The sequence below is a fragment of the Rattus norvegicus genome, chromosome X (genome assembly GCF_021556685.1).
Source record: "Rattus norvegicus strain SHRSP/BbbUtx chromosome X, alternate assembly SHRSP_T2T, whole genome shotgun sequence".
Taxonomy (NCBI): Eukaryota; Metazoa; Chordata; class Mammalia; order Rodentia; family Muridae; genus Rattus; species Rattus norvegicus.
Window position 1 is genome coordinate 108,496,721 of NC_141554.1, and position 144,179 is coordinate 108,640,899.

A 144,179-nucleotide genomic window follows, 5' to 3' on the forward strand; every position below is an offset into this window, starting at 1 on the left:
TCTTCAAGATCCTGTGTAGAAACTGATCCTGAAGAGAAAAAGCAAAAGCAAAAAGCAAAAAGCAAAAGCTTGGAGATACACATTTGTATGCAATGCCCTACTTCACTATTGTACCAAATATTTTATTCTCAATTTCACAATTATTATTTAACACGATTTTGGAACTTTAGTATGTGTGCATTTGTATGCATTATTTTATGGGCAGTCCACATTTTTACCACCTCATATCTCTGTGTTAGGAACTAAGGCTTTTCCTAGTCAAGACACTACGTTTACTAAGAATGTAATACTGGAGACAGCAACACGGCCCAGGCAGCAGTCAAACTTATGTCAAAGGGCTGGGTGTAATAACTAAAACCACAAGAGGGAAGTAGAGCTCTGACTCCCTCAAGTTGTCGTCTTTGTCTCTGACCTCTAGCCATGTGCTGTGGCATATGCACACTCTACCCACACTAAAATAAATAAATAGATAGATAAAGAAATAGGTTGTGGAGACCCGCAATAACATTCGCCACCACAAGATGGCGCTGGCTTCCACTGAGCCAGCCCAACTTCCTTTCAGGAAGTTCGCTGTGTGAGCATGTGCAAGAGTGTCTTCGTGCCAGGTCTTTGCCCACTCTGGGTTGTGCCTATGAGATCATGGGTAAGCGACCAATCAGGTGTCAATGCGCCGCGCTGGGTTGTATATAAGCTGCGCCATGCTAGGGTCCCCCGTCCCCTCTTTAAGATATAATAAACGCTTTGCTGCAGAAGGATTTGTGTGTCCGTGCGTATGTTCTTGGTGGCGAGACGATAGCGCGGGACATCCGGTGCCAAAACCCGGGAGAAATGCCACACCATCGCCAGCCGCCGAAGGGGCCCTCCGTCCGTGGAGAGGATCCAGAACTGCAGTGTCTAGGGTAAGCTCTGAGAGATATGTTTGGTTTTGACCTCTTTCACTTCTCTCCCCCATTAGAAGATGCGGCGGAGGCTTTTGTTATCGTTTTAGCAGCCTTCATTCTTTCTCTTTTGGTTTTTGATTTTGCGGCTGCTGCTAGGCACCATCAGAGGTCGTGCCTAGAAGATGAGAAATGCTGCCCAACAGTAATAGCAGGACAGAGAGTGCTATGGGAGTTGCAAGACAGCATGTCAGAAACAGTGCGGGAAAAAGATTAAAGAGCTCAAAGAGAAAAGGTACAAGTAAGAAAACAGACCCTCCCAAAGACTTTAGATCTGAGGGAGCGAGAGATAAGGGAAAGAATGCCCCGGGAGAGAAACAGAGAAAGGAGAAGAAAGCTCTGAAAAGGAGAAGCCTTTATCTGGTAAAGGAGTTAGAGGCTTTAGAGCTTGATAGTTCAGAAACAGATGAGCTTAGCTCCTCTGAGGAAGAGGATTTAGAAGATGAGACAGCTCGCTATGAAGAAGAAAGATATGGGCCTAGGTGGAGAGCCACTGTGAAGAGACCGAAAGTTATGGATCCTTTGGGGGTAAGGCTGATAATTTTGTTTAAACTTCACAGAGTCATACTGATCAGATTTGATAGAGGTAGACCGCCTGAAAAACTTATTCAGGAGAATCAAACAAAAAGATTCACTTCCATACCATTTGTGAATGTCAGTCGTGCTGCTTAGATACCCCATAATATATCTCAGTATCTTACAGGAATTTGGTTTCAACACGTTGATGGACTAGCCCAGGAATTGAGACAATCCATCGTCCATATCAACTCAACTCGAGTGGATGGTCACCATGGAAGTGGTGGGAAAGGGGAAATCCTACTTCTCTGCTGACTCCTATTGGAATGTGGGTCCCTTTAGTGGAACACCATCTAGTTTTTCCCCTTTGTCTATTGTCTGTCCTTGGTGCACCAAGCTGTCCATGTCTGTCAGTTTATGTCTGTGGTTTTTGTTTCTTGTTGCTTAAATGTTTTATGTTTCATGTTCAAAAGAGAAAATGGTAAAAACTTTATCTGCCAGTCGTTCACATCTTGATTTGGTTTTAACTCATTTCAAAAAAGGAACAAATGAATAAAAAGCAGTTTCAATCAGGCCTTTAGAGCTCTGTACCTGTAGCCAGACGCTAGGTCAGCTGGAGAAGCTGCCCGGGGGGGGGGGGGGGGGGGCTAAGAGTCTGCACGAGCTGATCTTAAAGGCACCAGCAGCTCCTCAGCTTCTATGGTAATAAAACTGATGGCTGTTTCCCTTAGAAAATCCCTGACTTATTATTTGACTCAACAGGTGACAAGGTGCTTCTCTTAAAATCATCGCCAAAAAGGTAAAAATAGTGCTTGGTCTAAATATTAAAGATATGTGTAGCCACTTCAATTTGTTTCTGATTGGTTTTAAATGTATAAATATGCTTTATATGCCTTAGTTATGGACTATTGGCTTTTAAGTTATTGGATATGGTTAAAAAGGTATAATATTGGTAACAGAAAGTTGACATAAAACTGGTAATTTGGATTAAGTCATTCTAGACAACATGTGGCATGAGCCAACCTAGGGAAACAGGTCTAAATTGAGATAATATTTTTATGGAATTCTTACTCTAGAAACCAGGCTTCTAAAAGAATTTAGGACAATGTCTCTTTGTTGAGGTATTGGAGACCGCACCATCGTGCGTTCATATGTAGGAATTGGCAGTCAAACTTTGTAGCATGAAGGATAGACTCGGTGTTTTGGAGACTGGATTTTGGAGACTAGATTGTTAGAGGTTGAGTTTTGCTTTCCAAAGTTGTGGTTTGCCTTAAAGTTATCTGTATTTTGATCCTAATTCCACTGCCCCAAGAACAGCTGCCTCTTCACATACTCAGAACTCAGGTGACTTTCCAAAGTTGTGGTTGTGCTCTGGTGTTACAAGGAGAACTTAAAGATTGTGATTAAGGATTGCCAGTGTTACATTGACTAACTCAAACTTATTTGTAATTAAGAAAAATCAAACAGGTAGAGATTGTTACAGGATTTATGAAGGATTGAAGAGGTTTTAGAACTTGTGAGAGCATTATAGCCTGTTTGCTTACTCCAACTGCCATTTCAAGATAGATTTAGAGGATTGTTTTCATACAATTTATTTACGTCCTGGCGATTGTGAGTTTTCATTTCGTGAGCTTGCTTATAATTTTAGAGAGCCCATAAAGTGATATCATTAAGAATGGCTAACAGCCTTGTATTATGTAATTTTGTCGCTTCTTCAATGTAAGAAGTTAGAACTTTAAATCTTTCAGTGTATATGGAAATTTTTACTACAAATCTTTGCTTTCAAAATGAGCTTTAATATTTGGGGAGTAGCTGTTACACTACTCCAGAAAAGAATATTTGAAACTAATTTTAAGCTTCCAAGGATATGTTAATTGCCAAAATACCTCACCTTACCAGAGGACTTAAGCCTTTGTTATCCTCATTGGAGATAAAGCTTTTGTCGTATAAGTACAAAATTGTAGGCTAGAGTCATGGAAGCATTTTAAAAAGAAACCTGGTAAAACATATCTTATTCCAAACAACAGTTAAATTGGTTATTACAAAATACTGATATTTGGCCTATTACATATACAAATTTTTCAGGCAAAATTGATAATTTTACTCTTTACATGCTTTTGTACTTCCTGTATATTTGTGCATACAACCCATAGGAAATGCGCTTACTGTATTTATAGGTGGTTCATCTAATGAAAAGGCTACATAATATGAATAGATCACTTGTTTATTCTCTTTTGTTTCTGTTGCTTCAACACAGATTATTAAATTCCGTGCTTTAGCCACTGTTTTTAAATGAAGCTTTCAATTCACATACTGATAGCCAATGTGGGGCTTGTGGTTTACAATTGAATTCAATTACTTAATGCTTTACTAGAGACAGGTTTTCTACATAAAATCAATGAGTGATTTCAGTGTGAATTGTCTGACAACTCACTGTCCTTTCAGTGCTCTGGCTCAGACAACTAAACAAAACCATAGACCCAGCACTTTGAAAATGGTAATGGAGTTGATATGAAAAGAAGAAGACTCCATTTGCTTACTTTCAATTCCCAGCCTCACCCTGCCAGCTCAGAGATTTCTAGTAAGACTGAAATTAGACAATATTTACAGGATTTGGCATTTCTAATTAATGCTTCTGTTTAGGTAAATAAAGTTTGTGAGGTGCTAGAGAAATGGCTTAGTGGTTAAGAACACTAAGTACTGTTCCTTTATAGGACATTAAGAACTCAAATTGGATTGCCTACACCCCTTAACAAGGGAGGGCAATGATACCAGAGAGATTATAGGCCTTACATAAGAAAAATTAGTCAAAAAATCTCATTCTTTATATATCCAAAACAATAATGCTAGAGACAATAATTTGTTATACAAGTCAATTTATAAATACAAGTGCTCAGTGTCCTCAATTTAATCCTCGAGGACTCACCTTAATAAATAATATCTTTACTATATCTTAATAAATAAAAATGGGGAGTTATCCCTGTATGCTAAATAATGCTCCTTTTATTTCAATTTTAAAATTTGTATGCCAAGGAACACTCTGAGTGTTTATGGCACTCTACAACTAGGCATACTTCTGCCTAGGTGAAATAGAAAGATGCACGTATTGACATGATCCTGTTCAGATATTTTATATGGGGAATAGGGAATGTTTGTGTTTTTTCTACAGGATGCTACAAGAGTGTGCCAGTTGCCAGAGGTGGTTGCTGAGACTTGCTGATCCTGGGAGCATGAAGATTCAGCTCTCCTGGTTCGGGTCCCTGGAGTCATTCCTCTGCCCTGAGAGGAAGATGGAAGATTCCCCCTCATCTTTTGTCATCACAGAGATTTTGGCGTTGCTGCAGTCAGTGTTACCGCAGCGTGTGTCCCGTCCCACTGTGGCCTACGCTCAGACCCTCTGTGCACTGCTGCTTTCTGGAGAAGACTGGACTCCAGCCGTTACCCCTGCCCCCCTTATTCCCCTGGTGACTCTTGCTGCCTTAACTGGTGTTGTCATCTTGCAGTCTGCAGCTTCACAGGAATGCCATCTGCGTGAAGCTGATGTGGACTGGGGAACTCTGCCCTGGTTACACAGATCTCAGACATGGTTCCATTGCCTGCTGGTTGTTCCAGAAAAGAATGGCTGATCCTGAACTGTCCTGGGAAAGACCTTGTTATTTTCGCTGCTATTGTAGCAGCCATTTACTGCTACAGCCATTGTGTCTACAGTGTCTAGAGTTACCCTCCCCCATTCTATTGTTAGGCAAGCACAGTGGGTGAACTTTCTGGAGTAGTTGCTACCAATTGGAAATTCTAAATTTTGTTATAGGAGCAGCTTGACTACGGCCCTTGGTGGTAGCAGCTGAGGAAAACCAGATGAGGTGCCCACTACTTATCGGGGGTGGCTCTGTTTGCTGCAGCCCTATGCTGTGGATTAGTGTTCATGCTATGGTTGGTTTGCAAACTCAGATCTCAACAGAAATGTGACAAGGTCGTTATCATTCAAGCACTTGTGGCCATTGAACAAGGGGCCTCCCCTAAAATTTGGTTATCTATGCTCAAGAATTAGTCGATATCTGAGTTCTCTGCTCTTACACTGGGATGAGAGAGACTCAATGATTCTTTGATCAGCCCTTCTACATCGCTGAGGTTTCCTCATTGCACGCGATAGGGTGATCATGATTTCCCCACTAACTCATATTCTGGCTGGCCTCTTTTATAGAGTTCGCCCTAGGTCGTTTAACAGTTACTGTCACACAGCACTGCGGTATCCAGAGACGGGCAACTTTCCTCATGCACAGACCAATCTAAGACACGGGGCCCGGGGGCGATAGGGTTACCCTTCGACGGATAAGGCTGTGACATAGAGGAACGACCTAAGACAGGAGCCACAGCAGATGGACGTAAATGCAGGGACCTAGACCAGCCTAGACAATAATTTATTTTTATTAATAAAACAATAAGGGGGAGATGTAGACGGCCACAATAACATTCGCCACCAGAAGATGGCGCTGGCTTCCACTGCACCCCATGTGGAAAGCCGGGATAGCTTTTGCCATTACAAGATGGCATTGGCCTCCAACGCGCCAGCCGACTTCCTTTCAGGAAGTTAACTGTGTGTGCATGTGCAAGAGTGCCTTCGTGCCAGGTGTTTGTCCACTCCGGGACGTGCCTAATGAGATCATGGGTAAGCAACCAATCAGGTGTGGATGCGCCGCGCTAGGGTGTATATAAGCCGCGCCATGCCGGCGCCCGGCCCTCCCCTTAAGATACAATAAACATTTTAGCTGCAGAAGAATTCGTGTGTCCCTGCGTGTTCTTGCTGGCGAGATAGCGCGGGGAATGCAAGAACATTAAAAAGGGACAAAGGCATGGAATTACACATTTTAAAAACAAATAAATGGCTGACTGATACATTAGAAATTAATTTTGAATTTCCTTGTCCTTCACAATGTCTAAATTAATACAGCTCATTCAAATATCAGAATTAAATCACATATAAAATGTTCATCGTTAGCTATTAGAAACATAAAATTAGAACAGAGTAAACATGTATATTGATGCTTATTTATAACATGGTGCATACGCCATTGAAGGCCCCTTAGGGTTTGCTGTTGTGGTAAATAATTTTTTTAAAAAAAAGAGAGTTCATAAACCCACACTATGGTCTGCAGGGGTGGGCCACATGGCATCGGTAAGGTATTTTCATCTTAATCAGCAGAACACCTCAATCAGACTAGCTGAGTTTGCAATATCAGCAGCAGCCGCCCTCTTGTGACTGTCTGCTATGAACTCTGTTCACAGTCCCAGCATCTGCCCCCTGTGGTTATAGTGACAATTCCCAGTATCCCAGTAAAATCAAAACTCGATAAGCTTGTAATTTGTCAATCAGATTCACATGAGTAAATTCTCACCCCGCAAATCCTCCACACAAGAAATAGTTAACCAATTAACATCGATATACACTGCCCACCTATAGGACAAATGTCCTATAGGGGGAGGGCGGCAATGGGGGGAGGGTTCGGAGGGGGAACACCCATAAGGAAGGGGAGGGGGGAGGGGATGTTTGCCCGGAAACCGGGAAAGGGAATAACACTCGAAATGTATATAAGAAATACTCAAGTTAATAAAAAAAAAAGCACATAAGGTTAGAAGTAACAGTTTTCGTGGGGAGAAATTGATATTAGGGCTAAAGTGAGTACATTTGATAAAAATTTTATGCATGTATAAGGTTCTTCAACAATAAAAACATCTCTGCTCTCAAAAAAAAAACCATCATAACTACCTGTGGCCCTTTAAGGTCACACAGATCTAGGTTGTCCTTCTCTGCATCCATCTTGGTTCATCATCTCCACTCTCCTCTCTGTCGCTCCTCTCTCCAAAACTCTGTACCCGCCTTACTTTGTCACTGCCCAATCACAGGCCTTGCCTTACCTTGTGCCTTCCTTCACCTGCATGTAGACAACAATCCACATCTCACACTTTCTGTCTAATTAAAAAGAGAACTTCCTCTCAAATATAAATTGAACACAGCTATCGCCATTCTGTAATTAAAAGTATAAGATACACTGAACACCCAGTCCATCATCCTTGTCAATTAAATAATACATTCCCTTATCAATCTTAGCTTAAGAAAGCCTCTTCATGTCCCATATTCTTTCTTCCATCTCTTCCATAAGACTCTTTGAGCTTCTCTCGTATTTATTAAAAGGGGTTATTTATGTCCCTCTTAAAGTCCTCTATCATCATGAGATATGATTTTAAATCAGACTCTTGCTTTTCTGGTGTGTTGGGTTATCCAGGGCTTGCTGTGGTGGGAGAACTGGGTTCTAACGATGCCATGTAGGCTTGGTTTCTGTTACTTATGATCTTGTGCTTGCCGATCGCCATCTGGCTATCTCTGGTGTTATTTGGTCTTGCTGTTTCTGACGGGAGCTTGTCTCTGATGTGAGCCTGTGAGCCTGTGATCTTAGATGTGTCAGCACCTGTAGGACACCAGCTCTCTCCGGGTGGGATTGAGTTGTGCATAGTTGTGACATAGGGTCAGCTCCTGGACACAGATGGAAACCAGAAAGATCCTGTCCCTGGCTGCCCTGTGGTTCCTGTGTCCCAGTCCTAAAAGAACATACATGGTATGTACTCACTGATAAGTGTACATTAGGAAAAAAGCTCAGAATACCTACGATATAACTTGCAGACCATATGTAACTCGAGAAGACGGAAGACCAAAGTGTGGATGCTTCAGTCGTATTTAGAAAGGGGAACAAAATATTGATGGGAGGGACACTGTGGGAGGGACTTTGGAAGAAAGCAGGAGGGGCGAGGAAAAAAGGGGTAGGATCAGGTTAGAAAGGAGACTGGAGAGATATATAGAGGGTTGGGAAATTGAACAGACGTGTGTAGAAATGGAGAACAGGGTATCTGGGGACAGCCACCATACAGTCTCACACGGCAGGAGAGCAAGAGACTCCCAGGACCCAAAGGGGATGACATTAGGTGAAATACTAAACAAAGGGGAGAGAGAACCTGTAGAGACCATTTCCATAGGTTAGGCAAGGCTCCTGGTTGAGGGATGGGACCACACACCCTTCTCAAAAATTTTAACCCAGAATTGCTCTAGTCTAAAGGAAATACAGGTACAAAGAGTGGAGCAGAGACTTAAGGAAAGGTCATTCCAGAGACTGCCCCACCTAAGAATCCATTCCATATGCAGGCACCAAACCCAGACACTATTGCTAATGCCAAAAAAATGCTTTCTGACAAGATCCTGATATAGCTCTTTCTAAGAAGATCTGTCAGAGCGTTACTGATACAGATGAGGATGCTTGCAGCCAACCATCAGACTGAGCACAGGGTCTCCAATGGAGGAGTTAGAGAAAGGACTGAAGGATCTGAAGGGTTTTTCAATGGCCTAGGAAGAACAAAAAATGTCACACACCCAGAACCCCAAAGCTCCAGGGACTATTCCGCCAAACAGAGTACACATGGAATGACCCATTGCTCCAACCACATATGTAACAGAGCATGGCCTTATCTGGCATCAGTGAGAGGAGAGACTGTTGGCCCTGAGGAGGCTTGATACCCCAGCATAGTGGAATTCCAGGACAGTAAGAGGGAGTGGTTGGAGAGCACCCTCATAGAAGCAAGAATAAGGCATAAGATAGGGGGTTTCCAGAGGTAAAACCTGTAAGGGAAATAATATTTGAAATGTAAATAAATAAAATAACCAATAAAAATTTAAAAAGTTTTGGGTAAAATCTGTACTCCAGTTAGCCTGGAATACACGTTATATACAGTATACTACAGCAGCAGAAAGAAGAGATACCCTGCCTCTAAAGAACGTTGGAGGAGATAACATAATATCATCCTCTGACCTACACACTTGTACTAGAGCACTTGCAGGCATGTACTCACGCTAGCACACACTCACACAAGCACACACTCAGGCACACAGTCCATGTGTGCACGAAAAATCATTACAGTTATTACTGCACATCTGTACATTTAAATAAGTGTCTGTATGTTGGGGCGTGTGTGCTTGCACATGTGTGGGAAGTGTCTGTGAGATGAAGAGAGATGAGGCAAGCACACAGCCTCCATTTGACTGAATGTAGACAGGCTTCGCCATCCCTGTACCTCGTGTGCTTCCACTGTCTCTTCCTTGTGCATGCCTTCCTATTACTGTGTCTCCTATGGTAACATGAGAGAAATCTGTGGACTCGCCATCCACACCAGCTCCAAACCACAACAAGAGTCACATGGAATCAGTCCTGACAGCATGTTACCAGAGCGAGTGGGACACGATAGGTAAGTCAGTTACTTCTCTCTTCCCTTCCTTCTGTGGAGCTGTGGTACCATGGGATGAAGCATCTTGTGATATCAGACACATTACTGTTCTGTATTTCCTATGTGAGACAGTGACTTTATCACACAGATAAAGGATGGATGTGCTGTAAAGGATCAAGGTGAATCAACTTATATAGGGATGTGTGGCAGGATGTGTGGCACACACAAACACACACACACACACTTGATAGAGGATGTTTGTGTATATATCTTCTATACACACTGACTGTGTAGATTGTGGTCACTTCCATGGAGCAAATTAATTACACGGAAACGTGGGCTTACCCCTAGGAGCTCAGCGTGTGCATGCATGTGTGCGTTCATATTTAGACTCATACAAGCTTCTGTCGCTCCCTCGTGTCTATTCTTTATATTCAGCTCAGACCAGGATTGGGTTCCAATCTCAGATTCCCAGCCTGTGTTCGCCCCCTCCATCTGTCCAGACACTCACAGATTCAGTTCTCATTACAGCCACGGGGTGGAAGCAAATCTATATTCTTATATATTCATGACAAGTCTGATGTTTTACAGAGTAGCAAATATCCCCCAGTGAATGGACTTCTCCTGCGTTTGTGAGTTTCACAGGAGTCCTAGTAAAGTTCCCTTTATGAATGACTGCAAAGCTAGTGCTCAACACCTCATTTCACCTCTGCTTAGTGTAAATGTGCAGGTCAAAATGTATATACAGGGGTGATTTGTATAGAATATAGTAGTCATGCGTGGATTTTGTTCTGTCGCTTTTAGTTGCTTTTTGAAACATTCCAACCCCTCTCCAGAAGGCTATGGTAGGGCTACCCTTATCCCTCCCTGTCAGACAACATCATTCTCTGTCCATCATTTGCACTGTGCTGTATTATGCTCCCCTGTGGCTCTGCAGAGCAACCTTGTGTGTGTGTGTGTGTGTGTGTGTGTGTGTGTGTGTGTGTGTGTGTGTGTACTGTTTTGCAATCATTCTTTCACGGCAAAACTAGAATCATTCTGTTCAGGACAGTTTATACTTTGTTTTTATGTGTGTTCACCTGTGTGTGCATGTGCACATAGCCTTCTGAGTGTGTGTGTGTCTGTTTGAGAGTATGTGTGTGTGTATGTGAATACGTTTGTGTGTGTAATGCACCTACATATTAATTGGGGTGAGAGAGAAAATGTGTGGGCACACATGTGCCAAAGTGCACAAATGTATTTTTGTAAATGTTTATTTGCACTGTGTGAGTATGTGCATGTGTTCATGTGTGTGTGCGTGAGTGTGTGTGTGTGTGTATGTGTCTGTGTTTGTGTGTGTTCATTGCATGTAGATGTTGACATTCAGGTGAAGGCCACATGTATTCATTAGGAGACTTAATCTATCACTTTCTGATATACTCATTGGAGGAAACATCTCTCACAAACCTGAAAAATGACTGGAAGACAAATGGTCCCACCCAGTCACCATCTCCAAGACATCTGCTTATAATTACATGTGTCTCTATAGCCAGCATTTTGATTTGAAAGACGTTGTGGAACGGATAGTCCTAGAGTACAGGAACTGTTTAGGAAACTAGTTAGGTGCAGCCTTTCATGATCGTGAGCAAAGTGATGCTCATGTCAGGAAGGTATATTTGGTATAGTATATGCTTCAGACACTGTCAATAGGGCCACACAATGGCCATTTTCTCAAGACCGTCCAGGTGTTATCAGTGTGCCCATTTAAAGAATGGATTCATTTAGTTATCAAGTAATTATATGATAAAAGGGAGTACCATATATCTCAGTAGAGGCAGAAGCCAGGATCTACATGTTGCATCTATGTGATACCTATATTTATATATGTTTTTATAGGTGATAATCATATATTTATACACACATATATATATGAAATGTGTTCATCATATTGATTGCATTGAAAGCTGAAATCACACTTCAATATATTATTTTGACATAGGGTCTTACGTTGCAGCCCTAAGTGCTCTAGAACTCATTATGCAGTCTGACCTCAAACTTGCAACAGTTCAGTCTCTCTCTACCAAGTCCTGGGATTGTGAGTTTCCTCAATCACACTTATCTTGAAATCACACTTGTAGGCAATGCCCTACTTCACTGTTGTAGCAAGTATGTGATTCTCAATTACACGATTATTATATAACATGATTTTGGAACTTTAGTATGTGTGCATTTGTATGCATTCTTTTATGTGCAGTTCACATTTTTACCACCTCATATCTCTGTATTAGGAACTAAGACTTTTCCTAGTCAAGACACTACGTTTACTAAGAAGGTAATACTGGAGACAGCAACACGGCCCAGGCAGCAGTCAAACTTATGTCAAAGGGCTGGGTGTAATAACTAAAACCACAAGAGGGAAGTAGAGCTCTGACTCCCTCAAGTTGTCGTCTTTGTCTCTGACCTCTAGCCATGTGCTCTGGCATATGCACACTCTGCCCACACTAAAATAAATAAATAGATAGTTAAATATATAGATAGATGACGAAATGAATGAATAAATGAATGGATGGATCAATCAATCAATCAGTAAATGCAGTAATGTCCCGCACACCCTCGCCAGCAAGAATACACGGGGACACACGAATCCTTACTGCAGCTAAATGTTCATTGAATCTTCAACGGGAGAGAGGCCCGGGGCGCCGGTATGGCGCGGCTTATATACACCCTAGCGCGGCGCATCCACACCTGATTGGTTGCTTACCCATGATCTCATTAGGCATGCCCCGGAGTGGGCAAAGACCTGGCACGAAGGCACTCTTGCACACGCGCACACAGTTAACTTCCTGAAAGGAAGTCGGCTGGTGCGGCGGAGGCCAGCCCCATCTTGTAATGGCAAAGCTATCTCGGCCTTCCAAGTGGGGCACAGTGGAAGCCAGCGCCATCTTCTGGTGGCGAATGTTATTGCGGCCCTCTACATCTCCCCCTTATTGTTTTAATTAATAACAATAAATTATTGTCTAGGCTGGTCTAGGTCCCTGCAGTTACGTCCATCTGTTGTGGCTCCTGTCTTAGGTCGTTCCTCTATGTCACAGCCTTATCCGTCGAAGGGTAACCCTATCGCCCCCGGGCCCCGTGTCTTAGATTGGTCTGTGCATGAGGAAAGTTGCCCGTCTCTGGATACCGCAGTGCTGTGTGACAGTAACTGTTAAACGACCTAGGGCGAACTCTAAAAAGAGGACAGCCAGAAAATGAGTTAGTGGGGAAATCATGATCACCCTATCGCATGCAATGAGGAAACCTCAGCGATGTAGAAGGGCTGATCAAAGAATCATTGAGTCTCTCTCATCCCAGTGCAATGGATCCACAGATCCATGGGGTACAAGCGCAGAGAACTCAGATACCGACTAATTTTTGAAGATAGATAACCAAATTTTAGGGGAGGCCCCTTGTTCAGTGGCCACAAGTGCTTGAGTGATAACAGCCTTGTCACGTTTCTGTTGAGATCTGAGTTTGCAAACCAACCATAGCATGAACACTAATCCACAGCATAGGGCTGCACCAAACAGAGCCACCCCCACCCATTCTCTGAAGTGCTAGAAATCCAAATCCAAAGAGGTAGTGTGAGGGCTAGAGGTAGTTTCCGAGGGATCCATCCGGGAGTCATTTCTAGGCGTCAGAATTCTCTGTGTCAGTCATTCCGGTAGCCAGAATGGGTTGTCTTCTTCCTGCGGGAAAACACAAACCGCTCCCTGGATCTTATTAAAATAGGATCCGGGCCTTTCCATAGACCAGTCAAAACATCTTTCCATTTTACCATCTCTTTTGGTCTATCAGGCTCTGAATATTGACGTTCGGCTGCAGTATGGCCTTGGGCATCAAGATTTAAAAAATTAAGGGTGAAGAGTGCCATGGAAACAGCTACTCTTGGTACTGAGGGTAGAGCCTCCTCGACTCCCCCTTTTTGTTTAATTAAATAGGATTTGAGAGTGCGATGGGCACGTTCTACAATGCCCTGTCCCTGAGGATTATACGGGAGACCAGTCAGATGAGTCACACCCATCTGGTGGCAGAATTGTTGAAATTTTTGAGAAGTATAAGTTGGTCCATTGTCTGTCTTAAGGAGTTTGGGTTTACCCCAAGCACTCCACGCCTCGAGGCAATGTTGAATTGTATGCGAGGCCTTTTCTCCTGTTAGAGGTGTAGCAAACATGATGTCAGAGCATGTATCAATAGAAACATGCAGATACTGAAGTCTTCCAAAAGAAGGGATATGAGTAATATCCATTTGCCAGACCTGTAGCGGTCGGATTCCTCGTGGATTAACTCCCACATGGGGTACAAGCAGGAATTGACCACAATTTTGACATTGGGTAACTATCTCCCTAGCTTCTTTTCTAGTCAAAGCAAATTGGCGGCGTAAAGTTTCAGCCGTCACATGAAATTGTCTGTGAAATTCTTTTGCTATATCTAATTGGGGGGACAAGGCAACTGCAATCACTCTTGTAGCTCGGTCCACTAGGTCATTTCCGCGGGACATTGGACCAGGAAGGCCCGAGTGAGCTCTAATATGTGTTATAAATACAGGGGATCTCCTGTCGAGAAGGGTAGATTGAATTTGTTGAAAAATTTGAGCAGGTTTGCTGGAAGGCCTCACTAATCCAGCCACCTCAAGAACTTTAACTGTATTAACCATGTAGGAGGAATCTGACACAATGTTAAGTGGGCCTGGGAAGGTCTCGAGGACCTCTAGCACCACTAAACATTCCACAATTTGAGGTGAGGTTTCATTATACTGCTTAGATTCTACCTTATTATTGACCACATAAGCACCCACACCAGTTTTTGACCCATCTGTATACACTACAACCCCAGCAACAAGTGGTTTCTGAGACATTATGTGTGGGAACACAATGGCTTGGCTTAAAGCAAATTGTAGGATCGGGTGTTTTGGATAATGATTATCAATCTGTCCAGCAAAGGAAGTAACTAACACTGCCCAAGCATTTGAGGTAGCAGCTAATGTTTGAACCTGAATGGCTGTATGTGGAACTATCAAAGTTTTGGGTTCTTTCCCAAAATGAGTAATAGCTGCCTTCAGCCCGCGGAGTGCAAGCTGAGCAACCGCATCGGGATACCAGTCAATAATCTTAGCAGGAGATGCATTGGGATGGATCCATAATAAAGGCCCATCCTGCCACAAGACAGCTGTTGGTAATTGCATAGTTTTGAAAACACACAAATCAAAAGGCTTGGTTTCATCAATGCGCTGCAATTGAGCATCCTGTAAGGCATTTTCTACAACTTGTAAGGCCTGGTTTGCGGCTGCCATCAATGTTCTCGGAGAGGAGATATGAGAGTCCCCTTCCAAAATATCAAATAAAGGTTTCAACTCAGCAGAGGAAATCTTAAAAATGGTCTCAGCCAATTTATATCTCCCAATAATTTTTGGAAATCATTTAAGTTATGTAAATGAACTCTGTGAATCTCTAATTTCTGAGGAACTTTTTTTCAGGATAAATGACCGATCTCAGAAATGAGCCAATTTCTGTAATTTGAACCTTTTCTGTAGCGACTTGTAGTCCCCATTGTCCCAATGTTTTGATTAAGATGGGATATGAGGTCTGTAAGGTTGTTAAATCTCTATCACACATTAAAATATCATCCATGTAATGAGCCAGAAGCAAAGATGGAAATTGCTTCCTTACAGGTTCAAGGGCTTGTTGCACATATAGTTGGCACATAGTGGGGCTATTGGCCATGCCTTGAGGCAGGACCTTCCACTGAAATCTCTTATCAGGTTCAAGATGATTAATAGCTGGTATAGTAAATGCAAACCTCTGTCTGTCTTGTGGACACAAGGGGATGGAAAAGAGACAGTCCTTAATGTCTATAATTATTATCTTCCATTGCTTAGGTAAGGCGGAGAGTAAGGGTAGGCCTCGTTGGATCGAGCCAAATAAACGCATCTGTGCATTAATGGCTCTCAAATCATGGAGAAATCTCCATTTTCCTGACTTTTTCTTTATCACAAAAATAGGAGTATTCCATGGTGAAATGGACGGTTCTAAATGACCAAGCTGTAATTGTTCATTAACCAATTTAGTGGCAGCTTCTAATTTTTCAGAGGATAGATGCCATTGAGGAACCCATTTTGCCTCCTCTGTGAGCCAGGGTATGGGCATAGAACCCTCAATGGCACCTAGGAAAAACCCAGGCCCTGCCTTCCTATATTACCTTCTTGTGGGACCGGTTCTAATTTTCCTTGTTCCTTTCTTCCTAATCCCTTCCCTTCCTCATAGCCCATTCTCTTCATAATCTCGACAGCTTGTCGAGAGTACTCGTTCGTCAATGTCAGTCCTAGACCCTGTAAGACATCCCTCCCGCAATGGTTAACAGGAAGAGGTAGGACATAAGGAATAAACTTTCCTGATTGGACTTCTGGAGCATGCCAGATCAAGGAGCGTGAGCTGATAGTGGGGCTGGCCTCATACCCTAGTCCTTTTAAGGAATGGGATGATTGAGTGACAGGCCATGCCTTAGGCCACCAACTAGAGGAGATAATGCTCTTATCAGCCCCTGTATCTAGAATTCCCGTAAAAGTTTTCCCTTCTACATTCAACTCTAAAGAGGGTCTGGAATTAAGGTCCATCATTAAATAAGCAGAATCAGTCCCGGAAGAGTCAAACTTCGCGGTGCCTCTAGGGACCCCGGAAGAAGGAAAATGATCATGTAAGCTTGGAAGAATAATCAACTGAGCAATCCTGTCACCTGAGGAGATGGAAAAAACGCCTTGAGGGCAAGAGCAGAGAACTTGAAGTTCTCCTGTGTTATCTTGATCTATCATTCCAGGGTGAACAATAAGTCCCTTTAAGGTTAAGGAGGATCGAACCATAATAAGGCCGACACTTCCCACGGGTAGGGGGCCTTTGTAGTCAGTGTGGACAGGTTGCACACCCATCAGTGGCATTAATATGAATTGGGTGGTGGAACAGAGGTCCACTCCTGCTGAGCCTTTTGTGGCTCTGTGAACTGTGGTGTCCGTCTGTTGTGAGCTGGAGACCCATATGTTTTGGGGCCCTGAGACTTGGGGCCCAGATATCCGTTTTTTGGAGTGTTTTCACCCCCTTCTGTCTGGGGAGGCCCAGGCTGAATAAGCCTGCCTCTGATATCTTTAACTGAGCGACACTCACTAGCCCAATGATAGCCTTTCCCACACTTAGTACACAGTCCTGGTGCTCTCTTCTTTGTGAGGGCCTGACACTCCTTTTTCAGATGTCCTGGTTTGCCACAGTTATAGCAGACCCTGCGATCACCTGTACCCGAGCACTTTTGGCCCTGTAGGATAGCAGCCACGAGGCCGGCATTAGTAAGCGGGCCTCCAAGTTCTCGGCAAACTCTCAGCCAGTCCTGTAATCCTTTGCTCTTCCTAGGTGTAATAGCTGCTCTGCATTCCTGTGTGGCTTGCTCATAGACCAACTGTTCCACTAAAGGCATTGCCTGTTCAGGGTCTCCAAAGATCCTGCCTGCTGCCTCTGTCATCCTAGCCACGATGTCTGAGAATGGCTCCTGGGGGCCTTGTATAATTCTCGTTAAGTGTCCCATAGACTCTCCCTTCTTGGAAAGTGCCTTCCACGCCTTAACGGCGGCAGCGGAGATTTGAGCGTATGCTCCCCTGTTATAGTTTGTTTGATTATTGGCATACTGCCCTTGTCCTGTTAGCAGATCAAGTCTCTCTGATCGCCTTCAGCAATGGCATTGACTTTGGCCTGTGCCTGAGAGGCGTCATACCACAAGGCTTTCCATTCCACGTATTGTCCCATATTAGGGAGCGCAGCCTTCACTGTTGTCTGTCAGTCTCCTGGAGTCATGGCCAGAGTGGCAAGCCTCTCGACTTGAGCAATAGTAAAATTGGCACTAACTCCATAGTTACGGACCGACTCGGCAAGTTCCTTAATTTGAACATATTCTACTGGTGCGTGAACACGGCCTCCATTGGCGGCCTCAAACACCGGAAATGCCTGCTGTATCTTTTTCTGTTCCTCTTTAGTGAGGAAGGAATCTGAGTGAAATCTCTCCATATAAGATGGAGGGGCGCTGGGGCTTATAGGCCGGGAAACCGCATGGTTTCCACCTCCCACTTCTTTTTCTTTACCCAAGCTGTTTGCTCGTTGTTCATCTGGGTAGTATCCTTCTTCTTCATAGCGAGCTGCCTCATCTTCTAAATCCTCTTCCTCAGAGGAGCTAAGCTCCTCTGTCTCTGAGCTATCAAGCTCTGAAGCCTTTAATTCTTTTACCGAATAAAGACTTCTCCTTTTCAAGACCTTTTTCTCCCTTCTCTCTTTTATCTCTCCCGGGGCGTTTTTCCCCCAATCTCTCGCCTCCACATATCTGAAGTCTTTAGAGGGGACTGTCTGCTTATTTTTATCTTTTCTCCTTGAGCTCTTTAACTTTTTACCCCACCCTGTTTCTGACATGCCGTCTTGCACTTCCCCAGTGCTCTCTGCTTTGCTATTACAGCTGGGCAGCTCCCATGCGACCTCTGACGCTGTCTGGCAGCGGCTAAAAACTCAAAGGTCAATAGAGAAAGCATGAGGGCTGCTAAAACGATAACAAAAACTTCCGCCATATCTAGCAGGGGAGTGAAGTGGAACAGGTCAAGACTAAGCATGTCTCTCAGGGCCTTACCCACGTCCTGCAGCTTTTTTGGATTCTCTCAGCGGACGGAGGACCTCGTCTCTCTCGGCGCCTGGCGATGGTGTGGCGTCCCGGGTTTCGGCACCAAATGTCCCGCGTGACCCCAGCAAGAATACATGGGGACACACGAATCCTTACTGCAGCTAAACGTTTATTGAATCTTTAAAGACAGAGAGGCCCGGGGCGCCGGCATGGCACGGCTTATATACACCCTACCGCGGCACATCCACACCTGATTGGTCCCTTACCCATGATCTCATTAGGCACGCCCCGGAGTGGGCAAAGACCTGGCACGAAGGCACTCTTGCACATGCGCACACAGTTAACTTCCTGAAAGGAAGTCGGCTGGTGCGGCGGAGGCCACCGCCATTTTGTAATGGCAAAGCTATCTCGCCCTTCCACGTGGGGCGCAGTGGAAGCCAGCGCCATCTTGTGGTGGCAAATGTTATTGCGGCCCTCTACACAGTAACTGCTCTAAAAGTTAATATTTGGATGGGAATGAAAGTTGGCGGTAGAGAGACCACTTGGCAGACATTTGGAAGATCTGTGGTCTGATATCCCACACACAAACAGAAGTCAATTAAAAAACCAACTGCAAACGATAAGTACTGCACTATATACGACTTCAAAACCAACGGCCAATAAAGTAGATTTCCTGTGTCTGGGGGAAATTTCTCAGTGTCAGAGCCTAGGTTTTCTATGGGTTAGATCCTAGTTCATTCTCAAGACCCCAAAATTAGTACAGTGATATTCTCAGCCCAGTAGAAGATTTTCTGCAACTATGTGTATGAATTACGAACTTACAAACACAGGGACATAACTGAACCCAAATGACCATATATATGGATCATGTTAAAATGTATGTGAGGTACCAGTTACGATGGTGCCTGGCACTGCATCTGATGTCCTACAATGTATCCCCAGGACCCACATGACCTAAGTAGAGGAACACTCCTACAAGTTGTCCTCTGGCATTGACATGTTAAGCAAACATATACATATATGGAAAGAATATAAATGGTATAACTTATTAGAAACAAGACAATCTTATTACCTATTGAAATAGAATATAATACTAATCCTTTACAAGACATATACCTTATTTAAAGGCATACAAATAATATCTTGAACACGTGTACCTAAGTATAAGTAGAAATTGGGGGGAGGTATGACATTAATGTTATAGGGAAAACTAAAATCAAAGTGCAATAAAAGTGTTTGAGCAAACAGTAATGCAGGTCTAAATTCACTAGGAAAATGTTGGACATTCATGCCTACGTTCTAGTCATGCAACAGAGCATCGACTGAAGCAAAAATACAAGAAAGATAAGAAAAAGATATGAGAAGTGATTAAAGATGGTGGATGAAATTAACATGCTTTTCTGAATGCAAAACCAAGTGTGGGGAAATAATTCAACAATGAAAAGACCTGCATAATGTAACCTCAAGGGCAATCCCATAGGAAGACATAGAGAACTCCATTGTGATACAAGGTAACAATTTCAATATGGACATGGAACTTGTGTGATGACTGACTCCATGTGAGGCTAGTAGATCTTGGACACCAATGAGAATACAAATTAAGATTGTGGAGAATGTGAACATTGACGAAAACAGGCAGTTTATAGTCTGAGGCTAGAGTATTCCTACTATTGTTTTGAGACAAAGTCTCCTGTGCGGTCCTGACAGGCCTGGTTGAAGTCCTAGAGATGCAAGTGTTTCTGCCTCCCATCCGCTGAGGTCTTAATGGCCTGTGCTGCCATGCCTGGCATAATTGAGCTATTTGTGCTCACATGCACTGTATTAATACTTCTTCTGTTGCAGTGATAAAATGATGTAGTGGACACAAACTAACAGGGAAGCATTTGTCTTACACTCACTTTGGTAGGAATAGACACTATAAAATAGGGAGGACAAGGAAGGTCGCAGGTGTGTGAGCAAGAGCAGGAACGTGACTGAGCACATTTGCATCGACACTCAAGAAGCACAGAGAACACCAGTGCATTGAGGCTATAAATGCCAATGCTCACCCAAGTGATGTAATTGCTCCAGCTAGGTTCTTTCTGCTAAAAGTTCCTCCCCTCCAACAGAGCACCACCAAGCCACTATGTTTATGATTTCCGTGACTTCAGCATTAAGATTTAGATGCACTCTCTTTTCCCATGCAAATCCTACAAATTCTTAGAAGAAATTGGAAAGCAAATTAGCACGCTAATTAACCATTTCTATAGAAATAAAAAGGGCCCAAATTATATCATGAAGGAAATGTAGAAACAATGCTACTTGATGTGAAAACACATTATGTACCTACAGTAGTGAGAGAGTGTGCTACATTGTCAAGATAAACAAGTACCTAGGTATGCTGGGATAAGCCCCAAATCCCAGCATTGGGAATCAGATGGAGGAGAGTCAGGACTTCAATGTCTTCGTTGGTTATATAGTGAGGTCCTGCAAGTGTGGAGTACACGACACCGACACCCACCATCTCAAAGAAGCAAAAGACACAAATATCAAATGAATACACAGAGTCCAGACACATTCTCACAAACACATGGGCGGCTGATTTCTTTAATGGTAGCCCCTAGCCTTGAGCCTCAAGTGCACCTCCCCTTATCTTTCCATGCCTCAGCAGTCCAGGAGACCCTGAACAGCCTTGTCTCTGCCTGCCAGGCAGACTTTATCCCTCTTTTGTTCCCTCTGCTTCAGAGAGGTGGCAAATGGCTCCAGACACTGTATAGACCAGACTGCTACACATGTACGCTCGTCTCGTCGCAGTGTCCTAAGTTTGGGAGTTAAGACCTCTGCTGTGGTGCCTATTTCCTCAGACAGCGGATGGTCAGGAAACATAATGGAAAGTACAATCAGCACATCTGAGAGTAGGACTTACTGGAGTGTCATCATGGTTTGGCTGGTAAAACATTTGTTGCTCTGGAGAAAGGAGAGAATCATCTCCCAAGGATTGTTCTCTGATATCCACACATGGCTGGTTTGCTAATGTCCTTAGTGTCCTATGTTACTGTAACTGATAACTCTAGCTCTTTCTCTAAGACTTAAATTACACTTATTGATGAATGTATGTGGCCAGTAAAGAACAAAGTTACCCATTATGTTTCCCAGGAACGTTCTCAAACAAAGCCCCTTGAAATGGCTGAAGGAATCGCTGCTCACCTTCTGAGTATTGGTTTGGAAAATGAAGTGTTCCTTTCGTGCTCTAGTTTTAAATGTTTGTTTCCTGCCTAATGGCTCCATTAGGAAAGTTGTGGAAACTTAAACAGAACTGTAGGAGAAAGTAGTTCCCTTCAGATTCTTCTGAGGGAATATATTACCCTACAGGGCTCTGAGATTCCTGTAGGCATGTGAGAACGCCTCTACTCTGACAGGCGTTCCCGCTCATATGTTATACTGTAGTTGTGTGTGTGTTTGTGTGTGTGTGTGTGTACATACATATATACATACATAGATACTCAGGTCAGGAATGGTTGCATCTGTCTTCCCTCCCTCAGAGAAATTCAAGTGCTCACCTCTGGGAACCCATAAGCTTGGCTATAGAGAATGCTCCTATCACTACATCACCTAAGTAGCCATTGAAAACTGAGTCCACAAAGTCGTTGGTTTCCATGGCAACCACAACGCTCCACTTCTCTGTTCAGTAACTAGGAACATTCCCCCTAATCCTCCCTTCTTTTCTCTCAAAGCAGAACTCATTGACCCTTGCTATCTGTCACCTGAGAAAGCCACCCACTAGGGAAACTGCCACCAGCTTGAAAGCAGAGCTTCACTCAAGTTCAGAACAAAACTATCCTGGACTCACATCCACGCTGTACTCATGAGATTATTGAGACCTCAAGGAAATAATTGGATTATAGATGAACATTGTCCTTATCATCATAGATGAACTCTTTAACCAGTAATTACATATGCATACATGCTCTCCTAGCATAAAATTAAAGCCTGGATACCTTGTGAAGAAACAAAACCAGAACACAAAAAGGACCCCAAGATGCTTGGAGTGGAACCCAGGCCCACTAGAACACAAGGCAGTTTCTCTACCACTGAGCTACATCCTCAAGGGCACAAGTTATCCCATCACAGTCCATATAAACGTAGGGAGACTGAAGCAACATGGCTACAGCTACAGGGAGCTCAACACTCTTACAACAGGCCGGGATCTGCATCTCTTCACTGCCTGCAATTAATAATTTCAAATCAAGTGCTGCTATGGGATTTTTCTCTTATTTCTTTTATGAAAAAAGAAAATATACTCAACAAAAACAAATAGTATTAAGAACAAGAAATCTTTTTTTAAAACAATTAGAAAAACGTTTACAGAAAAATGAGAACAGGTACAAAAGGATAGGCCAATGTAAGGAACACTCTCCAGGTTCAGACCTGCTCACTTCAAACTTACCAATTACCTTAAAAATCCACCCCCTCACTCTATCCCCCACTGACACGAAGAACTGAGTTTTGGGCTTTGCCTGTTTCTGGTTACTCCTCATAGTTATATAATGGCTTAGTACTGGTTTTGTAAAGTCTTTATTTTTCTGGACTCAGGGTATACTGGCTCACTTAAGGACCTCTTGCCTACTTTTGCTCTGACTGCCTCCCTCTGTGTGATCCTTTGTGGTCCATACTGGGTGTAAGTCACAGGACCTTGTATGTTCTACACAAATGTTGTAAAACTGAGCTACATTTCCAGCCTCCCTGTGTAACTTTTACACCAGAGAGAACAGGATTCCCCCTCCCGGTCACCGACATACTTATGACTCTTTTATGTACCTTATCTATGTCTCATTTTACACATAAAAAGGCAATGTTCATTCCCTGGGGTGTGAAATGGTTCCTCATTGAGAATGTATGTGTTCTACACACAGCCCTTTATTGGTGTATAAACTTGTATGCAAGCACTTTATTTGACCTAATACTAGGTGTTAGAGTTCATAACTATTAAAATCTTCACCTCATCGAATAAGTAGAGATATTAATGATTATTCCTATCAACACAAATATTTATGTAATGTTTTGATATCTAGGCTTGCTTCAAATTTAACTCAGATTTACAGTACAGCTGAACAGTACCTGTGCTTTATTTTCTGTATAAAATAAAACTCAAACTTTTAAAAATAAAAGAAATCATAAGTTCTTCAAAACATGGCAGACCCACAATGAATTGTCAGTATCATGTCAAATTAATAATAATGAGTGACTGCAGGGTATGTCCGGTCTGGCATAGGTTGGGAAGATGGCATTGAGAGTTTGCGTAGAGTGAGGCTGCGGCTGTGGTCATGAATGGGTGCCTCCAGTGAGCTTCGGTTACTGACATGTCTGAGACTCAGACTCTGGGGCTCCCTGACACGGGTTGAAGTTATTTCTTCAGCAAGCAAATGTGAGTTTGGAAAAGCACCGAGGAAGGATGTACCTTGAAGATCAAACACAGGGTCAAGGGGAGAAACATAGAAGAGAAGTGCCTAGATCCTGCCTTTGAAGGGAACAGAATTTTATCCTTCCCAGTATCCTCCCTTATTTCTCTCAAAGCACACCTCATCCTTCCTTGACATCGTTCACCCGAGAAAGCATACCCACTAGGAAACTGCCAGCAGCATGAAGGCAGAAGCTGTGAGGAAACTTAATCCCAGAGCGATGACCACGCTGTACTCCCCAGACTAAGAGGTCTCCATGGGAACGTCTTCAAGGTTAGAGTGGAATATTGTTGTCACGGTTATAGATGAGCACTTTGTTATAGATGAGCACTTTGACCATACGCCCCAGACTACGGAGGTCTTTACCGACACGTCTTCTAGATCCTGTGTAGAAACTGATCCTGAAGAGAAAAAGCAAAAGCTTGGAGAGGCCGGGAATCAATCCCGGGACAACATACATGCAAGGTATGCGCTCTACCACTGAGCTACAACTCAAAGCTCCCTAGAAACCCATTTTCCAGACTATATGAATTCACAACAACACAAGCTACTTTTATACTGCCTGAAGATATTTATATCACACATTGGTATATCATGATCAGCAATTTTTATGTCATCATTTCTATGAGAAAAGAATCAATTTCCAATGCAAACAAAACAAGAACAAGAACCAGAAGAAATTTCGTGCTCTGCAAAACATGGCAGACCCACATCACTTGAAAATATTGTGCTAAATTCATTAGAATGTGCTTCTGAAGGATTAGGAACATCAGGCAATATTGAAGCAGGGATTGGGTAGATGGCATTCTGAGGTTGGGTACAGCGAGTCTACGGTTGCCTTTAGTCTTCTGGGCCTCCCTTCTATGGAGCCTACCAGGAACTCTCTCAGACCCAGGCTCTGCGCCTGCCCAAATCCGGGTATAAATTTTATCTTAGGCAACATTCTACATTTACAAATGTTCTGAGGAAGGAAGAACCTTGAAGATCAAACGCAGGGTCAAGTGAAGAAGCATACAAGAGAAGTACCTTGATCCAGCCTCTGAAGGAAACAGGAAACAGTTGTTTTTTTTTTTTTTTTATCATTAGGTCTAGCTTATATCAACTCGACAGAAGGCTTTAATTCCACTATAGAGGTCACAGGCTGTGCATTTGAATCAGCTATAGTTAGCTATTTGAATCACCGAAATCCAGGGTACAGAGTAATGTTGATGACATAAAAGTTAATGGGTGGACAGCATACGCCCACAAAACAAAGTAGACATCAGAAAGGAGATCCACAAGTGGTGTAATAGCCTAGGTGGTGGCCAGAAGCAGGTGACAGGCATCCTAATCACCACATCTCTCTCATTCTGCTTATGGACACCCTGCATTCCCTGCATCTGACCATGCACATATTCTGTACACACAACCCAGCCTCAGAAGTCCTTTGGTCTCCAAGTTTCTGTCCACAATTTCTCCTTATTCCTCACGGCACAAATATGTCTGTTTTGTGCAGCTTCTCATCCAGCATCGAGAACATTCTGGGTCAAGAACAAGTTGTACCCATGTTCATGTCTTCCGTTGTTATTTTCAATTTTGTCAGTTATGTGTGTAAAGTTGCTACATTAAAATCAGGACCTTTCCTTGGTGCTTGGGAGCAGTCATGGCAATTCTTGCTGCAATTTGCACCACGATTCCAGACCGGAGGCTCCTTATCATCTTCCTCCGCGTTTTTGCCTTCATGGCAGGCAATGCCTTAAAAGTAATAATTGTCTTGGAACCAGCAGTGATGTTCCTGAGCTGGATAATTTTTTATACGATATATTTCTTTATTTACATTTCAAATTATCCCCTTGCCCGTTGTTCTTTCCTTAAACACCCTCTGCCCTCCCTTGTCCCCCTTCCCCTTCCTCTTCCCCATAAGGGTGTTTCCCTCCCTTCCAGCCAGCTTACCACTCCTCCAATGTTCCCCTGCACTGGGGGTCCAACCTTCGCAGGACCAAGGGTTTCCCCTTCCACTAGTGAACCAACAAGGCTATTCTCTGCTACATATGCATTTGGAGCCTTGGGTCAGTCTGTGTATAGTCTTTGGGTAGTGGTTTAGTCCCTGGTAGCCTTGGTTGGTTGGCATTGTTGTTCTTATGGGGTTTCAAGCCCCTTTAGCGCTTTCAATCCTTTCTCTAATTCCTCCCATGGGGATCCCCCCTTCTCAGTTCAATGGTTTGCTGCTAGCATTCACCTCTGTATTTGACATGTTCTGGTTGTGTCTCTCAAGAGACATCTCTCTCCGGTTCCTGTCGGCCTGCACTTCTTTGGTTCATCCATCTTAACTAGTTTTGGTGACTGTATATATATGGGCCACATGTGGGGCAGGGTGTGAATGGCCATTCCTTCAATCTCTGCTATAAACCTTGCCGCCACCTCCCCTCCTATGAATATTTTTGTTCCCCCTTTTAAGAAGGAGTGAATCATCTGCACTTTGGTCATACTTCTTCTTGAGCTTCATGTGGTCTGTGGATTGTATTTTGGGTAATTTGAGTTTTGGGCTAAAATCCACTTATCAGTGACTTCATACCATGTGTGCTTTTCTGTGATTGGATTACCTCACTCAGGATGGTACTTTCTAGTTCCATCATTTTCCTATGCATTTCATGAAGTCATTGTTTTTGATAGCTGAGTAGTACTCCATTGTGTAGATGTAACACATTTTCTGTATCCATTCCTCTGTTGAAGGGCATCTGGGTTCTTTCCAGCTTCTGGCTATTATAAATAAGGCTGCTATGAACATACTGGAGCATGTGTCTTTGTTGTATGTTGGAGCATTTTTGGGTATATGCCCAAGAGTGGTATAGCTGGGTCCTCAGGTACTTTAATGTCCAATCTTCTGAGGAACCTCTAGACTGATTTCCAGAGTGGTTGTACCAGTTTGCAATCCCACCAACAATGGAGGAATGTTCCTTTTTCTCCACATTCTTGCCAGCATCTGCTGTTAACTGAGTTTTTGATCTTAGCTATTCTGACTGATTCGAGGTGGATCTCAGGGTTATTTTGATTTGCATTTCCCTGATGACTAAGGAGGTTGAGCATTTCTTTAGGTGCTTCTCAGCCATTCGATAGTTCTCAGCTGAGAATTCTTTGTTTAGCTCTGTCCCCCATTTTTTAAATATGGTTAATTGGCTCTTTAGAGTGTAATGTCTTCAGTTCTTTGTATGTTTTGCATATTAGCCCTCTATCGGACGTAGGATTGGTAAAGATCTTTTCCCAATCTTTTGGTTGCCATTTTGTTCTACCGTCCTTCTGTAAGCCTTTGCCTTACAGAAGCTTTGCAGTTTTATGAGATCACATTTGTCCACTTGTGATCTTAGAACATAAGCCATTGGTGTTTTGTTCAGGAAATTTGCTTCTATGAAGATCTGATAGAATTCTGCACTGAACCCTTCTGGTCCTGGGGTCTCTTTGGTTGGGAGACTTTTAGTAACTTCTTCTATTTCTTTAAGTGTTATGGAAATGTTTATGTGGGTTATCTAATCTGGATTTAACTTTGGAACCTGGTATCTGTCTAGAGAATTGTCCATTTCATCCAGATTTTCTAGTTTTGTCGAGTATAAGCTTTTTCAGTAGGTTCTGATGATTTTTTTAAAATTTTCTCAGATTTAGTTGTTAAGTCTTTCTTTTCATTTCTTATTTTGCTAATTTGGATACTCTCTCTGTGCCCTCTGGTTAGTTGGGCTAACAATTGTTCTATCTTGTTCTTTTTGTTTCTACATGGTTGATTTCAGCCCTGAGTTTGATTATTTCTTGCCCTCTACTACTCTTGGGTGTATTTGCTTTTTTTTTTGTTCTAGAGCTTTTAGGTGTGCTGTCAAACTGCTAGTGTATACGCTCCCGTTTCTTTTTGGAGGCATTCAGAGCCATGAACTTTCCTCTTACCACTACTTTCATTGTGTCCCATATATTTTGGCATGTTGTACCTTCATTTTAATTAAATTTTAAAACTTGAATTGCTTTTTTTCTTTCTCGATCAAGTTATCATTGAGTAGAGGGTTGCTCAACTTCAATATGTATGTGGTCTTTCTGTCCTTTTTTGTTATTGAAGACCAGCCTTAGTTGTGTTGGTCTGAAAACATTCATGGAATACTTTCAATCTTATTCTTTTTCTTGTGGCCTGTATTGTGACTGATTCTATGGTCACTTTTGGAGCAGATTTCTTGAGGTGCTGACAAAAAGGGTTATTCTTATGTTTTAGGATGGAATGTTCTATAGAATTTCTTTTCTGGTCCATCTTTGCAGGTCTATAGGTTTCATATATGTTTATGCGCATCTCTTGCTTTAGGCTATGGAAGTTTTTGGCTATAAATTTGTTGAAGATATTTCCTGGCCTGTTAAGTTGGGAATCTTCACTCTCTTCTATACCTATTATCCTTAGGTTTGATCTTTTCATTGTATCCTGGATTTCCTGAATGTCTTGGGCTAGGAACTTTTTGCATTTTACATTTTCTTTGATGATTGTGTCAATGTTTTGTATGGTATCTTCTGCCCCTGAGATTCTCTCTTTTATCTCTTGTATTCTGTTGGTGATACTTGTGTCTATGACTCTGAATATCTTCCCTAGGTTTTCTATCTCCAGTGTTGTCTCACTTTGTGCTGTCTTTATTGTTTCTATTTCAATTTTTAAATCTTGCGTGGTTTTCCTCCAGTCCTTCACCTGCTTGGTTGTGTTTTCCTGTAATTCTTTAAGGGATTTTTGTGTTTTCACTTTAAGGGCTTTTACTTGTTTACCTGTGTTGTTCTGTATTTCTTTAAGGAGTTATTTATGTTCTTCTTAATATCCTCAATCATCATCATAATATGTGATTTTAAATACAAGTCTTGCTTTTGCTGTGTGTTGGAATATCCAGTATTTGCTGTGGTGGGAGAACTGGGATCTGATGATGCTAAGTAGTCTTGGTTTCTGTAGCTTAGTTAAATCACTTATTGCTATGATATTTTTAGTGCTATAATTGTGTTGCTGCTTCTTCAGTGATGATATGATGTTTGGTACATTGCTTATTTATTCTCCATACAGATTTGTATCAGTATCAGAATACCCATGTTTCCCTACAGTGTTCTCCTCTCAACTTGCCATTCTACATTTTGATGCTAAGTCCATACAGGTATTGGCCAGGTTTGACCCCTTCCTCTGGAGAATTCCATCATTCTGAACAATGCATTCTGGGTCTGTGTATGGAAAGCAACTAATGACACCCACCTCAAAGGACCACATTGAGGGCTTGAAGAGGCAGAATCCAAAAGATTGTGCTGTGTGTGTCTAGAATGGCAAACTCCCCTTGCCCATCTCATGTTGTCATTGTGATGTCTCTGGCATGGATGTAATGGCATGAGTGCACACAGGACTAAGGGCCTCTCCTCCCATTGCTGCCAGAGAATGCAATCCTGTGCTCCAACTAAGATTGGAGCTATGGTTCTTCTTTGCACCTTTTATTAGTCTCCTTTCTGATGAGTGCTTCCCTTTTGTGGCCAGAAGTTCTCCAAACAGTTAGCTTTTATATCATCAACATAACTCTATATCCTGGACTGCAGTGATTCAAACTGCCAAATAGCAGCCAATGCAAATACACAGCCTGTGAACTCGTTAGTGAAAAAAAATGCCTTCACTAGAGTTGTTAATAGGTAAGAGGAAGGTTAAAATTCTGTTTCCTTCAGAGGCAAGATAGAGACACTTCTCTTCTATTTTTCTCCCCTTGACCCAGTGTTTGATCTTCAAGGTTCATCCTTCCTCGGTGCTTTTCCAAATCCACATTTACTTGCTCAAGAAATAACTTCAACCCTTGTCAGGGAGACCCAGAGTCCGAGTCTCAGACATGTCAGTAACCGAAGCCCACTGGAGGCACACATTCATGACCACAGCCCCAGCCTCACTCTAACCAAACTCTCAATGCCATCTTCCCAACCTATGCCAGACCGGACATACCCTGCAGTCACTCATTATTATTAATTTGACATGATACTGACAATTCACTGTGGGTCTGCCATGTTTTGAAGAGCTAAAGATTGCTGTTTTTTTCCCCAAAAGTTTGAGTTTTATATTACACGGAACATAAAACACAGGTACTCCTCAGCTGTACTATAAATCTGAGTTAAATTTTAAGCAAGCCTAGATATCAAAATATTACATAAAATGTGTTGATAGGAAGAGTTGTATTAATATCTCTACTTATCCGATGAAGTACAGATTTTAAGTTACCAACTCTAACACCTACTGTTAGGTCAAATAAAATGCTTGCATACAAGTTTATACACCGATAAAAGGCTGTGTGTAGAACAAATACATTCTCAATGAGGAACCATTTCATACCGGAGGGAATGAACGTTGCCTTTTTATGTGTAAATTGAGACATAGATAAGGTACATAAAAGAGTCATAAAGTATGTCGGTGACCGTGAGGGGAATCCTGTTCTCTCTGGTGTTAAAGTTACACAGGGAGGCTGGAAATGTAGCTCGGTTTTAGAACATTTGTGTAGAACATACAATGCCTTGTGACTGACACCCAGTAAGGCCCACAGAGGTTCACACAGAGGGAGGCAGTCAGAGCAAAAGAAGGCAATAGATCCTTAAGCGAGCCAGTATATCCTGAGTCCAGAAAAATAAAAACTTCACAAAACCAGTACTAAGTCACTATATAACTATGGGTAACAACCAGAAACGGCATAGGCCCAAAACTCAGTTCTTCCTGTCAGTGGGGGACAAGTAGGAAGGGTTATTTTTTTAGGCTCCCACATGATTTTGAAGTGAGCAGGTCTGAAGCTGGAGATCGTTCCTTGCATTGGCCTAACCTTTTTGTATCTGTTGTCATTTTTCTATAAATAATTTTCACAGTTGGTAAAAAAAAGGCTTCTGATTATATAATACCATTAATTTCTTGTTTTTGAGAATAGATTCCTTTCTCATAAAAGAAATACCATAAAACTCCCGTAACAACAGTAAATGGGAAGTTACCAATGGTCCATTAAGAGTTGATGCAGATCCTGGCCTGCTCTAAGAATAGTGCAGCACACTGTAGCAATGCTGCTCCAGTCTCGCTATGTTGATATTGGATGTTATTGAATCACGTGTAGGCTTGTTGATGTAGCTTAATGGTAGAGCAGCTACCTTTCGTGGGAGTGGTCCTGGGTTCGACTCCCAGCATCTCAAGTCTCCTTTTTCTGTCTTCAGTTTCTTCGTGACATATCCCAGGATTTAACTTTGTTAGGAGGGTTATATGCTACATATGTATAATTACTGCTTAAAGCACTCATCTAGGACCATGACTACCAGGTGCATCTATAATCGAGACGATATCACCATGGAGTTTGCCATAGTCTGGTGAGTACAGCGTGGATGTACCTCCAGGAGTAATTTGTGCACAGCTTGCGTGAAGCTCTGGTTTCATGCTGCTGGCAGTTTCCCTAGTGGGTGTACTTTCTCGTGTGACAAGGGCGAATGAGTTATGCTTGGAGAGAAAGGAAGGGAAGATTGGGTGGATCATTCCTAGTTACTATGCAGAGAGCAGGAGCATTGTAGTTGTCATGGAGACTTAGGATCTTTGTGGACTTTGGAGTGGACAGGTCTGAAGTGGGCAGGCCTTGCATTGGTCTAACCTTTTTGTACCTGTGCGCATTTTTCTATAAACATTTTTCACAGTTTCCAAAGAAAATAATTCTTTGTTCTTAATATTACTTTCTTTTTCTTGAGAATCTTTTCTTTTCTCGTAAAAGAAATAGCATAAAAATCCCGTAACAGCCCTTAATTTGAAATTATTAATTGTAGGCAGTGAACAGACGCAGATCCTGACAGGCTGTAAGAATGCTGCAGTTCACTGTAGCTGTAGCCGTATTACGTCAGTCTTCCTTGCTTTATATGGGTCATTATGGAGAAACTCAGAACTTTGGTTATGTAGCTGGATGGTAAAGCAACTGCTTTGCATGTCAGTGGTCCTGTGTTCGATTCCCAGCATCCCTACTTTCGTTTTGTGATTTGGTTTTATTTGCCAAGATATCACAGGATTTAACTATATGCTACGAGGTTCTTATCGGTTACATCGCGCATCTTTGACCATAAACCTAATGTTCATCTATAATACAGACATTTCAATGTACCCTCCATAGTCTGCTGAATGCAGCATGGCTGTGCCTTCAGGATTGTTTTTTTCACACCTTGGGTGAAGCTCTGCGTTCATGCTGGTGGCAGTTTCCCTGGTGGGTGTGCTTCCTCGGGTGATACATGACTTGGGTGAATGGGTTTTGCTTTGAGAGAAAGGAATGGAGGATTGGGTGGGACATTCCTATTTATTGAACAGGAGAGGAGCATTTGCGGTTGCCATGGAAACCAACGTCTTTGTGGACTCCCTTTTCCATGGCGACCTAGGTGATGCAGTGATAGGAGCATTATCTATAGCCAAGCTTCTGGGTTCCCAGAGGCGAGCACTTGATTCTCCTTGACGGTCGGAAGATAGATGCATGGATCCCAGACCAACGGTGGCTAACTTCCACTATGTACTATGTACTAAGTACTAAGTACTATGTACTAAGTACTATGGCTTTATGGCACAACAGGGTATGCTTCGTTGGTGTGTTAATATCACAGTTTGAATGCAGTAAGACATGAATTCAAAGGAGAGAAACTACAAAGGACCAAAAAGTGTATTACTGGTTGAATAAAGCACATCTTGAAGTGGTAAAAAAAAAAAAAGAGAGAATCGATGTGTGTTCAGAAAATTAGCTGGAAAGGTTGGTGCTCTGAGATTGATCGAATATTGCTAATACATTAGCACGTTATTTTGTAGAGTTTTATTCATCTGTGTCACAATTTTGTCAGTGTGCTGTTTAGACATACACTGAGGACATTAAAAACACTGCGGCAGCCAATGCTGAGACTATATCAGGCAGCAAGGGTCAGATGCACCATCATAGTGGTCTCCTTTGTTTCACTCACAGCTGTCTCAAGTCTTTTGTTTCACTTAGAGCCATCTCCTTTCTTGGGGTCCTTAGTCCTTATTTTATGCCTGATTTTCACTTGCGGCTGTCTAGTTCTTTCAAATGAGGTCATGACAATATAGGATATACCTTATTCCAAAGAGAGTTCCAATAAGATGCGTCTCCAAAATAAAAACTTATCAAATCCCTGAATCCTCCCTGCTGGTTCCAAGACAATGATTTCTTTTAAGGCATTGCCTACCATGAAGGCAAAAACGCAGAGGAAGATGATAAGGAGCCTCCGGTCTGGAATCGTGGTGCAGAACGCAGCAAGAATTGCCATGACTGCTCCCGAAGCACCAAGGGAAGGTCCTTATTTTAATGTAGCAACTTTACACACATAACTGACAAAATTGAAAATAACAACGGAAGACATGAACATGGGTACAACTTGTTCTTGACCCAGAATGTTCTCGATGCTGGATGAGAAGCTGCACAAAACAGACATATTTGTGCCGTGAGGAATAAGGAGAAATTGTGGACAGAAACTTGGAGACCAAAGGACTTCTGAGGCTGGGTTGTGTGTACAGAATATGTGCATGGTCAGATGCAGGGAATGCAGGGTGTCCATAAGCAGAATGAGAGAGATGTGGTGATTAGGATGCCTGTCACCCGCTTCTGGCCACCACCTAGGCTATTACACCACTTGTGGATCTCCTTTCTGATGTCTACTTTGTTTTGTGGTCGTATGCTTTCCACCCATTAACTTTTATGTCATCAACATTACTCTGTACCCTGGATTTCGGTGATTCAAATAGCTAAATATAGCTGATTCAAATGCACAGCCTGTGACCTCTATAGTGGAATTAAAGCCTTCTGTCGAGTTGATATAAGCTAGACCTAATGATTAAAAAAAAACCTGTTTCCTGTTTCCTTCAGAGGCTGGATCAAGGTACTTCTCTTGTATGCTTCTTCACTTGTCCCTGCGTTTGATCTTCAAGGTTCTTCCTTCCTCAGAACATTTGTAAATGTACAATGTTGCCTAAGATAAAATTTATACCCGGATTTGGGCAGGCGCAGAGCCTGGGTCTGAGAGAGTTCCTGGTAGGCTCCATAGAAGGGAGGCCCAGAAGACTAAAGGCAACCGTAGACTCGCTGTACCCAAACTCAGAATGCCATCTACCCAATCCCTGCTTCAATATTGCCTGATGTTCCTAATCCTTCAGAAGCACATTCTAATGAATTTAGCACAATAGTCTCAAGTGATGTAGGTCCGCCATGTTTTGCAGAGCACAAAATTTGTTGTGGTTCTTGTTCTTGTTTTGTTTGCATTGGAAATCGATTCTTTTCCCATAGAAGTGATGAAATAAAAATTGTCGATAATGATATGCAAATATGTGATATAAATATCTTCAGGCACTATAACACGTAGCTTGAGTCTCTGTCAGTTCATATAGGCTGGAAAGAGGTCAGGATGGAGGCTTTGAGTTGTAGCTCAGTGGTAGAGCGCATACCTTGCACGTATGTTGTCCCGGGTTCGATTCCCGGCCTCTCCAAGCTTTTTGCTATTTTCTCTTCAGGATCAGTTTCTAGACAGGATCTAGAAGACGTATCGGTAAAGACCTCCGTAGTCTGGGCCGTATGGTCAAAGTGCTCATCTATAACCGTGACAACAATATTCCACTCTAACCTTGAAGACGTTCCCATGGAGACCTCTTAGTCTGGGGAATACAGCGTGGTCATCGCTCTGGGATTATGTTTCCTCACAGCTTCTGCCTTCCTGCTGCTGGCAGTTTCCTAGTGGGTATGCTTTCTCGGGTGAACGACGTCAAGGAAGAATGACTTCTGCTTTGAGAGAAATAAGGGAGGATACTGTGTAGGAGAAAAGTCTGTTTCAGGGACAGGATCAGGACACTTTCTTCTATGTTTCTCCCCTTGACCCTGTGTTTGATCTTCAAGGTTCATCCTTCCTCGGTGCTTTTCCAAACTCACATTTGCTTGCTGAAGAAATAACTTCAACCCGTGTCAGGGAGCCACAGAGTCTGAGTCTCAGACATGTCAGTAACCGAAGCCCACTGGAGGCACCCATTCATGACCACATTCCTAGCCTCACTCTACCCAAACTCTCAATGCCATCTTCCCAACTTATGCCCGATTGACATACCCTGCAGTCACTCATTATTATTAATTTGACATGATACTGACAATTCATTGTGGGTCTGCCATGTTTTGAAGAATTATGATTTCTTTTATTTTTAAAAGGTTGAGTTTTATTTTATACAGAAAATAAAACACAGGTACTGTTCAGCTGTACTGTAAATCTGAGTTAAATTTGAAGCTTGCCTAGATATCAAAACATTACTTAAATATTTGTGTTGAAAGGCATAATCATATTAATATCTCTACTTATCCGATCAGGTGTAGATTTTAAAAGTTACCAACTCTAACACCTAGTATTAGGTCAAATAAAGTGCTTGCATACAAGTTTATACACCGATAAAGGGTTGTGTGTAGAACACATACATTCTCAATGAGGAACCATTTCACATCGAGGGAATGAACATTGCCTTTTTATGTGTAAATTGAGACATAGATAAGGTACATAAAAGAGTCATACGTATGTCGGTGACCAGGAGGGGGAATCGTGTTCTCTCTGGTGTAAAAGTTACACAGGGAAGCTGGAAATGTAGCTCAGTTTTAGAATATTTGTGTAGAACATACAAGGTCCTGTGACTGACACGCAGTATGGACCACAAAGGATCACACAGAGGGAGGCAGTCAGAGCAAAAGTATGCAAGAGATCCTTAAGCGAGCCAGTATACCCTGAGTCCAGAAAAATAAAGACTTCACAAAACCAGTACTAAGCCATTATATAACTATGGGGAATAACCAGAAACAGGGAAAGGCCCAAAACTCATTTCTTCGTGTCAGTGGGGGATAGAGTGAGGGGGTGGATTTTTATAGTAATTGGTAAGTTTGAAGTGAGCAGGTCTGAAGCTGGAGAGCGTTCCTTGCATTGACTAACCTTTTTGTACCTGTTGTCATTTTTCTATAAACGTTTTTCTAATTTGTTTTAAAAAACAAGACTTCTTGTTCTTAATACTATTACTTTGTTTTTGTTGAGTATATTTTCTTTTTTCATAAAAGAAATCCCATAGCAGCACTTGATTTGAAATTATTAATTGCAGGCAGTGAAGAGATGCAGATCCCGGCATGTTGTAAAAGTGTTGCAACTCCCTGTAGCTGTAGCCATGTTGCTTCAGTCTCCTAGGTTTATATGGAGTGTGATGGAAGGACTGTTACCTTTGAGGATGTAGCTCAGTGGTAGAGCGACTGCCTTGCGTTCTAGTGGACCTGGGTTCGACTCCCAGCATCTCGGGGGTCCTTTTTGTGTTCTGGTTTTGTTTCTTCACAAGATATCCAGGCTTTAATTTTTTGCTGGGAGAGCATATATGCATAGGTAATTACTGGTTAAAGCGTTCATCTAGGACCATAAGGACAATGGTCATCAATAATCCAGTTATTTCCCTGAGGTTTTAATAGTCTGGTGAGTACAGTGTGGACTCCAGGATTGTTTTGTTCTGAGCTTGAGTGAATCTCTGCTTTCAAGCTGGTGGAAGTTTCCCTAGTGGGTGGCTTTCTCAGGTGACAGATAGCAAGGGTCAATGAGTTCTGCTTGGAGAGAAAAGAAGGGAGGATTGGGCGGAAGGTTCCTAGTTACTGAACAGAGAACTGGAGCGTTGTGGTTGCCATGGAAACCAACGTCTTTGTGGACTCCGTTAAAATGTCTACTTAGGTGATGTAGTGATAGGAGCATTCTCTGTAGCCAAGCTTATGTGTTCCTAGAGGTGAGCACTTGAATTTCTCTGAGGGAGGGAAGACAGATGCAACTATTCCTGACCCGAGTATCTATGTATGTATATATGTATGTACACACACACAAACACACACACACACACACAACTACAGTACAACATATGAGCGGGAACGTCTGTCAGAGGAGAGGCGTTCTCACATGCCTACAGGAATCTCAGAGCCCTGTAGGATAATATAGTCCCTCAGAAGAATCTGAAGGGAAATACTTTCTCCTACAGTTCTGTTTACGTTTCCACAACTTTCCTAATGGAGCCATTAGGCAGGAAACAAACATTTAAAACTAGAGCACGTCAGGAACACTTCATTTTCAAAACCAATTCTCAGAAGGTGAGCCGCGATTCCTTCTGCCATTTCAAGAGGCTTTGTTTGAGAAAGTTCCGGGGAAACATAATGGGAAACTTTGTTCTTTACTGGCCACATACATTCATCAATAAGTGTAATTTAAGTCTTAAAGAAAGAGCTAGAGTTATCAGTTACAGTAACATAGGACACTAAGGACATTAGCAAACCAGCCATGTGTGGATATCAGAGAACAATCCTTGGGAGATGATTCTCTCCTTTCTCCAGAGCAACAAATCCTTTACCAGCCAAACCACGATGACACTCCAGTAAGTCCTACTCTCAGATGTGCTGATTGTACTTTCCATTATGTTTCCTGAGCATCTGCTGTCCGAGGAAACAGGCACCACAGCAGAGGTCTTAACCCCCAAACTTAGGACACTGCGACGAGACGAGCGTACATGTGTAGCAGTCTGGTCTATACAGTGTCTGGAGCCATTTGCCACCTCTCTGAAGCAGAGGGAACAAAAGAGGGATAAAGTCTGCCTGGCAGGCAGAGACAAGGCATGTCAGGGTCTCCTGGACTGCTGAGACATGGAAAGATAAGGGGAGGTGCACTTGAGGCTCAAGGCTAGGGGCTACCATTAAAGAAATCAGCCACCCATGTATTTGTGAGAATGTGTCTGGACTCGGTGTGTTCCTTTGATATTTGTGTCTTTTGCTTCTTTTAGATGGTTGGTGTCGTGTACTCCACACTTGCAGGACCTCACTATATAACCAACGAAGATATTGAAGTCCTGACTCTCCTCCATCTGATTCCCAATGCTGGGATTTGGTGCTTATCCCAGCATGCTTAGGTACTTGTTTATCTTGACAATATAGCACACTCTCTCACTTCTGTAGGTACACAATGTGTTTTCACATCAAGTACCATTGTTTCTACATTTCCTTCATTATATAATGTCATAACTCCCCCCTGATTTTTACTTAAACTTAGGCATACGTGCTTGTATTTAAGTGTTCATGATATTATTTGTATGTCTTTAAATAAGGTATATGTCTCGTAAAGGATTAGTTTTATATTCTATTTCAATAGGTAATAAGATTGTCTTGTTTCTAATAAGGTATATCTATTTATATTATTTACATATATGTATATGTTTGCTTAACATGTCAATGCCAGAGGACAACTTGCAGGAGTGTTCCTCTGCTTAGGTCATGTGGGTCCTGGGGATCCATTGTAGGCCATGAGTGCAGTGCCAGGCACCATTGTACGAGTTACCACACATACATTTTAATATGATCCATATATATGGTCATTTGGGTTCAGTTCTGTCCCTGTGTTTGTAAGTTCGTATTTCATGCCCATAGTTGCAGAAAATCTTCTACTGGGCTGTGAATATCACTGTACTAATTTTTGAGTCTTGAGAATGAACTAGGGTCTAACTCTTGCAAATCCTATGCTCTGACACTGAGAAATTTCCCCCAGACACAGGAAATCTACTTTATTGGCCGTTTGTTTTGAAGTAGTATATAGTGCAGCACTCATCTTTTGCAGTTGGTTTTTTAATTGACTTCTGTTTGTGTGGGGTATATCAGACCCCACACCTTCCAAATGTCTGCCAAGTTGTGTCTCTACCGCCAACTTTCATTCCCATCCAAATATTAACTCTTAGAGTAGTTACTGCATTTACTGATTGATTGATTAATCCATCCATTCATTTATTTATTCATTTAGTCATCTATCTATTGTCCTGCGCTATCGTCCCACCAGCAAGAACGCATGCTCAGACACACGAATCCTTCTGCAGCAAAGCGTTTATTATATCTTAAAGAGCGGGACTCGGGGCGCCACCATGGCGCAGCTTATATACACCCTAGTGCGGCGCATCCACACCTGATTGGTCGCTTACCCATGATCTCATAGGCTCGCCCCAGAGTGGGCAAAGGCCTGGCAAGAAGACACTCTTGCACATGCGCACACAGTTAACTTCCTGAAAGGAAGTCAGGCTGGCGAGGAGGAAGCCATCTTGTAATGGCAAATGCTATCCCGGCTTTCCACGTGGGGCGCAGTGGAAGCCAGCGCCATCTTGTGGAGGCGAATGTTATTGCGGCTCTCCACATCTCCCCCTTATTGTTTTACTAGTATGAGGCTGGTCTAGGTCCCTGCAGTTACGTCCGTCCGCTGTGGCTCCTGTCTTAGGTCGTTCCTCCATGTCACAGCCTTATCCGTCGTAGGGCAACCCTATCGCCACTGGGCCCCGTGTCTTAGATTGGTCTGTGCATGAGGAAAGTTGCCCGTCTCTGGATACCGCAGTGCTGTGTGACAGTAACTGCTAAACGACCTAGGGCGAACTCTACAAAAGAGGCCAGCCAGAAAATGAGTTAGTGGGGAAATCATGATCACCCTATCGCGTCCAATGAGGAAACCTCAGCGATGTAGAAGGGCTGATCCAAGAATCATTGAGTCTCTCTCATCCCAGAGTAATGGATCCACAATTCCATGGGGTGCAAGAGCAGAGAACTCAGATGCCGACTAATTAACCAATTCTAGGGGAGGCCCCTTGTTCAATGGCCACAAGTGCCTGAGTGACAACGACATTGTCATGTTTCTGTTGAGATCTGAGTTTGCAAACCAACCATAGCATGAACACTAATCCACAGCATAGGGCTGCACCAAACAGAGCCACTCCCGATAAGTAGTGGGCACCTCATCTGGTTCTCCTCAGCTGCTACCACCAAGGGCCGTAGTCAAGCCGCTCCTATAACAAAATTTAGAATTCCCAATTGGTAGCAACTACTCCAGAAAGTTCACCCACTGTGCTTGCCTAACAATAGAATGGGGGTAGGGTAACTCCAGACACTGCAGACACAATGGCTGCAGCGGTAATGGCTGCTACAATAGCAGTGAAGATAACGAGTTCTTTCCCAGGACAGTTTAGGATCAGCCATTCTTCTCTGGAACAACCAGCAGGCAAGGGAACCATGTCTGAGATCTGCACAACCAGGGCAGAGTTCCCCAGTCCACAGCAGCTTCACACAAGTGGCATTCCTGTGAAGCTACAGACTGCAAACTAACAACACCAATCAAGGCAGCAAGAGTCGCCAGGGGAATGAGGGGGACAGGAGTAACAGCTGGAGTCCAGTCTTCTCTGGAAAGCAGCAGTGCACAGAGGGTCTAAGCGTAGGCCACAGTGGGACGGGACACACGCAGCGGTAACACTGACTGTAGCAACGCCAAAATCTCTGTGATGACAAAAGATGAGGGGGGATCTTCCATCTTCCTCTCAGGGCAGAGGAATGACTCTAGGGACCCGAACCACGAGAGCTGAATCTTCATGCAACCAGGATCAGCAAGTCTCACCAGCCACCTCTGGCAGCTGGCATACTCTTGTAGCATCCTGTAGAAAAAAACACAAAGATTCCCTCTTCCCCATATAAAATATCTGAACAGGATCATGCCAATATGTGAATCTTTCTATTTCACCTAGGCAGAAGTATGTCTAGTTGTAGGGTGCCATAAACACTCAGAGTTCCTTGGCATCCAAATTTTAAAATTGAAATAAAAGGAGCATTATTTAGCATACAGGGATAACTCCCCCTTTTTAATTATCAAAATATTAGAAAGAATGAGATTTTTTTGACTAATTGTTCCTATGTAAGGCCTATAGTCTGTCTGGTATCATTGTCCTCCCTTGTTAAGGAGTCTAGGCAATCCAGTTTGAGTTCTTAATGTCCTATAAAGTAACAGTATTTAGTGTTCTTAACCACTAAGCCCTCTCTCTAGCTCCTCACAAACTTTATTTACCTAAACATAAGCATTAATTAGAAATGCCAAATCCTGTAAATATTGTCCAGATTCAGTTGTACTAGAAATCCCTGAGGTAGCAGGGTGAGGCTGGGAATTGAAAGTAAGCAAATGGAGTCTTCCTCTTTTCATATCAACTCCATTACCATTTTCAAAGAGCTGGGTCTATGGTTTTGTTTAGTTGTCTGAGCCAGAGCACTGAAATGACAGTGAGTTGTCAGGCAATTCACACTGAAATGATCACTCACTGATTTCATGTAGAAAACTTGCCTCTAGTAAAGCATTAAGTAATTGACACCAATTGTAAACCACAAGCTATACATTGGCTATCAGTATGTAAATTGAAAGCTTGATTTAAAAACAGTGACTAAAGCACGGAATTTAATAATCTGTGCTGCAGCAGCACAAACTCAAGAGAATAAACAAGTGATCCAATCATACATGTAGCCTTTTAATTAGATGAACCACCAAAAAATACACTAAGCTCATTTCCTATGGGTTGTATGTACAAATTTACAGTAAATACAACAGCATGTAAAGAGTAAAATTATCAACTTTGCCTGAAAAATTTGTATAAGTGATAGACCAAATATCAGTATTTTGTAATAACCAATTTAACTGTTGTTTGGAATAAGATATGTTTTACCAGGTTTCTTTTTAAAATACTTTCATGACTCTAGCCTACAATTCTGTATTAACACAACTGAAGCTTTATCTCCAATGAGGATAACAAAGTTAAGACCTCTGGTAAGGTGAGGTACTTAGCCAACTAACATATCCTTAGAAGCTTAAAATTAGTTTTAAATATTCTTTTCTGGAGTAGTGTAACAGCTACTCCCCAAATATTAAAGCTCATTTTGAGAGCAAAGGTTTGTAGTAAAAATTTCCATATACACTGAAAGATTTAAGGTCTAACTTCTTACATTGAAGAAGCAACAAAATTACATAATATAAGGCTGTTAGCCATTCTTTTGTAAAAAAATTTTAATGATATCACTTCATGGACTCTCTAAAATTATAAGCAAGCTCACAAAATGAAAACTCACAATCGCCAGGATGTAAATAAATTGCATAAAAACAATCCTCTAAATCTATCTTGAAATGGCAGTTGGAGTAAGCAAACTGGCTGTACTGCTCTCACAAGTTCTAAAACCTCATCAATCCTTCGTAAATCCTGTAACAATCTCTACCTGTTTGATTTTTCTCAATTACAAATAAGTTTGAGTTAGTCAATGTAACACTGGCAATCTTTAATCACAATCCTTAAGCTCTCCTTGTACCACCAGAGCACAACCACAACTTTGGAAAGTCACCTGAGTTCTGAGTATGTGACTAGGCAGTTGTTCTTGGGGCAGTGGAATTAGCATCAAAATACAGTAACTTCAGGGCAAACCACAACTTTGGAAAGCAAAACTCAACCTCCAACAACCTAGTCTCCAAAATCTAGTCTCCAAAACAACAAGTCTATCCTTCATGCTACAAAGTTTGACTGCCAGTTCCTACATATGAACGCACGATGGTGCAGTCTCCAATACCTCAACAAAGAGACATTGTCCTAAATTCTTTTAGAAGCCTGGTTTCTAGAATAAGAATTCCATAAAAATATTATCTCAATTTAGACCTGTTTCCCTAGGTTGGCCCATGTCACATGTTATCTAGAATGACTTCATCCAAATTACCAGCTTTATGTCAACTTTCTATTACCAATATTATACCTTTTTAACCATATCCAATAACTTAAAAGCCAATAGTCCATAACCAAGGCATGTAGAGCATATTTATACATTTAAAACCAATGAGAAACAAAATTGAAGTGGCTACACATATCTTTAATATTTGGACCAAGCACCATTTTTACCTTTTTAGCTATGATTTTAAGAGAAGCAACTTGTCACCTGTTGAGTCTAATAATCAGCTCATGTAGACGCTCACCCCTGGGCAGCTTCTCCAGCTGACCTAGACACCTGGCTACAGGTACAGTGCTCCAAGGACTGACTGAAACTGTTTTTTATTCATTTGTTCCTTTTTTGAAACGAGTTAAAACCAAATCAAGGTGTGAACGACTGGCAGATAAAGTTTTTACCATTTTCTCTTTTGAACATGAAACATAAAACATTTAAGCAACAAGAAACAAAAACCACAGACATAAACTGACAGACATGGACAGCTTGGTGCACCAAGGACAGACAATAGACAAAGGGGAAAAACTAGATGGTGTTCCACTAAAGGGACCCACATTCCAATAGGAGTCAGCAGAGAGGTAGGATTTCCCCTTTCCCACCACTTCCACGGTGACCATACACTCGAGTGGAGTTGATATGGACGATGGATTGTCTCAGTTCCTGGACTAGTCCATCAACGTGTTGAAGCCAAATTCCTGTAAGATACTGAGATATATTATGGGGTATCTAAGCAGCATGACTGACATTCACAAATGGTATGGAAGTGAATATTTTTGTTTGATTCTCCTGAATAAGTTTTTCAGGCGGTCTACCTCTAACAAATCTGATCAGTATGACTCTGTGAAGTTTAAACAAAATTATCAGCCTTGCCCACAAAGGATCCATAACTTTCGGTCTCTTCACAGTGGCTCTCCACCTAGGCCCATATCTTTCTTCTTCATAGCAAGCTGTCTCATCTTCTAAATCCTCTTCCTCAGAGAAGCTAAGCTCGTCTGTTTCTGAACTATCAAGCTCTAAAGCCTCTAACTCCTTTACCGGATAAAGGCTTCTCCTTTTCAGAGCTTTCTTCTCCTTTCTCTGTTTCTCTCCCGGGGCGTTCTTTCCCCTATCTCTCGCTCCCTCAGATCTAAAGTCTTTGGGAGGGTCTGTTTTCTTACTTGTACCTTTTCTTTTCTCTTTGAGCTCTTTAATCTTTTATCCTGCTCTGTTTTTGACATGCTGTCTTGTAACTCCCCTAGCACTCGCTGTCCTGCTATTACTGTTGGGCGGCATTTCTCATCTTCTAGGCACGACCTCTGATGGTGCCTACCAGCAGCCGCAAAATCAAAAACCAAAAGAGAAAGAATGAAGGCTGATAAAACGATAACAAAAGCCTCCACCGCATCTTCTAATGGGGGAGAGAAGTGAAGGAGGTCAAGACCAAACATATCTCTCAGAGCTTACCCTAGACACTGCAGTTCTGTATCCTCTCCACGGACGAAATGTATATAAGTAATACTCAAGTTAATAATAAAAAATTGGGTTCAGAGCTAAACAGAGAATTCACAGCTGAGGAATGCCGAATGGATGAGAAACACCTAAAGAAATGTTCAACATCTTTAGTCATAAGGGAAATGCAAATCAAAACAACCCTGAGATGGCTAAGACCAAAAACTCAGGTGACAGCAGATGCTGGCGAGGGTGCGGAGAAAGAGGAACACTCCTCCATTGTTGGTGGGATTGCAGACTGGTAAAAACCATTCTGGAAATCAGTCTGGAGGTTCCTCAGAAAATTGGACATTGAACTGCCTGAGGATCCCGCTATACCTCTCTTGGGCATATACCCAAAAGATGCCCCAACATATAAAAAAGACACATGCTCCACTATGTTCATCGCAGCCTTATTTATAATAGCCAGAAGCTGGAAAGAACCCAGATGCCCTTCAACAGAGGAATGGATACAGAAAATGTGGTACATCTACACAATGGAATATTATTCAGCTATCAAAAACAATGACTTTATGAAATTCATAGGCAAATGGTTGGAACTGGAAAATATCATCCTGAGTGAGGTAACCCAATCACAGAAAAACACACGTGGTATGCACTCATTGATAAGTGGCTATTAGCCCAACTGCTTGAATTACCCTAGATGCCTAGAACAAATGAAACTCAAGACGGATGATCAAAATGTGAATGCTTCACTCCTTCTTTAAAAGGGGGAACAAGAATACCCTTGGCAGGGAATAGAGAGGCAAAGATTAAAACAGACACAGAAGGAACACCTATTCAGAGCCTGCTCCACATGTGGCCTACACATATACAGCCATCCAATAAGACAAGATAGATGAAGCAAAGAAGTGCAGGCCGACAGAAGCTGGATGTAGATCGCTCCTGAGAGACACAACCAGAATACAGCAAATACAGAGGCGAATGCCAGCAGCAAACCACTGAACTGAGAATAGGACCCCCAATGAAGGAGTCAGGGGGGGGACTGGAAGAGCTTGAAGGGGCTCGTGACCCCATATGTACAACAATTCCAAGCAACCAGAGCTTCCAGGGACTAAGCCACTACCTAAAGACTATACATGGACTGACCCTGGACTCTGACCCCATAGGTAGCAATGAATATCCTAGTAAGAGCACCAGTGGAAGGGGAAGCCCTGGGTCCTGCTAAGACTGAACCCCCAGTGAACTAGACTGTTGGGGTGAGGGTGGCAGTGGGGGGAGGATGGGGAGGGGAACACCCATAAGGAAGGGGGGAGGGATTAGGGGGATGTTTGCCCGGAAACCGGGAAAGGGAATAACACTCGAAATGTGTATAAGAAATACTCAAGTTGGGGTTGGGATTTTGCTCAGTGGTAGAGCGCTTGCCTAGCAAGCGCAAGACCCTGGGTTGGGTCCCCAGCTCCGAAAAAAAGAAAAAAGAAGAAGAAGAAAAAAGAAATACTCAAGTTAATAAAAAATATATATAGCAGACAAAAAATAAAGAAATAATTTTCATGTTAAAAAAGTGGGGTAGAGAGCTAAACAAAGAATTCTCAGTTTACGAATATCAAATGGCTGAGAAGCACCTAAAGAAATGTTTAAAATCCTTAGTCATCAGGGAATTGCAAATCAAAATAACCCTGAGATCCACCTCACATCAGTCAGAATAGCTAAGATCAAAAACTCAGGTAACAGCAGATGCTGGCAAGAATGTAGAGAAAAAAGAACACTCCTCCATTGTTGGTGGGATTGCAAACTGGTACAACCACTCTGGAAATCAGTCTGGAGGTTCCTCAGAAAATTGGACATTAAAGTACCTGAGGACCCAGCTATAAATCTCCGGGGCATATACCCAAAAGATGCTCCAACATACAACAAAGACACATGCTCCACTATGTTCATAGCAGACGTATTTATAAAAGCCAGGAGCTGGAAAGAACCCAGATGCCCTTCAACAGAGGAATGGATACAGAAAATGTGTTACATCTACACAATGGAGTACTACTCAGCTATCAAAAACAATGACTTCATGAAATGCATAGGCAAATGATGGAACTAGACAGTATCATCCTGAGTGAGGTAATCCAATCACAGAAAAACACACATGTTATGAAGTCACTGATAAGTGGATTTTAGCCCAAAACTCAAATTACCCAAAATACAATCCACAGACCACATGAAGCTCAAGAAGAAATATGACCAAAGTGCAGATGATTCACTCCTTCTTAAAGGGGGAACAAAAATATTCATAGGAGGGAAGGTGGAGGCAAAGTTTAAAGCAGAGATCGAAGGAATGGCCATTCACACCCTGCCCCACATGTGGCCCATATATATACAGTCACCAAAACTGGTTAAGATGGATGAACCAAAGAAGTGCAGGCCGACAGGAACCGGAGAGGGATGTCTCTTGAGAGACACAACCAGAACATGTCAAATACAGAGGTGAATGCTAGCAGCAAACCATTGAACTGAGAAGAGAGATACCCGTGGGAGGAAGTAGAGAAAGGATTGAAAGCGCTAAAGGGGCTTGCAACCCCAAAAGAACAACAATGCCAACCAACCAGAGCTACCAGGGACTAAACCACTACCCAAAGACTATACACAGACTGACCCAAGGCTCCAAATGCATATGTAGCAGAGAACAGACTTGTTGGGTCACCAGTGGAAGGGGAAGCACTTGGTCCTGCGAAGGTTGGACCCCCAGTGCAGGGGAACATCGGAGGAGTGGTAAGCTGGCTGGAAGGGAGGGAAACACCCTTATGGGGAAGAGGAAGGGAAGGGGGACAAGGGAGGGCAGAGGGTGTTTAAGGACAGAACACCGGGCAAGGGGATAATTTGAAATGTAAATAAAGAAATATATCGTTTAAAAAATTATCCAGCTCAGGAACATCACTGCTGGTTCCAAAGTAATGATTACTTTTAAGGCATTGCCTGCCATGAAGGCAAAAACGCGGAGGAAGATGATAAGGAGCCTCCGGTCTGGAATCGTGGTGCAGATTGCAGCAAGAATTGCCATGACTGCTCCCAAGCACCAAGGAAAGGTTCTGATTTTAATGTAGCAATTTTACACACATAACTGACAAAATTGAAAATAACAACGGAAGACATGAACATGGGTACAACTTGTTCTTGACCCAGAATGTTCTCGATGCTGGATGAGAAGCTGCACAAAACAGACATATTTGTGCCGTGAGGAATAAGGAGAAATTGTGGACAGAAACTTGGAGACCAAAGGACTTCTGAGGCTGGGTTGTGTGTACAGAATATGTGCATGGTCAGATGCAGGGAATGCAGGGTGTCCATAAGCAGAATGAGAGAGATGTGGTGATTAGGATGCCTGTCACCCTCTTCTGACCACCACCTAGGCTATTACACCACTTGTGGATCTCCTTTCTGATGTCTACTTTGTTTTGTGGGCGTATGCTGTCCACCCATTAACTTTTATGTCATCAACATTACTCTGTACCCTGGATTTCGGTGATTCAAATAGCTAAATATAGCTGATTCAAATGCACAGCCTGTGACCTCTATAGTGGAATTAAAGCCTTCTGTTGAGTTGATATAAGCTAGACCTAATGATAAAAAAAAAAAACAAAAAAAAATGTTTCCTTCAGAGGCTGGATCAAGGTACTTCTCTTGTAGGCTTCTTCACTTGACCCTGCGTTTGATCTTCAAGGTTCTTCCTTCCTCAGAACATTTGTAAATGTACAATGTTGCCTAAGATAAAATTTATACCCGGATTTGGGTAGGCGCAGAGCCTGGGTCTGAGAGAGTTCCTGGTAGGCTCCATAGAAGGGAGGCCCAGAAGACTAAAGGCAACCGTAGACTCGCTGTACCCAACCTCAGAATGCCATCTACCCAATCCCTGCTTCAATATTGCCTGATGTTCCTAATCCTTCAGAAGCACATTCTAATGAATTTAGCACAATAGTCTCAAGTGATGTAGGTCTGCCATGTTTTGCAGAGCACAAAATTTGTTGTGGTTCTTGATCATGTTTTGTTTGCATTGGAAATCGATTCTTTTCCCATAGAAGTGATGACATAAAAATTGTCGATAATGATATACAAATATGTGATATAAATATCTTCAGGCACTATAAAAAGTAGCTTGAGTCTCTGTCAGTTCATATAGGCTGGAAAGAGGTCTGGAGTGAGGCTTTGAGTTGTAGCTCAGTGGTAGAGCGCATACCTTGCACGTATGTTGTCTCGGGTTCGATTCCCGGCCTCTCCAAGCTTTTTGTTTTTTTTCTCTTCACGATCAGTTTCTAGACAGGATCTAGAAGACGTGTCGGTAAAGACCTCCGTAGTCTGGGCCGTATGGTCAAAGTGCTCATCTATAACCGTGACAACAATATTCCACTCTAACCTTGAAGACGTTCCCATGGAGACCTCTTAGTCTGGGGAGTACAGCGTGGTCATCGCTCTGGGATTATGTTTCCTCACAGCTTCTGCCTTCATGCTGCTGGCAGTTTCCTAGTGGGTATGCTTTCTCGGGTGAAGGACGTCAAGGAAGAATGACTTCTGCTTTGAGAGAAATAAGGGAGGATACTGTGTAGGAGAAAAGTCTGTTTCAGGGACAGGATCAAGACACTTTCTTCTATGTTTCCCCCCTTGACAGTTTTTTTTTGTTTTGTTTTGTTTTGTTTTGTTTTGTTTTGTTTTATCATTAGGTCTACCTTATATCAACTAGACAGAAGGCTTTAATTCCACTATAGAGGTCACAGGCTGTGTATTTGAATTAGCTATATTTAGCAATTCGAATCACCGAAATCCAGGGTACAGAGTAATGTTGATGACATAAAAGTTAATGGGTGGACAGCATACACCCACAAAAGAAAGTAGACATCAGAAAGGAGATCCACAAGTGGTGTAATAGCCTAGGTGGTGGCCAGAAGCGGGTGACAGGCATCCTAATCACCACATCTCTCTCATTCTGCTTATGGACACCCTGCATTCCCTGTATCTGACCATGCACATATTCTGTACACACAACCCAACCTCAGAAGTCCTTTGGTCTCCAAGTTTCTGTCCACAATTTCTCCTTATTCCTCACGGCACAAATATGTCTGTTTTGTGCAGCTTCTCATCCAGCATCGAGAACATTCTGGGTCAAGAACAAGTTGTACCCATGTTCATGTGTTCAGTTTTTATTTTCAATTCTGTCAGTTATGTGTGTAAAGTTGCCACATTAAAATCAGGACCTTCCCTTGGTGCTTGGGATTAATCATGGCAATTCTTGCTGCAATCTGCACCATGATCCCAGTCTGGAGGCTCCTTATCATCTTCCTCCATGTTTTTGCCTTCATGGTAGGCAATGCCTTAAAAGAAATCATTGTCTTGGATACAGCAGAGAGCATTCAGGGATTTGATAAGTTTTTATTTTGGAGAAACATCCTTGTGGAGTTCTCTTTGGAATAAGGTATATCATATATTTTCATGACCTCATTTGAAAGAACTAGACAGCCGCTAGTGAAAATCTGGCATAAAATAAGGACTAACGACCCCAAGAAGGGTCTAAGTGAAACAACAGCCTTGCGACAGCTCTGAGTGAAACAAAGGAGACCACTATGATCTGACCCTTGCTGCCTGACAGAGTCTCAGCATTGCCTGTCGCAGTGTTTTTAATGTCCTCAGTGTATGTCTAATTAGCACACTATGACAAAATTGTGACACAGATGAATAAAAGTCTACAAAATAATGTGCTAATGTATTAGCAATATTCTATCAATCTCAGAGCACCAAACTTTCCAGCCAATTTTCTGAACACACATCGATTCTCTTTAAATTATGCCTTAACTTTCAGGACGGAAATATTGATTTCAAATTTTTGGCAGGGCAGTCATTTTCTTTCACAACTTTTCTGTACTGTATTTATCACTTCGTATATTCTGGGGGTTCCCTTAAATTTACACTTTATTCAATAGAACTTTACTTTTCTCAGGGAAATATCCTAATTCCATTTTTTATCTTTATTAACATGAATATTTCTTATTTACATTTCGATTGTTATTCCCTTTCTTGGATTCCGGGCCAACATCCCCATAACCCCTCCCCATCCCCTTCTATATTGGTGCTCCCCTCCCCATCCTTCCCCATTACCACCCTCCCCCCAACAATCACCAAGGGCTTCCCCTTCCACTGGTGCTCTTACTAGGTTATTCATTGCTACCTATGAGGTTGGAGCCCAGGGTCAGTCCATGTATAGTCTTTGGGTAGTGGCTTAGTCCCCGGAAGCTCTGGTTGGTTGGCATTGTTGTTCATATGGGGTCTGGAGCACCTTCAAGCTCTTCCGGTCCTTTCTCTGATCCTTCAACAGGGGTCCCATTCACAGTTCAGTGGTTTGCTGCTGGCATTCACCTATGTATTTTCTGTATTCTGTCTGTGTCTCTGGGGAGAGATCTACATCCGGCTCCTGTCGGCCTGCACTTCTTTGCTTCATCCATCTTGTCTAATTGGGTGGCTGTATATGTATGGGCCACATGTGGGGCAGGCTCTGAATGGGTGTTCCTTCTGCCTCTGTTTTAATCTTTCCCTCCCTATTCCCTGCCAAGGGTATTCTTGTTCCCCCTTTTAAAGAAGGAGTGAAGCATTCGCATTTTGATCATCTGCCTTGAGTTTCATGTGTTCTGTGCATCTAGGGTAATTCAAGCATTTGGGCTAATAGCCACTTATCAATGAGTGCATACCATGTGTGTTTTTCTGTGATTGGGTTACCTCACTCAGGATGATATTTTCCAGTTCCATCCATTTGCCTATGAATTTCATAAAGTCATTGCTTTTGATAGCTGAGTATTATTCCATTGTGTAGATGTACCACATTTTCTGTATCCATTCCTCTGTTGAAGGGCATCTGGGTTCTTTCCAGCTTCTGGCTATTATAAATAAGGCTGCGATGAACATAGTGGAGCACGTGTCTTTTTTGTATGTTGGGGCATCTTTTGGGTATATGCCCAAGAGAGGTATAGCTGGGTCCTCAGGTAGTTCAATGTCCAATTTTCTGAGGATCCTCCAGACTGATTTCTAGAATGGTTGTACCAGTCTGCAATCCCACCAACAATGGAGGAGTGTTCCTCTTTCTCCACATCCTCGCCAGCATCTGCTGTCACCTGAGTTTTTGATCTTAGCCATTCTCACTGTTGTGAGGTGAAATCTCAGGGTTGTTTTGAGTTGCATTTCCCTTATGACTAAAGATTTTGAACATTTCTTTAGGTGTTTCTTAGCCATTCGACATTCCTCAGCTGTGAAATCTTTGTTTAGCTCTGAACCCCATTTTTTAATAGGGTTATTTGATTCCCTTCGGTCTAACTTCTTGAGTTCTTTGTATATTTTGGACATAAGCCCTCTATCTGTTGTAGCATTGGTAAAGATCTTTTCCCAATCTGTTGGTTGCCGTTTTGTCCTAACTACGCTGTCCTTTGCCTTACAGAAGCTTTGCAGTTTTATGAGATCCCATTTGTCGATTCTTGATCTTAGAGCATAAGCCATTGGTGTTTTGTTCAGGAAATTTTTTCCAGTAAACATGTGGTCGAGTTGCTTCCCCAATTTTTCTTCTATTACTTTGAGTATATTTGGTTTGATGTGGAGGTCCTTGATCCACCTGGACTTAAGCTTTGTACAGGGTGATAAGCATGGATCGATCTGCATTTTTCTACATGTTGACCTCCAGTTGAACCAGCACCATTTGCTGAAAATGCTATCTTTTTTCCATTGAATGGTTTTGGCTCCTTTGTGAAAAATCAAGTGACCATAGGTGTGTGGGTTCATTTCTGGGTCTTCAATTCTATTCCATTGGTCTATCTGTCTGTCTCTGTACCAATACCATCCAGTTTTTATAACTATTGCTCTGTAATACTGCTTGAGTTCAGGGATAGTGATTCCGCCTGAAGTCCTTTTATTGTTGAGGATAGTTTTAGCTATCCTGGGTTTTTTGTTATTCCAGATGAATTTGCAAATTGTTCTGTCTAACTCTTTGAAGAACTGGATTGGTATTTTGATGGGGATTGCATTGAATGTGTAGATCGCTTTTGGTAAAATGGCCATTTTTACTATATTAATCCTGCCAATCCATGAGCATGGGAGATCTTTCCATTTTCTGAGGTCTTCTTCAATTTCTTTCTTCAGAGGCTTGAAGTTCTTATTGTACAGATCTTTTACTTGCTTGGTTAAAGTCACACCAAGGTACTTTACATTATTTGGGTCTGTTATGAAGGGTGTTGTTTCCCTAATTTCTTTCTCGGCTTGTTTCTCTTTTGTGTAGAGGAAGGCTACTGATTTATTTGAGTTAATTTTATACCCATCCACTTTGCTGAAGTTGTTTATCAGCTTTAGTAGTTCTCTGGTGGAACTTTTGGGATCACTTAAATATACTATCATATCATCTGCAAAAAGTGATATTTTGACTTCTTCTTTTCTGATCTGTATTCCCATGACCTCCTTTTGTTGTCTGATTGCTCTGGCTAGAACTTCAAGAACTATATTGAAGAAGTAGGGCGAGAGTGGGTAGCCTTGTGTAGTCCCTGATTTTAGTGGGATTGCTTCAAGTTTCTCTCCATTTAGTTTAATGTTAGCAACTGGTTTGCTGTATATGGCTTTTACTATGTTTAGGTATGGGCCTTGAATTCCTATTCTTTCCAGGACTTTTATCATGAAGGGGTGTTGAATTTTGTCAAATGCTTTCTCAGCATCTAATGAAATGATTATGTGGTTTTGTTCTTTCAGTTTGTTTATATAATGGATCACGTTGATGGTTTTCTGTATATTAAACCATCCCTTCATGCCTGGGATGAAGCCTACTTGATCATGGTGGATGATTGTTTTGATGTGCTCTTGGATTCGGTTTGCCAGAATTTTATTGAGTATTTTTGCGTCGATATTCATAAGGGAAATTGGTGTGAAGTTCTCTTTCTTTGTTGGGTCTTTGTGTGGTTTAGGTATAAGAGTAATTGTGGCTTCATAGAAGGAATTCGGTAGTGATCCATCTGTTTCAATTTTGTGGAATAGTTTGGATAATATTGGTATGAGGTCTTCTATGAAGGTTTGATAGAATTCTGCACTAAAACCGTCTGGACCCGGGCTCTTTTTGGTTGGGAGACCTTTAATGACTGCTTCTATTTCCTTAGGAGTTATGGGGTTGTTTAACTGGTTCATCTGTTCCTGATTTAACTTCAGTACCTGGTATCTGTCTAGGAAATTGTCCATTTCCTGTAGATTTTCAAGTTTTGTTGAATATAGGCTTTTATAGTAAGATCTGATGATTTTTTGAATTTCCTCTGAATCTGTAGTTATGTCTCCCTTTTCATTTCTGATTTTGTTAATTTGGACACACTCTCTGTGTCCTCTCGTTAGTCTGGCTAAGGGTTTATCTATCTTGTTGATTTTCTCAAAGAACCAACTTTTGGTTCTGTTGATTCTTTCTATGGTCCTTTTTGTTTCTACTTGGTTGATTTCAGCTCTGAGTTTGATTATTTCCTGCCTTCTACTCCTCCTGGGTGTATTTGCTTCTTTTTGTTCTAGAGCTTTTAGGTGTGCTGTCAAGCTGCTGACATATGCTCTTTCCTGTTTCTTTCTGCAGGCACTCAACGCTGTGAGTTTTCCTATTAGCACAGCTTTCATTGTGTCCCATAAGTTTGGGTATGTTGTACCTTCATTTTCATTAAATTCTAAGAAGTCTTTAATTTCTTTCTTTATTTCTTCCTTGACCTGGTTATCGCTGAGTAGAGCATTGTTCAACTTCCACGTATATGTCGGCGTTTTTCCCTTATTGTTATTGAAGACCAGCTTTAGGCCGTGGTGGTCTGATAGCAGGCATGGGATTATTCCTATCTTTCTGTACCTGTTGAGGCCTGTTTTTTGACCAATTATATGGTCAATTTTGGAGAAATTACCATGAGGAGCTGAGAAGAATGTATATCCTTTTGCTTTAGGATAGAATGTTCTATAAATATCTGTTAAGTCCATTTGGCTCATGACTTCTCTTAGTCTGTCTATGTCTCTGTTTAATTTCTGTTTCCATGATCTGTCCATTGATGAGAGTGGGGTGTTGAAATCTCCTACTATTATTGTGTGAGGTGCAGTGTGTGTTTTGAGCTTTAGTAACGTTTCTTTTACGTATGTAGTTGCCCTTGTATTTGGGGCATAGATATTTAGGATTGAGAGTTCATCTTGATGGATTTTTCCTTTGATGAATATGAAATGTCCTTCCTTATCTTTTTTGATGACTTTTAGTTGAAAATTGATTTTATTTGATATTAGAATGGCTACTCCAGCTTGCTTCTTCCGACCATTTATTTGGAAAGTTGTTTTCCAGCCTTTCACTCTGAGGTAGTGTCTGTCTTTGTCTCTGAGGTGTGTTTCCTGTAGGCAGCAGAATGCAGGGTCCTCATTGCGTGTCCAGTTTGTTAATTTATGTCCTTTTTTTGGGGAGTTGAGGCCATTGATGTTGAGAGATATTAAGGAATAATGATCATTGCTTCCTGTTATATTCATATTTGGATATGAGGTTATGTTTGTGTGCTTTTCTTCTCTTTGTTTTGTTGCCAAGACGATTAGTTTCTTGCTTCTTCTAGGGTATAGCTTGCCTCCTTATGTTGGGCTTTACCCTTTATTATCCTTTGTAGTGCTGGATTTGTAGAAAGATATTGTGTAAATTTGGTTTTGTCATGGAATATCTTGGTTTCTCCATCTATGTTAATTCAGAGTTTTGCAGGATACAGTAACCTGAGCTGGCAGTTGTGTTCTCTTAGGGTCTGTGTGACATCTGTCCAGGATCTTTTGACTTTCATAGTTTCTGGCAAAAAGTCTGGTGTGATTCTGATAGGTCTGCCTTTATATGTTACTTGACCTTTTTCCCTTACTGCTTTTAATATTCTTTCTTTATTTTGTGCATTTGATGTTTTGATTGTTATGTGATGGGAGGAGTTTCTTTTCTGGTCCAATCCATTTGGAGTTCTGTAGACTTCTTGTAGGCTTATGGGTATCTCTTTCTTTAGGTTAGGGAAGTTTTCTTCTATGATTTTGTTGAAGATATTTACTGGTCCTTTGAGCTGGGAGTCTTCACTCTCTTCTATACCTATTATCCTTAGGTTTGATCTCCTCATTGAGTCCTGGATATCCTGTATGTTTTGGACCAGTAGCTTTTTCTGCTTTACATTATCTTTGACAGTTGAGTCGATGATTTCTATGGAATCTTCTGCTCCAGAGATTCTCTCTTCCATCTCTTGTATTCTGTTGGTGAAGCTTGTATGTACGGCTCCTTGTATTTTCTTTTGGTTTTCTATATCCAGGGTTGTTTCCATGTGTTCTTTCTTGATTGCTTCTGTTTCCATTTTCAATTCCTTCAACTGTTTGATTGTGTTTTCCTGGAATTCTTTCAGGGATTTTTGTGATTCCTCTCTGTAGTCTTCTACTTGTTTATTAATGTTTTCCTGTGTTTCTCTAAGTTCTTCACGTCTTTCTTGAAGTCCTCCAGCATCATGATCAAATATGATTTTGAAACTAGATCTTGCTTTTCTGGTGTGTTTGGATATTCAGTGTTTGCTTTGGTGGGAGAATTGGGCTCTGATGATGCCATGTAGTCTTGGTTTCTGTTGCTTGGGTTCCTGTGCTTGACTCTCGCCATCAGATTATCTCTAGTGTTATTTGTTCTTCTATTTCTGACAGTGGCTAGACTGTCCTATAAGCCTGTGTGTCAGGGCTGCTGTAGACCTGTTTTCCTGTTTTCTTTCAGCCAGTTATGGGAACAGAGTGTTCTGCTTTCGGGTGGGTAGTTTTTTCTATCTACAGGTCTTCAGCTGTTCCTGTGGGCCTGTGTCCTGAGCTCAATAGGCAGGTTGCTTGCAGTAGGAACGTTTGTCTTACCTGATGTCCTGAGGCTCAAGTTTGCTCGTGGGGTGTTTCTTATGAGCTCTCCTTGGGGGCAGCAACCAGGAAGATCTTCACTGCCCTTTCCAGGAGCTTTCGTGCACCAAGGTTCAAGATGGTGTTTGGTGTCTTCCTCTGGATTCAGAGATGTGGGCAGAGTGCAGTCTTTTCTGGTTTCCCAGGTGTGTCTGCCTCTCTGAAGGTTTAGCTCTCCCTCCCACGGGATTTGGGTGCAGAGAACTCTTTATCTGGTCGTTCCCTTCAGGTTCAGGCGGTGTCTCAGATGCAGCGGACCTGCTGCTCCTGGGCCGTCCTCTATGGGAACCCAGAAGCCGTATACAGTTTCCTCTTGGGCCAGGGATGTGGGCAGGGGTGGGCAGTGTTGGTGGTCTCTTCCGCTCTGCAGTCTCAGGAGTGCCCACCTTTCCAGGCGGTGAGGTCTCTCTCCCACGGGGTTTGGGAGCAGAGAGCTGCTGCGGGCGGGGATCCACGGGTTTGTGATTCCCGCTAAATACCGGAAGTGTCGGTCCTAGCGGAATTTTGCCTCTGTGTGTCCTGAGTTCACCAGGCAGGTCTCTTGGAGCAGGAAGGTTTGTCTTACCTGTGGTCCCGAGGCTCAAGTTTGCTCGGGGGTTTTGATTACGAGCTCTCCATGGCACCCGCAACCAGGAAGATCATTGAAAACTTTTGACATTTAGTTCCCACATGCATGATCTCTACTAAAAGCTTATTCCCCAGATATATTAAATGTGTGTGTGTGTGTGTGTGTGTGTGTGTGTGTGTGTGTGTGTGATTCCTTACACTAAATATATCTGCAAGAACAATAAAAAGGGACAAAGGCATGGAATTACACATTTTAAAAAAATGGCTGACTGATGCATTAAAAATTAATTTTGAATTTCCTTGTCCTTCACAAGGTCTAAATTAATGCAGCTCATTCAAACATCAGAATTAAATCACATATAAAATGTTCATCGTTAGCTATTAGAAGCATAAAATTAGAACAGAGTAAACATGTATATTGATGTTTATGTATAAAATGGTGCATACGCCATTGAAGGCCCCTTAGGGTTTGCTGTTGTGGTAAGTAATTTTTTAAAGAAAGAGAGTTCATAAACCCACACTATGGTCTGCAGGGGTGGGTCACATGGCATCTGCAAGGTATTTTCATCTTAATCAGCAGAACACCTCAATCAGACTAGCTGAGTTTGCAATATCAGCAGAAGCCGCCCTCTTGTGACTGTCTGCTGTGAACTCTGTTCACAGTCCCAGCATCTGCCCCCTGTGGTTATAGTGACAATTCCCAGTATCCCAGTAAAATCAAAACTCGATAAGCTTGTAATTTGTCAATCAGATTCACATGAGTAAATTCTCACCCCGCAAATCCTCCACACAAGAAATAGTTAACCAATTAACATCGATATACACTGTCCACCTATAGGACAAATGTCCTATAAAAGCCCATCATAACTACCTGTGGCCCTTTAAGGTCACACAGATCTAGGTTGTCCTTCTCTGCATCCATCTTGGTTCATCTTCTCCACTCTCCTCTCTGTCGCTCCTCTCTCCAAAACTCTGTGCCCGCCTTACTTTGTCACTGCCCAATCACAGGCCTTGCCTTATCTTGTGCCTTCCTTCACCTGCATGTAGACAACAATCCACATCTCACCCTTTCTGTCTAATTAAAAAGAGAAATTCCTCTCAAATATAAATTGAACACAGCTATCGCCATTCTGTAATTAAAAGTATAAGATACACTGAACACCCAGTCCATCATCCTTGTCAATTAAATAATGCATTCCCTTATCAATCTTAGCTTAAGAAAGCCTCTTCATGTCCCATATTCTTTCTTCCATCTCTTCCATAAGACTCTTTGAGCTTCTCTTGTATTTATTAAAAGGGGTTATTTATGTCCCTCTTAAAGTCCTTTATCATCATGAGATATGATTTTAAATCAGACTCTTGCTTTTCTGGTGTGTTAGGTTATCCAGGGCTTGCTGTGGTGGGAGAACTGGGTTCTAACGATGCCATGTAGGCTTGATTTCTGTTACTTATGATCTTGTGCTCACCGCTCGCCATCTGGCTATCTCTGGTGTTATTCGGACTTGCTGTTTCTGACTGGAGCTTGTCTCTGATGTGAGCCTGTGAGCCTGTGATCTTAGATGTGTCAGCACTTGTGAGACACCAGCTCTCTCCGGGTGGGATTGAGTTGTGCATAGTTGTGACATAGGGTCAGCTCCTGGACACAGATGGAAACCAGAAAGATCCTGTCCCTGGCTGCCCTGTGGTTCCTGTGTCCCAGTCCTAAAAGAACATACATGGTATGTACTCACTGATAAGTGTACATTAGGAAAAAAGCTCAGAATACCTACGATATAACTTGCAGACCACATGAAGCTCAAGAAGACAGAAGACCAAAGTGTGGATGCTTCAGTCGTACGTAGAAAGGGGAACAAAATATTGATGGGAGGGACACTGTGGGAGGGACTTGGGAAGAAAGCAGGAGGGGCGAGGAAAAAAGGGGAGGGATCAGGTTAGAAAGGAGACTGGATAGATATATAGAGGGTTAGGAAATTGAACAGAAGTGTGGAGAAATGGAGGACAGGGGATCTGGGGACAGCCACCATAAAGTCTCACATGGCAGGAGAGCAAGAGACTCCCAGGACCCAAAGGGGATGAAATTAGCTGAAATACTAAACAAAGGGGAGAGAGAACCTGTAGAGACCATTTCCATAGGTTAGGCAAGGTTCCTGGTTGAGGGATGGGACCACACACCCTTCTCAAAAATTTTAACCCAGAATTGCTCCTGTCTAAAGGAAATACAGGTACAAAGAGTGGAGCAGAGACTGAAGGAAAGGCCATTCTAGAGACTGCTCCACCTAAGAATCCATTCCCTATGCAGACAGCAAATCCAGACGCTATTGCTAATGCCAAAAAATGCTTTCTGACAAGATCCTGATATAGCTCTTTCTAAGAAGATCTGTCAGAGCCTTACTGATACAGATGAGGATGCTTGCAGCCAGCCATCAGACTGAGCGCAGGGTCTCCAATGGAGGAGTTAGAGAAAGGACTGAAGGAGATGAAGGGGTTTTCAATGGCCCAAGAAGAACAAAAATGTCCACCACCCAGAACCCCAAAGCTCCAGGGACTAATCTGCCAAACAGAGCACACATGGAATGACCCATGGCTCCAGCCACATATGTAACAGAGCATGGCCTTATCTGGCATCAGTGAGAGGAGAGACTGTTGGCCCTGAGGAGGCTTGATGCCCCAGCATAGTGGAATTCCAGGACAGTAAGAGGGAGTGGTTGGAGAGCACCCTCATAGAAGGAAGAATGAGGTCATAAGATAGGGGGTTTCCAGAGGTGAAACCTGTAAGGGAAATAATATTTGAAATGTAAACAAATAAAGTAACCAATAAAAATTTAAAAAGTATTGGGTAAAATCTGTATTCCAGTTAGCCTGGAATACACGTTATATACAGTATACTACAGCAGCAGAAAGAAGAGATACCCTGCCTCTAAAGAACGTTGGAGGAGAGAACGTAATATCATCCTCTGACCTACACACTTGTACTAGAGCACTTGCATGCATGTACTCATGCTAGCACACACTCACACAAGCACACACTCACTCAGGCACACACGCCCATGTGTGCACAAAAAATCAGTACAGCTATTACTGCACATCTGTACATTTAAATAAGTGTCTGTATGTTGGGGCGTGTGTGCTTGCACGTGTGTGGGAAGAGTCTGTGAGATGAAGAGAGATGAGGCAAGGGCACAGCCTCCATTTGACTGAATGTAGACAGGCTTCGCCATCCCTGTACCTCGTGTGCTTCCACTGTCTCTTCCTTGTGCACGCCTTCTTATTACTCTGTCTCCTACGGTAACATGAGAGAAATCTGTGGACTCGCCATCCACACCAGCTCCAGACCATAACAAGAGTCACGTGGAATCAGTCCTGACAGCATGTTACCAGAGCAATTGGGACATGATAGGTAAGTCAGTTCCTTCTCTCTTCCCTTCCTTCTGTGGAGCTGTGGTGCCATGGGATGAAGCATCTTGGGATATCAGACACATTACTGTTCCGTATTTCCTATGTGAGACAGTGACTTTATCACACAGATAAAGGATGGATGTGCTGTAAAGGATCAATGTGAATCAACTTATATAGGGATGTGTGGCAGGATGTGTGGCACACACAAACACACACACACACACACACACACACTTGATAGAGGATGTTTGTGTATATATCTTCTATACACACTGACTGTGTAGATTGTGGTCACTTCCATGGAGCAAATTAATTACATGGAAATGTGGGCTTACCCCTAGGAGCTCTGTGTGTGCATGCATGTGTGCGTTCATATTTAGACTCATACAAGCTTCTGTCGCTCCCTCGTGTCTATTCTTTATATTCAGCTCAGACCAGGATTGGGTTCCAATCTCAGATTCCCAGCCTGTGTTCTCCCCCTCCATCTGGCCAGACTCGCACAGATGCAGTTCCCATTACAGCCACGGGGTGGAAGCAAATCTATATTCTTAAATATTCATGACAAGTCTGATGTTTTACAGAGTAGCAAATATCCCCCAGTGAATGGACTTCTCCTGCCTTTGTGAGTTTCACAGGTGTCCTAGTAAAGTTCCCTTTATGAATGACCGCAAAGCTAGTGCTCAACAACTCATTTCACCTCTGCTTAGTGTAAATGTGCAGGTCAAAATGTATATATACAGGGGTGATTTGTATAGAATATAGTATTCATGCTTGGATTTTGTTCTGTCGCTTTTAGTTGCTTTTTGAAACATTCCAACCCCTCTCCAGAAGGCTATGGTAGGGCTACCCTTATCCCTCCCTGTCAGACAACATCATTCTCTGTCCATCATTTGCATTGTGCTGTATTATGCTCCCCTGTGGCTCTGCAGAGCAACCGTGTGTGTGTGTGTGTGTGTGTGTGTGTGTGTGTGTGTGTGTGTGTGTGTGAACTGTTTTACAATTATTCTTTCACGGCAAAACTAGAATCATTCTGTTCAGGACAGTTTATACTTTGTTTTTATGTGTGTTCACCTGTGTGTGCATGTGCACATAGCCTTCTGAGTGTGTGTGTGTCTGCTTGTGATTGTGTGTGAGTGTGTGTGTGTGAGTACGTGTGTTTGTGTGTGTAATGCACCTGCATATTAATGGGGGGGAGAGAGAAAATGTGTGGGCACACATGTGCCAAACTGCACAAATGAATTTTTGTAAATGTTTATTTGCACTGCGTGAGCCTGTGCATGTTTTCATGTGTGTGTGCGTGAGTGTGTGTGTGTGTGTGTGTGTGTTTGTGTGTGTTCATTGCATGTAGATGTTGACATTCAGGTTAAGGCCACAAGTATTCATTAGGAGACTTAATCTATTACTTTCTGATTTACTCATTTGAGCAAACATCTCTCACAAACCTGAAAAATGACTGGAAGACAAATGGTCCCACCCAGTCACCATCTCCAAGACATGTGCCTATAATTTCATGTGTCTCTATAGCCAGCATTTTGATTTGAAATACATTGTGGAACGGATAGTCCTAGAGTACAGGAACTGTTTAGAAAACTAGTTAGGTGCAGGCTTTCATGATCGTGAGCAAAGTGATGCTCATGTCAGGAACGTATATTTGGTATAGTATATGCCTCAGACACTGTCAATAGGGCAACACAATGGCCATTTGCTAAAGACCATCCAGGTGTTATCACGGTGCCCATTTAAACAATGGATTCATTTAGTTATCAAGTATTTATATGATAAAAGGGAGTTCCATATATCTCAGTAGAGGCAGAAGCCAGGATCTACATGTGTGCATCTATGTGATACCTATATTTATATATGTTTTTATAGGTGATATATATATGTATATATATATATATATATATGAAATGTGTTCATCATATGCATTGCATTGAAAGCTGAAATCACACTTCTATATATTATTTTGAGATAGGGTCTTACTCTGTAGCCCTAAGTGCTCTAGAACTCATTATGCAGACTGACCTCAAACTTGCAACAGTTCAGTCTCTCTCTCCCAAGTCCTGGGATTGTGAGTTTCCTCAATCACACTTATCTTGAAATCACACTTGTAGGCAATGCCCTACTTCACTATTGTACCAAGTATGTGATTCTCAATTTCACGATTATTATTTAACACGATTTCGGAACTTTAGTATGTGTGCATTTGTATGCATTATTTTATGTGCACCCCGCATTTCTACCACCTCATATCTCAGTATTAGGAAATAAGACTGTTCCTAGTCAAGACACTACGTTTACTAAGAAGGTAATACTGGAGACAGCAACACGGCCCAGGCAGCAGTCAAACTTATGTCAAAGGCCTGGGTGTAATAACTAAAACCACAAGAGGGAAGTAGAGCTCTGACTCCCTCAAGTTGTCGCCTTTTCTCTGACCTCTAGCCATGTGCTCTGGCATATGTACACACTGTCCACACTAAAATAAATAAATAGATAGATAGATAAATATATAGATAGATAACAAAATGAATAAATAAATGAATAGATGGATCAATCAATCAATCAGTAAATGCAGTAACTACTCTAAGAGTTAATATTTGGATGGGAATGAAAGTTGGCGGTAGAGACACCACTTGGCAGACATTTGGAAGGTCTGGGGTCTGATATCCCCCACACAAAAAGAAGTCAATTAAAAAGCAACTGCAAATGATGAGTGTTGCACTATATACTACTTCAAAACAAATGGCCAACAAAGTAGATTTCCTGTGTCTGGGGGAAATTTCTCAGTGTCAGAGCGTAGGTTTTGCATGGGTTAGACCCTAGTTCATTCTCAAGACCCAAAAATTAGTACAGTGATATTCACAGCCCAGTAGAAGATTTTCTGTAACTATGGGTATGAATTATGAATTTACAAACACAGGGAGAGATCTGAACCCAAATGCCAATATATATGGATCATATTATAATGTATGTGGGGTACCTGGTACGATGGTGCCTGGCACTGCATCTGATGGCCTAAAATGTATCCCCAGGACCCACATGACCTAAGCAGAGGAACACTCCTGAAAGTTGCCCTCTGGCATTGACATGTTAAGCAAACATATACATATATGTAAAGAATATAAATAGATATAACTTATTAGAAACAAGACAATCTTATTACCTATTGAAATAGAATATAAAACTAATCCTTTACAAGACATATACCTTATTTAAAGGCATACAAATAATATCTTGAACACTTAAATACAAGCACGTGTACCTAAGTATAAGTAGAAATCAGGGGGGAGTTATGTTAATGTTATAGGGAAAACTAAAATCAAAGTGCAATAAAAGTGTTTTAGCAAACAGTAATGCAGGTCTAAATTCACTAGGAAAATGTTAGCCATTCATGCCTACGTTCGAGTCATGCAACAGAGCATCAAATACAAGAAAGATAAGAAAAAGATATGAGAAGTGATTAAAGATGGTGGATGCAATTAACATGCTTCTCTGAATGCAAAATCAAGTATGGGGAAATAATTCAACAATGAAAAGACCTGCATAAGGTAACCTCAAGGGCAATCCCATAGGAAGACATAGAGAACTCCATTGTGATACAAGGTAACAATTTCAATATGGACATGGAACTTGTGTGATGACTGACTCCATGTGAGGCTAGTAGATCTTGGACACCAATGAGAATACAAATTAAGATTGTGGAGAATGTGAACATTGACGAAAACAGGCAGTTTATAGTCTGAGGCTAGAGTATTCCTACTATTGTTTTGAGACAAAGTCTCCTGTGCGGTCCTGACAGGCCTGGTTGAAGTCCTAGAGATGCAAGTGTTTCTGCCTCCCATCCGCTGAGGTCTTAATGGCCTGTGCCGCCATGCCTGGCATAATTGAGCTATTTGTGCTCACATGCACTGTATTAATACTTCTTCTGTTGCAGTGATAAAATGGTGCAGTGGACACAAACTAACAGGGAAGCAATTGTCTTGCACTCTGTTTGGGAGGAAATAGACATTTTAAAGTAGGGAGGACAAGGAAGGAGGCCGGTGTGTGAGCAAGAGCAGGAACACGACTGAGCACATTTGCATCCACACTCAAGAAGCACAGAGAACACCAGTGCATTGAGGCTATAAATGCCAACGCTCACCCAAGTGATGTACTTGCTCCAGCTAGGTACTCCCTGCTAAAAGTTCCTCCCCTCCAACAGAGCACCACCAAGCCACTATGGTTATGATTTCCATGACTTCAGCATTAAGATATAGATGCACTCTGTTTTCCCATGCAAATCCTACAACTTCTTAGAAGAAATTGGAAAGCAAATTAGCACGCTGATTAACCATTTTTATAGAAATAAAAAGGGCCCAAATTATATCATGAAGGAAATGTAGAAACAATGCTACTTGATGTGAAAACACATTATGTACCTACAGTAGTGAGAGAGTGTGCTACATTGTCAAGAGAAACAAGTACCTAGGCATGCTGGGATAAGCCCCAAATCCCAGCATTGGGAATCAGATGGAGGAGAGTCAGGACTTCAATGTCTTCGTTGGTTATATAGTGAGGTCCTGCAAGTGTGGAGTGCACGACACCAACCATCTCAAAGAAGCAAAAGACACAAATATCAAAGGAACACACAGAGTCCAGACACATTCTCACAAATACATGGGCGGCTGATTTCTTTAATGGTAGCCCCTAGCCTTGAGCCTCAAGTGCACCTCCCCTTATCTTTCCATGTCTCAGCAGTCCAGGAGACCCTGACGTGCCTTTTCTCTGCCTGCCAGGCAGACTTTATCCCTCTTTTGTTCCCTCTGCTTCAGAGAGGTGGCAAATGGCTCCAGACACTGTATAGACCAGACTGCTACACATGTACGCTCGTCTCGTCGCAGTGTCCTAGGTTTGGGGGTTAAGACCTCTGCCGTGGTGCCTGGTTCCTCGGACAGCAGATGCTCAGGAAACATAATGGAAAGTACAATCAGCACATCTGAGAGTAGGACTTACTGGGGTGTCATCGTGATTTGGCTGGTAAATCATTTGTTGCTCTGGAGAAAGGAGAGAATCATCTCCCAAGGATTGTTCTCTGACATCCACACATGGCTGGTTCGCTAATGTCCTTAGTGTCTTATGTTACTGTAACTGATAACTCTAGCTCTTTCTGTAAGACTTAAATTACACTTATTGATGAATGTATGTGGCCAGTAAAGAACAAAGTTTCCCATTATGTTTCCCCGGAACTTTCTCAAACAAAGCCCCTTGAAATGGCAGAAGGAATCGCGGCTCACCTTCTGAGAATTGGTTTTGAAAATGAAGTGTTCCTGACGTGCTCTAGTTTTAAATGTTTGTTTCCTGCCTAATGGCTCCATTAGGAAAGTTGTAGAAGCTTAAACAGAACTGTAGGAGAAAGTATTTCCCTTCAGATTCTTCTGAGGGACTATATTATCCTACAGGGCTCTGAGATTCCTGTAGGCATGTGAGAACGCCTTTCCTCTGACAGACGTTCCCGCTCATATATTATACTGTAGTTGTGTGTGTGTGTGTGTGTGTGTGTGTGTGTGTGTGTGTGTGTGTGTGTGTGTGTACATACATATATACATACATAGATACTCGGGTCAAGGATAGTTGCATCTGTCTTCCCTCCCTCAGAGAAATTCAAGTGCTCACCTCTGGGAACACATAAGCTTGGCTACAGAGAATGCTCCCATCACTACATCACCTAAGTAGACATTTTAACGGAGTCCACAGGGACGTTGGTTTCCATGGCAACCACAAACGCTCCAGTTCTCTGTTCAGTAACTAGGAACGTTCCGCCCAATCCTCCCTTCTTTTGTCTCCAAGCAGAACTCATTGACCCTTGCTATCTGTCACCTGAGAAAGCCACCCACTAGGGAAACTGCCACCTGCTTGAAAGCAGAGCTTCACTCAAGCTCAGAACAAAACAATCCTGGAGGCACATCCACGCTGTACTCACCAGACTATTAAAACCTCAGGGAAATAACTGGATTATTGATGACCATTGTCCTTATGGTCCTAGATGAACGCATTAACCAGTAATTACCTATGCATATATGCTCTCCCAGCAAAAAATTAAAGCCTGGATATCTTGTGAAGAAACAAAACCAGAACACAAAAAGGACCCCCGAGATGCTGGGAGTCGAACCCAGGTCCACTAGAACGCAAGGCAGTCGCTCTACCACTGAGCTACATCATCAAGGGTAACAGACCTTCCATCACAGTCCATATAAACCTAGGGAGACTGAAGCAACATGGCTACAGCTACAGGGAGCTGCAACACTTTCACAACATGCCGGCATCTGCATCTCTTCACTGCCTGCAATTAATAATTTCAAATCAAGAGCTGCTATGGGATGTCTTTTATGAAAAAAGAAAATATACTCAACAAAAACAAAGTAATAGTATTAAGAACAAGAATCTTTTTTTAAAACAAATTAGAAAAACGTTTATTGAAAAATGACAACAGGTACAAAAAGGTTAGGCCAATGCAAGGAACGCTCTCCGGCTTCAGACCTGCTCACTTAAAACTTACCAATTACCTTAAAAATCCACCCCCTCACTCTATCCCCCACTGACACGAAGAAATGAGTTTTGGGCCTTTCCCTGTTTCTGGTTACTCCCCATAGTTATATAATGGCTTAGTCATGGTTTTGTGAAGTCTTTATTTTTCTGGACTCAGGGTATACTGGCTCGCTTAAGGATCTCTTGCCTTCTTTCCTCTGACTGCCTCCCTCTGTGTGATCCTTTGTAGTCCATACTGGGTGTCAGTCACAGGACCTTGTATGTTCTACAGAAATGTTCTAAAACTGAACTACATTTCCAGCCTCCCTGTGTAACTTTAACACCAGAGAGAACAGGATTCCCCCTCCCGGTCACCGACATACTTTATGACTCTTTTATGTACCTTATCTATGTCTCATTTTATACATAAAAAGGTAATGTTCATTCCCTCGAGTGTGAAATGGTTCCTCAGTGAGAATGTATGTGTTCTACACACAGCCCTTATCGGTGTATAAACTTGTATGCAAGCATTTTATTTGACCTAACATTAGGTGTTAGAGTTCGTAATTTTTAACATCTACACCTGATCGGATAAGTAGAGATATTAATATGAGTATAACTATCAACACAAATATTTAAGTAATGTTTTGATATCTAGGCTTGCTTCAAATTTAACTCAGATTTACAGTACAGCTGAACAGTACCTGTGTTTTATTTTCTGTATAAAATAAAACTCAAAATTTTAAAAATAAAAGAAATCATAATTCTTCAAAACATGGCAGACCCACAATGAATTGTCAGTATCATGTCAAATTAATAATAATGAGTGACTGCAGGGTATGTCCGGTCTGGCATAGGTTGGGAAGATGGCATTCAGAGTTTGCGTAGAGTGAGGCTGCAGCTGTGGTCATGAATGGGTGCCTCCAGTGGGCTTCGGTTACTGACATGTCTGAGACTCAGTCTCTTGGGCTCCCTGACACGGGTTGAAGTTATTTCTTCAACAAGCAAATTTGAGTTTGGAAAAGCACCGAGGAAGGGCGAACCTTGAAGATCAAACACAGGGTCAAGGGGGGAAACATAGAAGAAAGTGTCTTGATCCTGTCCCTGAAACAGACTTTTCTCTTACACAGTATCCTCCCTTATTTCTCTCAAAGCAGAAGTCATTCTTCCTTGACGTCGTTCACCCGAGAAAGCATACCCACTAGGAAACTGCCAGCAGCATGAAGGCAGAAGCTGTGAGGAAACATAATCCCAGAGCGATGACCACGCTGTACTCCCCAGACTAAGAGCCTCCATGGGAACGTCTTCAAGGTTAGAGTGGAATATTGTTGTCACGGTTATAGATGAGCACTTTGACCATACGCCCCAGACTACGGAGGTCTTTACCGACACGTCTTCTAGATCCTGTCTAGAAACTGATCCTGAAGAGAAAAAAAAAAAAACAAAAGGCTTGGAGAGGCCGGGAATCGAACCCGGGACAACATACGTGCAAGGTATGCGCTCTACCACTGAGCTACAACTCAAAGCCTCACTCCAGACCTCTTTCCAGCCTATATGAACTGACAGAGACTCAAGCTACTTTTTATAGTGCGTGAAGATATTTATATCACATATTTGCATATCATTATCGACAATTTTTATGTCATCACTTCTATGGGAAAAGAATCGATTTCCAATGCAAGCAAAACAAGAACAAGAACCACAACAAATTTTGTGCTCTGCAAAACATGGCAGACCTACATCACTTGAGACTATTGTGCTAAATTCATTAGAATGTGTTTCTGAAGGATTAGGAACATCAGGCAATATTGAAGCAGGGATTGGGTAGATGGCATTCTGAGGTTGGGTACAGCGAGTCTACGGTTGCCTTTAGTCTTCTGGGCCTCCCTTCTATGGAGCCTACCAGTAACGCTCTCAGACCCAGGCTCTGCGCCTGCCCAAATCCGGGTATAAATTTTATCTTAGGCAACATTGTACATTTACAAATGTTCTGAGGAAGGAAGAACCTTGAAGATCAAACACAGGGTCAAGTGAAGAAGCATACAAGAGAAGTACCTTGATCCAGCCTCTGAAGGAAACAGGAAACAGTATTTTTTTTTTTTATCATTAGGTCTAGCTTATACCAACTCGAGAGAAGGCTTTAATTCCACTATAGAGGTCACAGGCTGTGCATTTGAATCAGCTATATTTAGCTATTTGAATCACCGAAATCCAGGGTACAGAGTAATGTTGATGACATAAAAGTTAATGGGTGGACAGCATACGCCCACAAAAGAAAGTAGACATCAGAAAGGAGATCCACAAGTGGTGTAATAGCCTAGGTGGTGGCCAGAAGCGGGTGACAGGCATCCTAATCACCACATCTCTCTCATTCTGCTTATGGACACCCTGCATTCCCTGCATCTGACCATGCACATATTCTGTACACACAACCCAGCCTCAGAAGTCCTTTGGTCTCCAAGTTTCTGTCCACAATTTCTCCTTATTCCTCACGGCACAAATATGTCTGTTTTGTGCAGCTTCTCATCCAGCATCGAGAACATTCTGGGTCAAGAACAAGTTGTACCCATGTTCATGTCTTCCGTTGTTATTTTCAATTTTGTCAGTTATGTGTGTAAAGTTGCCACATTAAAATCAGGACCTTTCCTTGGTGCTTGGGAGCAGTCATGGCAATTCTTGCTACAATCTGCACCACGATTCCAGACCGGAGGCTCCTTATCATCTTCCCTTCGATTTTGCCTTCATGGCAGGCAATGCCTTAAAAGTAATCATTGTCTTGGAACCAGCAGTGATGTTCCTGAGCTGGATAATTTTTTATACGATATATTTCTTTATTTACATTTCAAATTATCCCCTTGCCCGGTGTTCTGTCCTTAAACACCCTCTGCCCTCCCTTGTCACCCTTCCCCTTCCTCTTCCCCATAAGGGTGTTTCCCTCCCTTCCAGCCAGCTTACCACTCCTGCGATGTTCCCCTGCACTGGGGGTCCAACCTTCGCAGGACCAAGGGCTTCCCCTTCCACTGGTGACCCAACAAGTCTATTCTGTGCTACATATGCATTTGGAGCCTTGGGTCAGTCTGTGTATAGTCTTTGGGTAGTGGTTTAGTCCCTGGTAGCTCTGGTTTGTTGGCATTGTTGTTCTTATGGGGTTGCAAGCCCCTTTAGCGCTTTCAATCCTTTCTCTACTTCCTCCCACGGGTATCTCTCTTCTCAGTTCAATGGTTTGCTGCTAGCATTCACCTCTGTATTTGACATGTTCTGTTTGTGTCTCTCAAGAGACATCTCTCTCCGGTTCCTGTCGGCCTGCACTTCTTTGGTTCATCCATCTTAACTAGTTTTGGTGACTGTATATATATGGGCCATATGTGGGGCAGGGTGTGAATGGCCATTTCTTCGATCTCTGCTATAAACTTTATCTCCACCTCCCCTCCTATGAATATTTTTGTTCCCCCATTTAAGAAGAAGTGAATCATCTGCACTTTGGTCATATTTCTTCTTGAGCTTCATGTGGTGTGTGGATTGTATTTTGGGTAATTTGAGTTTTGGGCTAAAATCCACTTATCAGTGACTTCATAACATGTGTGCTTTTCTGTGATTGGATTACCTCACTCAGGATGATACTGTCTAGTTCCATCATTTTCCTATGCATTTCATGAAGTCATTGTTTTTGATAGCTGAGTAGTACTCCATTGTGTAGATGTAACACATTTTCTGTATCCATTCCTCTGTTGAAGGGCATCTGGGTTCTTTCCAGCTCCTGGCTTTTATAAATACGTCTGCTATGAACATAGTGGAGCATGTGTCTTTGTTGTATGTTGGAGCATCTTTTGGGTATATGCCCCGGAGATTTATAGCTGGGCCCTCCAGTACTTTAATGTCCAATTTTCTGAGGAACCTCCAGACTGATTTCCAGAGTGGTTGTACCAGTTTGCAATCCCACCAACAATGGAGGAGTGTACCTTTTTCTCCACATTCTTGCCAGCATTTGCTGTTACCTGAGTTTTTGATCTTGGCGATTCTAATTGGAGTGAGGTGGATCTCAGGGTTATTTTGATTTGCATTTCCCTGATGACTAAGGATTTTAAACATTTCTTTAGGTGCTTCTCAGCCATTTGATATTTGTAAACTGAGAATTCTTTGTTTAGCTCTGTACCCCATTTTTATTATGGTTATTTGGCTCTTTGGAGTGTAACTTCTTCAATTCTTTATATGTTATGCATATTAACCCTCTACCGGATGTAGGATTGGTAAAGATCTTTTCCCAATCTGTTGGTTGCCATTTTGTCCTAACCACAGTGTCCTTTGCCTTACAGAAGCTTTGCAGTTTTATGAGATCCCATTTGTCGATTCTTGATCTTAGAGCATAAGCCATTGGTGTTTTGTTCAGGAAATTTGCTTCTATGAAGTTATGATAGAATTCTGCACTAAACCCATCTAGTCCTGGGGTCTCTTTGGTTGGGAGACTTTTAGTAACTTCTTCTATTTCTTGAGGTGTTATGGAAATGGTTATGTGGTTTGTCTAATCTGGATTTAACTTTGGAACCTGGTATCTGTCTACAGAATTGTCCATTTCCTCCAGATTTTCTAGTTTTGTTGAGTATAAGCTTTTGCAGTAGGATCTGATGATTTTTTAAAAATTTTTCTCAGATTTAGTTGTTACGTCTTTCTTTTCATTTCTTATTTTGGTAATTTGGATACTCTCTCTGTTCCCTCTGGTTAGTTTGGCTAACGATTGTTCTATCTTGTTCTTTTTGTTTCTACATGGTTGATTTCAGCCCTGGGTTTGATTATTTCTTGCCCTCTACTACTCTTGGGTGTATTTGCTTTTTTTGTTCTAGAGATTTTGGGTGTGCTGTCAAACCACTATTGTATACTCTCCCGTTTCTTTCTGGAGGCACTCAGAGCCATGAATTTTCCTCTTTCCACTACTTTCCTTGTGTCCCATATATTTTGGCATGTTGTACCTTCATTTTAATTAAAGTTTAAATCTTGAGTTTCTTTGTTTCTTTCTTGATCAAGTTATCATTGAGTAGACATGAGAGAAATCTGTGGACTCGCCATCCACACCAGCTCCAGACCATAACAAGAGTCACGTGGAATCAGTCCTGACAGCATGTTACCAGAGCGATTGGGACATGATAGGTAAGTCAGTTCCTTCTCACTTCCCTTCCTACTGTGGAGCTGTGGTGCCATGGGATGAAGCATCTTGGGATATCAGACACATTACTGTTCGGTATTTCCTATGTGAGACAGTGACTTTATCACACAGATAAAGGATGGATGTGCTGTAAAGGATCAATGTGAATCAACTTATATAGGGATGTGTGGCAGGATGTGTGGCACACACACACACACACACACACACTTGATAGAGGATGTTCGTGTATTTATCTTCTATACACACTGACTGTGTAGATTGTGGTCACTTCCATGGAGCAAATTAATTACATGGAAACGTGGGCTTACCCCTAGGAGCTCTGTGTGTGCATGCATGTGTGCGTTCATATTTAGACTCATACAAGCTTCTGTCGTTCCCTCATGTCTATTCTTTATATTCAGCTCAGACCAGGATTGGGTTCCAATCTCAGATTCCCAGCCTGTGTTCTCCCCCTCCATCTGGCCAGACTCGCACAGATGCAGTTCCCATTACAGCCACGGGGTGGAAGCAAATCTATATTCTTAAATATTCATGACAAGTCTGATGTTTTACAGAGTAGCAAATATCCCCCAGTGAATGGACTTCTCCTGCCTTTGTGAGTTTCACAGGTGTCCTAGTAAAGTTCCCTTTATGAATGACCGCAAAGCTAGTGCTCAACAACTCATTTCACCTCTGCTTAGTGTAAATGTGCAGGTCAAAATGTATATATACAGGGGTGATTTGTATAGAATATAGTATTCATGCTTGGATTTTGTTCTGTCGCTTTTAGTTGCTTTTTGAAACATTCCAACCCCTCTCCAGAAGGCTATGGTAGGGCTACCCTTATCCCTCCCTGTCAGACAACATCATTCTCTGTCCATCATTTGCATTGTGCTGCATTATGCTCCCCTGTGGCTCTGCAGAGCAACCGTGTGTGTGTGTGTGTGTGTGTGTGTGTGTGTGTGTGTGTGTGTGTGTGTGAACTGTTTTACAATTATTCTTTCACGGCAAAACTAGAATCATTCTGTTCAGGACAGTTTATACTTTGTTTTTATGTGTGTTCACCTGTGTGTGCATGTGCACATAGCCTTCTGAGTGTGTGTGTGTCTGCTTGTGATTGTGTGTGAGTGTGTGTGTGTGAGTACGTGTGTTTGTGTGTGTAATGCACCTGCATATTAATGGGGGGAGAGAGAAAATGTGTGGGCACACATGTGCCAAAGTGCACAAATGAATTTTTGTAAATGTTTATTTGCACTGTGTGAGCCTGTGCATGTTTTCATGTGTGTGTGCGTGAGTGTGTGTGTGTGTGTGTATGTGTGTGTATTTGTGTGTGTTCATTGCATGTTGATGTTGACATTCAGGTGAAGGCCACAAGTATTCATTAGGAGACTTAATCTATTACTTTCTGATTTACTCATTTGAGGAAACATCTCTCACAAACCTGAAAAATGACTGGAAGACAAATGGTCCCACCCAGTCACCATCTCCAAGACATGTGCCTATAATTTCATGTGTCTCTATAGCCAGCATTTTGATTTGAAATACGTTGTGGAACGGATAGTCCTAGAGTACAGGAACTGTTTAGGAAACTAGTTAGGTGCAGGCTTTCATGATCGTGAGCAAAGTGATGCTCATGTCAGGAACGTATATTTGGTATAGTATATGCCTCACACACTGTCAATAGGGCCACACAATGGCCATTTTCTAAAGACCGTCCAGGTGTTATCAGGGTGCCCATTTAAACAATGGATTCATTTAGTTATCAAGTATTTATATGATAAAAGGGAGTTCCATATATCTCAGTAGAGGTAGAAGCCAGGATCTACATGTGTGCATCTATGTGATACCTATATTTATATATGTTTTTATAGGTGATATATATATGTATATATATATATATATGAAATGTGTTCATCATATGCATTGCATTGAAAGCTGAAATCACACTTCTATATATTATTTTGAGATAGGGTCTTACTCTGTAGCCCTAAGTGCTCTAGAACTCATTATGCAGACTGACCTCAAACTTGCAACAGTTCAGTCTCTCTCTCCCAAGTCCTGGGATTGTGAGTTTCCTCAATCACACTTATCTTGAAATCACACTTGTAGACAATGCCCTACTTCACTATTGTACCAAGTATGTGATTCTCAATTTCACGATTATTATTTAACACGATTTCGGAACTTTAGTATGTGTGCATTTGTATGCATTATTTTATGTGCACTCCGCATTTCTACCACCTCATATCTCAGTATGAGGAAATAAGACTGTTCCTAGTCAAGACACTACGTTTACTAAGAAGGTAGTACTGGAGACAGCAACACGGCCCAGGCAGCAGTCAAACTTATGTCAAAGGCCTGGGTATAATAACTAAAACCACAAGAGGGAAGTAGAGCTCTGACTCCCTCAAGTTGTCGCCTTTTCTCTGAAGATAGATGCAAGGATCCGAGACCCATGTTGGCTAACTTCCACTTTGTCATTTGTGGCCAATGTGTCCCTTTCAGAAAGAGAGATACTTGGAATATTCCGTCTCCTTAGAGGGTGCTGTTCTGTGCCATACTGGATAGGTGACATTGCCACAAGGAGAGAGAGAAGAGGGATATAAGAGAAAACATAGCGTGCACTCTCTGATCTCAGCTTTCTCCTCTGTGATTCGTGTATGAGAAGACGTGGAAAATTTTAAACATTAGTCAATAATTGTCCTGTATAGATGTCTAAGATGATTATTTAAATATGCAGCCCCCATTAGTCTCTCCGTCGGTCTCTCTGTTTTTGTCTTTGTCCTTCCTTCCTTCCTCCTCCTCCTTCCTAATTCTCCTTGTTGACCTCCTCCTCCTTCTATTTCTTAAACTCCTTTTGTATGTTGAGGTTCTGATTTCTTTTGAGACAATGCTTCCCTGTGCCCTGGATGCCTTAGAACTAATAGTTTTATGATGGTGAGATTACAATTGTGAGACACCTGTTTGCTTTCAATTAATTTGAATTTTGAAGTTTCGATCTACTGTGGTACCTGCACTGCCTCCTGACCCTGTTTCTCCTCAGAAGGCCCCGCCATGCTGCTGTCTGCACACCTACTGTCTTAATGTCGCTAGTGAATCTCTTATAAAAGAACAATCTTACTCAACTTGGTCTTAGTGAGAAAATGGCACACCAGAACAGTTTCAGTTTGTATTTTTTGCTGGACTTTTACAAGCTTTTCTGCCATCTTCACAGAAATTCTCTATTGGATATGAACTTTTCAAACTTTGCTCCTAGCCATGGACTTAGTATTTTATTTTTTACCCATGCATTTAGCACAGTGGGCATTTTCTGATTTTAAGTATTTCACATTCTCCAGTTCTCCAGTTATGGCATTTATTTAGTGTCTTGTCTGTGAAATGTTCACCTTATACCCCCTGACTCCGCTCCCCACAGTGACAGAGATTTTGTTCTGTGCATTCTGTTAGATAGTGTTTAGTCTTATTTTATATCTTTGCACATGATACAACATAGGACCTAAATCTTATTTGTGTTTAAAGATATTTATTTATTTTACGTGTCTATCTTCATTTGTAGCACCATTTCACATGAAGGCATCAGATCCCCATATGGTGGTTGTGAGCCGTCATGTTGTTGCAGAGAATTGAACTCAGGACCTGTTGAAGAGCAGTTGGGACTCATAAACATTGAACCATCCACTCCTGGGCCTTTGGAATTGAACTCAGTCTTCAGCCTGGTTACATGTTTGTCTACCCACTGATGATCTCGCCAGCCCGGTTTTCCCGCTTGGACAGGAGTTGCGTTGAATACTTAGTTCATTTCATTTTTTTTATTAACTTGAGTATTTCTTATTTACATTTCGAATGTTATTCCCTTTCCCGGTGTCCGGGAAAACATCTCCCTAATCCCTCCTCCCTCCCCTTCTTTATGGGTGTTCCCCTCCCCATCCTCCCCCCATTGCCGCCCTCCCCCCAACAATCACGTTCACTGGGGGTTCAGTCTTAGCAGGACCAAGGGCTTCCCCTTCCACTGGTTCTCTTACGAGGCTATTCATTGCTACCTATGAGGTCAGAGTCCAGGGTCAGTCCATGTATAGTCTTTAGGTAGTGGCTTAGTCCCTGGAAGCTCTGGTTGGTTGGCACTGTTTTTCATATGGGGTCTCGATCCCCTTCAAGCTCTTCCAGTCCTTTCTCTGATTCCTTCAACGGGGGTCCCGTTCTCAGTTCAGTGGTTTGCTGCTGGCATTCACCTATGTATTTGCTGTATTCTGGCTCTGTCTCTCGGGAGAGATCTACATCCGGTTTCTGTCGGCCTGCACTTCTTTGCTTCATCCATCTTATCTAGTTTGGTGGCTTTATATCTGTGGGCCACATGTGGGCCAGGCACTGAATGGATGTTCCTTCTGCCTCTCTTTTAATCTTTGCCTCCCTATTCCCTGCCAAGGGTATTCTTGTTCCCCTTTTAAAGAAGGATTCCCCAGTGAAGCATTCACATTTTGATCATCTGCCTTGAGTTTCATGTGTTCTGTGCATCTAGGGTAATTCAAGCATTTGGGCTCATAGCCACTTATCAATTAGTGCATACCATGTGTGCTTTTCTGTGACTGGGTTACCTCACTCAGGATGATATTTTCCAGTTCCAACCATTTGCCTACGAATTTCATAAACTCGTTGTTTTTGACAGCTGAGTAATATTCCATTGTGTCGATGTACCACATTTTCTGTATCCATTCATCCATTGAAGGGCATCTGGGTTCTTTCCAGCTTCTGGCTATTATAAATAAGGCTGCTATGAACATAGTGGAGCACATGTCTTTTTTTTTATATGTTGGGGCATCTTTTGGGTATGTGCCCAAGAGTAGTATAGCTGGGTCCTCAGGTAGTTCAATGTCCAGTTTTCTGAGGAACGTCCAGACTGATTTCCAGAATGGTTGTACCAGTCTGCAATCCCACCAACAATCGAGGAGTGTTCCTCTTTCTCCACATCCTCGCCAGCATTTGCTGTCACCTGAGTTTTTGATCTTAGCCATTCTCACTGGTGTGAGGTGAAATCTCAGGGTTGTTTTGAGTTGCATTTCCCTTATGACTAAAGATGTTGAACATTTCTTTAGGTGTTTCTCAGCCATTCGGCATTCCTCACCTGTGAAAACTTTGTTTAGCTCTGAACCCCATTTTTTAATAGGGTTATTTGTCTCCCTGTGGTCTAACGTCTTGAGTTCTTTGTATATTTTGGATATAAGGCCTCTATCTGTTGTAGGATTGGTAAAGATCTTTTCCCAATCTGTTGGTTGCCGTTTTGTCCTAACCACAGTGTCCTTTGCCTTACAGAAGCTTTGCAGTTATATGAGATCCCGTTTGTCGATTCTTGATCTTAGAGCATAAGCCATTGGTGTTTTGTTCAGGGAAATTTCTCCAGTGCCCATGTGTTCGAGTTGCTTCCCCACTTTTTCTTCTATTAGTTTGAGTGTATCTGGTTAGATGTGGAGGTTTTGATCCTCCTGGACTTAAACTTTGTACAGGGTGATAAACATGGATCGATCTGCATTCTTCTACATGTTGACCTCCAGTTGAACCAGCACCATTTGCTGAAAATGCTATCTTTTTTCATTGAATGGTTTTAGCTCCTTTGTGAAAAATCAAGTGCCCATAGGTGTGTGGGTTCATTTCTGGGTCTTCAATTCTATTCCACTGGTCTATCTGTCTGTCTCTGTACCAATACCATGCAGTTTTTATCACTATTGCTCTGTAATACTGCTTGAGTTCAGGGATAGTGATTCCCCCTGAAGTCCTTTTATTGTTGAGGATAGTTTTAGCTATCCTGTGTTTTTTTTCTTATTCCAGATGAATTTGCAAATTGTTCTGTCTAACTCTTTGAAGAATTGCATTGGTATTTTGATGGGGATTGCATTGAATCTGTAGATCGCTTTTGGTAAAATGGCCATTTTTACTATACTAATCCAGCCAATCCATGAGCATGGGAAATCGTTCTATCTTCTGAGGTCTCCTTCAATTTCTTTCTCCCAAGGCTTGAAGTTCTTATTGTATAGATCTTTTACTTGCTTGGTTAAAGTCACACAGAGGTATTTTATATTATTTGGGAATGTTATGAAGGGTGTCGTTTCCCTAATTTCTTTCTCGGCTTCTTTCTCTTTTGTGTAGAGGAAGGCTATGGATTTATTTGAGTTAATTTTATACACAGCCACTTTGCTGAAGTTGTTTATCAGCTTTAGTAGTTCTCTGGTGGAACTTTTGGGATCACTTAAATATACTATCATATCATCTGCAAATAGTGATATTTTGACTTCTTTTTTTCCAATCTGTATCCCCTTGATCTCCTTTTGTTGTCTGATTGCTCTGGCTAGAACTTCAAGAACTATATTGAATCAGTAGGGAGAGAGTGGGCAGCCTTGTCTAGTCCCTGACTTTAGTGGGATTGCTTCAAGTTTCTCTCCATTTAGTTTAATGTTAGCGACTGGTTTGCTGTATATGGCTTTTACTATGTTTAGGTATGGGCCTTGAATTCCTATTCTTAACAGGACTTTTATCATGAAGGGGTGTTGAATTTTGTCAAATGATTTCTCAGCATCTAATGAAATGATCATGTGGTTTTGTTCTTTCATTTTGTTTCTATAATGGATCACGTTGACGGTTTTCCGTATATTAAACCATCCCTGCATGCCTGGGATGAAGCCTACTTGATCATGGTGGGTGATTGTTTTGATGTGCTCTTGGATTCGGTTTGCCAGAATTTTATTGAGTATTTTTGCATCGATATTCATAAGGGAAATTGGTCTGAAGTTCTCTTTCTTTGTTGGGTCTTTGTGTGGTTTAGGTATAAGAGTAATTGTGGATTCATAGAAGGAATTCGGTAGTGCTCCATCTGTTTCAATTTTGTGGAATAGTTTGGATAATATTGGTATGAGGTCTTCTATGAAGGTCTGATAGAATTCTGCACTAAACCCGTCTGGACCTGGGCTCTTTTTGGTTGGGAGACCTTTAATGACTGTTTCTATTTCCTTAGGAGTTATGGGGTTGTTTAACTGGTTTATCTGTTCCTGATTTAACTTCGGTACCTGGTATCTGTCCAGGATATTGTCCATTTCCTGCAGATTTTCAAGTTTTGTTGAATATAGGGTTTTGTAGTAGGATGTGATGATTTTTTGAATTTCCTCTGATTCTGTAGTTATGTCTTCCTTTTCATTTCTGATTTTGTTAATTTGGACACCCTTTCTGTGTCCTCTCCTTAGTCTGGCTAAGGGTTTGTTTATCTTCTTGATTTTCTCAAAGAACCAGCTTTTGGTTCTGTTGATTTTTTCTATGGTCCTTTTTTTTCTACTTGGTTGATTTCAGCTCTGAGTTTGATCATTTCCTGCCTTCTACTCCTCCTTGGGTGTATTTGCTTCTTTTTGTTCTACAGCTTTTAGGTGTGCTGTCATGCTGGTAACATATACTCTCTCCTGTTTCTTTCTGCAGGCACTTAGAGCTATGAGTTTTCCTCTTAGCACAGCTTTCATTCTGTCCCATAAGTTTGGGTATGTTGTACCTTCATTGTCATTAAATTGTAAGAAGTCTTTAATTTCTTTATTTCTTCTTTGACCAGGTTATCATTGAGTTGAGCATTGTTCAATTTCCACGTATATGTGGGCATTCTTCCTTTATTATTATCGAAGACCAGTTTTAGGCTGTGGTGGTCTGGTAGGACGCATGGGATTATTTCTATCTTTCTGTATTTGTTGAGGCCTGTTTTTTAACCAATGATATGGTCAATTTTGGCGAAAGTACCATGAGGTTCTGAGAAGAAGGTATATCCTTTTGCTTTAGGATAGAATGTTCTATAAATATCTGTTAAGTCCATTTGGTTCATGACTTCTCTTAGTTTGTCTACATCCTCTGTTTAATTTCTGTTTCCATTGATGAGAGTGGGTTGTTGAAATCTCCTACTATTATTCTGTGAGGAGCAATGTGTGTTTTGAGCTTTAGTAAGGTTTTTAGTAGGTGCCCTTGTATTTGGAGCGTAGATATTTAGGATTGAGAGTTCATCTTGGTGGATTTTTCCTTTGATGAGTATGAAGTGTCCTTCCTTATCTTTTTTGATGAATTTTAGTTGAAAATTGATTTTATTTGATATTAGAATGACTACTCCAGCTTGCTTCTTCTGACCATTTGCTTGGAAAATTGTTTTCCAGCCTTTCACTCTGAGGTAGTGTCTGTCTTTGTCTCTGAGGTGTGTTTCCTGTAGGCAGCAGAATGCAGGGTCCTCATTGCGTATCCAGTTTGTTAATCTATGTCTTTTTATTGGGGAGTTGAGACCATTGATGTTGAGAGATATTAAGGAATAGTGATTAGTGCTTCCTGTTATATTCATATTTGGATGTGAGGTTATGTTTGTGTGCTTTTCTTCTCTTTGTTTTGTTGCCAAGACGATTAGTTTCTTGCTTCTTCTAGGGTATAGCTTGCCTCCTTATGTTGGGCTTTACCATTTATTATCCTTTGTAGTGCTGGATTTGTAGAAAGATATTGTGTAAATGTGGTTTTGTCATGGAATATCTTGGTTTCTCCATCTACGTTAATTGAGAGTTTTGTAGGATACAGAAACCTGGGCTGGCATTTGTGTTCTCTTAGGGTCTGTATGACATCTGTCCAGGATCTTCTGGTTTTCATAGTTTCTGGCGAAAAGTGTGGTGTGATTCTGATAGGTCTGCCTTTATATGTTACTTGACCTTTTCCCTTACTGCTAATAATATTAATATTCTTTCTTTATTTTGTGCATTTGGTGTTTTGACTATTATGTGATGGGAGGAGTTTCTTTTCTGGTCCAATCTATTTGGAGTTCTGTAGGCTTCTTGTATGCTTATGGGTATCTCTTTCTTTAGGTTAGGGAAGTTTTTTTCTATAATTTTGTTTAATATATTTACTGAGCCTTTGAGTTGGGAGTATTCACTTTCTTCGATACCTGTTATCCTTATATTTGATTCCTTTCCCTGTGTTGGTATCATCATTTGCCGAGGCAAGACTGTTACATTTCAATAGTTAGGGGTCTGGGATTTAGAGTCACGTGAAGTGCATTGAAAACTTTAGACATTTAGTTCCCACATGCATGATCTCTACTAAAAGCTTATTCCCCACATATATTAAATGTGTGTGTGTGTGTGTGTGTGTGTGTGTGTGTGTGTGTGTGTCATTCCTTACACTAAATATATCTGCAAGTGTGGAGAGCTGCAATAACATTCGCCACCACAAGATGGCGATGGCTTCCACTGCACCCCACATGGAAAGCCGGGATAGCTTTTGCCATAAATAAATAGATAGATAGATTGATAGATAGATAGATAGATAGATAGATAGATAGATAGATAGATAGATAGATAGATAGATGGATGGATGGATGGATGGATGGATGGATGGATGGATGGATGGATGGATGGATAGATAGATAGATAGATAGATGACTAAGTGAATAAATAAATGAATAGATGTATCAATCAATCAATCAGTAAATGCAATAACTACTCTAAGAGTTCATATTTGGATGGGAATGAAATTTGGCGGTAGGGACACCACTTGGCAGACATTTGGAAGGTCTGGGGTCTGATATCCCCCACACAAACAGAAGTCAATTAAAAAACCAACTGCAAACGATGAGTATTGCACTATATACTACTTCAAAACAAATGGCCAATAAAGTAGATTTCCTGTGTCTGGTGGAAATTTCTCAGCGTCAGAGCGAAGGTTTTGCATGGGTTAGACCCTAGTTCATTCTCACGACCCAAAAATTAGTACAGTGATATTCACAGCCCAGTAGAAGATTTTCTGTAACTATGGGTATGAATTATGAACTTACAAACACAGGGACAGAACTGAACCCAAATGACCATATATATGGATCATATTAAAATGTATGTGGAGTACCTGGTACGATGGTGCCTGGCACTGCATCTGATGGCCTACAATGTAACCCCAGGACCCACATGACCTAAGCAGAGGAACACTCCTGAAAGTTGTCCTCTGGCATTGACATGTTAAGCAAACATGTACATATATGGAAAGAATATATAGATATAACTTATGAGAAACAAGACAATCTTATGACCTATTGAAATAGAATATAAAACTAATCCTTTACAAGACATATACCTTATTTAAGGCATGCAAATAATATCTTGAACACTTAAATACAAGCACGTGTACCTAAGTATAAGTAGAAATCAGGGAGGAGTTATGACGTTAATGTTACAGGGAAAACTAAAATCAAAGTGCAATAAAAGTGTTTGAGCAAACAGTAATGCAGGTCTAAATTCGCTAGGAAAATGTTAGCCATTCATGCGTACGTTCGAGTCATGCAACAGAGCATCGACTGAAGCTAAAATACAAGAAAGATAAGAAAAAGATATGAGAAGTGATTAAAGATGGTGGATGAAATTAACATGCTTTTCTGAATGCAAAACCAAGTGTGGGGAAATAATTAATTCATCAATGAAAAGACCTGCATAATGTAACCTCAAGGGCAATCCCATAGGAACTCATAGAGAACTCCATTGTGATACAAGGTAACAATTTCAATATGGACATGGAACTTGTGTGATGACTGACTCCATGTGAGGCTAGTAGATCTTGGACACCAATGAGAATACAAATTAAGATTGTGGAGAATGTGAACATTGACGAAAACAGGCAGTTTATAGTCTGAGGCTAGAGTATTCCTACTATTGTTTTGAGACAAAGTCTCCTGTGCGGTCCTGACAGGCCTGGTTGAAGTCCTAGAGATGCAAGTGTTTCTGCCTCCCATCCGCTGAGGTCTTAATGGCCTGTGCCGCCATGCCTGGCATAATTGAGCTATTTGTGCTCACATGCACTGTATTAATACTTCTTCTGTTGCAGTGATAAAATGGTGCAGTGGACACAAACTAACAGGGAAGCAATTGTCTTACACTCTGTTTGGGAGGAATAGACATTTTAAAGTAGGGAGGACAAGGAAGGAGGCCGGTGTGTGAGCAAGAGCAGGAACACGACTGAGCACATTTGCATCCACACTCAAGAAGCACAGAGAACACCAGTGCATTGAGGCTATAAATGCCAACGCTCACCCAAGTGATGTACTTGCTCCAGCTAGGTACTCCCTGCTAAAAGTTCCTCCCCTCCAACAGAGCACCACCAAGCCACTATGGTTATGATTTCCATGACTTCAGCATTAAGATATAGATGCACTCTCTTTTCCCATGCAAATCCTACAACTTCTTAGAAGAAATTGGAAAGCAAATTAGCACGCTAATTAACCATTTCTATAGAAATAAAAAGGGCCCAAATTATATCATGAAGGAAATGTAGAAACAATGGTACTTGATGTGAAAACACATTATGAACCTACAGTAGTGAGAGAGTGTGCTACATTGTCAAGATAAACAAGTACCTAGGCATGCTGGGATAAGCCCCAAATCCCAGCATTGGGAATCAGATGGAGGAGAGTCAGGACTTCAATGTCTTCGTTGGTTATATAGTGAGGTCCTGCAAGTGTGGAGTACACGACACCCACCATCTCAAAGAAGCAAAAGACACAAATGCCAAAGAACACACAGAGTCCAGACACATTCTCACAAATACATGGGCGGCTGATTTCTTTAATGGTAGCCCCTAGCCTTGAGCCTCAAGTGCACCTCCCCTTATCTTTCCATGTCTCAGCAGTCCAGGAGACCCTGACATGCCTTGTCTCTGCCTGCCAGGCAGACTTTATCCCTCTTTTGTTCCTCTGCTTCAGAGAGGTGGCAAATGGCTCCAGACACTGTATAGACCAGACTGCTACACATGTAGGCTCGTCTCGTCACAGTGTCCGAAGTTTGGGGGTTAAGCCCTCTGCTGTGGTGCCTGTTTCCTCGGACAGCAGATGCTCAGGAAACATAATGGAAAGTACAATCAGCACATCTGAGAGTAGGACTTACTGGAGTGTCATCGTGGTTTGGCTGGTAAAGGATTTGTTTCACTGGAGAAAGGAGAGAATCATCTCCCAAGGATTGTTCTCTGATATCCACACATGGCTGGTTTGCTAATGTCCTTAGTGTCCTATGTTACTGTAACTGATAACTCTAGCTCTTTCTCTAAGACTTAAATTACACTTATTGATGAATGTATGTGGCCAGTAAAGAACAAAGTTTCCCATTATGTTTCCCCGGAACTTTCTCAAACAAAGCCCCTTGAAATGGCAGAAGGAATCGCTGCTCACCTCCTGAGTATTGGTTTTGAAAATGAAGTGTTCCTGACGTGCTCTACTTTTAAATGTTTGTTTCCTGCCTAATGGCTCCATTAGGAAAGTTGTGGAAACTTAAACAGAACTGTAGGAGAAAGTAGTTCCCTTCAGATTCTTCTGAGGGAATATATTATCCTACAGGGCTCTGAGCTTCCTGTAGGCATATGAGAACGCCTCTCCTCTGACAGGCGTTTCTGCTCATATGTTATACTGTAGTTGTGTGTGTGTGTGTGTGTGTGTGTGTGTGTGTGTGTGTGTGTACATACATATATATATACATATATATACATATATATATACATATATATACATATATATACATATATATATATACATACATCCATAGATACTCGGGTCAGGAATAATTGCATCTGTCTTCCCTCCCTCAAAGAAATTCAAGTGCTCACCTCTGGGAACACATAAGCTCGGCTACAGAGAATGCTCCTATCACTACATCACCTAAGTAGACATTTTAACGGAGTCCACAAAGTCGTTGGTTTCCATGGCAACCACAAACGCTCCAGTTCTCTGTTTAGTAACTAGGAACGTTCCGCCCAATCCTCCCTTCTTTTCTCTCAAAGCAGAACTCATTGACCCTTGCTATCTGTCATCTGAGAAAGCCACCCACTAGGGAAACTGCCACCAGCTTGAAAGCAGAGCTTCACTCAAGCTCAGAACAAAACAATCCTGGAGTCCACACTGTACTCACTAGATTATTAAAACCTCAGGGAAATAACTGGATTATTGATGACCATTGTCCTTATGGTCCTAGATGAATGCTTTAACCAGTAATTACCTATGCATACATGCTCTCCTAGCATAAAATTAAAGCCTGGATATCTTGTGAAGAAACAAAACCAGAACACAAAAAGGACCCCGAGATGCTGGGAGTCGAACCCAGATCCACTTACACGCAAGGCAGTTGCTCTACCGCTGAGCTACATCATCAAGGGCACAAGATATCCCATCACAGTCCATATAAACCTAGGGAAACTGAAGCAACATGGCTACAGCTACAGGAAGCTGCAACACTCTTACAACATGCCGGGATCTGCATCTCTTCACTGCCTGCAATTAATAATTTCAAATCAAGTGCTGCTATGGGATTTCTTTTATGAAAAAAGAAAATATACTCAACATAAACAAAGTAATAGTATTAAGAACAAGAAATCTTTTTTTAAAACAAATTAGAAAAACGTTTATACAAAAATGACAACAGGTACAAAGAGGTTAGGCCAATTCAAGGAACGCTCTCCGGCTTCAGACCTGCTCACTTCAAACTTACCAATTACCTTAAAAATCCACCCCCTCATTCTATCCCCCACTGACACGAAGAAATGAGTTTTGGGCCTCTGCCTATTTCTGGTTACTCCCCATAGTTATATAATGGCTTAGTAATTGTTTTGTGAAATCTTTATTTTTCTGGACTCAGGGTATACTGGCTCGCTTAAGGATCTCTTGCCTTCTTTTGCTCTGACTGCCTCCCTCTGTGTGATCCTCTGTGGGCCATACTGGGTGTAAGTCACAGGACCTTGTATGTTCTACACAAATGTTCTAAAATGGAGCGACATTTCCAGCCTCCCTGTGTAACTTAAACACCGGAGAGAACAGGATTCCCCCTCCCGGTCACCGACATACTTTATGACTCTTTTATGTACCTTATCTATGTCTCATTTTATACATAAAAAGCCAGTGTTCATACCCTTGGGTGTGAAACGTTTCCTCTTTGAGAGTGTATGTGTTTTACATACAGCATAAATTTGTAAACAAGCACTTTATCTGACTAACACTAGGTGTTATAGTTGGTAACTTAAAATCTATATACTTCAACGGATAAGTAGAGATATTAATATAACTATTCCTATCATCACAAATATTTTACCTAATATTTTGATATCTATGCTTGCTTAAAATTTAACTCAGATTTACAGTACAGCTGAATAGTACCTGTGTTTTATTTTCTTTGTAAAATATACTTTTGAAAAATGAAATAAATATTAAACTCTTCAAAACATGGCAGACCTACAATGAATTGTCAGTATCATGTCAAATTAATAATAATGAGTGACTGCAGGGTATGTCAATCGGGCATAGGTTGCGAAGATGGCATTGAGAGTTTGCATAGAGTGAGGCTGGGGCTGTGGTTATGAATGTTTGCCTCCTGTGGGCCTCGGTTACTGACATGTCTGAGACTCAGACTCTGGGGCTCCGTGGACAAAGTTTTAATTAATTTCTTTAGCAAAAAACAATGTGAATTTGGAAAAACACCGAGGAAGGATGAACCTTGAAGTTCAAGCACAGGGTCAAGTGGAGAGGCAAACAAGAGATGTATCTCGATCCCACTGCTAAAGGAAACAGACTTTTATCCTTCCCCCTACCTTATAAGTACTCTAGTGAAGGCTAGAGTCAGCTGTCCATGTAGATCTTTCATGAGTACCATTGATATTAGGTTTCTGACAATTCACAGAAAACTAAATAATCAGTTCGCTGAAAGGCAATAATTAGTACCATGAACACCTGAGACAAAAAGTGTCGAATATTTGTGAGTAATCTTGGTACATAGACCTATCCTGCTTGTACCTGAGAACTGCTAAAAACATTCGTGAATTACAATCTATGTAAACACATGATATATTATGTTCATGAGTTTGACAATTCATTATTGGTAAGGTGTCTATGGTTTCAAAAATTATTCTACATATTCAATGCAATAACAATAAGAATTATATTATTTATTTTAATCAGGTGTCTAATTCTAAACTTCACAGATAAGTGTATTCAAAAAAGAAACTAAGAAACAGAATAAAGTCAGAGAAGAACATGCCTGAAGAGAGACCTAAATGGAAAAATAAAAGTTCAGGTCTGTTCAAAACACTAAGCCATTTTCCTCATACACTATTCAAACATTCTTAAGCGAATACAAATAAAACTCTGTAGGATTTGTGAAAAGTACCGAATATTTGACAAATGAATACATGATTGTTTAGCATGGAAGTAACTCATTAATAGCTACATTTAGTATAGAATAATTATAATTGCAAGAAATCATATATGCTATGTAAATTGCAGTGAATATATACTAACATTACACATAAAAATATTTATGAGATTCTAAGGACATGTTCTAGAAGATTGGTTGACAGTGCCCTAACACAAACTTAACACAAGCACTAAGTTTTAAGTACCTAACACAAGTACTGGGACATGTAAAAAGATGACATCATAGGAACAGGGTGTGGAAAATGCTGATGCTGAGTAGCCACAGGAAGCAACTTCATTCCGGAGGGAGAGGAGTCATTCTATATACTACAGATGGGACCCAGATGGGACTCAACTGTTTTCACCTGAAGACTTTTAATTTCAATGATGCATTTTATAATTTTAATAAATATACAAACAGTGATGATTTAGAGGACACATTTTTCCTTTTTCTTCATTCTTTATGAATTTCACTTCATGCATCCAAATCTCAGTCATCTTCCTATCCCTCCATTTCCACCCTCTATCCTTGCAATTTCCCTGCCAAAACTAAACAAAAATAAAAACAAAAATGAAAAAAACATTAAAAACAAAAAGAGTTCAAAAACAAGAACAGCAAAGCAACATCTCACCGTGTCATGATATGTCATACAGTGTACACTTTTGTCCACATATCCCTTTTTTTGAATGAAGAACTAGAGTTTAGTATCAGGCAATATAGAAGCCAAGCCTATCTTTTACCCATTCCTTGACCCACCATTTTCTAAAAAAGGTCCTTCAATAGCTAAGGTATTTTCACAAGACATCTGCTTATTGGAAAGAAAATATAGTTGTATATATTGTAATCGGCTGCATTTGTGATAACAAATGTCATACACTCTCCTAGTTCAGTGTCAGAAAATATATTTTCTTACAATTTTAATGTCTAAAATTAGACAGAGCTACTTTCAGAGAGAGAGAGAGAGAGAGAGAGAGAGAGAGAGAGAGAGAAGGAGGAGGAGGAGAAAAGAAATGAGGAGAGAAGTGGCTAGTGAAGAGAGAAGGGTTGGGGAGGAGAGAAGAAGGGAGGAGAGGAGAGGTAAGGAAGAGAGAAAAGGTACCTTTAGACATTGATTCCCCAGAGCTGAAGTTAGAGTTGTTGTAAACTGCCTGACACAGATACTACCAGGAACTAAACTTGGTCCTCTGCTAGAGCAGTCTGTGTCCTTAACCCCAGTACCATCTCTGCAACCCCAAATGGATTATTCTAGTTGAAAGTATTTCTTTGCACATGTAATTGCATTTCAATTATACATTAGCCTTTGCTTTCCTCCTAGTTTCCTTTTTTTAATTATTATTTTCTTTACACTCCTGATTTTATTCCCCTCCTAATCCACCCTCATATCTTTCCTTGCAAATGTTCATTGTAATGAGTCACTCACTGGTCTGGTATGAGGCTTCTGGCTTCTGCTACTCTATCAATACGGGATCCTCACTGGGACTCCTCTCAGATATCCTGATGTTGCCCTGTGGTATGGAGATCCTACAGCTTTGGTTCTGCATTGGCAGCCAAGAACGGGTACCTTTTAAACAGTAGTAGTTAGGCTGTTCATTGTTTGAAAAATTAATTTATTTAAGAACATAGTAATTGTCTCATTATAAATGAATTTTCATCATCCGAACACAAAGTCAATACATTGTAGATATTCAAACAGTTCTTTGTGAATGACCTAGGCACTAACTCAACATCAAGCACTAAGCAATTAATCTAAGTATTTTCCTTTTATTTTCTTGTTAACAATTCTATGAAATACTTTGCATCATTGTCCACATTCTTCAGATTGAGAAAATGATACCTAATTAAAGAGGTATTTAACCAACACTACAAAATGTGTATTCAAAGTCAGGGACGTAACATCTTGCCATCTCCAGTTCAAGGTCAACATTTAATGTTCTGTACTTCATCCCTTTTCTCATTTAGAAATATAGACACCTTTTGCTTCTATAAACTATAAGCATTTCTGATATCTCATACCAGAGACCTCTAAATAAACAGCTTCTGCCTCTGAGCATTTTGAATCCCACACACATGATTTTTTGTAATAATTATAAAACTATGTCTTTAAAGCTTGATGTATTTTGTTCTATTAGCATTAGTAATTTACTATGAGCCTATCAGGTGCTGGACTAAGTAAGATTTCTGTTATTTTAGCTTATTTTCACAGCACTGTGAAAATGAGGTAGGTGTTACTATGATTCTTATTTTGCAGATGAGAAAATTAAAGTTTCGGAAAGTGAAGTAATTTAGCTTAGCAAATATTCAGCAGGTGGCAAAAACAAAATGTGTCCTATCCTGGGCCCATAGCATTATTCATTCAACAATTTACTTTGGTGATTAACAAACCAGCCAAACTGACCTAAGAGACTTTAGTCCTGCCTTAGCAAGCACAGTCAGGGGCTGCAGGAATGTAACTCCTTCAGGCCTCAGTAGTTCTAACTTTGCTTCTATATTTAATTAAATCCGTACTTCTCTAGGAACTTTTTCCTAACTTTTATATGCATACATACACATATATGTACATACACACACACACACACACACACACACGCGCGCGCGCGCAAGAAATGTATTCTCACACCGCTGGAACCTGAAGGAAACAGACCGGATAAACAGTTCTCTGCACCCAAATCCCCTGGGAGGGAGAGCTAAACCTTCAGAGAGGCAGACAAGCCTGGGAAACCAGAAGAGACTGCTCTCTGCACACACATCTCGGACGCCAGAGGAAAAAGCCAAAGACCATCTGGAACCCTGGTGCACTGAAGCTCCCAGAAGGGGCGGCACAGGTCTTCCTGGTTGCTGCCGCTGCAGAGAGCCCGTGGGCAGCACCCCACGAGTGAACTTGAGCCTCGGGACCACAAGTAAGACCAACTTTTCTGCTGCAAGAAAGCTGCCTGGTGAACTCAAGACACAGGCCCACAGGAACAGCTGAAGACCTGTAGAGAGGAAAAACTACACGCCCGAAAGCAGAACACTCTGTCCCCATAACTGACTGAAAGAGAGGAAAACAGGTCTACAGCACTCCTGACACACAGGCTTATAGGACAGTCTAGCCACTGTCAGAAATAGCAGAACAAAGTAACACTAGAGATAATCTGATGGCGAGAGGCAAGTGCAGGAACCCAAGCAACAGAAACCAAGACTACATGGCATCATCGGAGCCCAATTCTCCCACCAAAACAAACATGGAATGTCCAAACACACCAGAAAAGCAAGATCTAGTTTCAAAATCATATTTGATCATGATGCTGGAGGACTTCAAGAAAGATGTGAAGAACTCCCTTAGGGAAACACAGGAAAACATTAATAAACAAGTAGAAGCCTACAGAGAGGAATCGCAAAAATCCCTGAAAGAATCTCAAAAATCCCTGAAAGAATTCCAGGAAAACACAATCAAACAGTTGAAGGAATTAAAAATGGAAATAGAAGCAATCAAGAAAGAACACATGGAAACAACCCTGGATATAGAAAACCAAAAGAAGAGACAAGAAGCTGTAGATACAAGCTTCACCAACAGAATACAAGAGATGGAAGAGAGAATCTCAGGAGCAGAAGATTCCATAGAAATCATTGACTCAACTGTCAAAGATAATGTAAAGCAGAAAAAGCTACTGGTACAAAACATACAGGAAATCCAGGAATCAATGAGAAGATCAAACCTAAGGATAATAGGTATAGAAGAGAGTAAAGACTCCCAGCTCAAAGGACCAGTAAATATTTTCAACAAAATCATAGAAGAAAACTTCCCTAACCTAAAAAAAGCGATACCCATAGGCATACAAGAAGCCTACAGAACTCCAAATAGATTGGACCAGAAAAGAAACACCTCCTGTCACATAATTGTCAAAACACCAAACGCACAAAATAAAGAAAGAATATTAAAAGCAGTAAGGGAAAAAGGTCAAGTAACAAATAAAGGCAGACCTATCAGAATCACACCAGACTTCTCGCCAGAAACTATGAAGGCCAGAAGATCCTGGACTGATGTCATACAGACCCTAAGAGAACACAAATGCCAGCCCAGGTTACTGTATCCTGCAAAACTCTCAATTAACATAGATGGAGAAACCAAGATATTCCATGACAAAACCAAATTTGCACAATAACTTTCTACAAATCCAGCACTACAAAGGATAATAAATGGTAAAGCCCAACATAAGGAGGTAAGCTATACCCTAGAAGAAGCAAGAAACTAATCGTCTTGGCAACAAAACAAACAGAATGAAAGCACACAAACATAACCTCACATCCAAATATGAATATAACGGGAAGCAATAATCACTATTCCTTAACATCTCTCAACATCAATGGCCTCAACTCCCCAATGAAAAGACATAGATTAACAAACTGGATACGCAACGAGGACCCTGCATTCTGCTGCCTACAGGAAACACACCTCAGAGACAAAGACAGACATTACCTCAGAGTGAAAGGCTGGAAAACAATTTTCCAAGCAAATGGTCAGAAGAAGCAAGCTGGAGTAGCCATTCTAATATCAAATAAAATCAATTTTCAACTAAAATTCATCAAAAAAGATAAGGAAGGACACTTCATATTCATCAAAGGAAAAATCCACCAAGATGAACTCTCAATCCTAAATATCTACGCTCCAAATACAAGGGCACCTACATATGTAAAAGAAACCTTACTAAAGCTCAAAACACACATTGCTCCTCACACAATAATAGTGGGAGATTTCAACACCCCACTCTCATCAATGGACAGATCATGGAAACAGAAATTAAACAGAGATGTAGACAGACTAAGAGAAGTCATGAGCCAAATGGACTTAACGGATATTTATAGAACATGCTATCCTAAAGCAAAAGGATATACTTTCTTCTCAGCTCCTCATGGTACTTTCTCCAAAATTGACCATATAATTGGTCAAAAAATGGGCCTCAACAGGTACAGAAAGATAGAAATAATCCCATGCGTGCTATCGGACCACCACGACCTAAAACTGGTCTTCAATAACAATCAAGGAAGAATGCCCACATATACTTGGAAATTGAACAATGCTCTACTCAATGATAACCTGGTCAAGGAAGAAATAAAGAAAGAAATTAAAAACTTTATAGAATTTAATGAAAATGAAGGTACAACATACCCAAACTTATGGGACACAATGAAAGCTGTGCTAAGAGGAAAACTCATAGCGCTGAGTGCCTGCAGAAAGAAACAGGAAAGAGCATATGTCAGCAGCTTGACAGCACACCTAAAAGCTCTAGAACAAAAAGAAGCAAATACACCCAGGAGGAGGAGAAGGCAGGAAATAATCAAACTCAGAGCTGAAATCAACAAAGTAGAAACAAAAAGGACCATAGAAAGAATCAACAGAACCAAAAGCTGGTTCTTTGAGAAAATCAACAAGATAGATAAACCCTTAGCCAGACTAACGAGAGGACACAGAGAGTGTGTCCAAATTAACAAAATCAGAAAAGAAAAGGGAGACATAACTAGTGATTCAGAGGAAATTCAAAAAAAATCATCAGATCTTAGTATAGAAGCCTATATTCAACAAAACTTGAAAATCTGCAGGAAATGGACAATTTCCTAGACAGATACCAGGTACCGAAGTTAAATCAGGAACAGATAAACCATTTAAACAACCCCATAACTCCTAAGGAAATGGAAGCAGTCATTAAAGGTCTCCCAACCAAAAAGAGCCCAGGTCCAGACGGGTTTAGTGCAGAATTCTATCAGACCTTCATAGAAGACCTCATACCAATACTATCCAAACTATTCCACAAAATTGAAACCGATGGAGCACTACCGAAATCCTTCTATGAAGCCACAATTACTCTTATACCTAAACCACACAAAGACCCAACAAAGAAAGAGAACTTCAGACCAATTTCCCTTATGAATATCGACGCAAAAATACTCAATAAAATTCTGGTAAACGGAATCGAAGAGCGCATCAAAACAATCATCCACCATGATCAAGTAGGCTTCATCCCAGGCATGCAGGGATGGTTTAATATACGGAAATCCATCAACGTGATCCATTATATAAACAAACTGAAAGAACAAAACAACATGATCATTTCATTAGACGCTGAGAAAGCATTTGACAAAATTCAACACCCCTTCATGATAAAAGTCCTGGAAAGAGTAGGAATTCAAGGCCCATACCTGAACATGGTAAAAGCCATATACAGCAAGCCAGTTGCTAACATTAAACTAAATGGAGAGAAACTTGAAGCAATCCCACTAAAATCAGGAACTAGACAAGGCTGCCCACTCTCTCCCTACTTATTCAATATAGTTATTGAAGTTCTAGCCAGAGCAATCAGACAACAAAAGGAGGTCAAGGGGATACAGATCGGAAAAGAAGAAGTCAAAATATCACTATTTGCAGATGATATGATAGTATATTTAAGTGATCCCAAAAGTTCCACCAGAGAACTACTAAAGCTGATAAACAACTTCAGCAAAGTGGCTGGGTATAAAATTAACTCAAATAAATCAGTTGCCTTCCTCTATACAAAAGAGAAACAAGCCAAGAAAGAAATTAGGGAAACGACACCCTTCATAATAGACCCAAATAATATAAAGTACCTCGGTGTGACTTTAACAAAGCAAGTAAAAGATCTGTACAATAAGAACTTCAAGACAATGAAGAAGGAAATTGAAGAAGACCTCAGAAGATGGAAAGATCTCCCATGCTCATGGATTGGCAGGATTAATATAGTAAAAATGGCCATTTTACCAAAAGCAATCTACAGATTCAATGCAATCCCCATCAAAATACCAATCCAATTCTTCAAAGAGTTAGACAGAACAATTTGCAAATTCATCTGGAATAACAAAAAACCCAGGATAGCTAAAGCTATCCTCAACAATAAAAGGACTTCAGGGGGAATCACTATCCCTGAACTCAAGCAGTATTACAGAGCAATAGTGATAAAAACTGCATGGTATTGGTACAGAGACAGACAGATAGACCAATGGAATAGAATTGAAGACCCAGAAATGAACCCACACACCTATGGTCACTTGATTTTTGACAAAGGAGCCAAAACCATCAAATGGAAAAAAAATAGCATTTTCAGCAAATGGTGCTGGTTCAACTGGAGGGCAACATGTAGAAGAATGCAGATCGATCCATGCTTATCACCCTGTACAAAGCTTAAGTCCAAGTGGATCAAGGACCTCCACATCAAACCAGACACACTCAAACTAATAGAAGAAAAACTAGGGAAGCATCTGGAACACATGGGCACTGGAAAATATTTCCTAAACAAAACACCAATGGCTTACGCTCTAAGATCAAGAATCGACAAATGGGATCTCATAAAACTGCAAAGCTTCTGTAAGGCAAAGGACACTGTGTTTAGGACAAAACGGCAACCAACAGATTGGGAAAAGATATTTACCAATCCTACAACAGATAGAGGCCTTATATCCAAAATATACAAAGAACTCAAGAAGTTAGACCGCAGGGAAACAAATAACCCTATTAAAAATGGGGTTCAGAGCTAAACAAAGAATTCACAGCTGAGGAATGCCGAATGGCTGAGAAACACCTAAAGAAATGTTCAACATCTTTAGTCATAAGGGAAATGCAAATCAAAACAACCCTGAGATTTCACCTCACACCAGTGAGAATGGCTAAGATCAAAAACTCAGGTGACAGCAGATGCTGGCGAGGATGCGGAGAAAGAGGAACACTCCTCGATTGTTGGTGGGATTGCAGACTGGTACAACCATTCTGGAAATCAGTCTGGAGGATCCTCAGAAAATTGGACATTGAACTGCCTGAGGATCCAGCTATACCTCTCTTGGGCATATACCCAAAAGATGCCCCAACATATAAAAAAGACATGTGCTCCACTATGTTCATTGCAGCCTTATTTATAATAGCCAGAAGCTGGAAAGAACCCAGATGCCCTTCAACAGAGGAATGGATACAGAAAATGTGGTACATCTACACAATGGAATATTACTCAGCTATCAAAAACAACGACTTTATGAAATTCGTAGGCAAATGGTTGGAACTGGAAAACATCATCCTGAGTGAGCTAACCCAATCACAGAAAGACATACATGGTATGCACTCATTGATAAGTGGCTATTAGCCCAAATGCTTGAATTACCCTAGATGCCTAGAACAAATTAAACTCAAGACGGATGATCAAAATGTGAATGCTTCACTCCTTCTTTAAAAGGGGAACAAGAATACCCTTGGCAGGGAAGAGAGAGGCAAAGATTAAAACAAAGACTGAAGGAACACCCATTCAGAGCCTGCCCCACATGTGGCCCATACATATACAGCCACCCAATTAGACAAGATGGATGAAGCAAAGAAGTGTAGACCGACAGGAGCCGGATGTAGATCGCTCCTGAGAGACACAGCCAGAATACAGCAAAGACAGAGGCGAATGCCAGCAGCAAACCACTGAACTGAGAATAGGACCCCCGTTGAAGGAATCAGAGAAAGAACTGGAAGAGCTTGAAGGGGCTCGAGACCTCATATGTACAACAATGCCAAGCAACCAGAGCTTCCAGGGACTAAGCCACTACCTAAAGACTATACATGGACTGACCCTGGACTCTCACCTCATAGGTAGCAATGAATATCCTAGTAAGAGCACCAGTGGAAGGGGAAGCCCTGGGTCCTGCTAAGATGAACCCCCAGTGAACTAGACTGGTGGGGGGAGGGCGGCAATGGGGGGAGGGTTGGGAGGGGAACACCCATAAGGAAGGGGATGGGGGAGGGGGATTTTTGCCCGGATACCCGGAAAGGGAATAACACTCGAAATGTATATAAGAAATACTCAAGTTAATAAAAAAAAGAAAGAAAGAAATGTATTCTCAGCATCATGTGTGAAAGCTGCAAGGGGTTGTTAGTACAAAACCCCACACTAGTCTCTGGTCTCTCTGATACCACTGTTCCCCACTCTGTCTGACCAGACTGAAGCCTCACATAGTGAGGCTTTGGTGCACTGGCCTTGGCTGCCTAATTCGCTACCAGCTGTCATAGTAGCATCAGAACAGCTGCAACTGCAGTGTGGCGACAGTGACACAGGAAAGGCACTGATTTAAAACCTTTAAACTTTATTTTGCTGCTTCCCTAGACACAGCACACATTTAGTGCTGAGAGGATAGAAAATGCACATAAGAAAATGAGCACAAAGTAAAATTTCATCATGCAACTACCCACAGAGACCCTTCTATGACAGTTTGACAGCTCAGTGCAGATCCTTTCACACATGTCCTAAGTATAGAGACATTTATTTCCTACCCATTAAGGCTGAAACTGTTCAAAATAATTTGTAAACTGTCTTTTGTATGAAAATGCAGAGCAAACGATTTACAACTGCATCGAATATGTTCTCATATCACAGGACATCATAAAATCCAGTTGACTGGTAATTGAACATTTAAATAGTTTCAATGCTTTGTCCCATCAAGCTTGTGTGTAGGCTGGGCTGAGAAATGAACATACTCTTGCTACAATACCCACTCACCAGGCACTGATATTATTGCCATATGGTCCATGCCTATCTTCTTGTACAACTGATATTTGATGCATATGCAAAGGTAATTTGGTTCAGAAAGGATGATCTTTCTGAGAACAGTGTTGACATAAGTGCATAACCGTATCAACGAATATAAATTCCGAGCATTGAGAGTTGGCTCAGTAGGTAAGAGCACTTCCTTCTCTTCCTAGAGGTCCTGAGTTCAATTCCCAGCAACCACGTGGTGGCTCACAACCAACTATATGGGGATCTGGTGCCCTTTTCTGGAAGTATGGTATACACGAAGGTAGAGCGCTAACATAAAATGTATTTTAAAAGCAAATATAAACTAGGATCTACACATGTATCATATGCAAAGACATTTTTTATAAAATTAATAAGCCTATACAATGTCTAACAGAATGCACAGAACAAAATTCCTGTCACTAGGTTCTAGGTGAAGATTTCACAGAGAAGACACCAAATAAAAACCAAAATTGGAGAACTGGAGAAGGTGAAATCCTTAAAAATCTAAAAACTTCCATAGGTTAAAAAAATTAGACGATTTAAGTCCATGGCTAGGAGAAAAGTTTGAAAAGTTCATATCCAATAACGAAGTCTCTGAAACTTATAGAAAAGCTTTCAAAAGTCAAAACAGAAATTGAAAAATGTGAAAGGTTTCAGGTGTGCCATTGCTCTCTGGGACATTAAAGAGATTGTTCATTTTATAAGAGATGTATTAGCGACATTAAGACAATAGGTGTGTGGGGCCTTCTGAGGAGAATCAGGGTCAGGTGGCAGCGTGGGTACCACAGTAGATTTCAACTTAAAAATTCAAATTAATCCAAAGAACACAGGTGTCCCACAATTGTAATTTCATCATCAGGAACCTGAGGTAGAAGGATCAGGAAATTCAGTCTCAAGACAATAGAAAACTGAAAATTTTTAAAAAAGGAAAGGAAAGAAAGAAAAAGGAAGTACTCTAACCAAATATGCATATTTAAATAATCATCTTAGACATCTATAAAGACAATTGTTGACTACTGTTTAGAATTTTCCACTTAATATTCTACATTTTACCCCCGATTCACAGAGAGGAAAGCTGATATCAGAGAGTGCAAACTTATTTTCTGTCCTATCTCCCTCTCCTCCTTCTGCTCCCAAGAACACCTCAGCAATCGCTCCACTGTACCCCAGTGCAGAGCATTACTCTCTGAGAAGCAGGATGGTCACAAATCCCTCTCTTTCTGGCAGGGACACATTGGCCACACATCCTGAAGTTGGAGCGAGCCTACTCTGGTCTGGAATACTTGCATCTGTCTTCTCACCCTCAAGGAAATTCAAGTGCTCACCTCTGGGAACCCATAAACTTGGCTACAGAGAATGCTCCTATCACTACGTCGCTTAGGTTGCCATTGAAAACCGAGTCCATAAAGACGTTGGTTTCCATGACAACCACAAGGCTCCTGAACTGTTCAGTAACTAGGAACGTTCCGCCCAATCCTCCCTTCTTTTCTCTCAAAGCAGAACTCATTGACCCTTGCTATCTGTCACCTGAGAAAGCCACCCACTAGGGAAACTGCCACCAGCTTGAAAGCAGAGCTTCACTCAAGCTCAGAACAAAACAATCCTGGAGTCCACGCTGTACTCACTAGATTATTAAAACCTCAGGGAAATAACTGGATTATTGATGACCATTGTCCTTATGGTCCTAGATGAACGCTTTAACCAGTAATTACATATGCATATGTGCTCTCCCAGCATAAAATTAAAGCCTGAATATCTTGTGAAGAAACAAAACCAGAACACAAAAAGGACCCTGAGATGCTGGGAATCGAACCCAGGACCGCTTACACGCAAGGCAGTTGCTCTACCGCTGAGCTACATCGTCAAGGGTACCAGTCCTTCCATCACAGTCCATATAAACCTAGGGAGACTCAAGCAACATGGCTACAGCTACAGGAAGCTGCAACACTCTTACAACATGCCGGGATCTGCATCTCTTCACTGCCTGCAATTAATAATTTCAAATCAAGTGCTGCTATGGGATTTCTTTTATGAAAAAAGAAAATATACTCAACAAAAACAAAGTAATAGTATTAAGAACAAGAAATCTTTTTTAAAACAAATTAGAAAAACGTTTATACAAAAATGACAACAGGTACAAAAAGGTTAGGCCAATGCACGGAACGCTCTCCAGCTTCAGACCTGCTCACTTCAAACTTACCAATTACCTTAAAAATCCACCCCCTCACTCTATCCCCCACTGACACGAAGAACCGAGTTTTGGGCCTTTCCCTGTTTCTGGTTACTCCCCATAGTTACATAATGGCTTAGTACTGGTTTTGTAAAGTCTTTATTTTTCTGTACTCAGGGTATACTGGCTCGCTTAAGGATCTCTTGCCTTCTTTTGCTCTGACTGCCTCCCTCTGTGTGATCCTCTGTGGGCTATACTGGGTGTCAGTCACAAGGCATTGTATTTTCTACACAAATGTTCTAAAACGGAGCTACATTTCCAGCCTCCGTGTGTAACATTAACACCAGAGAGAACAGGATTCCCCCTCACGGTCACCGACATACTTTATGACTCTTTTATGTACCTTATCTATGTCTCATTTTACACATAAAAAGGCAATGTTCATTCCCTCGGGTGTGAAATGGTTCCTCAGTGAGAATGTATGTGTTCTACACACAGCCCTTTATCGGTGTATAAACTTGTATGCAAGCACTTTATTTGACCTAACACTAGGTGTTAGAGTTCGTAACTTAAAATCTACACTCCATAGGGTAAGTAGAGATATTAATACAACTATTCCTATCAACACAAATATTTATGTAATGTTTTAATATCTAGGCTTGCTTCAAATTTAACTCAGATTTACAGTACAGCTGAAACAGTACCTGTGTTTTATTTTCTGTATAAAATAAAACTCAAACTTTTAAAAATAAAAGAAATCATAAGTTCTTCAAAACATGGCAGACCCACAATGAATTGTCAGTATCATGTCAAATTAATAATAATGAGTGACTGCAGGGTATGTCAGTCGGGCATAGGTTGGGAAGATGGCATTGAGAGTTTGCGTAGAGTGAGGCTGGGGCTGTGGTCATGAATGGGTGCCTCCAGTGGGCTTCGGTTACTGACATGTCTGAGACTCAGACTCTGGGGCTCCCTAACACGGGTTGAAGTTATTTCTTCAGCAAGCAAATGTGAGTTTGGAAAAGCACCGAGGAAGGATGAACCTTGAAGATCAAACACAGGGTCAAGGGGGGAAACATAGAAGAGAGTGTCTTGATCCTGTCCCTGAAGGAAACAGAATTTTACCCTTCCCCCCTACCTATTAACAACTCTACTGAAAGCATTTTTTTTTCACTAACGAGTTCACAGGCTGTGTATTTGTATCAGCTGCTATTTGGCAGTTTGAATCACTGTAGTCCAGGATGCAGAGTTATGTTGATGACATAAAATCTATCTGTTTGGAGAAATTCTGGCCACAAAAGGGAAGTACTCATCAGAAAGGAGACTAATAAAGAGGTGCAAAGAGGACCCATGGCTCCAGTCTGATGTGGAGCAGAGGATTGCATTCTCTGGCATCAATGGGAGGAGAGGCCCTTAGTCCTGTGTGTACTCATGCCATTACATCCATGCCACAGACATCACTGAACCTAATGTGTTCCATCATATGCACTTATCTGACTGTGAGTGATACCTGGTCATGGTCTAACCTTTAATGTCCCCCACAAAAAAAATCCTGGAGACTTCAGAGAGGGACACCGCCCCCGTAGTATGTATATAATGACACAACAACAAATGCCTATATAAATCACAGTTGTCATTTCAAAAGGAGTAAATTTATACTGGAGTCAAATATCAGTGAGAAAATATGGGTCAGACAGATGTAGACTACTACAAATCATACTGTACAGTGTGTAAGAAGTTTCATCAAGTGTTTATGGTAGCAGAACAAATAACACAGTAAATCAAACACTTTTTAAATTCATTGATGAATTATTAAGAAGACCAACATTCAGCTGTTGGTATTAATTGCTATCAGATGTCACTTTTACTTTTTTTCTTTGTAGAAAACTATGGTTTTCTTAAGGTAATATAATGTGAAATTTAGTAAAAAATGTGTGTCAGCATGCCAGGAAAAACATTGTCAGTGATAAGATGTTAGGTCATTCCAACCCAGGGGGCCCAAGTTGGACTAAAGAGAGTACAAATAAAATTTAATTAGGCTCTGGGTCTGTAATTCATTTTATCTGAGATTTATTATCGAAATTAACAAGGTAGGTGTGCAGACAGAACCATGGTAGGGTGTTCTGCGGTGACAAACAGGTCATGTTGTTTTGTGGATACCACAAACGAATGCAACTTAACATTTCCAATTAATACAAAGCACATAGGTATCCCACAATTGTAATCCCATCACTAGGAAGCTGAGGTAGGAGGATCATTTAGAGTTCTAAGACAGGCTAGACACAGTGAAATGCTGTCTCAAAGCCGCAAATTAAAAGAAAAAGGACAAAAGAAAGTCCTCTTGTCAACTGCATATTTAAATAATCATCTTAGACATCAATAAAGGACAATTATTGACTACTGTTTAGAATTTTCCACTTAATATTCTACATTTCACCCCCGATTCACAGAGGGGAAAGCTGATATCAGAGAGTGCAAACTTATTTTCTGTCCTATCTCCCTCTCCTCCTTCTGCTCCCAAGAACACCTCAGCAATGGCCCCACTGTACCCCAGTGCAGAGCATTACTCTCTGAGAGGCAGGATGGTCACAAATCCCTCTCTTTCTTGCAGGGACACACTGGCCACAAATCCCTGAAGTGGGAGCGAGCCTACTCAGGTCTGGGATTCTGCATCTGTCTTCCCACCCTTAGGGAGATTCAAGCGCTCACTTCTGGAAACCCATAAGCTTGGCTACAGAGAATGCTCCTTTCACTGCATCGCCTGCCGTTGAAAAGGGTGTCCACAAAGAACCTAGGTTTCCATGGCAACCACAATGCTCCTGCTCTCTGTTCAGTAACTAGGAATGGCTCCGCCCCGCCCTCCCTTTCTTTCAAAGCAGAACTCTTTCACCCTTGTTTATCTATCACCCGACAAAGCACACCCTCTTAGGGAAACTGCCACCAGCACAAAAGCAGAGCTTTGCTGCAGCTGTGAACAAAACATATTCCTGGAGACATGACCACGCTGTACTCACCGGACCCTGGAGGTCTCCATGGAAATGTCACGGTTATAGATGACCATTGTCCGCATGGCGATAGACGAGCGGTTTCATGCAATAAATACCTTTGCATTTATGCCCTCATAAGAGAAAGTTAAGATCTAGGATACTGTGTGGAAAAAGAACCTGAGAAGGAAAACTTTAAAAAAGGGAACACCTGGAGATGCCGGGAATCGAACCCGGTGCCTCATACATGCAAAGCATGTGCTCTACCATTGAGCTACATCCCCAAGCTGGCAGTGTACCTGATTATAGAATATATGAAGTTACACAGACTGAGTCAGCATTCATAGATCTTGCAAGGATTTGGATCAGGATTTTGTCTGTAATCTATAGATTCCACTTTAGTGTTTCAGGACATTTTTATGTTATTTCTTATATGAAAAAAAGAATCTATTTTCAATGAAAAGAAAATAATATTAATAGCAATAATTCTTATGTTCTTCAAAACACGACAGACATTAATAATAAATAATACTTTGAATTATTTGAGCTCATCAACTTTAACTCAATTTTATGTTGGATTATTAGTTCAATTAAGAGCATAATGTCAAATTAATAATGTTACTGAATTAGCAATATGCTGTTATATCTCAGAGCATCAAAGTTTCCTGCAACTTCCTGAACACACCTCTATTAACTTTTAAATCATGCCTTAGCTTTCAGTGCTTCTAAAACTGATTTCAAATTTTTGGGAGGTGGTCATCTTCTTTTACAACTTTCCAACACACTATGTATCATTTTTATATATTCCAGTGAGTTACTGTAAAGTAACCATTTGTCCTTAAAACCCTAATGGGCTGTCAGTTTCTGGATGTTTACGTGTCTCACCAGCTGGGTCCTAAGCCTGTGGAAATGAGAACTTTATTACAATTGTGTCCCCCTTTTTTAATGCTATCTAATATGAATGTCAGCACACAAAATCATTAAATGAGTATTTTGTACGTGTTCAAATGAGTGAAAGATTATATATATATATATATATATGTATATATATATATATATATATATATAACCAGGGAAGTGGGCAGAGTATAGAAGTCTGAGTCTACGATTAAGAACATTGCTCAACTTCACCCATTATAGGAATGCTATAAAGAATGCAACCAAAATAAGATTTTATGACTTGGAATAAAGACAGGAAGTAGTGTTTGAGAGGTAGCGGTAGCACGGGAGAGTGAAAGCAAAAAAAAAAAAAAAAAAGGTGAAGACAGAAGTAAAAGGAGAGGGAAGAAGAGAAGGCACAAAAAGTCAAATGAGGGGATCGGATTATCAGTAGCTGTCCCTAACCAATGGGGACTGAGTGCTTAGGTGGTGGTGGGCAGTTATAGATACTCAAATGAAAATACGTGTCAGGATATCTCTGTGAGTCATGATCCTTTTGTATATATATTTCACTCTGGGGGTTTTCCCACTTTTATTAAAATGCCCACTTTTATTCAAAATAACTTCACTTTTTCTCTCCTCCAATCCCCTAATTGCAGCTTGTGCTCCGTATACTCCTCCCGGATCCACGCCACGTTCCGTTCCATGTGGAACCGCTGCCTTCCTGTTTCTCATTACAAAAGAGCAGGCTTCTAAGAGATCACATCAAAACATAATAAAATAACTTAGAATAAGAAAAAGCACAGCAACCACATAGAAGAGTAGGCACAAAAATCAGAGACCCACCTATTCACACATTCAGGAATCCCATAACAATGCAAACCTGAAAGCCATGACATATGGAGACAGCCTGGTGCAGGCCCTGTGCTTGCTGCTTCAGTCTCTGTGAGTTCAGATAGGTTGATTTCGAGTGACTTGTATGTGAGATGGAAATTGATCTACCTCTGGTTCCATGTCTACCACTCTTGGACATATGTACCAAACTATTCATTTTAGCACCATGACACCTGCCATGATCACTGTCCCTCTATTTGTTAATAGCCAGAAGTTTAAACAAGTTAGATGTTCTTAAATAGAAGAATGGGTAAAGTAAATGTGGTTCATTTATATGATAGTGTATTTCTCAGATGTTAAAAAAAAATAAATTCATCCTGAATTCTGCATGGCACTGGATGGAATAAAAAACTTCCTGAGTGAGGTAACCCAGATGCAGAAACATAAATATGGGATGCATTTGGTTATATGTGTATAATAGTAGTTAAATAAATAATAATAACCGAGTTGCAATTCATAGACCAAGAGAGATTTGGTATAGAAGTGACTAGGGGGACACAAGAATCTCTCTGGGAGGGGAGCATAGAGTAGATTATGTGGGTGAAATGGGAGGGTGCAAGAATAGGAGGATAAGGTGCACTGGGAGAGGGGTGATGGCGTTGAGAAAGAGAATGCAGGAGAGGCAAAATTGAGAGGCAGTTGGGGGTGTGCTACAGTAGAAATATTCTAAAATATATGAAGTCAATGCAAGTATAGTCTCCAAATAATGAGAAGGCTGGAGTCTCAATTGGCCCTTTCATGTCACCATACAGGGATGGTAAAATCCAGTTGAGATGGTGACCAAAGGGATTACATAGCAACCCAGGGTCACACACACACACACACACACACACACACACACACACACAGAGAGAGAGAGAGAGAGAGAGAGAGAGAGAGAGAGAGAGAGAGCAAGCTCATTGAACATGCTGGTGTCTACCTACATAGAACCTTCAGCACTACATTCTAGTGTCTTTGGTACAGGAAAGTACTCTGCAAGCCAACAAAATAGAAATGCAAACATCAATCTAGCCATAAGCCCTTGGATCTACAATTGGTCCTGCCTGCAAAATATGCTAGGGCATCTGTGGCATAAATTAGAATAAACTACCAACATCTGAATTGACCAAAGCTCCACTCCACTAGATGGGACCTACACCTGACAATACTTTGGTAACCAAGACCGTATACTCGATAGCCCAGAGACCCAGGGTAAAACCAAATACTATTGGTCTTAAGAAAGAAGGACGGAGGATAAAATGACGACTAATGATGTTCTGCTAAGTACATAAGTAAGCACTTTATTCAAAGAACAATGGTCAGAGAAGATTCTTCCTGCAGCTGATAGGAGTAAATACAGAGCTCAACAGCCAAACCTTTGTTTTGAGCAAAAGCAGTGTAGGTCAATCTCTAGGCAGACTACTCCTCACCGCTGTCTTGAACTCTCCACAGTCCTTAAGAAAAACTATACTAAGAACATGACTGATTGCTGCTAGTCAGAGGAATATGGCCCTAACCTGGACGGTTTGTAACTACACTAGATTTACAGTTATCCAAGACTTAGTGAAACATAGAAGACTCTGGACTAATCTTAAACAAAGAAGAGGCAACCCCTTTTCTTGATGGCCTAGGAGAGGGATTGTAGTGACTGCTGCTAAGAGGCAAGACTGATTTGTTTACAGATAAAGCCTCAGTGGCTGTGATTGGTGGTAAAAGACAGGGCAGCAATTGTTTCTAACAGATGTTGTAATTCTCTATTCACTAGAAAGAGGGGGATGTGGATCCCCCTCCCCCTTTTCTATAGGATAAGGTTGCTCATGCTTGGCAGGAAGATGTTCTCCTATGCTATGTGACCTGGTATTGCAGCATTAGACACAAGAAGGGGCTTCTCTGGTTTGGTCTTTCCTCACCTATTTTCAATAGCATAGTCAATGGTATGGAGGATGCACAGGCTGAGACTAGTCTGGTGGTTCACACTTGTCATCATACTGTCATGGTTGGCAGCTGTCAAGTACAGTGGGAAAGAAAATCTGACAAACACCAGCACTTGACAATCTACCTAACTGTACATATTGATTTCTTTCCTGGAAGAACAGCAAGACATCCAGCCAACTGAGTGGTAGCTCACCACTGTTTGAAAAATACCTCCACGGATCAGATGATGAAACATGGCAAAAGCAGTCTGTTAACTCTGGATACACACACACAGGCAGTGTGTTCACTGAAATGTGAAATAGCCTTAAATATTAAACAGGTAAACAGTAATTCCCATCACCTGTCCTTGGGGAAATGATGGAGCATAAAACAAGGAGATGTTCTTCTAAACAAAGCCAGCATGTATATCAGCCACATGGTTTGAAAGATCCCACGCAGAGAGACCCTTACTCAAGTCTTGCGAAATCGTGGACCCCAGACACAGAGAGACCATTTTGGATGTAATAAGCAAAGGCGAGGTTTATTACGGAGACCTATTACAGAGATCTCCCGGCCGACGCAGGAGGCCACGCAGGAGACAGAGGTGTCGACCCCGAGAGGCTGGGAGAAAGAGTATTTAAAGGCAGAGGCTGAGCACCAGGGGATGGGGGGGATGTCAAAGGGGAATGCACCACAAGTTACAGGATTGTTTTATGGCTCTAGGAGATAAGGGAACGCCAAAAGGTTTTTGGCCCCCTGGTTCCTGGAACAGAGCTACTAAATCAGGAGAACGATTGGGTCTTTAGGTCCTCATCATTTTTAAAAGTTTGTCAAAATTGATGAAGCATTTGTATTTGAAACACCTCTGGTTAGGCTTGGGCTGCCCGGTTTCTTGGAGTGCTCTCTGCAGGACACAATGGCTGAAAAGCACAAGTAGGGGCTTATCAGGGTCTGGAGGACATCTGGTTAAAGTATGACTCTGAGTAAGCTGGGGGGACGTCTTTGGATGGTTTATGGCTCAGTCCTCGATAGCCTGAGCTGGTTTTTGCATTCCTTTTCTTTATCTTTATGGCCTGCTATTCCTGGCGGCAGGGCTTAGCCCTGAGTCTGTGGCTTTTGCGGCTTACTCTTTTAATTTTATATTTTTAAACCTTAAATTCGTATAATTTTCCTTTCAGGTTCACAGGCAGACACAGGGTAGGGAGGTGAGCTTTAGAGAGAGATTGTTCTGCACGGTGTTATGGAAGCAAAAAGAGCTAGTGTAAGCACACCTAGAGAAGAGATCGAAGAAAAGGAAAAGTTAAGAGTTTGGAGGATGATTCAGAAAAGTGGGCTGACTTAAGAGCAAGATTGCAGCTCTGGGAGAGACTGCTAGAAGAACAGGGATGTTATGGGAAAGAAAATCACATGATCTCATCAAAAGATAATTGTTCCCCAGTTGCTGTAGTATGCCTTATGGTGAATCTGCTTCTCAGGCCAGGTGTTTGGCTGACACAACTGGATTAACTGCTAAGTGGTGGCTTGTCTTATCCCAGAGGGAGATTTCATTCTTTTAGCAAGGAGGCAGCAGCCTTACATTAAGGAAGCTTTAAGGCTACTATGAATAGTACCACACCAAAGCTTTAGATGTAGACAGTCACTATCCACCCAAACACAAATACCAGTTTCTTATTTACAGCTTGTTAAGCAAAGGAGCCTGGCATCCTTTGTAATTGCCCGGGTTACACATGAGAAAGCCCGAATTTACTTATTTATTCAGAGTCCTACTTGTGTTTATTTACTTTGCATAGTGATCACAATCCCTGTTTGACTTTCTGCTCAGGTGGGAAGGTGTCCTGGGATTCCGAAGGCCAGGTATCACACAGCTCGGATGGGAGAAATTATTCCAAAGGAAGTGCATCCTGAGAGCCCAGGAACCACACAGGTCTGAGGTGGAACAGTGCCCCAATGGAAGTGCATTCCTTAGCAAGGGGAGCCCAGGAACTCAGCTCTGAGCTGAAGCCTCCTCAGCAGAGGCTTTGCAGCTCCCAGGAGAGATGATCCCCGGCTGGAATAAACAGCCTCTTCCAGCTTCCAAAACTTTCAAAGTCTATCTCCGGTCCCTCAATAGGACCAACCCCAGATTATGCTAATTTTAGGTGAAAAGTCTGAACGAAAGCCACCAATCCCTGAGCATTCCAAACTTTCTTCAGGGAAGATGAGCTCAGGAGCCTCTCTTTCCTTCCTCCCTTCTGGGCTTCTTAGGAGAGAGATTCTTACAAGAGAGCAAATAGGACTATCTGTTGGGAGGGTCCTGGATGCTGAACAGCCAATCCAGGAGTGACTGCCTCTACTCCCAGGAGGAAGCTGACAACCAGGAACCAAGCAGACACAGTCTTTAGATAGTTTCTTAGTGGGGTGGTAGAGGTTCCTAGGGGGAGGAGATTTCCAGAGTGCAGATTGGTGGAATTTCAAGTCCTGAGCTTGGGGTGCTAGGTTTTCTTGTTCATGGATTGGGCGGTTCTTTTGCTCAGGAACTGGTGGCTTTTTTTCAGACTTTTCACCTAAAATTAAAATAACCTGGGGATGGTCCTGTTTAGGGTCCGTAGATAAACTTTGTGAACTTTTCGCAGGCTGCAATTGGCTGCTTATGATGGGGAGTGAGGCAGTGGATGGGGCATAGGGGAGGGGCCTGGCTGCCGGAGCTCCCCCGGGGTGTACCAGCCAACTTTCCTGCCTCTGACTGCTCTCATGCTGTGAGAGTTTACAACATATACCAAGTATAGGAAGCTTAGAAAGGCAAGCCACCTCAGGAGGAGTGGTGTGAATTGCAGACAGCCCCGCATCCATCCACTCCTCCCAGTCCCACCCTTACATCTCTCTGCCCCCAGAATCCACTCCTTTTCTACTCAGAGAAAGAGAGCGCCCCAACACAAACTATGTATATCAACCTTCCCTGGCAGTAGATCTAAGTGCGTCTTCGTCTCCCACTGTGGCCAGACAAGGCATCCCAGCTTGGGAAAGGGATCCAAAGGCCCATAACAGAGTCAGAAACAAATTCCTGATCCAATTGTTAGGGGATCCCCCACTAAAATCAAGCTGCAAATCTGCTACAAATTCGTAGGGGGCCTCCGTCTAGTCCAAGCATGTTCTTTGGTTGGTGGTTCAGACTCCGTGGGCCACCATCAGTCCAGATTTATTGACTCTGTAGGTTTTCAAGTGATGATTTTCCCCTCAGCCCTTCCCCTGACTTTTATCAAGAAGCCCTGAGCTCCACTAACCTTTGGCTGTGGAACATTACAGGGACATCCTAATTTTAGGTAAAAAATATGGATAAAAGCCACCAATCCATAAACACTCCAAATCTTTCACAAAGTTTATCTACAACTCCAAAACACAACAATTTCCTGGTTATGCAAATTTTAGTTGAAAAATCGGACCCAGACCAACCAATCCCTAAGCACTTTGAATCTTTCAAAAAATGTTATTCACTACCCCACACCAGTACATTCCCCAGGTTACCCTAATTGTAGGTGAAAATTCGAACATTAGCCTGCAATCCCTGAGCATTCATAGACTTTCACGAAATTTATCTATAGTCTGTGAACAGGAAGGACCAATACCAGTTATGCTAATTTTAGGTGAAAAATCAGAAACAAAACAACCAACCCGTGAGCACCATGAATATTTCACAAATATCTACAGCATATCAACAAGAAAATCTCTAGGATATCCCAATTTTAGGTGAAAAGTGTGAGTAAAACCCACCTGTCCATGAACACTCTCAATCTTTCCTGGAGTTTACCTACAGTCCATTTCCAGGTTATGCTTTTACTTAAAAAATCTGAACAAAATCAAATAATCACTTATTACTTTGAAATTTTAAAAAGTTTTATTCACTACCGCACACCAGGACAATCCCCAGGTTACCCTAATTTTAGGGGAAATTTCTGACCAGATGCCTGCAATCCCTGAGCATTCAGAAACTATCACAAAGTTTATCTACAATCCCTGAACAGGACCACCCCCAGTTATGCTAATTTTAGGTGAAAAATCTGAACAAAACCAACCAGTCCGTGAGCACTCTGAAACTTTCATGTCATCTGCAGCCCCTCAACAGGAACATCACAGGGGTATCCTAATTTTAGGGGGAAACTGTGAATAAAAGTCACCAGTCCATGAACACTGTCAATCTTTCCCAAAGTTTTCCACAGCCCGTACACAGGACCATTTCCTGGTTATGCTAATTTTAGGTGAAAATTCAGAACAAAACCAACTAAACCCTGAGCACTCTGAATCTTTCAAAAAATTTTATCCACTACCACACACCAGGAAAATGCCAAGGTTACTCTAATTTTAGGTGAAAATTCTGAGCAGAAACTTGCAATCCCTGAGCATTCAGAAAGTTTATCTACAGTCCTGTGAACAGGACCAACCCCAGTCATGATAATTTTAGGTGAAAAATCTGAACGAATTTCAGGAATCCCTGAGCACTCTGAAACTTTCACAAACACTATCTACAGCCCCCCCCCCCCCAACAGGGACATCACAGGGACATTATAGTTTTAGGTGAAAATTGTGAAAATAAGCCACCAGTCCATGAACACTCTCAATATTTGAAAAAGATTCTATCTATCCCCAAAACATGACAATTTTTTGGTTATGCTAATTTTAGGTGAAAACTTGGAACAAAACCAACCAATCCCAGATCCCTATGAATCTTTCAAAAAATTTTATTTTCTACCCCACACCAGGACAATCCCCAGGTTACCCTACCTTTAGGGGGAAATTCTGAGCAGAAGCCTCCAATCCCTGAGCATTCAGGAACTTTACAAAGTTTATCTGCAGTCCCTGAACAGGACCAACCCCAGTTATGCTAATTTTAGGTGAAAAATCTGAACAAAACAACCAATCCGTGAGCACTCTGAATATTTCACAAATGTTATCTACAGCATGTCAACAGGAAAATCTCTGGGATATCCTAATTTTAGGTGAAAAGTGTGAGTAAAAGCCACCAGTTCATGAACACTATCAATCTTTGCTAAATGTTATCTACAGTACCCTAATAGGAATATATCCTGGTTATGCTAATTTTAGGTGAAAAAATCTGAACAGGAACAACCAATCAATGATCAGTCTAAAGCTTTAAAAAATTTATCCACTACCACACACCAGGACAACACCCAGTTTACCCTATTTTATGTAAAATTTCTGAGGAGAAGCCTGTAATCCCTGAGCTTTCAGGAAGTTGACAAATTTTATCTACAGTCCTTAAACAGGACCAACACAGTTATGCTAATTTTAGATGAAAAATCTGAACAAAAAACCCAATCTGTGAGCACTGTGACACTTTCACAAATGTCATCTGCAGCCCTTTAACAGGGTCGTTGCAGGGATATTCTAGTGTTAGGTGGAAAGTGTGAATAAAAGCCACCAGTTCATGAATACTCTCAATCTTTCAAAGTTTTCTACAGCACCCAAATTGGACCATTTCCTGGTTATGCTAATTTTAGGTAAAAAGAAAAAATCGAACCTAAAACAACCAAACCCTGAGCACTCTGAATCTTTCAGAAAATTTTATCCACTACTCCACACCAGGACAATCCCCAGTTATGCTAATTTTATCTGAATTAGCTGAACAAAATTCAGGAATCCCTGAGCAATCTTAAACTTTCACAACTGTCATCTGCAGCCCCTCAACAGGAACATTGCAGGGGTATCCTAATTTTAGGGGGATAGTGTGAAAAAAAAAAGCCACCAATCCATGAACATTCTCAATTTTTCCCAAAGTTTATCTAAAGAAGGCGAACAGGACCATTTCCTGGTTATGTTAATTTAGGTGAAAATGTGGAACAAAACCAACCAATCCCTGATAACTTTGATTCTTTCAAAACAATTTTTATCTATTACTTCACACCAGGACAATCCCCAGGTTTCCCTAATTTTAGGTGAAAATTCTGAACGAATTTCACGAATCTCTGAGCACTCTGAAACTTGTTATCTGCAGCCCCTCTACAGGAACAGTGCAGTGATGTCCTAATTTTAGGGGAAAAGTGTGAATAAAAGCCACCAATCCATGAACATTCTCAATTTTTCCCAAAGTTTATCTAAAGAAGGGAAACAGGACCATTTCCTGGTTATGTTAATTTAGGTGAAAGTATGGAACAAAACCAACCAATCCCTGTGCAGTGTGAATCTTTCAAAAAATTTTATCCACTACCGCACACCAGGATCCCTAATTTCCCTAAAATTAACCTAAAATCCCTAGGTTTCCCTAATTTTAGGTGAAAATTCTGAGCAGAAACTTGCAATCCCTGAGCATTCAGAAACAGTCACGAAGTTTATCTATAGTCCATGAACAGGACCAACCCCAGTCATGCTAATTTTAGGTGAAAAATCTAAACAAATTTCACGAATCCCTGAGCACTCTGAAACTTATTTGCAGCCCCTCAACAGGAACGTCTCCGGTATATCCTAATTTTTGAAAGAAACTGTGAATAAAAGCCACCAATCCATGAACACTCTCAGTCTTTCCCAAAGTTTTTCTACAGAGCCCAAACAGGACCATTTCCTGGTTATGCTAATTTTAGGTGAAAAAATTGGACAACACCAACCAATCCCTGTGCAGTGTGAATCTTTCAAAAAAAAAAATGCTATCCTTTACCCCTGAACAGGACCATCCCCAGGTTATGCATATTTGTGTTAAAAGCAAGAGATCCCTGAGGACTCTGAAATTGTAACAAAGTTTATGTACAGCCACTCAACGGGATCATTCACATGTTATGCTCATTTTCAGTGATCCGTCTGAAAAAGCTGCCAATGTCTTAGCACTCTCAAACTTTCACAAAGTTTTTCTATAGCCCCTAAACAGGACAATCCCCAAGCTATGCTAATTTTTAGTGCAAAGTCTCAACAAAACCCACCAATCACTGAGTAATCTGAAACTTTCAGAAAGTTAATCTAGAGCCCCTCCCTAAAACTATAAAACAGTTATGCTAATTTTGGGTGAGAAGTCTCAACAAATCCAAGTAGCCTCTCAATAGCTCCTGCCCAGATTATGCTAATTTTATGTGAAAAGTCTGAACAAATGCCACCAATCCCTAAACCCGAAAACCCAGCAATCAGTGTACAGGAAATCCTACCAACTGCGAGTTCTTCCTAACTCAGGGCTTGAAATCCCACCAATCCTCAGTACCAAAATCTTCTCTGTATAAAGCCCTGCCCCCTATGAAACCACTTACAATTTGCTCTTTCTGTTCATTCTGTGTCTGTCCGCTCAATTCCAGTCTGTCAGCTCCCTCCTGGGAGCAGGCATAGCCTTGCCTGTATTGGTCCTTCCATACGTTGGACCCTCCCAGTACATCTCCGTTATTTGTGCTCTTTTATGTGACTCTCTCTCTCTCTCTCATAAGAAACCAAGAAGTACTGAAGACAAGAGAGAAAAGAATGAGAGGAGCTGAGCTAAGGCTCCTGAACTCGCGCTCAGCTGAGGTACCCTCCCTTGGGATCTGCAAGCCTCTACTGAGGAGGTTTCAGCTCAGAGCTGTACAGTTCCTGGCCTTCTGGGTCCCAGAACACCTTCCCTTTTAAGTAGAAAGCCCATCAGGGTCTTAATTTTCTTTCTGAGGTGTCGCTCCTTTTGTGGATGTATGCTATCCAACCAGTTAGCTTTTATGTCTTCAAAAGATTTCTGTACCCTGGACTTTAGTGGTTTATACTGCCAAATAGCAGCTGATCCAAATACACAGACTGTGAACCCAAGTGTGAAGGAAAAAGAGATCCTTTAAAGTGTTTCCTCTAGGAACGAGATCAAGGCAATTGTCGTGTATGCTTCTCCGCTTGACACTCTCTAATCTTCAAGGTTCATTCTTCCTCGGTACTTTTCTAAATCCACACTTTTTGCTGAAGAGATAAGTTAAAACTATGTCTGAGCAGTCATGGGGCCTGGGTCTCAGCTCCAGGTTGCCACCGCCAAAGGGAGGCACAAGATTGAATGCAACCCCATCTTCCCAACCCCTGCCTCACCATAGCCTGATCCTAACTAACCCTGCAGAAAAACATAATTAATTTGACATGATACTGAGTATTTTATTGTAGGTCTGCTATGTTTAGCAGAGCACAAAATTATTATTAATATTAATATTCTTCATTGAAAATAGATTATTATATCATAAAGGAGTAACATAAAAATCCCATAAAATCTTAAACTGGAAGTCATAAATCATACACAAAAATATTGTGCACATCACTTTCAGGCTGTGTGAATGCAGATTCTGACATTGTGGATTTATATAGGCTAAAATCACCCCTTTACCAAGCTCGGTGATGTGGCTTAGTGGTAGAGTATTCGCTTTGTATGCGTGGGGTCCTGGGCTCGATTCCCGGTATCTCCAGGCTGCTGTTTTTATCTGCTGGTTTTGTTTCTTCACAAGATGTCCCAGGCTTTAATTTTCTTTTTGAGGGCATATATGCATAGGTAAATATTGTTTAAAGTGCTTATCTATGACCATCATGACAATGCTCATCTATATTCAAGATGACATTTCCATGGAGACTTCTATAGTCTGGGGGAGTACAGGGTGGTCCTGCCTCCTTGAATATATTTTGTTTACAGCTTGAGCGAGGTTCTGCTTTCATGCTGGTGGCAGTTTCCCTGGTGGGTGTGCTTTCTCGGGTGATGGATAACATGGGTGAATGGGTTCTGCTTTGAGAGAAAGGAAGGGAGGATTGGGTGGATCATTCCTAGTTACTGTGCAGAGAGCAGGAGCATTGTGGTTGTCATGGAAACCTTAGGGTCTTTGTGAACTCCCTGTTCAATGGCGACCTAGGTGATGTAGTGATAGGAGCATTATCTGTAGCCACGTTTATGGGTTCCCAAAGGTGAGCACTTGAATTTCCCTGAGGATGGGAAGACAGATGCAAGGATCCCAGACATGAGTAGGCTCACTCCCACTTCGGGGCGTGTGACCAGTGAGTCCCCTCCAGAGAGAGAGAGATTTGTGACCATTCTGCCTCTCAGAGAGTAATGTTCTGTACCATGTTGCACAGGTGACATTGCTGGCAGGGGAGTGGGAGGATGGGGGATATAGATCAGAATATATTCCACATGCTCTGATCCCATTTTCACCACTGTGAAACAGGTATAAGAGGTGGGCTGTTAAGCGAAAAATTCTAAACCGTAGTATATGAATGTCCTCTCTAGATATCTAGGATCATTATTTACAAATGCAGTTGACAAGAGGACTTTCCTTTTCCTGTTCTTTCTTTGCTATTTTGCTTTTGTCATTTGTTTTATTATTCTGTTTTGCTTTGTTGATTTTTGTTCCTTTTTAAAAAAATTTGTGGGTTTGTATTGCTTTGAGATACCATTTCACTGTGTTCTGACTTGGTTTAGAACTCTAAATGATCCTCCTACCTCAGCTTCCTAGTGATGGGATTACAACTTTTGGATACTTCTATGCTTCGGATTAATTTGAAATTTTAAGTTGCATTCGTTTGTGGTATCCACAAAACAACATGACCTGTTTGTCACCGCAGAACACCCTACCATGGTTCTGTCTGCACACCTACCTTGTTAATTTCGATAATAAATCTCAGATAAAATGAATTACAGACCCAGAGCCTAATTAAATTTTATTTGTACTCTCTTTAGTCCAACTTGGGCCCCCTGGGTTGGAATGACCTAACATCTTATCACTGACAATGTTTTTCCTGGCATGCTGACACACATTTTTTACTAAATTTCACATTATATTACCTTAAGAAAACCATAGTTTTCTACAAAGAAAAAAAGTAAAAGTGACATCTGATAGCAATTAATACCAACAGCTGAATGTTGGTCTTCTTAATAATTCATCAATGAATTTAAAAAGTGTTTGATTTACTGTGTTATTTGTTCTGCTACCATAAACACTTGATGAAACTTCTTACACACTGTACAGTATGATTTGTAGTAGTCTACATCTGTCTGACCCATATTTTCTCACTGATATTTGACTCCAGTATAAACTTACTCCTTTTGAAATGACAACTGTGATTTATATAGGCATTTGTTGTTGTGTCATTATATACATACTACGGGGGCGGTGTCCCTCTCTGAAGTCTCCAGGATTTTTTTTGTGGGGGACATTAAAGGTTAGACCATGACCAGGTATCACTCACAGTCAGATAAGTGCATATGATGGAACACATTAGGTTCAGTGATGTCTGTGGCATGGATGTAATGGCATGAGTACACACAGGACTAAGGGCCTCTCCTCCCATTGATGCCAGAGAATGCAATCCTCTGCTCCACATCAGACTGGAGCCATGGGTCCTCTTTGCACCTCTTTATTAGTCTCCTTTCTGATGAGTACTTCCCTTTTGTGGCCAGAATTTCTCCAAACAGATAGATTTTATGTCATCAACATAACTCTGCATCCTGGACTACAGTGATTCAAACTGCCAAATAGCAGCTGATACAAATACACAGCCTGTGAACTCGTTAGTGAAAAAAAATGCTTTCAGTAGAGTTGTTAATAGGTAGGGGGGAAGGGTAAAATTCTGTTTCCTTCAGGGACAGGATCAAGACACTTCTCTTCTATGTTTCTCCCTTTGACCCTGTGTTTGATCTTCAAGGTTCATCCTTCCTCGGTGCTTTTCCAAACCCACATTTACTTGCTGAAGAAATAACTTCAACCCGTGTTAGGGAGCCCCAGAGTCTGAGTCTCAGACATGTCAGTAACCGAAGCCCACACATTTGGTACAGTGATTTCTTCCCCCTTCTTACTCAGAGTCATTATCTTGATGCCTAAGTGACTCCTGTTGGATTTGGATGAGACTGAAAATATAGTAATGAAAGTTAGTTAAATCACTTATTGCTATGATAGCTTTTTAGTACTATAATTCTACTGCTGCTTCTTCAATGATGATCTGGTGTTTGGTACATTGCTTATTTATTCTCCATACTGATTTATATCAGTACGGCTCAGAATACCCATTTTTCCCCACACGGTTCTCCTCTCATATTACCATTCTATAGTTTGATGCTTTGTTTGTCCCAGTATTGGCCAGTCCTCATCTGATTCCTCTGGAGAATTGAATGAGTCTTAACAATGCATTCTGAATCTGTGTAGAGAAAGCAACCGATGTCGCCCACCTGAAAGAACCACATTGAGGGCTTGAAGAGACAGAATCCAAAAGACTGTACTGTGTGTGACTAGAATGGCAAGCTCCCCTTACTCATCTCATGTTGTCATTGTGATGTCTCTGGCATGGATGTAGTGGCATGAGTACACACAGAGAAGCAGTGTTCCTGGAAAGGTAGTAGTAAATGGACAAGCTCACATTTCCTCTGTGTGTATGCATTCCCTGCAATAGCTGGGTGTGGTCATGGTTATGTGATAAGGTAGGAAGAGGAAAGGCAAGGTTGTACTGAAGTAGTCTGCTCAGACAAGCCACCAGCAGTCTTTCCTCTAGGTTTTATGTGCTTTCTCAACCAGTGTGACAGAGAAGGGTTTGATCTCTGCATCCCGGAAGCAGGAGCTCATTGAGGAGAATGCAGTGTGCTGTGGAGTCTCCCAGCCAGAAAGGTGAAAAGAATGTGAGGACAGTCTAGGTAGGTTAGTCCCCTTCCACCATTCTCATCTACTCCATAGGTCAGCCATATTACATCTATATACACCAGCTGTCTTTTGAGGTTAAATGTGATTCTGTGTGCAAAAGCACCCTGCCATCTCAAATAGATGGAGGGAACAATGCACTTTGGAATAATTCTTTTACATCAGGTGTTCCAGAACTCCAGGTTAGGTGTTAGATTAGTGGTCCTCAGATGTGGTGAGTGTTGCATGTCCAGCTCTTTCTGGTGTCATTTTTGACACCATTTCCTCCCAATCCCCCTTTGTAATAACAGTCTCCAATACATTTCCTCTCTATATATAGAGGACCATATCACACTATCACACAGAATTGAGAGATATTAAGAGGAAAAGAAAAATTGTACTTTAAGCGTACTTTCCTATCATTGCTGCTGCTGCTCACTGACCTGCAGGAATACAGAGCTGGTTGCCCCCCTCGCCTGTTTAAGTGTCCTAGGGAGCAAGGAACAACAGGCTCAGATGTGCTGATGAGGCATGGGCAGGGTCTGTGTGCGCAGTGTAAAGCTGTGACTGGGAACCTGCCCTGAATCCTGGACTTGTCCTCCTCCACCCCTCCCTTCTTCCCTAGCCACCATTTATTTTCAAGCCTCCACCTCCAAACCATGATGCTGTTTTGGGATCTGTGAGTTTTCCAGTTCTGGCCACAATTCTGGACCACCTAGCAAGTAACATCTTTCTAGGGCAAGAATACCCCAGAGTTAGTTTTCCATGCCCTATCTTCCAGAGTCCTGAACTAGGACTCTAAAGCGTGCAGAGAAGACTACCAGGATGCTGCCATGAGCTACAGTAGGCAGGCAGGGGTACTTGGTGGGGATGACCCTACTTTCTCTTAATGAAATTGGCTTTAAATAAAGGTAAATAAACCCCCCAATTCTATGACATACTATGCCCTGTCTGTAGCTCCATCATCTCAAGAAATTCCCATTATGCCATCTCTGACATCTTGGGTGCTTAAAAAACAAACAAACAAACAAACTCCATCAGAAACCTCTCTCACTTGAATCACTGGCAAACACAGATGATACTGTCTAACTCTCTCGCTTTAACAAGCTGTAAACAAGGAACTTCTATTTGTGCTTGAGTGGGTATCTACACTGCCTGCACTTAACTAAGCCTTTGCTGTGGTTCTGTCCCAGTAGCCTTGAAGCCTCATTAATGGAAAGCTGTTCCCTCCTTGACAAAAGATGAAATCTGCCTCTGGGTGTTGACAACCCATCTTCTTGCTCTACTTTGGAGACAATCCAGTTGGGTCAGCCAAGAGGCCAAAGGACCCCTTCTTAGAAAGGAGGAGCCTTCTCCATTAAGCCATACTGAAAAAGCAAAGGGGGCAATAATTTTCTTTTTGATGAGTTCATTTGTTTTCCTTTCCCGTAATCCCTGCTCCTTGATCAGTCTTTCACAAAACTGCACCCTCTGAAATCTGCCCACTTTTCATCTATCTCTTTTCTGATTGTGGTTTCACTAACTGTTTTTGCTTCCGTAACACTGTGAGCTTCACTCTTTGTCTAGAGCTCTCCTTTCTACCATGTGGCTGCCTGTAAACCATGTGGCCGACATCCATGTTGGCTTAATTCAAATTCAGGCTTTTCCTCTATTTCTACTCTATCATTTTTCCTCTGGGAAGCTGCAAAGATTTACAGTCCTAGGGCTTTTCTTTCTCGTTTTCCTTTTTTTCCCTTCTTAAATTTATTTTATTTTATATATGTACATGTTTTGTCTGCACATGTGTCTGTGCACATGGATGACGAGGACCCATCGAGGTCAGAAATGACCTCAGGTCCTCTGGAACTGGAGTTATACATAGTTGTAAGCCTCCTGGTAGATGCTGGGAACCACAACCAGATCTGCCTTCTGCAAGAACATGTGGTTTAAAGCCATTGGAGTTTTTCTTTTAAACTCTAATAAAATTATCATTTATAAATATGGATACTAGACTTTCTTCCCTATCTGTATTCCTTTTCTTACCTTCTCTGATCTTAGTGCTTTATGTATAGCTTCAAGTAGTATATTAAATAACAGTACTAAAAGTGGACAGCCCTGTCTCATATCTGATGTCAGTGGGAATGCTTTGAGGTTTTTCTCTACTGAACATGATTATGGAAGTCTTAAGAGTTCTATTACTGTGATAAAACACCATGATCAAAACAAGTTGGGGTGGAAAGGGTTTATTTTAGCTTAAAGTTCCACACCACAGTTTGTCACTGAGGGAAGTCAGTGTAGAAGCTCAAACAGGGCAGGAACCTGGAGGGAGGGACTGCTGCAGAGTCCTGGAGGGGTGCTGAATACTGGCTTGATTCCCCAAGGTTTTCTCATAGACTGTCAGACCACCAGCCCAGGGTGGCACCACCCACAGTAGGCTGAGCCCTCCCCCATTAGTCATAAATTAAGAAAATGCCCTAAAAGCTTAGCTACAGGAGAATCCGGTGACGGCATTTTCTCATTTGATGTTCTCTCTTTCCAAATCACTTTAGCTCATTTCAAACTGACAGAAATGTAGCTGGCACAGCAGTTATTATTGGTTTGTCACACACAACCCTTACTGTGCTGAGATATGCTGCGTCCATCCCTGCTTTCTCCAGACCTTCATCATTAAAGGATGCTGGATTTTTGTCAAAGACCTTTTCTGCATCAAAATGATGGTGTGATTCTGGTTCTTGAGCCCTTTTCTGCTGAATCACCTTGATTTACATGTATTGTATCATCTCCGCACCACTCGGACAAAACCAACTTGCTATGGGAAATGATCGATTCGATGTGGGTTTTTACTTTATTTTTTTCTGCTGAGAAAGGGAAAATGCATTTTTTTATTAAATTGGGTATTTCTTATTTACATTTCGATTGCTATTCCCTTTCCCGGTTTCTGGGCCAACATCCCCCAACCCCTCCCCCTCCCCTTCTATATGGGTGTTCCCCTCCCCATCCTCCCCCCATTACCGCCCTCCCCCCAATAATCAGGTTCACTGGGGGTTCAGTCTTGGCAGGACCAAGGGCTTCCCCTTCCACTGGTGCTCTTACTAGGCTATTCATTGCTACCTATGAGGTCGGAGCCCAACCTCAGTCCATGTATAGTCTTTGGGTAGTGGCTTAGTCCCTGGAAGCTCTGGTTGGTTGGCATTGTTGTTCATATGGGGTCTCGAGCCCCTTCAAGCTCTTTCAATCCTTTCTCTGATTCCTTCAACGGGGGTCCTGTTCCCAGTTCAGTGGTTTGCTGCTGGCATTCGCCTCTGTATTTGCTGTATTCTGGCTGTGTCTCTCAGGAGAGATCTACATCCGGTTCCTGTCGGCCTCCACTTCTTTGCTTCATCCATTTGTCTAATTGGGTGGCTGTATATGTATGGGCCACATGTGGGCCAGGCTCTGAATGGGTGTTCCTTCTGTCTCTGTTTTAATCTTTCCCTCCCTATTCCCTGCCAAGGGTATTCTTGTTCCCCTTTTAAAGAAGGAGTGAAGCATTCACATTTTGATCATCCGTCTTGAGTTTCATGTGTTCTGTGCATCTAGGGCAATTCAAGCATTTGAGCTTAACAGCCTCGATGTGTGTTTTTAAAACGTGCTTTACAAATCTCTTATTAGGAATTTGTATGTGTGAATGTAGGGAAGCCTGGCTTAATGATCCTGGGCTGTAGCTAATAATGCTACTGTGAACATTGGTCTATAACTATTCAAGTTCTCGATTTCACCTAGAGTTTTTGCCTAGAAATTGAGTGCGTGGATCACACACTACTCACATGCGAGTTGTGTGTGTGTGTGTGTGTGTGTGTTTGTATGTGTGTGTGTGTGTGTGTGTGTGAGAGAGAGAGAGAGAGAGAGAGAGAGAGAGAGAGAGAGAACATCTTCATGAGTTTATTTTGCTGTGTGCATGTACCTGCCACAAAGGTCAGAGGGTACAAAATTTCTAGAAACTGGAGTTATAGATGATTGTGAACTATAATGTGAGTGCTGGGAACTGAACCCAGGTCCTCTGTAAGAGCAGGAAGTGCTGTTAATCTCTGAGCCACTTCTCCAGCCCCTGCATGTTAAATGTTTAAGAGAAGAATTGCTCTGTTGTTGTGCATAATGGTAATACCATCTTATATCCTTACTATCAATGAACAAAAATCCCACTTTCTCCATATCATTGCCAAAGCTTGGAATTAGATGTTCACATTCTATTCATGATTGTCATTCTAATGAGTGGGAAATCTTGTATCACTGTAATTTTGATTGACATTACCACAAGATTAGTGATGTTGTGCATCTTATATGTGCGTTGGAATGAGTCCAGGAGTTTCCATATGCTAAGCACATGCCCTAGCATGGAGTAACAATCACAGCCAACATTGTTTGAATCTCCAGGGTTTCTTTTTCAAAGTCTACCTAAGGTCATGTCACATGTCTGTGGAAAGTTGTATTTCATTTCCAATTCAAATGCTTTTAATTTTGCTTACCCAAATGAAGCTCCTGTAACTGCCAGTGCAATCCTGAATGCAAATATCTTCTTTCTAATCTCAAAGAAAAAACTTTTAGGCCTTCCCCACCGCTGTGCATATTAGCTGTAGATGTTTCACACTGGATTCAGGAAAGGTTGTTTGTTTATCCTAATACTATGAAATAAAGCCCCAAACAACCTCTTCCACCAGATTTCTGTAATTGATGTCAGTCCTCAATTCCTAAGGCTTATTAACAATTTCATGGTTACCAGCCTATCAACAATGAGCTTCTATTATATTTGCCCGAGTCCCATAAGCTACCAAGTCAGTTATCCACATCAGGTTCCTCTTTGTTCACCTTCACTTGCTAACTGGAGCTCATACTTCACCAACTAACCAATATTCTGCAATGGGCAAACACAGCTTGCCAATCACATACTAATAAAAATAAGGACAAGCTCTTAACAGAACATTTATAAGTTATCATGTAGGCATGAAAAATGAAAACGCTCAGTTCAAACTCTCATTTTCCAGGGATTAGGGAGATGGCTCAGTGAGTGACGGTGCTTGCTCTACAAGCCTGAGAACTTGACTATGAGTTCTTAGCAACTACGAAAAGAAGTCAGGCATGGCCACACATTCCTATCATCCCAGCAGAGATGTGTAAACCCCTGGAGCTCACTAACTAGCCAGATTGGCTGAAGAGACAAGCTTCTGAGTCAGAGATGGGACCTTACCTTAAAGGCACAATGCAGAGAGCAATAGAAGGTAACAACCAATGGCCTTCATTGGTATCCACACATAGGTGGCATGTGTTACCTCCAAACTCTTAGGTTATACATGTACAACACACTTCCATCCCCGATTTTCCTAAATTGTTATGAGCTTGAGATGGTATAACTCAGACATGACTGCAATACACAGATAGTGTGGCTACCTTGGTTAAGAAAGCCTGGAGTGGGGGCTGGAGGCTGGCATTGGGCAGGATTTGAGAAAACCCAGTCATTTGGTTTCAACGTGTCCTCACAACAAATAAAAATAAGATCTGGAAAAAATCCACATAAGTGATTTAGAGTCAATTGAACACACACACACACACACACACACACACACACACACACACACACACAGAGAGAGAGAGAGAGACAGAGAGACAGAGAGACAGAGAGAGACAGAGAGACAGAGACAGAGACAGAGACAGACAAAGGAGGGGGAGAGAGAAGATAGAGGTACACCCAGTAAAATCCTGCTGGCTACTTTTGTGTCAACTTGACACAAAGTAATTGTTTTGGAAGAGGAAATATCAATTGAGAAAATGTTCCCACCTGATTGGCCTTACATAGTGACTGATGTGGGAGGGCACTGATCACTGCGAGCAGTGCTGCCTCTAGGTTGGTGGTCCTGAGTGCTATAAGAAAGCAAGCCCAGCAAGCCACAAGGAGCAAGCCAGTAAGCAGCATCCTCCATTGATTCTACTTTAGCTCCAACCTCCAGGATCCTAGCCTGCTTGAGTTATTGCCCTGTCTTTACTCAGTGGTGGACTGCTGCCTGGATATTTAAAATGAAATAACTTATTTCCTCTTTAACCTGTCATTAGTTATGTATGGTATTCTATTACAGTAATAAAACATTAGGCCAAACATTTTTAAAATGACTGCCATTCTTTTTTAGAATTACACACAGTCGATATTTCTATAAAACAAAGACTGATGATGTAAAATTAGCAGACCACGTTGAACTGTTTTAAATGATGAAAACTATAGCATTATACACTTTAAACTTGCTTATAGGTTAAAAACTAATATAAGACACTTGATTCCAACACACAAACAACTTTATACACATCTAGACAGGCCCTACAGGCATGAACCACTGCTCATCTACGTGTTGGAAGAAGGCCACTTGGCTCTCCCAGACTATGAGGCCATGGGGCTATTCTGTGCAGCTGTTAACAGACCACACTCACTTCCTGCTCCTAAGACTTTATCTCTGCCTCCTGGGTCCTGATGACGTCTGTGCTTTTGCCTCACTCCTTTGGGGCACAGCTGTGGGCTAGAAACCTGTTTTCCTGCATGACAGCCTTGACCCATATGGAACCAACCAACTGACCTCTTGTTTTTCCCATGTAGAAGAGCAGAGGGGGCCCTTGCATTGACTTACTCACCCTTTAATGCCTTTGCCTATCTTAAAACATCTGCATGCCAGACTCTGCTTCTTTCTTGACATAGTCTACCTCCCCACCATTCTGCTGCCACCATTTCCACAGGACTCCTTCCTTTTCTGCTGCCGTCCGTTTCCACGGCACTCTCAGTCTTCCTTCCTTGTAGACACGGTCTGGCCTTTGGACAATCGTGCAAACATCAGCCACGGATGAGAGCAAAGCAAGAACAGCTTGTGGAGGAGAGGGGCTTAAGATGGCTGTGGTTGATTTAGCAATGGTAATTTTCTAATGCAAATTAGAGGGAGGCATCTGTAATCAAGAGTGCAGCTGATGAGATTTTCCTTGTTTTCATGGCAATGAGGGTAACAAAGTCAGTCCCTAGATTTTTGAATAAACAAGCATGTTGCTAATTTTCATGTCTTCATTTATAACAGTAAATGTTACATCTGGTTCACAGACACTGATGAATCTAATACTTGTTCAGAAAACATCTTGAGATATAACACGTAGTTTCTCCCCAGGACATGATGTATCATCATTGCATAAAGCTTTCATAAGATAGACTGCAAGATGGAGACATTCGCTGTGTCTGGGGTCGGCTCCAACGCCTACATGTTAACAGACCTGTGCAGGAGACTTGTTCACCATGGAGGGTCACAGGAAACCTGCCACTGAGCTGGTGATCAGGGCCTGCCTGCCACAGGACTTCCGGGTGGCCAGGGCCGAGAGGGCTCGCATGACCCTTCCACCAAGTGAGTGTGTAGCCAGAGGTGAGAAAGGCAAAACGGCAGTGTCCACCTGGAATTCAGGCCACACTGTCAAGATATACAAGACAGGACAGAGGCCACAGAGACACATGGCCTCACTTCCCTTGGATGGAGCCGAAAGAGACTGAAATGGTTAGATATTCTTTTTCTGTTGCTGGCAAAAACTCCATATTCCCATCATGGCCTTGCCTGCACAGGTCAGAAGAGGGCATCAGATTCCCTTAAGCTGGACTTACCCGTGGTTATCTGCTATGGGTACTGGGAACTGAACCCTGGTCCTCTGCCATAGCAGCCAGGGCTCTTAGTGGCTGAGCCATCTCTCCAGACCCAGACATACGATTCTTTATGAGAACTCCAGACGTTCACTTGGTGAGTTTTAATTTGATATTATATCTACCTAAAGTTTCAACTACCTGTTGGGTATAATTTTATTTTCTGCAATTCACATCAGAGACCATGTGTAGCCAACCACTTTTCCAAAATCATTTTTGATAGGACAAAAAAAATGTTTTGTGAGTGTACACTGAAGAACATTTATATTTTCCTCAGTATCCTGCTGCTGGCCATCAGGATACAAATCCATGCTGCATTCTAATGGATTGTGTAGTCCATTTCATATGCAGTTTAAAAATGCCCTATAGCATGGTTCCATCATTGGGAGGTGGCAAACAGAGCCCTCACTGTTAATGTGAAAAATTTTTTGACTGATCTTCCTGTCTTGCCCCCTAAAAATTAAGTTCGGCTTTCTTTCGTATAGACTGTCACATACACATAAGGGCACATGTCTATTTAAATATGCATCAGACGATTTTAAAGTTTAGTTTTATGTTACCAAATTGTAATCACAAACTAAAACGGATCTTCTAGTTAATTCTCTTCAGGCAGAGGTACTTTTCCAGTAAGGCATTCCTTAAAGCAAAGTTCATTCTTTTGGGACACAGTTCCGCAGGTCTTGACAATGACACGCGGTTCTATTTGCACCACCACAAACAGTGAAGATATCCCACAGCCTTTTCATGATAGGTCTTCTCCTCTGTCTCTATTTTTGTTCAGTTATAGATTTGTTTTGTTTTGTTTTGTTTTGTTTTGTTTTGTTTTGTTTTGAGACAGGGTTTTTAAAATAGCCATGGCTGTTCCAGAACATACTACGTAGACCAGGCTGGCTTAGCACTCTCAGACATCTGCATGCCCCTGCCTCTGCCCTCTGCCTCCAGAGTGCTGGGATCAAAGGCATGTGCTGTCATTCCTGGCTTATCTTCTTTTGTCTTCTAAAGTCTCTCTCTCTCTCTCTCTCTCTCTCTCTCTCTCTCTCTCTCTCTCTCTCTCTCTCTCTCTCACCACAACCATGGTTATAACCTAAATTCTGGATCCTCCCAAATATGCTGCTTTCCTTTTCATGTCACTGCATATATTTTGCATTTCTCTTGGCACATTTCCTTTAATGTGTGAGTCTGTTAGACCATGTTTAATTTCTATGTTCTTGAATGCTTTTATTTATACTTATAGTCATTATTATCAAGTAACCCCTTTGCTTTGACTTTAGCCTCTTCATCTTCTTGATCGTGTGTGAGTGAGTGTGTATGCGTGTGTTTATGAGAGAGAGAGGTCCAGTTCATATTTTTAAAATGAATGATCTACACTCCTTTGAAGAGTGTGTGCATCCTGCTGTTTTACACTGGAATGTACTGTACACACCCAATAGATGCACTTTGTCAATGGCAATCAGCTCCTATGGAGCCCTGTTGCTCTAAGGTCTTTCAATCCTTTAAATCACATAACAATGATGAAGACTCCACTGATGACTATAGTGTAGTCTGTTCCCCTGTCATTCGTCAAAGCTTTTGCTCCATAGCTTTTGATGCTCAGCTTCTTTACATGAATCTGTATTTTAGAAGTTCTATTTCTTCTCATTTAAGGAATTCAAATTTCCTTCTCCTGGGTGTCAGATTTAACTTGCATTTCAGAGAAAGAAAATTATATTTCACAGTCTTTAGCTGCTGTGACCTGAAATTCAAATTTAATTGGACGAAATGTAATCTGACAACTTTGTACCTGGAATAATCTATGGACTAGAACGGAAGTGCTTGAGCAGTAGTACCGGGTTAGCTTCAGTAGCTGCCAGCCCCAGTGGCTCACCCATGTGAGGGAGTTTTCCTCATATCCCAGGTGACTGGAACCTCCAGGTGACTACAACCATTGATGACACAGAATGTTGGGGACGAAAAACACCCTGGTGAGGTTTTGGTCACACAATGGCATCTTAGAATTCTTTTCAACATATGTATTTTATGGTAGATTCAAAAAACATCAGCAAATTACTGTTAGACAAGAGTGTCGCTGAGTGCCTGCTTTGGGTCTGGCATCTATCCATGGAGATCTATTGGTCCAGTAGAAGGTGCATAAGGATCCCATCTCACTGTTCGCCAGTGCCCAGGAAGCATGTTTCTCTGGGTTAAATGGGTAAAGGGGGATGTAAAATAAGGGAACAAGAAAACTTAACAACCATAAACAAGTGGAGTCAGTGGTAACTTCAGCTGAATGGAAAAACAATTCCCATTTTTCCCTTCCCCTGGACAAATGACAACACTCAAGCTACCACATGGACTTATAGGAAAAAAAGAAAAACATGCCAACTTTTTCTCCTTATCTTTTCTCATCCACCCTCAGATAACATCAGTAACAGTACACTGGAGATGAGCATGGCATTAATCAAGTGAAAATTAACAGGATCACCCATGATGTCACATGGTCATCACATACTCCCAGAAGTGATGTAATGAGAAAGGTCCTTCAACTCTGTGGTACTCTTCCAATATACCCTGAAGAACAGTCTGATTTCATGAAAGATAACTGATGAAATCTGTGCTCCTCATGGGTATCAAGGCCAGTAAAGCCTTGTAGTAATTCTTTAAATGGAAAACACAGAGTTATCACATGCCCAACGATTCTACTTCTAAATCCATACCCACAAAAAAGCAAGGCCTATGTCAACATAAACATTTGTACACAAAAGTGTACAGCAACGTTACTCATAACATCTCCAAGTTTGAAATCACCTAAAAATCACCAAGAGATTAATAGGCAAATAAAATGTAAAATTTCCAAGCAGGAGAATATTATTCAGCTTTTAAAAAAAAGAAAGAAGTCCTCCTATATTCTAGAAAATGAATGAACCTTGAAAACATCACAAAATGGAAGGAAGCCTGACAACAAAAGAAATCTAGTGAGTCCATTTATATCAAATGTCCCAGAAGAGAAAAGGAGAATCCAGAGAGAGCTCATCTGTGGCTGAACAGAATACAGCCAGAATACAGCAAATACAGAGGCGAATGCCAGCAGCAAACCACTGAACTGAGAACAGGACCCCCGTTGAAGGAATCAGAGAAAGAACTGGAAGAGCTTGAAGGGGGCTCGAGACCCCAAAAGTACAACAATGTCAAGCAACCAGAGCTTCCAGGGACTAAGCCACTACCTAAGGACTATACATGGACTGACCCTGGACTCTGAGCTCATAGGTAGCAATGAATATCCTAGTAAGAGCACCAGTGGAAGGGGAAGCCCTGGGTCCTGCTAAGACTGAACCCCCAGTGAACTAGACTGGTGGGGGGAGGGCGGCAATGGGGGGAGGATGGGGAGGGGAACACCCATAAAGGAGGGGAGGGGGAGGGATTAGGGGGATGTTTGCCCAGAAACCGGGAAAGGGAATAACACTCGAAATGTAAATAAGAAATACTCAAGTTAATAAAAAAAAAAGATGGCCCGATACACATGTGTTATTTAAACTATATATATATATATATATATATATATATATATATATATATATATATATATATATTGGCTATATCCTGGTCCATCTGATTCTGTCCTGTGTTTTTCCAACCATTGACCTTCTCTTCTTCCCTAGGTTACTTCCCTAGGTTACTGAACGTATTTTGTCATTGTATACATAAGACACATATCATAGGTTTTAGAGGACATTTTGAAAACCTTAATGTAGAAAAGTGATTTAGAAATGTATTTGTGGGGCTGGGGATTTAGCTCAGTGGTAGAGCGCTTACCTAGGAAGCGCAAGGCCCTGGGTTCGATCCCCAGCTCCGAAAAAAAGAACCAAAAAAAAAAAAAAAAAAAAAAGAAATGTATTTGTTTATGTTATGTATGTGTGCACGGGTACTGAAACTGCAGTTTAATTTTTTAAAAAAAAGTAACAAAATTAAATTTTATAAAACTAAATGTAAAATAACATTTGTTCTAAAGAAATAAAAAATTTACATAAAAATTTAAACAACAGCTTCATTGTAGAGGTACTTAAAGTGTATTTATATGCAAGCAGGGTCAAAATAAAAGCAAAAGGTGGTTACAGAAAACGCAATTGGCCTAGGTTCACTGATGCTTTCAGCTCTACCCTGCAGACCCCTACACGAAAATGAAAATCAATCATTTTGTTCCTCTGGCATGGTTTTCAATTTAGCACGGTGTTAGGCAATACTCTCTGTCTGGTGGTCTTAGTAATCTTATGCAGGGGGGAAGCATCCCCCTTTATCTATTCAGACTTCCAGAAAGCTCTGAAATCAGAATTCTCCTCAGCCCCTCCCTCTCTTCCTTCCTCCCTCCGTCCCTCCCTCCCTCCCTCCCTCCCTCCCTCCCACCTAGCTCAGCAAGCTTCCCGCTGCAGTCTAAGTTTCCATCACCAGGTGGCAAAAGTGCGCCACCCATACATAGCAAATAGGTACAAAGAAGGTTCCATAGTAAGAAAAAAATACCTTTTAAAATAAGCTTACAAACACGGTTCTAATTATTTTGAGGGTAGAAACTGTACATGTAAAAGCATATCATAAAATTACACACATGAAAATCAGGAGATAATTCTAGCATTCTTATCACAGCAATAGAACAGGACTATAGCGAGGTATTTATTAGGGGAAGAGGATGCTGGCTATGGCTGTGTCTGTAGTGTCCTAGAGAAATGGTGGCAGACAGGGATTGGACAAAGGCCTAGGAAGAATGTCTAACGGTGGGACAATGGAAGATAGACACTGGAGACACCAGGAAAGAGAAAATGGTGCCGGGTACTTTAATATGCATACGAAGTTGCCAAAGACCTGCAATTATGGGAAATGGTTCATTTCAGAACACTTGTTAATTTTCCTTTGCATTGAAATGAGAAAACGAAGTTATAAATGGTGGCACATGGCTGTAAGGCCCGCACGTAGGAGACTGAGACAGAAAGATTGACTATTAGAGATCGGCCTGGGAAAGCACTGTAAATTACAGACAAGCCTGGGTTGGACTCTCAAATCAAAATAAAAAATAAAAATAAAATAAAACTAGATATGGATATCAGGTGGCAAGCAGAAGAAAGTTTGCAAGTTTGTCAGACCGGGAAGCTGAGTAAAAAGACATAGGCTTAGAGCTTGCCTCCAAATTCTAGAGTTTTCTGGAACTGCTGCACTAATGAAAGGAATCCTTTGCAACCATTGCAGAAACATGTGAAATGGAGGCTTTTCTCCCTCCCTCCCACACGTTCTGAGATAAAAGTGCACCTGAGAATGCTGAGGGTCCCCTTCAGGGGTAAAGAGACCGATTCCAACCCTGGTGGGCGTCTGGAGATGAGCCTGAGTTTGCTCATCTGTGTGAAAAGGACAGGACAGGCTTTTCTTACCAAGATGTCCCGGGAGCAATGGAGGAAACATGTCCAGGGTGCAGGTCACAGAGAGGGACATTAGGACATTAATTAATAACTTTTAAATGTTGGAACACAGCAACAAGGAAGGTCTGGCTGAGTTTTAGATCTAAGGTGGAAAGTGTGAAAACCATTCCTCTGTCCCTTGCCTAAGGAGAACACAGACATCCACAGTAATGAAGCAATGTCTCTCTGGCACAGTTTGTGTTCACGACCTTAGAGTCAGGAAGCGCTTTCTGTTCTTGGGTCTTTCATAGTGTGTTAAGACATGTTTCAGGTCATGCCTCCACGCAAACCCAAATCAGGTCCCCACTTGAGAAGGAAGACCCATCTATGCCTTGACGTGGGGAGCTCACCGATGCTGGGTGTGCTTAGTGGCTGCCCTCAACAGTTCGGTTCGGCCTGTCAGTTAGTGTCTGCGTAGGAAAACGCTAGGCCTGTGCTACATCAACAGTCCTTGGATCTATCCAGAGACGTGACACCACAGGAGAATTTCACCTTTGTCCTGCCTGCACGGGGACAAAAATCCACACAATAATCTGCTGGGATTTTTCTAATTTGTCAGCAATCCAATATTAATTGAACACAAGACCTACGCTGTTCTATTAGAGGTGACCTGTTATTGCCCTAGCAAACCCAGAGGAAGAGGGATAAGTATGTGGCCTTTCAGTCTGAGCCCCCCCACCCGACCCTTTAAAACTTCAGAAGTGTCCCGTATTCCTGTCCCATTCTTCTCACGCACTCCCTATCCCAAGCCTTTGGCTCGGACCTCTTGGCCGCAGCAGACACTCTCTCTCCAAGGTCATGGATTTTCTTTTTATCACAAAGCACAGTTAGTTGTTTATATAAATGTTAGCATTCTGAATATTACTTTAATGCTATCCTATCATATGCTCAATTGTACAGGTTGTTTCTCTCCCTCAACAATAAGCCTTTGACATTTCCTCAGGGGCTGGAGCACAATGTCCTGGGTGTAAACACAAGCTGTCCTCCTCCCTAACTCTTCAGCCTTGAGCATGCCTTATCCTCACTGCCCTCAGTGTTTCATCTATGGTGCACATTGAGGGTTGGCAACACTGTCCATCTTCAAAGTCATTCTGAGCACCAAATGACTCCACACTTTAAAAGGGTATGATGCATAAGACATTTTTTGTCAATTTTTAAATTTGGCTTTATGTTCCATTGTTGTTTATATTATTTTTTTACAACCACACTAAAGCACAGCATAGGCTAACATTGGCTGACACTCAGTTACACTTGAGATATGTTGGTACCAAAGAGCATAGATACCTAGGATAGCCCCATTAAATCACCACACTCTTCAGAGCATAAGTCAACTGGGATTTCTTTTCTTGCTAAGCTTCCAAAGGAGATTCTGTCTTTGCCTCTCTCCCAGCTTTTCTGGCAGATACTGCTTTCCTGGATTTCGTGGCAGTATCACTGCAAGTTCGGTCTTCTGTGATCCCCCCTTTGTATGTCTAAGTTCCCTGTTTGGGGTATGAAAACTATAGTTGTTCGATTGTAAATCCAAGATAAGATTTTCTCAAGATGCTAACTTGCATAGTCATGGATTCATTTTCCCGAAAAGCTGCACTCATTAGGTGCTAGGGACTAAGGCTTGGTCATATCTCTTTGGGTGATGCAATTCAGACCACTCTGGTTACAAACAAGAGTGTTGTTAAAACTACAATGAGATCATCCATTTTGTGCCTAAATGGGGAAAAGAAAGCCAAACCGATTCATCCAAAGGATACTTATGGAGTATATGAAAAGATGACGACATTAGCAGGGCTTACTTTGTATGTTATTTGGGGGAGATGTTGTTTTATATGACCTCACAGATCTTCTAATAACACATATCACTCATGTAAATAAATTAGTAAAGTTGTTGAGCACAAATGTTTGTTGTACTACAGAAGAGCCACTTACTTCAAAATGATAACATGAGAAAGGAGAAAAGATTCAAAGTGGTACTGTATAAAATACTGCAGACCTATGTCTCAACATTCTAAACTGTGACTGTTTTCTTTTTCAGTATTTTACCCCAGCACCCAGTTGACTGAGAAAACCAGCTACACTTACTTTACTGTACCTTGATTAAGAAAAACACTGGTCTTGTCACCAAGAAACAGTTAAGTAGCACATACTGGTTAGAGGTATTTACCTGTGACCCACATGACCCTAGTTCATTTCTGACCCTCATCACTTCCTGGCTGTGCCCTTTTCATTTACTTTTCATATGTTTTTAAAGATATATTTCTGTTTTCAATGTATTCTTTTCCTTTTGAAAGTATATTTGTTGGGTTGGGGATTTAGCTCAGCAGTAGAGCGCTTACCTAGCAGGCGCAAGGCCCTGGGTTCAATCCCCAGCTCTGAAAAAAAAAAAAAGAAAGTATGTTTGTTTTACATATTTTATGTATAGAAGACCTTTGTCTTCATATATGCCTGCACACCAGAAGAAGGCTTCAGATCACATTATAGATGGTGGTAAGCTACCATGTGGGTACTAATAATTGCACTCAGGACCTCTGGAGGAGCAGCCAGTGCTTTTAGGCACTGAATCACCTCTCTAGTTGCTGGTTCTGATATTTTTAAAGTCACTAAAATATTAACCTCTCAATTACCAGCTCTAGGAAGTCTTAAATTAGTAAGTATAGTCTTGGCATTGACAGTAGTATAGGAACACGGAGGAAGTCAGGAATAAATAATAACCATATTAGTTACTCTTTTTTATACTGTCTTATCACTGTTCCATTGCTCTAGAGACACCATAACCAAAGCAGTTCTTATGAAAGGAAGCATGTAATTGGGGGCTAACTTGCAGATTAGAATTAAATTTAGGCTATTAGTATCATAGTGGGAACTGTGGCAGCATGTATTCAGGCACTGGAGCAGGAGCTCAGAGCTACATCTGGATCCCTATGCAGCAGGAAGAATGAAAGCCTAGGCCTGGCAAGGACATCTGAAACTTCAAAGCCCACACTCAGTGACACATTCTTCCAAGACCACACCTCCTAATCCTAATCCTTCCAAATAGTTCCACTCCCTGGTAAGTATTCAAATATATTTTACCCTATAGGGGACATTGTTTTTCAAAGTACCACACATACCTAGTATGATTGTTATGTGTATTTAAAATGATGAGCATGGAGTGACCTTCATAATTTGGAAATTAGAAAAAAGTAACATGGGGGACTGGAAAGATGGCTCAGCAGGTAAGAGAACTTGTTGTTCTTGTAAAGGACACAAGTCCAGAGTCTGGCACCCTCTGCTGAGCTCCACAGTCACCATGAATACATATTCATGTATACTTGTAATATAATACATATATACTTACAGACAAAACATTCATACATATAGAATAAATACTTTTTTAAAACCAAGATAAAAATGAATGTGAGTAGTTTTACCTGATCTATGTTCTTTTTTTTTTCTTTTTTTTTTTTCCCGGGGCTGGGGACCGAACACCAGGACCTTGCGCTTCCTAGGTAAGCGCTCTACCACTGAGCCAAATCCCCAACCCCCTGATCTATGTTCTTAAATATTGATATTTGCGTATGCAACAGTCATAATGTTTGAATATATATTCCAAAAAATTCATTTAAGAGAGAATTTTCTTTGAAAAGGAAAGTGTTAACATTTTATTCTATCAATAATCTCCCTGCAGAACGAATTCTTATTTTTAAATTTAATTTTAGTTTTATACTTGTTCACTTTACATCCCACTCACTGCCCCCTCTTGTTCACCCCCTCCCACAATCCTTCCCCCATGCTCCCCTCCCCTTCTCTGAGTGGTTGGGGGCCCCTGGGTATTCCCCTCCATCCTGGCACTTCAAGTATCTATGGAGCTAGGCCCTTCCTTTCTCACTGAGGCCAGACAAGGCAGCCCAACTAAAAGACCATACATATCCCACAGACAGGCAACAGTTTTGAGGACAGCCTCCTTTCCAGTTGTTTAGGACCCACATGAAGACCAAGCTGCACATCTGCTACATTTGGTAAGGCCTAGGTCCAGCACACGTGTGATCTTTGGTTGGAGGTTCAGACTCTGAAAGCCCCAAAGGCCCAGGTTAGTTGACTCTGTTGTTCTTCCTGTGGAGTTCCTATCTCCTCTGGGACCCGCAATCCTTCCTCCTATTCTTCCATAAGAGTCCTCAAGCTCCAGTGTTTGGCTGTTGTTGTCTGCATTTATCTGTCAGATGCTGGGTGGAACCGGCCATGGTAGACTCCTGTCTACAAATAAAACAGAGTTGCATTAATAGTGTCAGGGATTGTTGCTTGCCCATGGGATGGGTCTCTATTTGGGCCAGTTATTGGTTGGCTATTCTCTCAGTCTCTGTTCCATCCCCTGTGCCTTCCTTTCGTGTAGACAGGATAAATTTTTGGGTTGAAAGTTTTGTGGGTGGGTTGTTGGAAAGAGAAAAATTTAATGATCATTCATAAATAATAGAACCTTAAAGGTGTTTAAAGAACTGAGGATATGGCTCAGAATTATAGTCCTTGTCTAGCAAGCATGTAGCACTAGGTTCAATTCCTACTTTAAAAAAAGTGGGAGTACCGTTGAAGGAATCAGAGAAAGAACTGGAAGAGCTTGAAGGGGCTCGAGACCCCATATGTACAACAATGCCAAGCAACCAGAGCTTGCAGGGACTAAGCCCCTACCTAAAGACTATACATGGACTGACCCTGGACTCTGACCTCATAGGTAGCAATGAATATCCTAATAAGATCACCAGTGGAAGGGGAAGCCCTGGGTCCTGCTAAGACTGAACCCCCAGTGAACTAGATTGTTGGGGGGAGGGCGGCAATGGGGGGAGGATGGGGAGAGGAAGGGGTTAAGGAGATGTTGGCCCAGAAACCGGGAAAGGGAATAACACTCGGAATGTAAATAAGAAATACTTAAGTTAATAAAAAAAGTAATAAAAAAATTAGGAAGAAGGAACAACTCAGGATATATATAGGATTCAGAATGTATACTCAATTCCCCAGCAGATTGTGGCTGAGATCATGGAGGAATATTCTTTTTTTTTTTTTCAAGTTGGTGGTGTGCATTTATTGGAAATTGATTTATAATAGCTTTCATTGAAAAAAGTTTACAAAACAAAATGTACTAGATTCCATACTTTGCCCTGGAGAGATTGGGGTCTATGGAAGATATATATATATATGTGTGTGTGTGTGTATATATATATATATATATATATATATATATATATATGTATATGTATGTATGTATATATATGTATGTATATATATACATATATATATATCCACTAATCTGCCAATTCCTGATAGTATCTGTTTTCTGTATATAATTTTTATATAATATATCTCAATCATATTTCCCCTCCCCTAACTTCTGTCAGATCTTTCCCACATCCCTAACCGCACAAATTCATGTTCTTTCTGTCATCTATCTATCTATACAGCTATCTATCAATCCTTTTAAACAAAATACACAAAAATAAATTCAAAATAATAAAATAAAGCAAAAAATCCGTAGAAACATGTTTGTTTGTCTTTCTCTTGGCCAAATGATCCTAAGCAATTGTGGTTAATAAGGCCAGTGATATTCCATTGTAGCAAACCAATTTTCCATTTGCAAGGGAATTACTTTTTTTATTTTTTTTATTGGAGTATGTAGCAGAGTGGGTCATCTGTACGTCTTCTCTCTACTAGACCTGGAATCTCTCTCTTTTTTTTTTTTCTGAAATGGTTTTTACATATATATATATATATATATATATATATATATTTCTTTTTTTTATTTTATTTTTATTTTATTTTATTTTTTTTACTATCTTGAGTATTTCTTATATACATTTCAAGTGTTATTCCCTTTCCCGGTTTCCGGACAGACATCACCCTCCCCCCTCCCCTTCCTTGTGGGTGTTCCCCTCCCAAACCTCCCCCCATTGCCACCCTCCCCGCATAGTCTAGTTCACTGGGGGTTCAGTCTTAGCAGGACCCAGGGCTTCCCCTTCCACTGGTGCTCTTACTAGGATATTCATTGCTACCTATGGGGACAGAGTCCAGGGTCAGTCCATGTATAGTCTTTAGGTAGTGGCTTAGTCCCTGGAAGCTCTGGTTGCTTGACATTGTTGTACTTTTGGGGTCTCGAGCACCTTCAAGCTCTTCCAGTTCTTTCTCTGATTCCTTCAACGGGGGACCTATTCTCAGTTCAGTGGTTTGCTGCTGGCATTCGCCTCTGTATTTGCTGTATTCTGGCTGTGTCTCTCAGGAGCGATCTACATCCGGCTCCTGTCGGTCTGCACTTCTTTGCTTCATCCATCTTGTCTAATTGGGTGGCTGTATATGTATGGGCCACCTGTGGGGCAGGCTCTGAATGGGTGTTCCTTCCGTCTCTGTTTTAATCTTTGCCTCTCCCTTCCCTGCCAAGGGTATTCTTTTTCCTCATTTAAAGAAGGAGTGAAGCATTCACATTTTGATCATCCGTCTTGAGTTTCCTTTGTTCTAGGGATCTAGGGTAATTCAAGCATTTGGGCTAATAGCCACTTCTCAATGAGTGCATACCATGTGTATTTTTCTGTGATTGGGTTACCTCACTCAGGATGATATTTTCCAGTTCCATCCATTTGCCTATGAATTTCATAAACTCGTTGTTTTTGATAGCTGAGTAATATTCCATTGTGTAGATGTACCACATTTTCTGTATCCATTCCTCTGTTGAAGGGCATCTGGGTTCTTTCCAGCTTCTGGCTACTATAAATAAGGCTGCGATGAACATAGTGGAACACGTGTCTCTTTTATATGTTGAGGCATCTTTTGGGTATATGCCCAAGAGAGGTATGGCTGGATCCTCAGGCAGTTCAATGTCCAATTTTCTGAGGAACCTCCAGACTGATTTCCAGAATGGTTTTACCAGTCTGCAATCCCACCAACAATGGAGGAGTGTTCCTCTTTCTCCACATCCTCGCCAGCATCTGCTGTCACCTGAGTTTTTGATCTTAGCCATTCTCACTGGTGTGAGGTGAAATCTCAGGGTTGTTTTGATTTGCATTTCCCTTATGACTAAAGATGTTGAACATTTTTTTTGGTTCTTTTTTTCGGAGCTGGGGACCGAACCCAGGGCCTTGTGCTTCCTAGGTAAGCGCTCTACCACTGAGCTAAATCCTCAGCCCCGGAGGAATATTCTTAAGCTGTCCTCAATACATGTTCTGTATTAGGGTAATCCACAGCCTTTTGGGACTGGTGGATTCATAGTCATTTGACAAACTGAAGGATGCACTCACATGGAAATCCTAAAGAGTCCCATTGGAACCCACCATTAGAGGGCCAGCATTATAACATCTAGGGTTACATCTATGATTCTAAACCATCCATGTGCTGTTTGGCCATCTCCATCTTAGCTTTTATGACATTTAATTCTAAAAGAGGTAGATTCCGGAAACCTTCTTTGTATAGACCCAACAACCTAGTTATGCATCAACCAGGAAGGAGCAGGTGTTTTATTATTATTTATTTGTTTGTTAGTTATTTTTACTATATATCTTAATTTTTTAATTATGGGTTTAGAAATAAGGAGTTATGTGCTCATGTGAATGGAGATGACCTCGGATTTCAGAAGAGAACATTCATGTCCTTAAATCTGAAGCCACAGGTAGTTATCATGACTTATAAGAACCAAACTGAGGTCTTTTGGAAAAGCAGGGAGTGATATTAACTACCAACCTCTCCCTTGCTGTTCTCATTGTTACTATAGAAATTTGAATGGAACTATTGTATGAAATTACCATATGAGACAGCTATACCACTCCTGTGTATATACCACAGGTTTCTCAATCTTACTATAGAAGAAAGTTGAATCTGTATTTTTGCTGACAATAGGTAAGTTATGGGATAAGATTAAATGTCCACCACCAGGAAAATAAATGAAGAAAATATGATACATATGAACTCATGCACAAACATACACATGGAGTTTTCAGTCACAGGAAGAACAAAATTATGTCACTGAAAATGAAGACAACTGGGGATCATCATATTAAAGTTAAATATTCCAAGAAAGACACACATTACATGCTTTTCCTATTTTATGATCCTAGGTATATGTGTTGTGTGTGTGTGTGTGTGTGTGTGTGTGTGTGTGTGTGTGTGTGTGTGTGTGTCTTGAATTACAAGTGTTGAAAGTAAAAAACAGAGTCAGAGATGGATGTGGCCAAAATATGTGGGATACTTGTACAAACAGTCTTTGTGAAACCATCCTTCCATACGATGAATATGTGTCAATAAAAAGTTTATATTAAAAAAAAAGAATGTTCTGCCCTTCATCTAGGAATCTGGAATGTTCCTGAAGATGTTGACATGGGGATGTCATGTGAGTAGAATCATACATAATTCTAAACCATTCTTACCAAATTTCCTTGGCTTATGGATTTTTCTTTTAGACAATGCATTACTATTTTGTAAAGGAAGGGCTGAAAATATTTATCCATTTTTATACCTACAACAATTTTATAGTTCTCAATACAATGAAGAATACACAAAAGGAAAACATCATTAAAAATACTTAAAAATTTTTTGAGACAAAAAATCTTACCATATATCCCTGGCTGGCTTTAAACTTGTGGTAATCCATCTGCCTGTGCCCCTAAGTGCCAGGATTTTAAGCATACACCTTAGTTACTCCCACTTTTTTTTGTTAACTTGAGTGTTTCTTATTTACATTTCGAGTGTTATTCCCTTTCCCGGTTTCTGGGCAAACATTCCCCTCCCCCTCCCCTTCTTTATGGGTGTTCCCCTCCCCATCCTCACCCCATTACCGCCCTCCCCCCAACAATCTAGTTCACTGGGGGTTCAGTCTTGGCAGGACCAAGGGCTTCCCCTTCCACTGGTGCTCTTCCTAGGATATTCATTGCTACCTATGAGGTCAGAGTCCAGGGTGAGTCCATGTATAGTCTTTAGGTAGTGGCTTAGTCCCTGGAAGCTCTGGTTGGTTGGCATTGTTGTTCATATGGGGTCTCGAGCCCCTTCAAGCTCTTCCAGTTCTTTCTCTGATTCCTTCAACGGGTTCCTATTCTCAGTTCAGTGGTTTGCTGCTGGCATTCGCCTCTGTATTTGCTGTATTCTGGCTGTGTCTCTCAGGAGAGATCTACATCAGGTTCCTGTCAGCCTGCATTTCTTTGCTTCATCCATCTTGTCTAATTGGGTGGCTGTATATGTATGGGCCACATGTGGGGCAGGCTCTGAATGGGTGTTCCTTCAGTCTCTGTTTTAATCTTTGCCTCTCTATTCCCAGGCAGAACATTCTTAAGATGAATTTTACATTCAGCAGTCTCCACTAAAGAAACTCAATACTTCTCCACCTAAAAGTGAAGTCTATGAAATGAAAAATTCCCCCAGCATTCTTCTTGGCCTATCTCAGATGAAGACCCTTGGATTTCTATCCCATTCCCATTTACCCATCTAGTTGGTCGACCCCTGAAATCTTCTCACATCAAGTTAGTCTCCAGGCAACTCCATAGGCGAGGACAGGGTGAGGAATTACACTAAATTCCTCCATGTTCAACCCTACAGATCCCTCAGAGGGATCACAGTTGAGTCACAGACTCATTCAGCTCCGGGTCTCAGAAGTAAGCTCACAGCAATGAGAAAACCTTCCCATTAGACTACAGGCCTTCTAACTGTCCTCCTCTGTGTCCCTCCCAGAACTCGCCATAGTCTGTTCCTAGAAAGAACCCCTGAACACTGATGTCTTTTATCAGGATGCTCTAGCTAATAGGAGCATACTAATATAATAATGTAAAGAGTAAAGTGTTTGTCAAAGATGGAGAATTAGGCCTGGGGCAATGGGAAGACAGATAGCTCATGAACTTCCTAATACTCAAAATATTAGCTTCTGACTCCATTACTATTACACAGATCACAAGTGGAGAAAATGGATGTCTGCTTTTGTAAGTCAGGAAGAAGATACATTGGAGCATACATGACAAAGTGCCCTGTTTGGATGCACATGTGTATCTGTTCTCCTTTTATTTTTTCCTCTTTTCAATGAAGTAGTCAGGGATCTACAGACAAAACCATGTACCTGGACAATACAATATTTCATTTAAAGAGGAACTATTTAAGAGGTCTTATGAATAGTCTATCAAGATTGCAGAGTGAGAGATACCAACCTTCATTATCAAACAACTAGAACAAAAATACACAAGCAGCCATTCATAAACCAAGCAACCCAGAGAGTTATCAAAGGAACACACACACACACACACACACACACACACACACACACACACAATCTCCTGCTACATAATGAAGCAAATTCCAGAGAATCCTCTGGTGAGATTAGCAAATCTGATGTTCCTAGACGTAGCTAGGAATAAAAAAAACCGTGAGTCATCGTCATCAGTCACATGATAGAACCACCATGATACCCAGAGGCAAGCCTCACAGAGGAATTTAATGTCCTTTGCTTTTAGCCAACAACCATTCTTGAATTGGAAATTCAGTAAGGATTAAGCTGCAATGGAGAGGGAGCTGGCAGATTCCCAGGGCCTAACATTGCCAGGCCTGGAGTTACAACACTTCCATGAATGTTTACACTCTGAACTCAGGGTCTAACCCAGCACTGGGGCCATCCACGCCTCTGACACAAGGATCATTTGAAAACTGATGTATTCCATTCTCTGAGCCTCATCCCTGAGCCCTCATCACACGTGGCAATCCTTAGACAGTAGCTCAGTCACAACCACCACCCTGATGTCAGAACCACTCACTGCTCACATCCAGGCTCCTACTCTATGATGCCTGCATTCTTCACCAGTACCTGTGCCCTCTGTACTACCACCCATATATCAGTTAACCCTAGATATCATTCCCTATGTGACTTTGGATCCCAGAGATGAAAGCCCTTTCATGAGTGCTGTACTTCGAGTGTGTTTCATGGAAGTTCTGTGGACACCCTTCATCAGATACCAGTGCCACTGACACTACAAACGACTGCAAGAAGAATGCATCCATTAGCAACAAAACACACAGTCTTCCCCACTATGCACACAACATTTTCCATGGCAAATTGTATCTTAGGCCATAAGAAAAGTCCTAAAAAATACAGGAAGACAGAGATCATACCAGATTTCTCTCTTTCCTCCTCCTTTGTCCCCTGTGTTTCATTTTTGAAATAGTATTTCTCTTCGTAGTTAGGAATATTTTATTTTTTAAACAAACAATGGTATAAAACTAAAAAACAGTAACATGGTCAATTTTAGAAAATTCACCTATATATGGAATTTAACCATGTTTGTAAACAACCAAAGAGACAAAACAAAAATGCCAAATAAATATGAAGATGCAAAAATGGGAAGATAAATTTATCCAATGTAGAGGAAGTTATTCAATAAGTGGAAATCATAACAATTGACGCTGCTATCAAAAGAGAAGAAATATCTCAAACATTAATAAAAAAGTAACACTATATATCAAGGAACTGGGATAAAAGGAATGCTTATAACGTCATCAGAGGCAGGACTTTCACATCAAGCTGGGCTACACAGTTTAAGCCATTCTGTACAGAAATGATGTTGTCCCTCCAAGAAAATAAAAACAAATTTAGGGAGCTTTTTGATGTATAGTGCTCATAAAAATAAAACAAGAATACATCATAACTAAAGCAAAATAACTTAGGAGTCAAATTATCATAAATATAGCTCTAGTCAGCAATCAAATGTCAATAAATATATGCAGAAGGAATGATGGAATTATAAAAATAGTGTTTGACAACTAGCATCATAAGAACTGATTCGAAGAAGCCTCATAAATGGATGCTCAGTCTTCACCAAATCTCACAGCACTCACTGAGTCACCATGGTAACCATGATGGCCAAGGAAAGCTGAGAAAAATCAAACATCACAGCCCTCCATTTGCTTCCTAATATGTACTAGGAACTGAACATAACTGACATAATACACAGTAATTAACCTCAAATATTTATCACGACAAAATAAATTCATGGATTAATCAATATACACAAACATATACATATACACACATTCTTTTTCTCAAAACCCAAGAACCCAGGAATTCATCAAGATGGATTTGTTTGGGGATAAAAGATAAAAATTCCACACCACAAATATAAAAATCAAGAGCTATTAAACTATTTTATTTTTCTGACTTATTTTTTTAAAAATTACCTAAAAACTGTCTCAGAAATTTTCTCCCTCATTTGAATATATTGTCTATTGCTTCTAAAATATAATCATAGAAATGAGCAAATAGATGATGTAATGATTGATTATATGTGTTAACTCTGCTACAGCGCCGAGATTCTTGGGCAGACATTATGTTGGATGTTTCTATGAGGGTGCTTTGGGTGAGTTCTACATTTGAATCAGTAAACTAAGTAAAGCAGATTGCCCCCCAGAGTGTGAGAAGGTCATATCCGTTATTCAGAGCCCTAGATAAAGCTGAAAGATGATACCCTGTAGTAAAGAGCTTATTCTGTAACTCACTTTGGATTTCATTGATGATATTGACTTTAGTGAGTCACCAATAGACTGGCAATTTATTCAAATTTCAACTGTTCAGTATGAGAATTGCTGGCCTTTACCATCAAATTTTAATTCACCAAACATCCAAAATCATATGAGCCAAGTTTTTGTATCTCTAGATAAGTATAAGTAGATAGAAGGTAGGTAGGTGAATAGATAGAGCAATCGATCAATCGATAGACAGAACAACCTGCCATTGGTTCTATTTCTCTAGAGAACCTTGATTGCTTGATTGGTATAAATATTAAAATGTACTTTAAGAATAATTTCCTTCTTTAATTGAACTATCCATTGCTTTGTGATAAAGAAGTCCATTTAAGATGGGCTTCAAGACTGATGAGGAAGGAAAATTTCACCTGCTGCACCTTTTCAATAGCGACATTTCTACTTTCACATTATTTTCTGAATCCCATGCAAGCCATTCTACCACTTTTTCAGCTCTGTGATGTCACTGGAAATAAGTATCCATCAAAGATAGTAGGGACAGGGTATAATTGGCCACTGCTGCCCTTCCGATCTAGAGTAGATACTTTAGAAGGCATCCTTAAGCTGCCTCTTTAAGCCAGCTTGTATGAAGTTCAGTCACTGGAAGAACAGCTGTCCAGAAAGAAACTGAATCCAGCAGTCACTGTGCTTTAAGGAATAAGTCTGTGCCCAGAACCATGTTAAGTACGAGTGAGCAACCAGAGGCACTGAAACAATGGGATAGTGATGATAACAATGGGCTGCTCGCCAAAGTCTTTTTCTTCTCGTGCTTTCATCTATCCCATAGCAGCAAATCTGAAAAGAATTAGGAAGCAAACAATATAGTGATAAACAGGGATATGCAAATATCTCTGCAGTGAGATTTAAGAGTCCTAAATGTTCATCAATAGAAAAATAGATAAAATAGTGTAGGACATATACACAATAAAGGAAGATGAGATTAATATTTGTAAGAAAAATCAAATTGAAGATCATTGAGTTAAGTAAAATAAATCAGGCTAATAAAGACGAATGCCACCACTGGGAGTTAATTATAAATAATAATAATAATAATTTAAAATGAGTTTTTCTCTCATCCAGATTCCAGATTTTGTGTATGTGAGGGGAGGACAGAGGAACAGAGAATTTGTTTGATAGAGAGAGATGAAAATAGAAAAAGAAACCATGAGGGGGAAAAGGAGAAATTAAGGTGGGAGATGGCAATAAAAAATTATAAAAATTCATGAGACATGAAATCAGCAAAGGTAGGTGATTAGAGAGAGGAAGAGGACCGGTAGGACAGAGGAAAGAGAGCCAGGAGGGAAGTTGAGGAGAAGCACATCAAAAATAACGCATGAAAACGCAAAAATGAAACTCATTACTTTGTACACTTATTTATAGAACTATTAAAATAAAGTAGCCTAAAAAATCATACGTGCATTTGTGATCACACAGGAACCACAAGTGAGTCCTTTGGCTTGTACATGTGTTATTATTCAAGGTGGCGTACATCCTATAGCTGAACATCACAACCCTCATTTCACACATGGGGAAGCTGGACTCAGAGGGAGCCACATAAAAAGCAGACCCAGGATAACACAATCTCCCGGGCTAAGATGGTCTCACTCTTCTCTTTCAGAGAACTAAACCCACCACCAAAACCAGAAAGAGGAACAAACCAACTTGGATTTGGGATTTTGAAGGCTGTGTCCTCCACAAGTGGACAGTCATGCTTGTATCTTTGTATAGGCATATGGAGGAAGGATGCTGTCCTTCTCACCAGATAATCCTGGTTTCCTTTTTTTTTTTTTTTTTTAAAAAAAACCACTTCAATTACTTTGGTCGGCTCATTGACGTCAAGTTACCATGGCAACTCTGATAAGCAGGCTCTTCATTTGTACTGAAAGTACATCTGAGGCACTCTTTCCTTCTTCACTTACCTTTCTCTTCAAACAGAAAGCCTTCAAGGCTACTGCCTTAAAAGCCTAATTCAAAGATCTAGGAAGGGATGCAGACGATTCGCTTAATGCTTCTCAGCTTGTAGGAAAAAATTATATTTCTAGCGTCAGAATTTTTCCATAAAACTGACCTTTCTATAAAACCAACATAGTATTATCAGTATGCACAGACTTAAATCTGTCTCCTGGAAGGCTTGGAGAGAAGACAGGCC

At 41.4% G+C, this 144,179-nt stretch overlaps 3 non-coding genes and 4 pseudogenes across 3 annotated transcripts; 2 read left to right on the forward strand and 5 right to left on the reverse strand.

The window, feature by feature from the left end:
* Window positions 1-17,548: 17,548 nt before the first annotated feature.
* Window positions 17,549-18,172, reverse strand: LOC134484210 (igE-binding protein-like; annotated as a pseudogene).
* Window positions 18,173-32,782: 14,610 nt separating this feature from the next.
* On the reverse strand, window positions 32,783-33,343 carry LOC134484134 (presenilin-associated rhomboid-like protein, mitochondrial; annotated as a pseudogene).
* An 886-nt stretch (window positions 33,344-34,229) lies between these two features.
* On the forward strand, window positions 34,230-34,298 carry LOC134484237 (transfer RNA alanine (anticodon UGC)). The gene has a single exon. It is a non-coding gene; the product is annotated as a tRNA-Ala (tRNA).
* A 12,419-nt stretch (window positions 34,299-46,717) lies between these two features.
* Window positions 46,718-118,076, reverse strand: LOC134484211 (presenilin-associated rhomboid-like protein, mitochondrial; annotated as a pseudogene).
* On the forward strand, window positions 67,511-73,921 carry Parl-ps5 (presenilin associated, rhomboid-like, pseudogene 5; annotated as a pseudogene).
* Window positions 67,668-67,736, reverse strand: Trnaa-ugc9 (transfer RNA alanine (anticodon UGC) 9). Its single transcript has one exon. It is a non-coding gene; the product is annotated as a tRNA-Ala (tRNA).
* On the reverse strand, window positions 101,447-101,518 carry Trnaa-ugc9 (transfer RNA alanine (anticodon UGC) 9). Its single transcript has one exon. It is a non-coding gene; the product is annotated as a tRNA-Ala (tRNA).
* Window positions 118,077-144,179: the final 26,103 nt, after the last annotated feature.